The sequence below is a fragment of the Podarcis bocagei genome, assembly GCF_964188305.1.
Source record: "Podarcis bocagei genome assembly, chromosome: 10".
Classification (NCBI taxonomy): Eukaryota; Metazoa; Chordata; class Lepidosauria; order Squamata; family Lacertidae; genus Podarcis; species Podarcis bocagei.
Genome location: NC_138135.1, coordinates 7,734,542 through 7,858,377, shown reverse-complemented (window position 1 = coordinate 7,858,377; position 123,836 = coordinate 7,734,542). Strand labels below are relative to the sequence as shown.

The window sequence follows — 123,836 nt, the reverse complement described above, 5'->3', positions numbered from 1 at the left end:
TAACTTCAGCCTCCTCAAGCACAGCTTGTCCAGACCGTAAAGGCAGCCAGTAGTCCACATGATATGCCCACCAATTGGGTTGTCCCTAGGCAGCTGGCTTTGGCAAGGACCTCTGTGGTTCTTGGTCCCTCCTGGTGGCTGCCCAGTTCCTTTGGGCCAGTAGTTTTACAATACGACAGATGTTCTGAGGGGCTGAAAGCTAAATTTGAATGCTCTTCATATATACCTATCAAGATATTTTAAGGATTGACTTGAGGCTTGGTGTTTTTTTTAAGCATGGGTAATAATTGCAGGATGGAAACCCTACATAAAGTGCAGCCTTTCTCGGTGTAATTTGCCAGCCTCGATCTTGGTAAAAATGAACCCCAGACTGGGCAGATTGACCCTTAAGAGAAAAATGTGCTCCTCTTCTCCGGCTTAAAACAAATATTCCCTCTGCCTTTTCCTGCTTCAATACATTACCTGCTGCTATTTTTAAAGGCCGCAAACCTTTTGAAAATCATCCAGGCTTCCTCTTTGGGAACTGCAGAGAAAAATGACCATTCAGTCTGGCTGCCAGAGTCTTTTGTCTCACTGTTTTGGTATCCTGGTACAGATTTGTACAGGGTTGTCAGCCCTTGAAAGCTCAGTCCCTGGCAGATACAGCCTTGCCTGCTATACAGAAGAAGGAATTATGTCACTGGTGAGCTCTTGGAATGTATTCTATTTTGATGATTTTTCACATCAACTTAAGATTTAGAACATGTTAGCGAGACCTACATGTAGCAGCAACAACCAAAATGGGAGATAAGTGTATGAGTTTGGACAAATATGGAAATTGGAAAACTACAGAAGCAGAAAACACATTGAGGCCGAAAGTGTCTGTATAGCAGGGTCCACATACTGGTAGATTTATTGTTGGCCTCAGTACATCATGAGTTTGCACAGAGTGGGGAGGTCTGTGGTTCACTGATCGTGTCTGTACAAGATTTTTGGTGACCACTGCTGTGAGCCAGATCCATTTTGATTGCCCAGGTGTGAGATTCCATCTAACAGGAATCTAGCTCAGTAAGAGATTCACACCTGTAAAAGTGTAGTGATACTTCATTTCCCTAAATTAATGTGAGCTCAAAACCTGAACTAGCAGAAGACGTGTGGGTTATGCCAACACAGCAGAGATACCCACAAAGTGACGATATCGACAACGTAAACTTTTATTTGCTCATATGGTTTTGACCAACTTTCAGTGCTTATTACTCTTCCCCTGTGTATGAATGTCCAACACATATCAGGGTTCAGTTTGTGGGTTATGGGAAACACTTGTTTTATACCCCAAAAGGAATAGCTAATGGAACCAGAGGACATGGGTCTCCCCAGTTTGTGAGGAACTTGAAAGCTTGCTTGCTATTTTCTGACACCTCAGTTGGCCCTAATAAAAAAAAAATACTACTCTGCTGTGGTTTTTGAACTCTCATTTTATGACTTCCCAAAAGTCGAAATGTGCCCCAGCCCTATGGAGGTGTGGGGTGACTTGATAACATGGGTTTTGCCCACAGTTCTAGCTTCAGCCAAAGGGGTCGTCATAGTTTCAGTATAAAACAACACACAATAAAAGTAAAGGGACCCCTGACCAGTTGTAGACGACTCTGGGGTTGCGGCGCTCATCTCGCTTTATTGGCCAAGGGAGCCGGCATACAGCTTCCGGGTCATGTGGCCAGCATGGCTAAGCCGCTTCTGGGGAACCAGAGAAGCACACGGAAATGCCGTTTACCTTCCCGCCGGAGCGGTACCTATTTATCTACTTGCACTGACGTGCTTTCGAACTGCTAGGTTGGCAGGAGCAGGGACCGAACAACGGGAGCTTACCCCGTCGCAGGGATTCGAAGCTGCTGACCTGATCAGCAAGTCCTAGGCTCTGTGGTTTAACCCACAGCGCCACCTGCGTCCCTTCTAGCTTCGGCCAAAGGGGTCGTCATAGTTTACAGTATAAAACAACACACAATGCCCTGCTAAAAACCCAGCTGAAACATCACTCCCCATTTTGAAGTTTAGCATTAGCAACGAGAAGCATGTTCACAGCGGAAAATTTTCTTGCAACGCTTGCAGGGGCTCCGGGTGCCTCTGTAGGAGGTATAAAAGAGAGCCTTGTAGAGACTTAACGGATTTAAAAGGAGATAAGCTTTAGTTGATTAGTCCACATTTCATCAGCTGCATGAAATGTTATCCCTGAAGCGCAGATATACATACTTGTTTTTTTAAAACCACATGGTGAACAATAGTATGAAATGGGTGATATGCAGCCTGTGACAGTGCCAGGTCAGTTGTGACCATTGAGAATAACTGGGTGATAACTGCAACCTTAGGTTCCATGATCACTGCAGATGGTGACAGCAGCCACGAAATTAAAAGACGCCTGCTTCTTGGGAGAAAAGCAATGACAAACCTAGACAGCATCTTCAAAAGCAGAGACATCACCTTGGCAACAAAGGTCTGTATAGCTAAAGCTATGGTTTTCCCAGTAGTGATGTATGGAATGAGAGCTGGACCATAAAGAAGGCTGATCGCCAAAGAATGGATGCTTTTGAATTCTGGTGCTGGAGGAGACTCTTGAGAGTCCCATGGACTGCAAGAAGATCAAAGCTATCCATTCTGAAGGAAATCAGCCCTGAGTGCTCACTGGAAGGACAGATCCTGAAGCTGAGGCTCCAAGACTTTGGCCACCTCATGAGAAGAGAAGACTCCCTGGAAAAGACCCTGATGTTGGGAAAGATGGAGGGCAAAAGGAGAAGGGGACGACAGAGGACGAGATGGTTGGACTGTTCTTGAAGCTACCAGCATGAGTTTGACCAAACTCTGGGATTCAGTGGGAGACAGGAGTGCCTGGCATGCTCTGGTCCATGGGGTCATGAAGAGTCGTACATGACTAAACGACTAAACAACAACAAATGCAACCTTCCTAGCTTTGTAGTCCTAACTGCGCCTATAGCAGGAGAGAATGGCAGTCTGGAGAGAGGGAGTCATAAATGGATATAGCATCAGACTTGCTGATACACTTGATTGGATGCTGGAGTCTCCCTTGGTGGAAGAATTTTGACTTTCGTGTTAACAGCAGAACGCTCCGGCTTGCTATCCTGGCATCATTGCTACACAGAAGTATAAAGCCCCACCAACAGTCGAAGGTATAAAGTGAGAACATAAATAGCTGGTTCCCTTATCCAGTACAGCATATCTTGCCAGGCCTAATCAGATTCAATAAATCATTCATCGTCAATTGGATTTGCACTACTGGCTAATCAGTTCAGAATTATCTCTTTGCTACAAACCTAGCCTAGGCCTAGTTCTTGAGAGTTAACTATCGCAGCTTGAATTGGGAGATACCTCTTTGCAGAAGTAAACAATAAAATAACCACTGCACTGACAAGATCATTTCTGGTGAACACAAAACAAAACAAAATTCATCTGTTACGAAATGGAGCCCCTATTATATATCACAGCGGGGGTTGGAGAATAAGAATGAAAATATAAATGTCAGAGCACCCTTGGAATTGAAACAGGCTTGGAAGCAGCACAATTCCAAGCATGTCTGCTCAAAAATAAGTCCCATCAAGTTAAATGGGATTGCTGCCAGAGATCGTATCCACTGCAGAAGGAGCAGTTTGGGATCTGCTTATAGATCTCTGGGATCTGCTTGTAGATCTACCTGGGTCACTTTTTTGCACTTGGCTATAGTTTGGGAATATTGGGGAGCTAGTAAAAGAAATGGCCAAAAGTAGATCCTGTAAGCCTGAAGTCTGCACACACCCTATAGCCTAAAGGAAGGAAAGCTTGCTTGTGCCATTGTTGCTATTTAATGCCATGCAGAATGCTGCCATTCCTTAAAAAGGTAAAGGGACCGCTGACCATTAGGTCCAGTCGTGGCTGACTCTGGGGTTGCGGCGCTCGATTTATTGGCCGAGCGACCCAGTGTACAGCTTCCGGGTCATGTGGCCAGCATGACTAAGCCACTTCTGGCAAACCAGAGCAGTGCACGGAAACGCTGTTTACCTTCCCGCCGGAGTGGTACCTATTTATCTACTTGCACTTGGATGTGCTTTCGAACTGCTAGGTTGGCAGGAGCAGGGACTGAGCAACGGGAGCTCACCCTGTCACAGGGATTCGAACCCCTGACCTTCTGATCGGCAAGCCCTAGGCTCTGTGGTTTAGACCACAGCGCCACCCGCGTCCCTTAGACCAGCCATATTGCCCAGGAAATTCACAAATAATTGCCTGCAACAGAAATGGGCTTAGGATATCAGACCAGGACTAGAGAGAAGGAATGAGGATATGTTATTATTTTTATTATCTATTACATTTATATAGTGCCAATCAACTGAAGATCTCAGGGCAGATTACAAGATAAAAAAACTGGATAAAATCTGCATACACGTATATCTCTGCAGAAAAAGTGGGCAGGGAACAATGCACCTTTGTACCATGAGTTGCATTCTAGCCACACAAAAATCGAACCGAGTTATTATTTTATTGCAGTTCTATCATGAATAGCTCAGTTGGTGAGACCATGGTGCCGATAATGCCAAGGTTGCAGGTTCGATCCTCGTACGGGACAGGTGCATATTCCTTCATTGCAGGGGGTTGGACTAGATGACCCTCAGGGTCCCTTCCAACTCTTAAGATTCTATGATCCCCTATCTTTTCTCCCAGGAGCTCAAGGTGGGGTACATGGTTCTCCCCACTCCTCATCTAGCCCCCACAACGACCCTGCCAGGTCAAGAGACGAGTTCCTGCACCCACACACCTCTCCATCCTTCATTCAGGCAAGCAAGAGAAGCTATTTCACAGTTTGAGGCTTCTTTCTAGAATGGCTAAAGCACTTGAGAAGGGGGCGGAGCACAGCCAGCAAGGGGTGTGGCCTGAGAGAGGGGGTGTGGCCTAGGGGAAGGTCCCAAGGGAGGCTTAGGGGGCTGCCTATGGCCTCTGTGCCTGAAGTTTCTCACTGCTGCCGGAAAGGGTGAGAAACAGTGTTTATTGGCCATGTGCAGAATGCATTCCCCTCCTCACTAAAAGGTAAAGGGACCCCTGATCATTAGGTCCAGTCACGGACGACTCTGGGGTTGCGGCGCTCATCTCGCTTTACTGGAGCCTGCGTGCAGCTTCCGGGTCACATGGCCAGCATGACTAAGCTGCTTCTGGCAAACCAGAGAAGCACGGAAACACCGTTTACCTTCCCGCCGGAGTGGTACCTATTTATCTACTTGCACTTTGACATGCTTTTGAACTGCTAGGTTGGCAGGAGCAGGGACTGAGCAACGGGAGACGGGTATTCGAACCGCTGAACTTCTGATCGGCAAGTCCTAGGCTCTGTGGTTTAACCCACAGCGCCACCCGTGTCCCCCCTCCTCACTAGGACAGAGTTAATTATTGCCTTTAGTTAACCTGATTATAGATTACTTAATTTCTATACCGCTTAATATACCGTATTTAAAATATCTCTTAAGTGGTGCAAAGAGAACTAAAGCGACAACAGACAACTTTAACAAAACATTGCAAAATAATAATAATAATAATAATAATAATAATAATAATAATAATAATAATAATAATAATAATAATAATTTATTTGTACCTCGCCCATCTGGCTGGGTTTCCCCAACCACTCTGGGCGGCTTCCAACAAAGATTAAAAATACATTAAAATGTCACACATTAAAAACTTCCCTGAAAAATAGTGTTACGTGTAAAAATGTTAGTTTTGGGGACCTTTCAGAGTATCCTCCCTCCAAAACAACTGCGCCCTAAAAGCGCTCACATACGCACGCCTGCTGCGCTTGGCCCCATTCACACGTTCCTCGTACACGGGTCCCTTTGCGCGCGCAACCCACCGCGCTCCGCTCCTTTGCAGCGCCTCCCTCCTCCCAGGGAAGCTTCGCAGCCCCTTCGGCCAGGTCTCGGCGGCGGAGCTCGCTCCCGCGCGTAAGAGCCGCCCTGAGGACTGGCGCCTTTAAAAAGCCAAGCGCGCGCCGAGGAGAGCGCACGCTTTGCGCAGCGAGAGAAAGGAGAGGCGGCGCTCGCTGCCCCACCGCGCCGCCTGCCTGCCTGCCTGCCTGCCTGCCTGCCTTGCTGCCCCTCCCGACCCCCGACCCCCGACCCCCAGCCCCACCTCCTCCTTGGGGCTGGACCCAGACCCACCCCCCGCACGTGCCGGACTCGCCCGGGGAAGCGGAGCTTGGAGAGGCGCCCGCGGTCAGTTGCGCGCCGGAGCGCAGCGCTGGAGGCGGTGGCGAACCCGGAGCCGGTTTGCGCGGCGATGTCGGCGGACGCGGATCACGCGCGCAGGCGGAGGCACACGCACGACAACTGCGGTGAGGGGTCGCTTATCTTCCGTGGGGAAGGGGGCGAAGTAGGGGCCGGGCAGGAGCATCTCCCCTAGAGGAGGAGGAACAGCTCTCCAGATTTTTTAAATAGTTGTCCTTTATTAGGCATAGCTCTCCAGATTTTCATGGGCTTTTTTTGAGAGGTCTTTTTTCCAGCCCCACCCGGGGATCGAACCGGCGACCTTCGGCATGCAGAGCCAGGGGTTGCACACTGCTGGAGTGATGGCCCTCGAGTGGATAATATAGAATTGGAAGGGACCCCGAGGGTCATCTAGTCCAACCCCCTGCGACGCAGGAATCTTTTGCCCAAAGTCGGGCTTGAACCCACAACTCTGAGATTAATATTGTGCACATGTGTACGTCTATATTGCTGGTTTAGGTTTTGCAAAGCACCTTGATAAGATGTTTAGCTTTAAAGGTGGCATAAAAATATTTTTAAAGTCGTCTTCTTTGGTGATCCCTCGTAGCCGAGTAAGATTGTCTTTCATAAACACGGTTTTAACAATGAGTCCGTAAGTGATTGTGGAGGCCAATTCTGGATCCACACGTCCTTCCATAGTGGGGACACTGGTTTCTGGGTGGGACTTGATCACGGTGTGGATTTGCCAAGCGTGCCTTCCTCTTAGCACGTTTCTCTCTTGTGTCCTGAGTTTGAGTGTCTTCAAAGCCCATGACACCTTTGGCAAAGGCTGTTCTCCAACTGGAGCGCTCGCAGGACAGTGTTTTCCAATTGTTGGTGTTCATACATTTTTATACATTTTTTATATATTTTTATACATTTTTTTATTTGCTTGTATATGCATATACATGTATATGTACATGTTTATACATTTTTTTTAGATTTGCCTTGAGACAGTCTTTAAACCTCTTTTGTTGACCACCAGCATTACGCTTTCCATTTCTAAGTTTGGAAGAGAGTAGTGTAATAATTATAAATGCAGCTTTTAAAATAAATTTGCACCATGAAGCTAGAACGGACTCCCTCTGGAGATTGTGGACTCTCCTTCCTTGGTGGTTTGGATGGCAACGTGTCATGGATGCTTTAGCCAAGATTCCTGCATTGCCCTTGTAAGGTTAGCAGATTTTTTTCTATGAATCTGGGGACACGTCAAATAAATAAATAGATAGGTTTGTGACGTTGATGCTGCAGCTAAGGCGGTGGCAGAGGGGTGGCCATCGCCTTGACCTCAACCGCCACATTTCCCCTTCCTCAGAGGCTTCTATCTCCTTTCTCCATGAGCCTGGGCAGCCCCTGCGTTGTGGGTTTTTCGTGGTGGTGGTGGGGAAGCGGTGCGCTGTGGGTCAGGCATGGAAGGCGGAGAAGGAAGGCCGAGAGCGGCAGCTGTGGTGAGGTTCGGACAGCGCGATGCCTCCCTTCCCATCAGAGCAGCCCCAATCCCATTCCTACTTGTGTGCAAACAGGAAAGGGCAGTGAACCCTCAGCTGGGAAGGGAGGCTTCACACTGCATTTTGGAGCAGCCCCATCCCAACTCCTCCTTGTGTGCAAGCAGGAGGGGGCAGGGATCTCTCAGGCAGCGCAATGCCTCCCTTTTCAATGGAGCAGCCCCAATCCCATTCCTACTTTCGTGCAAGCAGGAGGGGGCAGGGATCCCTCAGCTGGGAAGCAAGACTTCACACTGCCTTTTGGAGCTGAGGGCCTCATCAAACCGAAATCCGGCCCTGCCTCTATCCCATCTTAAAATGGGGCATGCTTTATCCCATCTTAAAATGGGTCAGGCTGGAGAGCGAGGGTCCTCTTAAGGCAGGCTTCCTCAACCTCGGCCCTCCAGATGTTTTGGACTACAATTCCCATCATCCCTGACCACTGGTCCTGCTAGCTAGGGAGCATGGGACTTGTAGGCCCAAAACATCTGGAAGGCGGAGGTTGAGGAAGCCTGTCTTAAGGGATGGGTAAGCAAACGAAGGCCGGATCCGGCCCAGTTGCCTTCTAAATCCGGCCCGCGGACCGTCTGGGAATCAGCATGTTTTTACATGAGTAGAATGTGTCCTTTTATTGAAAATGCATCTCTGGGTTATTTGTGGGGCATAGGAATTCATTCATTCTCCCCCACAAAATATAGTCCGGCACCCCACAAGGTCTGAGGGATAGTGGACTGTGCCCCTGCTGAAAAAGTTTACTGACCCCTGTCTTAAGGCATTTTGTACAAAGTCCCCCACCTGTCCATAGTGGTCCGGAGGATTGAAGGGTAATTAAGATTTCAGATTTGAAATGCTGGAAAGATGAGATCACCCTGCTGCCCATTGATCCAGCCAATCGCCCTGAATTCTTGGGGATTAGCGGACCTTGGCATTTCAAAGAGGGCGAGATAAATGGATGGAGGATAACGCTATCGCTGTGGCTATTGGCCACACGCAGTACAGCTCTGAAAAATACTATTTGCTGGGAATTCCTAGTGAGGAAAGTGAGTTTTGCGGTCAGATCCTGCCCTTTGAGGCATCTGGTTGGCTGCAGTGAGAGCAGGATGCTGGCCTAGACAGGCCTGATCCAGCTTGTAGGATTCTTCTTCTGTTCTTATTTAAAACAGAGCATCCATGAGGTTTAGCTCTGTCGACAGAGCACGAGACTCTTAACTTGCGGGTCGTGGGTTCGAATCCCACATTGGGCGAAAGATTCCTGTGTCGCTGGGGGTTGGGCTAGATGACCCTCGTGGCCCTGTCTACCATTCTGTGATTCTGTATCCTGCTTCTAGAAGCCAGACACCACAGGGAATTAAGGGAGAAGTTGCATTCGTTGCTTCATAACAGCGCCCAAGCTCTTGGAGCCGAAAGCACTCGTTTTTTCCCCATCTTCCAGAGTTCCCTGATAAAATCAGGTTTTATCTTGATAGCCTTTGACCCTAAATTCTTCCATTGTCTTGTCTCCTCCTGCACCTCTTTAAAAAGAAAATTCTGGGTCACCAACAGGGCCTCTTTCACGGCCTTGGTGGATAAGATCGTGTTTGCGTTGCGATTGCGTGGGGCTCTGCACGTCTCTGCTTCAAACCCTCACCTTGCAGGGGAAGCAAGTTCCCACCCATGTTCAGCTGAAACTACAACTCATTGGGCAGAAAACTTGGAGGCTGACAGTAGGGGGCGCTAAAGCCAATAGCACCATCTACGTCAGGCATAGGCAAACCCGGCCCTCCAGAGGTTTTGGGACTACAACTCCCATCATCCCTGACCACTGGTCCTGTTAGCTAGGGACGATGGGAGTTGTAGTCCCAAAACATCTGGAGGGCCGAGTTTGCCTATGCCTGATCTATGTTGAGCATTGAAAGCAGCATCTTACCACTTTAAACAGCCATGGCTCTCCCCGTAAGCATTCTGGGAACGGTAGTTTTCTAAGAGTGGTTAGGAGAACCCATTTTCTCCCTCTTAGCAGAGCTGAGATTTCCAGAGTGCTTTAGCAACCAATCCCTCTTCCCAGGGTGCTCTGGGAATTGTAGTTCTGCGAAGGGAGTATGGGTCTTGTGTTAAAGCTCGGCAGCTTTTTAACAAACTACAGCTCCCAGGATTCCTTGGGGGAAGCCATGGCAGTGATGGGATGATACTTTCAATGTATGGTTCAGATGGGAGCCTTAGTTGTGTTCATTCATTTCAGCTCACCTACTCCTAGTGAAAAAGGGATGCGGGTGGCGCTGTGGGTTAAACCACAGAGCCTAGGACTTGCCGATCAGAAGGTCGGCGGTTTGAATCCCTCCAACGGGGTGAGCTCCTGTTTCTCGGTCCCTGCTCCTGCCAACCTAGCAGTTCGAAAGCATGTCAAAGTGCAAGTAGATAAGTAGGTACCGCTCTGGCAGAAAGGTAAACGGCGTTTCCATGCGCTGCTCTGGTTTGCCAGAAGCGGCTTAGTCCTGCTGGCCACATGACCCGGAAGCTGTACGCTGGCTCCCTTGGCCAGTAAAGCAAGATGAGTGCCGCAACCCCAGAGTCGGTCACGACTGGACCTAATGATCAGGGGTCCCTTTACTTTTACCTTACTCCTAGTGAAACTTAGTTGAATATGACCTGATGTTTTCATTTCTGTTCCTGGGATGTGTTTTTCTATTCTCTGCAATGGCTGGCAGCAGCTGTCCTGGGTTCCAAACGAGGGTCTCTCTCCCAGACCTACCCTTTGATCGAAGCTGGGGCCTTCTGCATGTGGGGCACACGCTCTGGGTCAGGAGCGAGCCCCACCCCTGCTGGGAGACCAGGGAGAAGACATTCCAGGTTGCTGTGACTCCCAGCAGCCTCGTTTCACATGGCTGGTGGCCAGGGATGCTGTGAGCTGTAGTGTAAACACTTCTGGAGGGCATCAGGTTGGGAAAGGTTGCTCTAGGCTTCGGGGCAGGGAGCTAATGCATGGAAAGGCAAACTTGTTGTTGTTTAGTTGTTTAGTCGTGTCCGACTCTTCGTGACCCCCTGGATCAGAGCACACCAGGCACTCCTGTCTTCCACTGCCTCCCGCAGTTTGGTCAAACTCATGCTGGTAGCTTCAAGAACACTGTCCCACCATCTCGTCCTCTGTCGTCCCTTCTCCTTGTGCCCTCCATCTTCCCCAACATCAGGGTCTTTTCCAGGGAGTCTTCTCTTCTCATGAGGTGGCCAAAGTCTTGGAGCCTCAGCTTCAGGATCTGTCCTTCCAGTGAGCACTCACGGTTGATTTCCTTCAGAATGGAGAGGTTGGATCTTCTTGCAGTCCATGGGACTCTCAAGAGTCTCCTCCAGCACCAGAATTCAAAAGCATCCATTCTTTGGCGATCAGCCTTCTTGATGGTCCAGCTCTCACTTCCATACATCACTACTGGGAAAACCATAGCTTGAACTATATGGACCTTTGTCAGCAAGGTGATGTCTCTGCTTTTTAAGATGCTGTTTAGGTAGGCAAACTAAGGCCTTCTAAATCTGGCCTGCGGATAGTCTGGGAATCAGCGTGTTTTTACATGAGTAGAATATTTCCTTTTATTTCAAATGCATCTCTGGGTTATTTGTGGTGCATAGGAATTGGTTCATTTCCACCCCAGAATTAGAGTCCGGCCCCCCACAAGGTCTGAGGGACAGTGGACCTTGCTTAAAAAGTTTGCTGACCCCTGAGCTAACGCATCGCGTCCCTTGGTTTCCCTGTGGGGGTGGGGGGTGGGGGTGATTCCCTCTCTTCTCCCTCCTTCCTTTGTTGATGTTCATCCCAAGACGTCTTAAGGCTCCAAGACGGTTAAGCTGCCCTTAATCTCTCAGTGGTGTCTAATTGATTGCCTTGGTGCGCATCATGTGAGCCCCACACCCCACGGGCTGCGCATAATTCTCCTCGCCATCATCTGATGATTGCGCCAGTCCCTTGGTGTCAGGTGGCAAGTCCATTGGCTTTCTGTGGGGCTGTGATTTCATGGCGCAGCAAATATTTTGCTCGCTACAATCCTTACAACTCCCTGGTCCTGAATGGGGTAACTGTGCCCCTGAAGGACCAGGTGTGCAGCCTGGGAGTCATTTTGGACTCACAGCTGTCCATGGAGACGCAGGTCAATTCTGTGTCCAGGGCAGCTGTCTACCAGGTCCATCTGGAATGCAGGATGAGACCCTCCCTGCCTGCAAACTGTCTCACCAGAGTGGTGCATGCTCTGGTTATCTCCTGCTTGCACTACCGCAATGCGCTCTATGTGGGGCTACCTTTGAAGGTGACCCGGAAACTACAACTAATCTAGAATGTGGCAGCTAGACTGGTGACTGGGAGCGGCCGCTGGGACCACATACACCAGTCCTGAAAGACCTACACTGGCTCCCAGTACATTTCCGAGCAAAGTGTTGATGCTGACCTTGAAAGCCCTAAAAGGCGTTTTTGTTTTCGAGGCTTTTTCGGTTAATTTGTTTTTGTGACTGTGTGGAACCCAGTTCAGCTACTGATTGATTGTGTGACTGCAGTACATTGTTTATTGCTTTCATTTTATGGATCAGTGGTCTCGTTAGATAGTAAAATTCATGTTAAATTGCTGTTTTAGGGGTTGCTTTTAAAAGTCTGGAACGGATAAATCCATTTTGCATTGCTTTCTATGGGAAAGCGCGCCTTGGTTTTGGAATGCTTTGGTTTTGGAACCGACTTCTGGAACGGATTAAGTTTGAGAACCAAGGTACCACTGTATATCTAACGTCCGAAAGGTATCTTTTTAAAGGACAGGGCCAGTCCTTCGTTGCAACCTGGGAAACTGGGATTTCCCAAAGCTCCCTGTTCTTGTGTACACACAGCAGTGCAGAGAAACATCTGTGGAGCTATTCTGATCCCTTTGGAGGAATGTTCTGTACATAGCAGAGTGGTGTCAAATTCCTAGGGGCTCACCATATTAGCAGATTTTTAATCCCCCCCCAAGAGTTGTGGGCCACTTTCAAGGCTGAGTTACCAGTACAGGGTTATAAAGACAAGGATTAACCGCCTGAGAAACAGTTTCTATCCAAATGTGATTTTGGTTTTAAATGCAATGTAAGGAGTCTCTATGGGAGTATATTGTATTTTAAAAATATCAGAGTTTTTAGGGGGCTAACCAGGTTGGGATAGCTGGGATAGCAGGCTTGTTGGTTTTGAAGGCCTTATGTAGATTTTTTTTCCAGTTTCGTTCTTCTGTATGGGACAATGATAATAAAGATTATCTTTTTCAACCAATTTTTTTTATTAATTTCCAAATTTTTAACAACTACAACATAACACATAAAACAAAACATATGAAAAACAAACAAATTTCTTCCAATCAAAATCCAAGCTAATTTCCATTGTTAAGTGACTTCCTCAAATCCTTCCTAACTGATTTTCATTAAATCTCATTTTAGCAATTTTCCAATATTCATTTTCTAATATAATTAACTAGTTCAAATTACTAACTTCCTTTCTTTGAATCATAGTCTTAGAGACAATAAAGATTATCGAATCGTATCGTATTTTTCCGTGTATAAGACTAGGTTTTTGCCCCTTAAAAATAATGTCAAAAATGTGGGGGCGGCTTATACACGGAGGTCATACCCCCCCCCCATTTTCTTAAACCGGAGTCGCCCCAAAATAGGGGGCGTCTTATAGATGGGAAAATACGGTAACTTCCAGCATTTATCTGACAGCCATTCTGTCTCCCCTTCCAGACTTCCCCAAAGAACTGGAGCCGAAGGCCGACCCACATCGGAGGGGGTCTCTCTGCGACCGGCACTGCGCTGCCGTCAACAACACCCATGGGGACGTGGGGGACCTCCATTCGGGGTCCCACCAACTCATGCATGGCATCCTGACCCCCAGGATACTGCCAGGTAAGGTGTGGGGGTGGAAACGGGGAGCTTCTATTGTAAAAGGTAAAGGGACCCCTGACCATTAGGTCCAGTTGTGGCCGACTCTGGGGTTGCAGCACTCATCTCGCTTTACTGGCCGAGGGAGCCGGCGTACAGCTTCCGGGTCATGTGGCCAGCAGGACTAAGCTGTGTCCGGCGAACCAGAGCAGCACATGGAAACGCCGTTTACCTTCCTGCTGGAGTGGTACCTATTTATCTACTTGCACTTTGAGGTGCTTTCAAACTGCTAGGTTGGCAGGAGCAGGGACCGCGCAACGGGAGCTCACCCCGTCGCGGGAATTCGAACCACCGACCTTCTGATCAGCAAGCCCTAGGCTCTGTTGTGGATTTCATGCTCTTTATTCAGCTCATTGTAGTGAGGAATGGAAGTTTCCCCGAAATGTCTGCTTTATATACTTTATTTACACAATTGCCCCCATGTGATTGGCTAATTCCGGGTTTCTCCCGTAGTCCAGTCAGGTTGCAGATTCACTTCCACCTGGAGTTGGATTGGGTGGCTCCTGTGGACCAATCAGACTGCTGCATTCTGGAATCTATTGTTCCAGGACCAATCAGACTGCTGCATTTTGGATCCTATTGCTCTAGGACCAATCAGACTGCTGCATTCTGGATCCTTTTGTTTTAGGACCAATCAGGCTGCTGTATTCTGGATCCTATTGCTCTAGGACCAATCGGACTGCTGCATTCTGGAATCTATTATTCTAGTACCAACCAGACTGCTGCATTCTGGATCCTATTGTTCCAGGACCAATCAGACTGCTGCATTCTGGAATCTATTGTTCCAGGACCAATCAGACTGATGCATTTTGGATCCTATTGCTCTAGGACCAATCAGACTGCTGCATTCTGGATCCTATTGTTCCAGGACCAATCAGACTGCTGCATTCTGGATCCTATTGCTCTAGGACCAATCAGACTGCTGCATTCTGGATCCTTTGTTCCAGGACCAATCAGACTGCTGCATTCTGGATCCTATTCAACTCAGTACATAACAATACCCCTGACGTGTCCGGATGCCTCTGCCCGCTTCCTCCCTAGTGTTTTCGAACCCTTCCTGCTGCCCCCACCACTCCGAGGAAGTGCCGACATGCGATGGCTGCCTGGTCAAGACCACCCTCACCGCAGAGAACGAGGTCGAGGCTCACAAGCTCTCCAACAATTACAAGGTGAGTTCCTGGCAGGGAGAGGAGGGCGGGCGATGGCAAAGGGCAGAGAGGAACGGAGCCCGGTGTGCCCATTTCAATTCCTGGGAATGGAGTTGGGAGACGCCCTAACCTGGGGAGAAAACAGCAAAGACCCAATGAAGAGAGCACAGCACAGGTTATATTTTTTTGAGAATCCTCCAGGAAAACAATCTCTCAAAGGACCTGTTGATGGCATTTTACCATTGTACTGTGGAGAGTGTATTAACTTACGTTCTCTGTGTGTGGTTTGGGAGCTGCACGGTCAGGAGAAAAACAGTGCTTTCCAGGGTTGTAAAGACTGCGGAGAGAATAATTGGGTGCACTCTTCGCACCTTGGATCAAATCTACGCTTCCAGGGGCCATAAGAAAGCTGCAGAGATAGCGCAGGATAGTGCGCACCCCGGAAATGATCTCTTTCAGCTCCTGCCTTCTGGAAGAAGGTACAGGGTTATAAAGACTAGGACTAGCCGCCTGAGAAACAGTTTCTACCCAACTGCGATTTTGGTTTTAAACACAGTGTAAGGGAGTCTCTGTGGGAGTATATTGTATTTAATTATGGGGTATCAGAGTTTTTAGGGGGCTAACCAGGCTGGGATAGTTGGGATAGGAGGCTTGTTGGTTTTTGAATGTCTAATGTAGATTTTTCAATTTCGTTCTGTATGGGACAATGACAATAAAGATGATCGTATTGCATCGATTATCGTATTGTAGAGCCGGCACAACCGCGAGGTGAGGCGAAGCGGTTGCCTCAGGCAGCAGATCCAGTGTGGCATTTTTTGTTTCGCCTCCAGCTGCAAAACGTTCTTGCTGCCATTGTTGCTGTCTGATTCCGCAGGCTCTTCTTATTCATTTATTTCTCAAAATATATACACCGCTTGGTTGCAAACAGCAACAGCAGCAGCAAAAAGGTTTTGCAAAAAGATAAAGCAGGAAGGTTGAGGGGAAATGGCAACAGCATACTAATAAAATAATAATAATAATAATAATAATAATAATAATAATAATAATAATAATAATAATAATTTTATTATTTATACCCCCGCATATCGGGCTGGGTTTCCCCAGCCACTCTGGGCAGCTTAAAAGGTAAAGAGACCCCTGACCATTAGATCCAGTCGTGGCCGACTCTGGGGTTGCAGCACTCATCTCGCTTTATTGGCTGAGGGAGCCAGCATACAGCTTCCGGTTCATGTGGCCAGCATGACTAAGCCGCTTCTGGCGAACCAGAGCAGCGCATGGAAACGCCGTTTACCTTCCTGCCGGAGCAGTACCTATTTATCTACTTGACTTTGACGTGCTTTCAAACTGCTAGGTTGGCAGGAGCTGGAACAGAGCAACGGGAGCTCACCCCGTTGCGGGGATTTGAACCGCCAACCTTCTGATCAGCAAATCCTAGGCTCTGTGGTTTAACCCACAACGCCACCCGCGTCCCCAGGGCAGCTTACAGCACATATAAAAAATGGTAACACATCAGACATTAAAAACCTCCTGATACAGGGCTGCCTTCAGGTATCTTCTAAATGTCAGATAGTTGTTTATTTCCTTGACATCTGGTGGGAGGGCGTTCCACAGGGCGGGCGCCACCACCGAAAAGGCCCTCTGCCTGGTTCCCTGCAGCCTCACTTTTCGCAGGGAGGGAACCACCAGAAGGCCCTTGGAGCTGGACCTCCGTGTCCGGGCAGAACGATGGAGGTGGAGACGCTCCTTCAGGTATACTGGACCGAGGCCGTTTAGGGCTTTAAAGGTCAGCACCAACACTTTGAATTGTGCTCGGAAACGTACTGGTACTTTCAAGACCGGTGTTATATGGTCTCGGCGGCTGCTCCCAGTCCCCAGTCTAGCTGCCGCATTCTGGATTAGTTGTAGTTTCCTGGTCACCTTCAAAGGTAGCCCCACGTAGAGTGCATTGCAGTGGTCCAAGCGGGCGATATCCAGAGCATGCACCACTCTGGTGAGACAGGTGGGGTCTCAGCCTGCTTAGCACATGGAGCTGCTAGACAAACATGGACTAAAATGACCTCTACTTTTCTGCGCAGCAGGGTAGGTTTTTGGTTTTCTGCTCTTTCCTGGAGGCCCCAGCCAAGTCTGCTGAGTGGTCCAGGGTCCAGTTTGAATACATTGAGAACAATGGGGTGCAGTTTAAGTAAGGTGAAAACTGAGGGGGACCAGAGACCCAGATAATTGAGTTTTTGGATTCTGTAGGTTAGCAGTGGGGAACTCTCAGCTCATGCACCTGGTGACTTTGAGGCTGGATTACTGCAATGCACTCTATGTGGGGCTGCCCTTGGGTGTGGTTCAGACGTTCCAGCTGGTGCAGAATGCTGCGTCCAAATTGCTGACGGGAGCTTCTGGTTGAGAAGAGCTGACACGATTGTTAAAACAGCTGCATTGACCATCTGCTACCCAGCTGGATTCAAGGTTCATGTATTAATTCAGGAACCGCCAGAACCCTGATATCCTAGCCTGATTATCTGCAGGAATGTCTCGGGTTATTCCCCTACGTTGGTGAGGCTCGTTTGACAACAACAACGACAAGAAACCGAGCCTTTAGCGTCGCTGGCCCGGTCCTGTGGAACTCTCTGCCACTGGAGATTCAGCAGACGCCGTCTGTGCCAACTTTTAAATGCCCGCTGAAACCTTTTCTGTTTCTCAAGGCCTACGTAGGCAATTAAGAGTGCACACCCCACAGTGGCCTTACTGCTGTTTGTTTTTGCTTTGTTTACGCTGTTGTAAACAACGGTGATATATTTCTGTGATACAGTGGTGCATAAATATTTTTTATAAAAAAATGAGTTTGCGGGGGTGGGGGGAGCAGGTTAGTTTCCCTCGCTTGCCTCATATCTTGGGTTCTACAAATGCTAGAAACATTATTATTATTATTATTATTATTATTATTATTATTATTATTATTATTATTCAGCTGCTCCAGAGGGGCAGTATCTCCCTTTGCCTTCCTGCAGACGTTCATGGGAACATCACTTTCAAACAGCCATGGCTTCCCCTCTCAAGAGTCCCAGAAATTGTAGTTTGAGAACCTAGAACCTCTCTCCTCGAACTATAGATCCCAGAAAGGGCTTGATTATGCAACACAGCTTTAAATAGCTTTAATAGGTGCCCCTGTAACAGACGACCTCTTTCTCCCTCTTGTAGTTTGGCTTTAAGAAATGGAAGAGCCACGTGACAGCCAGGCCCTGGGAAGACCGCTCGGAAATCGTGAAGGAGCTGTACTCTGACCTGAACATAATTAAAAGCCCTGCAGGTAAAAAACAGAAATAAATACCCGGTTAGTTTCCTACTGCTGTTCTTGTCTAACAATCACCTGGACATAAACATCAGGACGTGCTTGTATTTTTTAAGAGGCCAAACCTCCCGTATCTTGTTGAAGGACAGACTTGTTTTATGAAACTTTTACCCCACTTTATCCATTAAACGCCCCCATTTAAAAAAAAAGTGGAAAAAGTGCATATAAAACTCTATTGAAAAAGATCTCAAATACTAGTAGAATTGTGAAGGTACAACAACAACAATATTTATACATCGCTCATCGGGCTGGGTTTCCCCAGCCACTCTGGGTGGCTTCCAGCAAAATATTAAGATACAATAATTCATCAAATATTAAAAGTTACCTTAAACAGGGCTGCCTTAAAATGTCTACTAAAAGTCTGGTAGTTGTTTTTCCCTTTGAAATCTGGTGGGAGGGTGTTCCACAGGGCGGGCGCCACCACCGAGAAGGCCCTCTGCCTGGTTCCCTGTAACTTGGCTTCTTGCAGGGAAGGAACCACCAGAAGGCCCTCAGAGCTGGACCTCAGTGTCCGGCCAGAACGATGGGGGTGGAGACGCTCATTCAGGGATACTGAGCCGAGGCCATTTAGGGCTTTAAAGATCAGCACCAACACTTTGAATTGTCCTCGGAAACGTACTGGGAGCTAATGTAGGTCTTTCAGGAATGGTGTTATGTGGTCTCAGCGGCCGCTCCCAGTCACCAGTCTAGCTGCCGCATTCTGGATTAATTGTAGTTTCTGCGTCACCTTCAAAGGTAGCCCCACATAGAGCGCATTGCAGTAGTCCAAGCGGGAGATAACCAGAGCATGCACCACTCTGGTGAGACGGTCTGTGGGCAGGGAGGGTCTCATCCTGCATACCAGATGGAGCTGGTAGACAGCTGCCCTGGACACAGAATGGACCTGTGCCTCCATGGACAGCTGTGAGTCCAAAGATCATCCACTCTTCCCCTCTGCCAATGCAGAGAATCCACGGCTACAGCTACCCTCATAGGTTGGCCGTCCAGCCTTCTTCAAAACCTTGACTGATGAAGAGTCCACCTCGTTCCAAGGCAACCTCTTCCACCAAACTGCTAGGAAGCTCTTCCTAGTTTTTAGTTGAAATCCTCATACATGAGTTAGGCACCGGGCAAATGTCATCTGGAGAGTTTTAATTATTTGAGGCCCAGCACTGGAAAATTCCACTGTCCTGTAGCAACCCAGAAAGGTCTCTACCTGCATCATATAGTTAAAAGTAGTATCCTGCAACTTTAAACAGTCATGGTTTCCCCCAAAGAACCCTGGGAACTGTTCATGCTTAGAGTTTCCTTGAAGACCCTATTCTGCCCACAGAATTACAATTGCTGTGATAACAGAAAAGACAAATATGAAAAAGTATTTCACCCATATTAGTCTAAGTTGTATAAAGGTCAAGTAATCTTTTTTTCCCAAAAAACAAAACAAAGCACACACACAGATGAATACTTACAGAGATAGCATTTACCAAAGATTCATTTTTTTTAATATAAATGTTTATTGGATTTTCACAAATTATAAAAACACACACAATACACAATACAAACATACACACACAAAAACAAACATGTATAATTTCGAATCCTTTTTTTCTTAAAACTTACTTCACCGACTTCCCCGTACCTCCCCTTTCTGCATCCCAATTCCCAAATTTATTTCAGCAAATCCTCCCCCTTAATTTTAACATTTACCAAAGATTCAGACTCTCAAAGACAAATGATGAATGACCCTGTAACTGTTCAAGAATTATGGGATGCCATAAAAAAATTTCAGAAAGGAAAGGTACTGGGCCAGAAGGACGGTCGGCTTTTTGCCATAAGTCTTTTGAAGATGTACTTTTACAATCCTTTCAATGGACAATGAACAATATTTTACAGAGCGGTAAGATTCCAGATAGTCAGAGAGAGGCTAACATTACACTTATACCTAAAGAAGCTCAGGACTTGATTCTGATGAAAAACCATCGACCAAATTCCTTACTGAACAATGATTATAAGTTACATCAATTTTGTCAGAAAGGTTAAAAAAGATTTTGCAGGATTCAATTTATCATGATCACTGTGAATTCCTGCCTAAAAGACAGTTAAGAGATAACGTGAGAAATATATGGGATGCTTTGGAATATCTGAATTGCCACAAGAAACGAGCTGCTTTGATTTTTTTGGATGCAGAAAAAGCCTTTGACAAGGTGAATTGGGTATTTTTGTTTAAAGCACTGCAAGAAATGAACTTTGGAGGTAACTTTATTAAATGGGTAAAAATGATCTACAAATTACAGACAGCCCAGATAATTGTTAATGGGGAAATTGACAAAACCCTGTGAGATAACAGAAGGGGACAAAGCATTGACCCCATTACCTTTCATTCTGGTCTTGGAAGTCTTGCTTAGAGACATTAGACAAAATGTGAGAATTATCGGAATAAAGATTGAAAAAGAAAGTTATGGGCCTTTGCTGATGACCTGATATTAGTTCTGGGAAATTTGATGCAGGGAGTGGAGATTCTTATGAACAAAGTAAGTGATTTTGGTATGTTAGCAGGCTTTAAGGTTAATGACCAGAAAACAAAAATATGAACAAGGAATATGACAACAGAAGATCAGAAGGTTTTGATGAAGAAAACGGAGTTTCCAAATCAAAAAGAATTAAAATACTTGGGTATTACTATGACAAGTACGAATTGTATGTTGTTTCAAAATAGCTACCGTATTTTTCGCCCCATAAGACGCACTTTTTCCCCTCCAAAAATGAAGGGGAAATCGGGGTGCGTCTTATGGGGCGAATGCCTGCAAGCCTCGCGCGCCCGGCAGGAGGTCCCACCGGGTGCGCGAGGCTTGGGGCGGCAGCGGACTGCTTGCCGGCACGCAGAAGCTTGGGGCGCGCTGACCTCAGCTTGCCCCAAGCTTCTGGATTAGCGCAGGGGTCCGCTAGCCCTGGGAGAGGCGCCCGGCTCTCCCACGCTAGCGGAGACCTTGCCGGCACGCAGAAGCTTGGGGCGCGCTGAGCTCCGCACGCCCCAAGCTCCTGGTGTAACGCAGCGCATCTGGGGGGGAAATAATTTTTTTCCCCTTTATTTCCCCCCCAAAAATCTAGGTGCGTCTTATGGGGCGAAAAATACGGTATGTTAAGACACGGGCCGAAATCAAAAAGAGATACGTCAAGATGGGAGATGCTAAAATTATCATTGTTGTGTAGAATCTCAGTGATAAAGATGAATGTTCTGCCTAGAACGACGTTTTTATTTCGAATAATACCTATTTCGACTAATGATTCACTGTTTCAACAATGGCAAAAAGATTTATCTAAAATTCTATGGGGGGGGGATGACCGAGAGTCAAAATTAAAGCATTGCAGGATTCAAAAAAAAGGGGAGGGTTGGGTTTACCTGACCTGAAATTGTATTTTGTGGCTTCTGGTTTGGTGTGGATGAAGGAGGGGGTGACACTGAGAAATAAGAGACTCCAGAACTCAGAAGCACATGATTTAAGGTTTGAATGGTGTGGATATTTGTGGGGCGGTAAAGTCAAAGCTGATGTGGATTTCAAAAATCTGATTAAGAATTTGGAATAAATATGAATCTAGAATATGTCCAAAGACACCCGAATGGATTTCGCCACAAGAAGCTTTTCATAGAAAAGAGGAGGTTGGTAAAGAGAAGCCGCTAACTTATCAAGAGTTATTAGAGTGGAGTCAAGAAGATCATAAAATTAAAACAAGGGGAAAGTTAACAGTGGAAGGTTATTGTTTCCAGTGGTTTTCTCATTTACGACTAGCGAGAGAGATTTAAGTTGGATAAAAAGACTTTTTGGTGAAGGTCCCCTCCTCTCTCCTGTGCGTCCTTGAGGCCTTACCCTCCAAAGTCCTCTGCGTCTGAAGGAAGGGGGTGTGGGAAATGCGAGTCTGGGATAGACTTTGTGTGTTTTAAAAAACGAATCTTCTACCTAGGCTCTATGCTGACATGTGGAAATATTTTCTACCTCCTCTGTTTCGGATGGTGGCTCTCCTTGCTCTACGTCCTGGTCTCCATCCTGATGTTCCTCACCATCCTGGGGGTACCCTACGGTGAGTACAGAGGCCTTAGCACAGAATTGTAAAATTGTAGAATTGGGACCCCAGGGTCATCTAGTCCAACCCCAGGAATCTCAGAGCATACGAAAAGCAGTTGAGGCTGCGCTCATGTTCAAGATCCAGTTTCGGGGAGGAGGGAGGGACTTGCAAAAGCAATGGATGAGTGGAAAATTCAGGACAGGTATGTTTGTAAGAACTCATTTGTCTAGTGGGGAAGCGTTTGGACTTTGGAACTACCTTTGGATCTTGCCCCAGCCTACAGAAAGGGGTAGCTTCGGCTGGGGAGGGCGGGATATAAATAAAATTTATTATTTATTGTTATTATTATTATTATTTCTTTGCTCCGGGACCTCACCTGTCTTTCTCCCCCCTCCGCAGGTAAGCTGTGTTGGAAACTTGCGGGATATTTCCTCTGGCCGTTTGGAAAAGTCATTCAAAAGGTAGGAGACCCAAACGGAAGCTGGCAGCCGTCTGTCCAGGACACAGCCTGCAGCCGTTGATTTTTACAGAACAGCGACTTTGGGCGTTTTTGAGAGGTGCCGGCCAATAATGGCAGCTGAGGAAGCTGCGTGTCTTTAGGGCAGAGGGTGAGGGAAGAGGGGGGCGGTGGCTTGTGAGATGAAACCTGCCTGCTCCTCTGGGGTGGGGGGTGATTTCGGTCCTCGCCTTACGGTCACTTCTGGAAAGAATATGCAGGCCGAAATGCAGCCGGCCTTTGAATAATAATAATAATTTATTATTTATACCCTGCCCATCTGGCTGAGTTTCCCCAGCCACTCTGGGCAGCTTCCAATGAAGTGTTAAAAACAATACAGCATTAAATATTAAAAACTTCCCTAAACAGGGCTGCCTTCAGATCTCTTTTAAAGACAAGATAGCTGCTTATTTCCTTCACATCTGAAGGGAGGGCATTCCACAGGGAGGGCGCCACCACCAAGAAGGCCCTCTGCCTGGTTCCCTGTAACTTGGCTTCTCGCAGTGAGGGAACTGCCAGAAGGCCCTCAGAGCTGGACCTCAGTGTCCGGGCTGAACAATGGGGGTGGAGACGCTCCTTCAGGTATACAGGACCGAGGCCATTTGAAATGATGTTCACTTCTCCGAATTCTGTACTGCTGTTTAAAAAATTGCTTAGCCATGTGAAGATAGCAGTAGAAAAATACATGAGAGTGGAGTGGGGAGAGAATTGCTTACAAAAATACCGTATGTTCCGGCGTACAAGACGACTTTTCAGCCCTGGAAAATCACCCCAAAATTCGGGGGTTGTCTTATACACCGGGAATACACATTGGGAAGGAGGAGAAGGAGGCGGTGAGCAGAGGTGCCCCTTCTGCTGTCGCTCCTCCTCCCTCCCCACAGAAGGGGACACAGCTCGCCCGCCCACCAAACGCCTTGCCTTGGGCTGCTGCGATAGCAGAGGCAGCGGAGGGGTGCGCGCTCTGCCCCTGGCAGCGCTCAAACTCTAAAACTCTAAAATTGAACGGCAAAAGTTAGGGGTGGTCTTAAACGCCCTGTCGCCTAATACGCCGGAATCTACGGTATGTTTATTAGAAGAAATGTGCAATGATAACACATCTTTGTGAGGACTCTACCACCTCCAGTACAGACCACCTCGGATGCGGTTTTAAAACCTATACAGCCGTACCTTGGGAGTCGAACAGAATCCGTCCCGGAAGTCCGTTCGACTTCCAAAGGGTTCAGAAACCAAAGCATGGCTTCCGATTGGCCGCAGGAAGCTCCTGCAGCCAATCGGAAGCCCCGTTGGACATTTGGCTTCCAAAATTACATTCAGAAACTGGAACACTCACTTCTGGGTTTGCGGCATTTGGGAGCCAAAAAGTTCGACAACTAAGCTGTTGGAAAACAGAGATACGGCTGTGTTTAGTTTTGTTGTGCGTTGGCAAAACGCCTTAAGTCTACAGTGAACGCTCGGGTTGCGAACGTGATCCGTGCTGGGTGCACGTTCACAACCCGCAGCGGTGCGTCTGCGCACGTGCAGGTTGGGATTCGGCACTTCTGCGCATGCGCGACCGCCAAAACCCGGAAGTAACCCGTTCCAGTACTTCCGGGTTTCGGCAGTCTGTAACCCGAAAAAACGCAACCTGAAGCATCTGTAACCCGAGGTATGACTGTACAGTGGTACCTCGGGTTACATACACTTCAGGTTACATATGCTTCAGGTTACAGACTCCGCTAACCCAGAAATAGTGCTTCAGGTTAAGAACTTTGCTTCAGGATGAGAACAGAAATTGTGCTCCGGCGGCACGGCAGCAGCGGGAGGCCCCATTAGCTAAAGTGGTGCTTCAGGTTAAGAACAGTTTCAAGTTAAGTACGGACCTCTGGAACGAATTAAGTACTTAACCCGAGGTACCACTGTAATGTGAAAGGTGATTCATAATCTATTGTTGTTGTTATTTTATTATTATAATATTTTTCCTAATGTACACATTTTTTGCAAACCGTTTCCCGCAGTAAAAATAATGTCTTGGGCTTTGATTTGGGAAGCGCCCTTTCCCTTCCATGACTTCTTTCTCAACTCCTGCATCTCGCAGACAAAAACGTACCACCGGAACTGCAACATGAAGTTCAGCAAATACGACGCCATCGCAGAAGTGAACGAGGTGAAGGAGACCACGCCCCTCGTCTCCCGCCAGGAGTCGGCTTGCGAGGACAGTGCAGCACACTGGGTAAGGTGGGGTGCTGCTTTCCTAGAATTGTAGAGTTCGAAGGGACCCCCAAAGGCCATCTACTCCAGCCCCCTGGAATGCAGGAATCACAGCTCAAGAATCCTTAAAGGAGAGGGGGCAGACTCCCCCCCCCCACTGGAGGTTTTAAAACAGAGGTTGGAGAAAATGAGCGAGGTCCCAATTAAAGAAGAATGGCAACTGAAGCTGATGAAATATGCGCAGCTTGCAGACATAATGTATAGAATCAGAGAACAAGAAGAACATACGTTTAAAGAAGATTGGAAAATGTTTGTTGAATACCGTATTTTTCGCTCTATAGGACGCACTTTTTCCCCTCCAAAAATTACAGGGAAATGTGTGTGCATCCTACGGAGCGAATGCAGGCTCCTTGGCTTCAGCGATAGCAACGCGAAGCCTCCGAAGCGCAGAGGGAGCGCTCCCCCCACACTCCGGAGGCTTCACGTTGCTTTTGCTGAAGCCTGGAGAGCGAGAGGGGTCGTGCACACCAACCCCTCTCGCTCTCCAGGCTTCAGCGAAAGCCACCTGAAGCCTTTGGAGCGCATCGGGAACTCGCGCTGCGCTCCGAAGACTTTGGGTTCCTTTTGCTGCAGCTGGGAGAGCAAGACTCTCCTGGCTTCAGCCAAAGGAACCCGAAGCCTTTGGAGTGCAGCGCGAGTTCCCGCTGCGCTCCAAAGGCTTCAGCCACCCACCTGCCTGGAAGCCGGAGGAGGAACAGAAGGGTCTCCTTCTGTTCCTTCTCCAGCTTCACTTGAAGGGGCGCTGCGCAGTTCTCCCTCTCTGCGCAGCGCCTCTCCTTCGCAGGAGAGGGAGAACTGCGCAGCACCCCTTCAGCGACGCGCCTGCCGTGGCTTCTGCGCAGACTCTTCGCGTAGGGGGAGCCTTCATCCTGCTGCCCCGAAGAGGTTTGGCGCGGTTATCCCAGAAGCCAGATCCCTCTTGCTGTTCTGGCTTCTGGGATTCATAATATTTTTTTCTCTTGTTTTCCTCCCCCCCAAACTAGGTGCGTCTTATCATCTGGTGCATCCTATAGAGTGAAAAATACGGTATATGGGGGAAAATTGTTTAAAGTGGAGCCTCTGGATATGAATTTAATTCGTTCTGGGGGTCCGTGCGTGCCCTGAAAAACCCTTATCCAGAGGCGCCGCTTTTGCGCACGTGCGCGGCGCAATAGAGCGTTTCTTCGCAAGTGGTGAAACCCAGAAAAATACTTCTGGGTTTGCCGCTTTCGCAACCCAAAGTTTACATGACTCGAGAGTAACGTAACCCGAGGGTCTACTGTACATTTGAAAACGTTGGCAGCATTAAGATAAATTCAGCAGTGTAAACAAGCTTGGATGGATGTAGTAATGGAATACCTTGGCTTAAGAACTTAATTCATTCTGGAGGTCTGTTCTTAACCTGAAACTGTTCTTAACCTGAAGCACCACTTTAGCTAATGGGGCCTCCCACTGCTGCCGCACCGCTGCTGCACAATTTCTGTTCTCATCCTGAAGCAAAGTTCTTAACCCGAGGTACTATTTCTGGGTTAGCAGAGTCTGTAACCTGAAGCGTCTGTAACCCGAGGTACCACTGTACTGAATGGTTTAATTTACCTAAGATATGCAGGGATTTATGATTTGTAAAATGAACCGTGGAAAGAGAAGACGGGAAGTCATTGATACTTTAAGGATGTTTAGGTGAGCATTCTAAATTGTAAAACAGAAAATTTAAGAGAATTATATTTTAAAAAATAAAACAGAGGTTGGGTGCCCCTCTGCCAAGGAGTCTTTAGCTGTGATTCCCGTCATGTGTGAGGGCTGGACTAGATGGCTCTTGGTGTCCCTTCCACCCCTGTGTGTTTCTGACCTGCTGTGGGGAAGCTCTCCCCCCTCACTGATCCCTCCCATTCCCCATCTCTCCCCCAGCGGCGTCCCAGCACCTACGTCTGGCTCCTTTTGGGCTACCCGCTCCTCTCTCTCGCCCACGGCCTGATCTGCTTCGTCTGCTGGCTCCTCGTCTTCATCATCCCCGTGGCCAAGATGAACGGCCGCACCGTCACCAAGCTCCTCCTCCTGCCCCCGGAGCAGGTCCACGTCCAGCGGCTGCGGAAGGTAAAGGTGTTGGCGGGACGGGGGCCGCGGACGTAGCAGAGGGCAGGGCCCCCATGGAGAAAGGCTTGTGGCTTTTTAGCCAAGCAAGCAAGAGACGGCACAGGTAGAACTCCGGAGAATTATCCGAACAGATAAACAAAGATATTTCGTCCCACGGTTCGTGGTTAACCTGTGGAACTCCCTGCCACAGGAGACAGGGATGACCACCAGCTGGGATGGATTTAAAAGAGGATCACAGATGAGGAGAGGGCAAAGCTTCTCGATCCCACTTGCAGGAAACCCCAGAAGGAGAGGGTTGTTCTCGTTTTTGGATCCTGTTGCAGATTTCCCTTTGGTTCGGCCCCTGCGAGAACAGGATCCTGGACTGTATGGGCTATTGCCCTGATCCAGCTGGCTTTTGTGTGTGTGTGTGTGCTTATGTTGTAACGCGGGTGGCACTATGGGTTAAACCACTGAGCCTAGGACTTGCTGATCAGAAGGTCGGCGGTTCGAATCCCCCCAACGGGGTGAGCTCCCGTTGCTCGGTCCCAGCTCCTGCCAGCCTAGCAGTTCGAAAGCACGTCAAAGTGCAAGTAGATAAATAGGTACCTCTCTGGCGGGAAGGTAAACGGTGTTTCCGTGCACTGCTCTGGTTCACCAGAAGCGGCTTAGTCCTGCTGGCCACATGACCTGGAAGCTGCATGCCTGCTCCCTCAGCCAATAAAGCGAGATGAGCGCCGCAACCCCAGAGTCGGCCACAACTGGACCAAATGGTCACGGGTCCTTTTAACTTTTTATGTTATAACATCCCAGGGCAAACACGCAATTCACACAGTCCCTACCCCAGAAGTGAAGCTTTAGCACAGGCGTCGGCAATGTTTTTGTGGCTTGGGCCGGTTCACGTTCCTGCAGACGCTGCTGTGGACCGGCGTGTGTGCACGCGCATGCGCAAACACTATTTCCGGTGCGGAGGAGGTGTGCGCAGCTTCTCATAGGCTGCAGGAGCTTCCCGCAGCCCATGGGAAGCCTGCCAGCGTCGCAGAAGGCAGTCCCTGCTCTGCTCCGCCCTGGTTTAGCGCGGCGCACGGGCCGACTGAGCAGGCAGTGGGGGTGCATGCGCCGGTTAAACGACCACCATGGGCCGCCTGTGGCCCATAGGCCTTAGGATTCTGACCCATTTTAGCAGCATTGTGCATTGACTGGCATCAACTCTGTATCCAGGGCAGCTGTCTACCAGCTCCATCTGGTATGCAGGATGAGACCCTACCTGCCCACAGACTGTCTCTCCAAAGTGGTGCATGCTCTAGTTATCTCCCGCTTGGACTACTGCAATGCACTCTAAGGCGACCCGAAACTACAACTAATCCAGAATGCGGCAGCTAGACTGGTGACTGGGAGCGGCCGCCAAGACCACATAACACTGGTCCTGAAAGACCTACACTGGCTCCCAGTATGTTTCCGAGCACAATTCAAAGTGTTGGTGCTGACCTTTAAAGCCCTAAAAGGCCTTGGTCCAGTATACTTGAAGGAACGTCTCCACCCCATCGTTCTGCCCGGACACTGAGGTCCAGCACTGGGGGCCTTCTGGCGGTTCCCTCATTGCGAGAAGCAAAGCTACAGGGAACCAGGCAGAGGGCCTTCTTGGTAGTGGCGCCCACCCTGTGGAACGCCCTCCCACCAGATGTCAAAGAGATAAACAACTACCTGACATTCAGAAGACATCTTAAGGCAGCCCTGTTCAGGGAAGTTTTTAATGTATGACATTTTAGTGTATTTTTGGTCTCTGTGGAAGCCGCCCAGAGTGGCTGGGGAAACCCAGCCAGATGGGCGGGGTACAAATAAATTATTATTATTATTATTATTATTATTATTATTATTATTATTATTATTATTACTACTACTACTACTACTAATGGTCTCTTGGCTCTGCCGTCTGCAGACAGAAGTTCCCCTCGATGCTGAAGTGCTCCTTTGCTGCTACCGGGCTGTGAACGCTTATTACTACAAATACGCCGTGGATGGGATCAATGTATTTGCCGTCAGTATCCTTTCGGTGTTGTTGCCTTGGGCTTTGCCTCCTTGGGAGTGAGGTTTGCGCGAGAGCTGTGGATCTGGGTCTCTCTTAGCAGAGTAGGATCTCTTGAATGCAGTGATGCCCCTCCTTGGTTTATAAACCTCAATTGCGTTGCATTTAAAATAAAAAATTGAGCAGACTGAATCGGTTAAGCAAAACAGATGGGTTTTCTGCGCGGAGTGGCTTCTGCAGATGTAGCGAGAGCTGAGGAGCAAAACCTGGACAGAGCTGAACACAGCTACTTGTCCAGGGTTGTAAAGACTGCGGAGAGAAAAATTGGGTGCACTCTTCCCACCCTGGATCAAATCTATGCTTCCAGGCAGTGCCATAAGAAAGCTGCAGAGATAGTGCAGGATAGTGCGCACCCCAGAAATGATCTCTTTCAGCTTCTGCCTTCTAGAAGAAGGTACAGGGTTATAAAGGCCAGGACTAGCCGCCTGAGAAACAGTTTCTACCCAAATGCGATTTTGGTTTTAAACGCAGTGTAAGGTAGTCTCTTTGGGAGTATATTGTATTTAATTATGCGGTATCGGACTTTTTAGGGGCTAACCAGGCTGGGATAGCAGGCTTGTTGGTTTTTGAATGCCTGATGTAAATGTTTTCAATTTCGTTGTTCTGTATGGGACAATGACAATAAAGATTATCGTATCGTATCGACCATTCTGAAAAACTTCCTTGCCCATCTTTAAACAAAGAGGTTGCGCACTCTGCACATGCTTAAGAGAACTCTTGACTTTGCACGGGCCTCCAGAGGAGCCTTGGCTCAGATCAGGCCCCAGGTGCAGCCCTAACGTTTTGAAGGTTTAATGTCTTGCATAAGGACTAGAAACCTGTTTTGGTTAAAGCAGGAGCGTTGTTAGGGAGAATGTCAAAAAACTGGCTCTGCTGTCTAATTCAACGCTTGCACACTGCAGCTCGGCCTCAGCCGATCCTTGTATTCCTAGCACCTCCTTGGCTTCATCTTCCCAGAAGGAATAGTAGTAGTAGTAGTAGTAGTAGTAGTAGTAGTAGTAATAATAATAATAATAATAATAATAATAATAATAATAATAATTTATTATTTGTACCCCAGCCATCTCTGGGCAGCTGTTTCTCAGCGAAACCTCCTGCGCAGTTGATGCCACTCAAAAGAAAATACGCACGTGTGTTTTTCCTTTCAATACCTCCCGTCAGATCTGCTCCCTTTGGTTATTGTGACTCTAGTTCTGGGCTATGCGGATAAGCACAACCATTACACCAGCTCTGTGGTTAAGTTCACCTTGGCGCTGCTCTCCATCATGCCCCTCTCGTACTACATAGGCATGGCAATTGCCAGGTAAGAGGCTTTAAGAATTAACCATGAGATTTAGAATCATGGAATCATACAAGGCGTGACCGGAAAGTTCGGTGAACAGCCACAGAAATCGGACAGCGAGAAATAGTCAAATGTACAACCTTACAGGCCTTCAAAGTAGGCCCCCTCTGATACAACGCACTGTTGACAACATTTGTAGAACTGTTGGAAACTTCTGGAGAAGTCCTCTTTTCGTACTGCTTTCAGTTCCCTCGTCACAGTAGCTTGGACATGTGAAATGTTGGGAAATCTGTGCCCTTTCAGTGCAGATTTCAGTTTTGGAAAAAGAAAGATACGTATCCGGTGGGGCCAGATTGGGAGAATATGGAGGGTGGGACAACTCAGTAGCCTCAGTAACGATTTCACACGGAATATGCAATTCTTCCGCCATCATTCGGACAAACGCCGATCCCTCATCAATAACTCACAATCTCGTATCAACATTTGCTGCCGTTCTGCTCGCTGACGGTTTGCCAAACGGAGGGTAATCTTCGATGGTTTTCCGCCTTTCACAAAACTGCTTCAACCACTCACACACTTTCAGCTTCATCTCTGTACACAATTGTGAGCATTTTGGGTGGCGCTGTGGGTTAAACCACAGAGCCTAGGGCTTGCTGATCAGAAGGTCGGCGGTTTGAATCTCCGCCACAGGGTGAGCTCTCATTGCTCAGTCCCTGCTCCGGCCCCCAGCAGTTTGAAAGCACGTCAAAGTGCAAGTAGATGAATAGGTACCACTCTGGTGGGAAGGTAAACGGCGTTTCCATGCGCTGCTCTGGTTCGCCAGAGGCGGCTTAGTCATGCTGGCCACATGACCCGGAAGCTGTACAGCTGGCTCCTTCGGCCAGTAGAGTGAGAAGAGCGCTGCAACCCCAGAGTCGGCCACAACTGGACCTAATGGTCAGGGGTCCCTTTACCTTTAATGCCAATTGTGTGTTGAAATATTTCTCACTGTCCGTTTTCTGTGACCATTCACTGAACTTTCCAGTCACACCTTGTAGAATGGCTGAGTTGTGAGGGACCCCAAGGCTTTTCTGATGATGTTAAGCGCCGGCTACTTCACCTCATGGACCTTCTCCGTTTCTCCTGCAGCATCTCAGCCCAGAGCAACTTTGCGGTGGGGGCCGTGGTCAACGCCACGTTCGGCTCCATCACGGAGCTCACGTTCTACATCACGGCCCTCATCAAAGGCGCCCGAGAGAAGAACAAGTGCTACGAGGAAATCGTCAAGTCCGCCTTGACGGGGACCCTGCTGGGCTGCGTCCTTTTCATCCCGGTGAGTCCAGCCCTCGAGTGGCCATCAAGACACTTGAAATAAACAACTACCTGACTTTCAGAAAACATCTGAAGGCAGCCCTGTTTAGGGAAGTTTTTAATGTTTGATGTATTTATCGTGTTTTGAATATTCTATTGGGAGCCACTCAGAGTAGCTGGGGAAACCCAGCCAGATGGGCGGGATATAAATAAATAAATCAACAACAATTATTTGTTTATTTATTATCTTCCCTCTAGGAATTTGTGGCTTCTCTGTCCCGTCCCCCACTTCCCAAATCCCCTCGTATCTGTCGGGACTGTTCATTCTGGCCTGAAATTCTGCGACTGAATTCTGCAAACGAAACAGGGGAGCTTTGGGCCGCGGGAAGGGAATTTTTTTTACTTTATTGGTTTCGTAACATTTGCATGCCCCTTTGATTTACAGTGGCACCTCTGGATGAGAACGGGATCCGTTCCGGAGCCCCGTTCGCATCCTGAAAGGAACGTAAGACATGACTTCGTGTGCGCGGGTCGCGTTTCACTACTTCTGTGCATGCGTGTGACATCATTTTGAGCGTCTGCGCAAGCAGCAAAACCCGGAAGTAACGCGTTCGATTACTTCCGGGTCGCTGCAGAGCGCAACCCGAAAACACTCAACCTGAAGCGTATTCATCCCAAGGTATGACTGTAATTAATTAATTGGTGAATTTACTAGACTCCTCCTCTCACCGCATTAGCTTGGCCGAATGGAGTTCCCATCCTGGTTCCACAGTGGTCCCGTCCCTGACCTCGCGACACATTATTCCCCGACCATAATGGATCTGCAAAACAACAACAGACTTGGGCAAAGTTGCACAATGAAAAGTCAGAGGGGAGGTGCTCTGCCGTTGCGCCGAGTTCTGCTGCGTTTCTGCAATGTGCTCTACACGGGGCTTCCCTTGCGATTGATCCACAGGCTGCATTGAGTGTAGAATGCTGCAACACGATTGCTGACAGTAATGAGGCCTTCTCAACATGTGACGCCTCTCCTGAGAGATCTGCACGGCTACGGGGCCAAGTTCATTGGCAACGCAGACCGGGGATGGTGGCATTTGGGACTCCCAGCAACATTTTTTTTGCTGGGGGTCGGCAGTTTGTTTGTTTTACTTTAAAAAAATTTTTATGAGCCAGCTCAGCCCAGCGGTTCCATCGACCAAAGCAATTGCTTAGATCCCCTAATCGCTTCCAGCGGTTTGAGACCTGCAGACACTGCCTGGCTTTTATCATCATCATCATCATCATCATCTAATATATAAAATAATAATAATTATAATTATAATCTGATCAATTATAACAATAACAAACAATTTTATACCATATCTCCACATTGCATCTTACCCTTTGTTATTTTCCCATTATTACATCTTAATTATTTACACGTTTTCTTAATTGTAAGTGTTTAAAGAAGTGCTAGTAAGTCCACTTATTTACAATAATTCTTTAGATATAACATAAACGGTTCCCAGTCCTTCTTAAAATCTCTCTTGGCCTTGTCTCTTAGTTTTCCAGTTAGTTTCGCCACTCCAGCATATTCCATCAGCTTTTCTTGCCATTCTTCTTTCGTTGGTATCTTGTCGTCCTTCCATCTAACATCCTAGCCGCCGTTGTGGCATACATAAATAGTTTTTTACATCCTTTTGGCAAGTCTTGCCCTGTAATACCTAACAGAAATAATAATAATAATAATTTTATTATTTCGGTTACAGACCAGTTCCAGCTCACATACAATATCAGGGAAGTCATAAAACACGATAGTGATACATTTGAATTTACAGTTGGGTATAACAGGGACAATACAGATATAGCAGCAGTTAGAAATATATAATTTAAATCACTAAAATACAACCTGAAATTGACATTCAAAGGCCTTAGGGAACAAGCTGTGCTACCATATAGCTGTCAACGTTTCCCTTTTTGAAAGGGAAATTCCCTTATTCCGAATAGGATTCCTCACAAGAAAAGGGAAAAGTTGACAGCTATGATAATGACTAAGTTTTATGGCAGTTGCACAGAATTTGGCCAACCTAACATAAAAGCTTCTGGTCTTTTAACAAAAGATGCCTTAAACATTCTGTTCATTTCATTGTAAATCATTCCCCGATAACTTTTAGTTATTTTGCAATCCTGCCACTAATAATAATAATAATAATAATAATAATAATAATAATAACAACAATAAATACCCCGCCCATCTGGCTGGGCTTGCCCAGTCACTCTGGGCGGCTTCCAACAAAATATTAAAATACAGTAATGCCATCAAACATTAAAAGCTTCCCTCCTTCTCTTTGCATTTCCAACACTTATTGGAGCTTGTCCTGTACATTTTTGCCATTTTTTCAGGGGTAATGTACCATCTCTCAGGGGTGGGCAGTTGGGAGAATTCTGAGCTAGGTCTTCCTGCTCGCTCGCTGCCTCTTCCAAAGCCAGGCTGGCGGACGCAGGGATGGAGCCACTATCCTTCACTCTCTTTCTCCTTCTAGGGGCTGTGCATGGTGATTGGCGGCATTCGACACCAAGAGCAGAGATTCAACAGCAGGTCAGCCGGGGTCAGCTCTGCCCTCCTCTTCCTCTCTGTCGGAGGTAAGTTGCAGAGGTAGGTAGGTAGGAGGGCATAGCTGCCAACTTACAGATTTGAAAATAAGGGGCCAGCAGCCTCGGAAATAAGGGATCAGCAGCCAAAATAAGGGATTTTCAGAGCACAGGTATGTTCGCCTTCTGAGCCCCTCCGAGCCAGAAAGGCAGAAAGCCCAGCCAGCAGCCAAACGAAGCCTCAAGCGGTGGTTCCCACAGCGCAGCAACCCGGCAAAGGGGATGCAGCAAGGGAAACCACCGTCACCTCTCCGCTGGGAAGCGCTGAGCAAAGGCGAGTCCCCAGGCAACGCGGCCGATTTGATCGGCACAAGGCATGCAAGCTCCACCCCCCCAAGTCGTTCTTGGACTCCTTATTGGGTGAGCAACGCAGCCAAGCAACACAGTTGGAGCCTCCCTCCTCCCTGGCCGGCAGGGAGAGAGGGAGAGGAGCTGCTTCCTTTGAAACCCGGGAAATTTAAGGGACATCATCAATAAGGGACAGCAGTGGGACATGGCGCTGGGATAAGGGACTTTCCCGTCAAATAAGGGACGGTTGACAGCTATGTAGGAGGGAGCCATTGATAGCCTTACCCAACATTGTCTTTCATATAGCTTTTATATATTTAGCAACTTTAGCGAATGGGGCCGTTTTATATGTGACAAGCAGGTCGCAGTCAGATAACAGCCAACATATTTTCACTTCAGGGTTCTGCCAGCATCTGTTCCAAAAAAATCTCTTTCTGGGGTTTTGACAGAGCTGACAATAGAGCATATAACAGGGGAGATCTTCTACCTCACCTACAGTGGTACCTCTGGTAACGTACTTAATTCGTTCCGGAGGTCCATTCTTAACCTGAAACTATTCTTAACCTGAAACACCTCTTTAGCTAATGGGGCCTCCTGCTGCCGCCGCTGCACGATTTCTGTTCTCATCCTGAAGCAAAGTTTTTGACCTGAAGCAATATTTCTGGGTTAGCGGAGTCTGTAACTTGAAGCCTATGTAACCTGAAGCGTATGTAACCCGAGGTACCACTGTAGTACCAATGGGAGAATTTTGAGATATAGATAAATCATCCTCGTTATCCTGTTTATAAGTCCAACCCCTGAGCAGTCTTGTAACACCAGGGAATACAAAAATATCTGTTGTCAGGTTTTTTGAGGCTAGCAAGTCTAACTTGGCCAACCCAAGCTTCTTCCTTTGTTCCTCCAGGAGGGAAAAGCAGCCAGAGTTGACTAAACCCTCCACAATAAGCCTGAACATCCATATTAAAATGTGCTAGAAAATGATCCCATTAAAACAAGACAGTACAGTGGTACCTTGGTTCTCAAACGCCTTGGAACCCAAACACTGCAAACCGGGAAGTAAGTGTTCCAGTTTGCGAACTTTTTTCAGAAGCCGAACGTCCTCCGTTTTGAGTGTTACGCTTCCGATTTGAGTGCCACACTTCCGTTTTGAGTGTTACGCTGAGGTCTGTTTTTGCTATTTATTTTGTGCTTTTGTTTTTGCAGCCCTTTTTGTTTTGTTTTTGTGACTGTGTGGAACCCAGTTCAGCTCCTGACTGATTGATTGATTGTGTGGCTTCTGTACATTGTTTATTGCTTTCCTTTTACGGATCAGTGGTCTCGTTAGATAGTAAAATTCATGTTAAACTGCTGTTTTAGGGGTTGTAAAAGTCTGGAACGGATTAATCCGTTTTGCATGACTTTCTGTGGGAAAGCGCGCCTCGGTTTTGCAACGCTTTGGTTACGGAACGGACTTCCGGAACGGATTAAGTTTGAGAAGCAAGGTACCACCGTAATGAAAATGGGAAACTCGGGTCAGGGGGAAAGATGTGGGCTGGACGGATCCTGCGAGGTGATGGGGCTGATCTCCTCTCGCTCTCCTTTCCCCGCAGGTGTGTTCGCTCCAACCCTCTTCTCCAAAGTCTATGGGAGGCTGGTCTGCGGGGAATGCCAGAACGTCACCCAGGAGCCACCAGGGCACTACGTCTGCCAGAGCTGCTACTTCGACTTGGTGAGCAGCAGCATCTGGACCCCACATGGGGCTGGGATTTCACCAACCAGTCCCAGTTGCGTTGGCTATGTTGTTGTTGTTGTTTAGTCATGTCCGACTCTTTGTGACCCCCTAGACCAGAGCACGCCAGGCACTCCTGTCTTCCACTGCCCCCCCGCAGTTTGGTCAAACTCATGCTGGTAGCTTCGAGAACACCGTCCCACCATCTCGTCCTCTGTCATCCCCTTCTCCTTGTGCCCTCCATCTTTCCCAACATCAGGGTCTTTTCCAGGGAGTCTTCTCTTCTCAGGAGGTGGCCAAAGTCTTGGAGCCTCAGCTTCAGGATCTGTCCTTCCAGTGAGCACTCAGGGCTGATTTCCTTCAGAATGGAGAGGTTTGATCTTCTTGCAGTCCATGGGGCTCTCAAGAGTCTCCCCCAGCACCATAATTCAAAAGTATCCATTCTTTGTCGATCAGCCTTCTTTATGGTCCAGCTCTCACTTCCATACATCACTACTGGGAAAACCAGAGCTTGAACTATACGGACCTTTGTTGGCAAGGTGATGTCTCTGCTTTTTAAGATGCTGTCTAGGTTTGTCATTGCTTTTCTCCCAAGAAGCAGGCGTCTTTTAATTTTGTGGCTGCTGTCACCATCTGCAGTGATCATGGAACCCAAGAAAGTAATCTCTCACTGCCTCCATTTCTTCCCCTTCTATTTGCCAGGAGGTGATGGGACCAGTGGCCATGATCATAAATCAGGCATAATCTCTTTGCTGCTCTGCAGTGGATCTCAGCGGCAAAAAACAGCCCAGATGAATTCTGAGTTGCTGGTTTCTTCAGACACCACAGGGGATTTTGGCTTCTTAAGGTTCCAAGTTGTTGATTATTAAACTTCTATACCGCTTAAAGCCAAAATACAGTCATACCTTAGGTTACAGTCGCTTCAGGTTGCATTTTTTTGGGTTACGGACATGCTGAAACCTGGAAGTACCAGAACGGGTTACTTCCAGGTTTTGGCGGTCACCCATGTGCAGAAGCGCTAAATCGCATTTTGCACATGCGCAGAAGCGCCAAATCGCAACCTGCGAACGTGCATCCCACACGGATCACATCCCCAACCCGAGCATCCGCTGTAACTCGCTGAGCTGTTTACCAAGTACAGTGGTGCCTCGCAAGACGAAATTAATTCGTTCCGCAAATCTCTTCGTCTTGCGGTTTTTTCGTCTTGCGATGCACGGTTTCCCATAGGAATGCATTGAAAATCAATTAATGCGTTCCTAGGGAAACCGCCTTCAGACCAGGTCCGGGGACAGTCTGTCCCCAGACCTCTTCTGAAGGCTGGGGGGGGGGGACAAGGGCTTTTCTTCCCACCCCCAGCATTTTAAAAAACCCCGGGACAGCGGAGGACTTCTCCGCTGTCCGGGCAATCTTAAAATGCTGGCGGGCGGCATTTTAAAATAGCCCCGGACAGCGGAGGACTTCTCCGCTGTCCGGGGCGATTTAAAAGCCCCTGGGAAGGCAGGCAGGGGGGACAAAGACTTTTGCCCCCCGCCAGCCTTCAGAAGAGGTCCTGGACCTCTTCTGAAGGCGGGCGGGGGGTGAAAGTCTTTGCTCCCCCCCCGCCTGCCTTCAAAAGGTGTCCCCACGGCGGCGGGAGGTGTCCCCTGCCCCCCGCCCGGCTTCGGAGCACCAGGAGAAGCGATCTCCCCGCAGCCCCTTGCTGCAAAAGACGTCCGGGGGAAGCGGGGAAGAAGCGCTTCGCTTCCCGCTGCCCCCGGACGTCTTTTGCAGCAAGGGGCTGCAGGGAGATCGCTATCTCCCTGCAGCCCCTTGCTTCAGAAGAGGTTCGGGGGCAGCGGGAAGCGAAGCGCTTCGCTTCCCGCTTCCCCCGGACGTCTTTTGCAGCAAGGGGCTGCAGGGAGATCGCTATCTCCCCCCAGCCCCTTGCTTCAGAAGAGGTTCGGGGGCAGCGGGAAGCGAAGCGCTTCGCTTCCCGCTTCCCCCGGACGTCTTTTGCAGCAAGGGGCTGCAGGGAGATCGCTATCTCCCCCCAGCCCCTTGCTTCAGAAGAGGTTCGGGGGCAGCGGGAAGCGAAGCGCTTCGCTTCCCCGCTTCCCCCGGACGTCTTTTGCAGCAAGGGGCTGCAGGGAGATCGCTATCTCCCCCCAGCCCCTTGCTTCAGAAGAGGTTCGGGGGCAGCGGGAAGCGAAGCGCTTCGCTTCCCGCTTCCCCCGGACGTCTTTTGCAGCAAGGGGCTGCAGGGAGATCGCTATCTCCCCCCAGCCCCTTGCTTCAGAAGAGGTTTGGGGGCAGCGGGAAGCGAAGCGCTTCGCTTCCCCGCTTCCCCCGGACGTCTTTTGCAGCAAGGGGCTGCAGGGAGATCGCTATCTCCCTGCAGCCCCTTGCTTCAGAAGAGGTTCGGGGGCAGCGGGAAGCGAAACGCTTCGCTTCCCGCTTCCCCCGGACGTCTTTTGCAGCAAGGGGCTGCAGGGAGATCGCTATCTCCCCCCAGCCCCTTGCTTCAGAAGAGGTTCGGGGGCAGCGGGAAGCGAAGCGCTTCGCTTCCCGCTTCCCCCGGACGTCTTTTGCAGCAAGGGGCTGCAGGGAGATCGCTATCTCCCCCCAGCCCCTTGCTTCAGAAGAGGTTCGGGGGCAGCGGGAAGCGAAGCGCTTCGCTTCCCCGCTTCCCCCAGACGTCTTTTGCAGCAAGGGGCTGCAGGGAGATCGCTATCTCCCCCCAGCCCCTTGCTTCAGAAGAGGTCCGGGGGCAGCGGGAAGCGAAGCGCTTCGCTTCCCCGCTTCCCCCGGACGTCTTTTGCAGCAAGGGGCTGCAGGGAGATCGCTATCTCCCCCCAGCCCCTTGCTTCAAAAGAGAAGACCCGCTGTCCCCGGGGCAAGCTTCGTTTTGCGAAGCAAGCCCATAGGGAAATTCGTCTTGCGAGGCAACTCGAAAACGAAAAAACCTTTCGTTTTGCGAGTTTTTCGTCTCGCGAGGCGTTCGTCTTGCGGGGTACCACTGTATAAAAACAGTTGCTTTTATTATCCATTAACGTTTCTATATCGCCCTTCATGAAGAGACCTCGGGGCAGATAACAGCTTAAATCACAAAACAGATAACATAAGAGCAAAAAGGGGGCAGGGAATAAATTGTGCAGGGGTCATAATGTAAATACCCCTAATTAAATTATTATTATTATTTATTAAAATTATTAGTTGCTCTCTCTTTTTTTTGCAATGGCAACTCAAAGCAGCTTCGCGACTTACAATAAAAGAACAACATATATTGAAACAACCCATCTGCTCTAAAAGGTTGTAGATGGTTCAATCAGCCTTGTTAAAGAGGAAGTTTAAATGAAGGCGTCGGACAAGCATCCCACAAACGGAGCCGATGCAGAAAAGGCCCCATCCTCGTTTTGCCACCATCTGGATGTTCCACGAAGATGATCTCAGGGTCTGGTGCTTTACCAACTGCACTGGCTCCCGGTGGAGTACAGGGTCAGGATTAAGGTGCTGGTTTTGACCTTTAAAGCCCTATACGGCCTAGGACCCTCGTACCTACGGGACCGCCTCTCCTGGTATGTCCCACAGAGGACCTTAAGGTCCACAAATGACAACATTTTGGAGGTCCCAAGTCGCAAGGGGGTTAGATTGGCCTCAACCAGGGTCAGGGCCTTTTCAGTAGTGGCCCCAACTTGGAACGCTCTGTCACAAGAGACTAGGGCCCTGTGGGGCTTGACATCTTTCCACAGGACCTGCAAGACAGAGCTGTTCCGCCTGGCCTTTGGTTTGGACTCACTCTGACCCTTATGTTTCCCTCCCCTTATGGTCTATGGGCTACTTTAAAAATGCGGCTGCATTTTAAAATTTCATTTTAACCTGTATTTTAAATTGGTTCCCACCCCCCCCCTTATGTTTTTACTGTAATTTTACTGGTGTTAGCCGCCCTGAGCCCGGCTCTGGCCAGGGAGTGTGGGGGTATAAATAAAAATTATTATTATTATTATTAATTATTATTATTTTTTCAGTTCATATGGGGAGAGGCTTTCCTTGAGGGCTGCGGTCTTAAAACTTTATAGGTCAAACCCAGCTCTTTGAATTGGGTCCAGAAACTACCGTATTTTTCGCTCCATAAGGCGCACCGGACCATAGAGCGTACCTAGTTTTTTGGGGGGGGGAATAAAGAAAAATAAAGAAAAAAAAGACAGCCCACTGGCTTCCTCTTTAGCCACGCACAACCTCTCCAGCCGGGAGAGGCTGCACGCGGCTTTGTTTTTAGCCGCGGGGTTGGCGCGGGGGAAGCCCGGGCTTCCCCCGACCCCAGCCCCCAGAACAGGTCCGGGAGCGGAGGCAAGCTTGCGCAGCCTTGCCGCTGCTCCCGGAGCTTGCGGGCTGGGGGAGCGCTCCGAAGGTTTGCGGATAGCTGCCTGAAGCCCGGGGAGCACAGCGGGAGATGGCACTGCGCTCCCCGGGCTTCAGGCTGCAAGCTGCAATCCGCAAGCCTTCGGAGCCCGGCGGGAACTCCCGCTGCACTCCGAAGGTGTGCGGATAGCTTTCTGAAGCCTGGAGAGTGAGAGGGGTCAGTGCGCACCGACCCCTCTCACTCTCCAGGCTTCAGCGAAAGCCTGTATTCGCTCCATAGGACGCACACACATTTCCCCTTCATTTTTGGAGGGGGAAAAGTGCATCCTATAGAGCGAAAAATATGGTAATCGGCAGCCTGTTGAGCAGTTGAGCCAGGATTGGTCTTATGTGCTAAAGACAGTCTTGCCTCGGTGAGCAAACTGGCTGCCGAATTCTGCACCGGCCGAAGTTTCCGAACCGTCTTCAAAGGCAGCCCCAAGAATATTTGCAAATGGATAACTTCTGGCACTGCAAGGTCTGATAATTCTATTATCTCTTGGTAGATGGAGAACAATGGGACCCTTTACTACAGCCATGTTGAGTAAGTACCTTATCATTCATCCTTTTAATTTGCCTGTCAAACAGAACTGCTTCTGGTCATGGGAAGCCTCACTGGCTGGCGCTGCTGTGAGCCACAAAATTCCATTCTGTCATGTGCCAGAGGCGCATAACATGCTCTCTGTCTTCCTTGTCCTTGACTGTGGCAGATCGATTTTTCTAACGCAGCCCCATGCATGAGTCGTTCATCATCTGATCGGATCACCAGTTCCCTGGTAGCTTCTGAAAATAATAATAATAATAAAAAACTCTGCACGAGGCTTGAGGAAGTGACTCCTGCGACTCAGTGGAGCTTCTCAAAGAAACCTGTTTATTGAGCGTTTATCCAGATTTGCATGCACAAAGCTTACGGGGAGGTTAGATGGTATCTGGTCTTTAATGAGCTTTTGCTCTGATTTGTTTGTGGGGAGGTCGAGTGATGATGAGCATTCATTCGAATTTGATTTTTCTCATTAATCAGTGGTTCGTTCCACTTTTCGTTGCACTTCCTCATAATATTCCTAACAAGTCCGCTTCTTTTCTTTCGTTTTTTTCACTAGCACAGCAGAGCCCTCTGTTCCGTGTTAATTGTTATTTACATGAAGAATTTCAAAACCATTTGGCAGGGAATGTCACGGCCATTTGCTATAGGACAGGCATAGGCAAACTGGGCCCTCCAGATGTTTTGGGACTACAACTCCCATCATCCCTGACCACTGGTCCTGTTAGCTAGGGATGTTGGGAGTTGTAGTCCCAAAACATCTGGAGGGCCCAGTTTGCCTATGCCTGCTATAGAAGCATTAAAGCCAAATGTATAAAATCACGAAATCCAGAAGACTCAACAATGAACCAGATGAATTCCCTGTAGACACCTGAAAGGCTTTGAAATGGCGCAAACTTAAATTTCGCAGTTTGCAGCTGAATTCCTCCCATAAAATACTGACCGCCTAGAACCATAGAATTGTAAGGGGCACCCAAAGGTCCTCTAGTCCAACCCCTTGCTGTGCAGGAATCTCAACATGCGGTCCCCCATCCCATTTGAAACCAAAGCGGACCCTGCTTAGCTCTGCAAATGTCCTAGCAGTTTTATTGCTGCACTACCAGGAAGATAGGAGACGCGGGTGGCGCTGTGGGTTAAACCACTGAGCCTAGGACTTGCCGATCAGAAGGTCGGCGGTTCGAATCCCTGCGATGACGGGGTGAGCTCCCGTTGCTCGGTCCCAGCTCCTGCCAACCTAGCAGTTCCAAAGCATGCCAGTGCAAGTAGATAAATAGGTACCACTCCGGCGGGAAGGTAAACGGCGTTTCCGTGCGCTGCTATGGTTCACCAGAAGCGGCTTAGTCATGCTGGCCACATGACCCGGAAGCTGTATGCCGGCTCCCTCAGCCAAGAAAGCAAGATGAGCGCCGCAACCCCAGAGTCGGCCACGACTGGACCTAACGGTCAGGGGTCCCTTTACCTTTACTTTACCGGGAAGATAGAAGCACCTGGCCTATCTTAACTTGGTATATATCAGCTTCCCTTTTTTAAAAAAATATTTTTTATTAATTTTCCATTTAAACGTATATAATCACATCATTATTATCCACTTTAACTCTTTTGGCTCTTTAGATTCTGTCGACTGCCTTCCCTCCCACCTCCTGGTTTCAACAGTGACCTTTTTATCACAGCATTTTATATATTTCCCCATTCTAATATAACTCGTTACAAAATACCTCAAAGTTTAAATAAATGTAGAAAGGTAAAAAAAATTCTCATTACAAGTCTTCGGATAACCCTACCGGTGATGTTAATTGCTTACAACGGTCTTTCAAATATTGTATAAATTCACTCCAGTTTTTTGGAATACTTGATCGTGCTGGTTTTGGATTTTTCCCGTCAGTTTTGCCAGTTCCGCAAAGTCCATCATCTTCATCTGCCACTCTTCTTTCGTTGAAACAAAATAAAATTAAAAATTCCTTCCAGTAGCACCTGTTCTTTCGTTGGTACTTCTTGTTGCTTCCATTTTTGGGCTAAGAGGATTCTTGCTGCTGTTGTTGCGTACATGAACAGTCTTTTATCTTCCCTTCACCTACTATACCCAGTAAAAAGTCTTCTGGTTTTTTTAACAAAAGTGTTTTTAAACGTTGTCTTTAACGCATTATATATCATTTCCCAGAAAGCCGTTACCATTTTACAGGTCCACCACATAAAATATACCTTCCTTTTCTTTATATTTCCAACAATCGTTAGATCTTGTGTTACACATTTCAGCAAGTTTTGATGGTGTAAAATACCATCTCTACATCATTTTCATCCCATTTTCTTTAAGTGCACTGCATGCATAGATCAGCTTCTCTGTGCTCATCTCTGCCTCTTAAGGTTTAGTCCTGGGGCTGCCCTGGCATGTGGGCCAAGCATAAAGGCTAAAAACACCCCCCTGCATATTTTAACCCTTTGTGTGTGGCAGGCCCCTGGTGTATACGGTGTCCCTGTTGCTCCCTGCGGCGTACATCATCGGCCTGCTCTTCACCCTGAAGACTCACTCGCACATCTACGACATCCATGTCAGCGACTGCCACAGTAAGTACCTTCCTGAGCTTTGCTTTTGTCAGGTGGGGAATAATTTATTATTTATACCCCACCAATCTGGCTGGGTTTCCCCAGCCACTCTGGGCGGCTTCCAGCAAAATGTTAAAATACAATAATTCATCAGATATTAAAAGCTTCCCTAAAAAGGGCAGCCTTCAGATGTCTTCTAAAAGTCAGATAGTTGTTTATTTCCTTGACATCTGGTGGGAGGGCGTTCCACAGGGCAGGTGCCACCACCGAGAAGGCCCTCTGCCTGGTTCCCTTTAACTTCGCTTCTCGCAGGGAGGGAACTGCCAGAAGGCCCTCAGAACTGGACCTCAGTGTCGGGGCTGAGCAATGGGGGTAGAGACTCTCCTTCTGGGCCGAGGCCATTTAGGGCTTGAAAGGTCAACACCAACACTTTGAATTGTGCTCAGAAATGTAAAGGTAAAGGGACCCCTGACCATTAGGTCCAGTCATGGCTGACTCTGGGGTTGCAGCACTCATCTTGCTTTATTGGCCGAGGGAGGCGGCGTACAGCTTCTGGGTCATGTGGCCAGCATGACTAAGCCGCTTCTGGTGAACCATAGCAGCGCACGGAAACGCCGTTTACCTTCCCGCCGGAGTGGTACCTATTTATCTACTTGCACTGTGATGTGCTTTCAAACTGCTAGGTTGGCAGGAGCAGGGACCGAGCAACGGGAGCTCACCCTGTCGCGGGGATTCGAACCACCGACCTTCTGATCAGCAAGTCCTAGTCTCTGTTGTTTAACCCACAGCGCCACCCACGTCCCTGCTCCGAAACATACTGGGAGCTAATGTAGGTCTTTTAGGAACACGGTTATATGGTCTGGCTAGTCACCAGTCTAGCGGCCGCATTCCGGATTAATTGCAGTTTCCGAGTCACCTTCAAAGGTAGCCCCACGGAGAGCGCATTGCAGTAGGAAGTTGGCCTCTCTTAATGCCTTGAGGCGGGTTGTGCGCCACCATGTTGAAGTCCCAGAGTTCTGTATACAATGTCTCACAGAGCAGAGTTAATCTGCGAAACTCGCTGCAGCAGGAAGCAGGGATGGCCCGTCTTGAAAAAGATTAGACAAAACCGTGGCAAAAGCTTTCCTTAGGTGGTCTTTTAGAAGTGGGTCGGATGGCAGGCAAGTCCTACTTCTCCCAGGCCTTTGGCCAATTAAACAATCTACAGTGGTACCTCAGGTTAAGAACTTAATTCGTTCCAGAGGTCCGTTCTTAACCAGAAACGGTTCTTAACCTGAAGTGTGCTTTCGCTAATGGGGCCTCCTGCCGCCGCCGTGCGATTTCTGTACTTATCCTGGGACAAAGTTCTTAACCTGGAGCAACCACTTCCTGGTTAGCGGAGTTTGTAACCCGAAGCATCTGTAACCTGAGGTACCACTGTATAGGCTATTAAACTGAATTGGGTGGTGGTGTATTTTTTTTGTTTGTTACTATGCTCTGTGTGTGTGTGTGGTAAAGGTTAAGGTTAATAGCGACACATGTGGCGCTGTGGTCTAAACCACTGAGCCTCTTGGGCTTGCTGATCAGAAGGTCGGCGGTTCGAATCCCTGCGACAGGGTGAGTTCCCGTTGCTCGGTCCCTGCTCCCGCCAACCTAGCAGTTCGAAAGCACACCAGTGCAAGTAGATAAATAGGTACCGCTCCGGCGGGAAGGTAAACGGTGTTTCTGTGTGCTCTGGCACTCGTCACGGTCCTCCATGTGCCAGTAGCGGTTTAGTCATGCTGGCCACATGACCCGGAAAACTGTGGACAAACCCCAGCTCCCTTGGCCTGAAAGTGAGATGAGTGCCACAACCCCATAGTCACCTTAGACTGGACTTAACCATCCAGGGGTCCTTTACCTAATATATATATACATATATATACAGTGAACGTTCAGGTTTCGAATGTGATCCGTGTGGGATGCATGTTTGCAACCTGCAGCGTTCGCAACCCGCAGTGGCGCGTCTGCTCACGTGCAGGTTGTCATTCAGCGCTTCTGCGCATGTGCAAATCGTGATTTAGTGCTTCTGCGCATGCGCATCCCCGAAACCCGAAAGTAACCCATTCCAGTACTTCTGGGTTTCGGTGCGTCCGTAATCCAAAAGCGCACAACCTGAAGCGTCTGTAACCCGAGGTGTAACTGTATATATAAAACCGCAATGTAATCTTTGGATGAAGGCTGCATAGAAATTTAATAAATAACAAATAAACACCCCTTGTAGTTTAAGGATGAATTCTGGATGCAATGGAGATGTGAAAGATCTGGCTCGTCACCAGGAGGAAATGATTACCGTATTTTTCGCTTTATAAGACGCACCAGACCATAAGATGCACCTAGTTTTTGGAGGAGGAAGACAAGAAAAAAAATATTCTGAATCCCAGAAGCCAGAACAGCAAGAGGGTTTGCTGTGCAGCGAAAGCAGCGATCCCTCTTGCTGTTCTGGCTTCTGGGATAGCTGCGCAGCCTGCATTCGCCCCATAAGACGCACACACATTTCCCCTTACTTTTTAGGAGGGAGAAAGTGAGTCTTCTAGAGCAAAAAATACGGTAATAATAGGACCCACAAAGGGGAGGATGGAAGCCCAGGAGATTCGTTGGAGATTCGTTCTTATGATTTATGTTGAAAAACCAAATAAATAAATAAAAAATAAAAAAATTATAGTACCTGCAAAAAAAAAGAAAAAGAAATTTAATAAATAACAACTATGGTAACGTTGCTGGACGTTTTGCTGCATTCTTTTATATTCTGTTGGAACCCACCCAGAGTGGCTGGGGCAACGTAGGTGGGTGGGCAGAGGAGTGCAAGCAATATTTTTTTCCTATTTTTTTTTAAAAAAATTAGCATAAATGTTACAAAATATAAGCAAAATATTGCAAATACATACATATATATTTCAAATAAGCACATCTACAGTGGTACCTCGGGTTAAGTACTTAATTCGTTCCGGAGGTCTGTTCTTAACCTGAAACTGTTCTTAACCTGAAGCACCACTTTATCTAATGGGGCCTCCTGCTGCCACCGTGCTGCTGGAGCCTGATTTCTGTTCTTATCCTGAAGCAAAGTTCTTAACCTGAAGCACTATTTCTGGGTTAGCGGAGTGTGTAACCTGAAGCGTCTGTAACCTGAAGCGTATGTAACCCGAGGTACCACTGTATATGAAAAAAGGAACAAAAGGAACGAGAAAAGAAGAAGAAAAGTTGGAAGAATTTGTTCCAAGTTTATTCTACAAATTCCTCAATATGAAAGTAATAATAATAACTCATTGATTGACTTCCATAACTTACACTGCACTTCCCCATACAATCTCGCACAAATATTCAAATCAATAAGTTTTCAAAATCTTTCACAAATCTATTCTAAACAAGTAATCAATTATGATCGTCCTTATCGACTCCTGACTCCCACCCTCCCCGGCTGCTGCTTCCACGCCACCCGCTTACAGATGTACGTGTCTCTCCTGTTCTCTAGTGCCCGGCCACCATCACAGCGCAGTGGTCCACTGGTCTCGCTGGAGAGCTTTGCTCATCTTGCTGGTTGCCACTCTGGGCATGTCCGCCTGCGCAGACCTGGCCACGGAGCACATCAGCCCCATCTTGAACAACTCGGCAGTGTCTCAGGTGAGGAGGAGGCAGGGCCAGGGCTGGCGCAGGTGGGGGCCGCAGTGGGGCGATGCCACCCTTGGCGTGAAGACCAGGGCTCCTTCTCCATGTCCCCCAAGGAGGTGGTTCGCTACCGGGGCCTTTTCAGTGGTGGCCCCCCAACCGTGGCTTGCTGTGTCCAGAGAGGCTCTCTTGGCCATCACAGGAGCATCTCTTAAGCCTCTCTCTTCTCCCAAGCCTTTCAATATGATTTTTAGTTTCTAGGATTATTTTGGTTCAATTTCTTTTTAAGGTTATGTGAGATGCCATTGGGGGAGTGTCTTCTCATGATAAATAACACTGCACAGTCCTATATACAGGCGAATAAATTCTGTTGGTTAAGTGGATGGCAGGGTTTTGAGGTTGGCTGTGGGCAGAAAAGGAGGAATACGTTGGGAGCATAGATTTGTTCTGCAGTGTTGCTGTTAAGCCTCTGAAGTTCTGATAACCGACCCACCTGTAACATACAATGCCTAGTAACTAGGTATTGCAACTTTAAAAAGTGGAATATTTAAACATCCTATTCAAAGTTCTGGGGTGTTGATGTTTAGTCTTTTTATATACGGTAAAAAGGATTCTAAATTCCACACTTAAAATAGATTAGAATCTACCGTAAGTCTATTGTACTAATGCAGTTTTGCATGTACTCTGGAACTATCTGGAAATAAAAGTGTTCAAAATGTTTAAAATGGCGGGGGGGGGGGGGGAGAAACGTGTTGTCGTTGGGCCATTAGCATGGTTTTATGGGTCTTTAAGAATTTGATCAAGTCTTTGGATGATATATCAGTTTTTATTTCTTTAAGTACCGTATCTTTCGCTCTATAAGACGCACCAGACCACAAGACGCACCTAGTTTTTGGAGGAGGAAAACAAGAAAAAAAATATTCTGAATCTCAGAAGCCAGAACAGCAAGAGGGATCATTGTGCAGCGAAAGCAGCAATCCCTCTTGCTGTTCGGGTTCTGGGATACCTGCGCAGCCTGCATTCGCTCCATAATACGCACACACATTACTTTTGAGGAGGGAAAAAGTGAGTCTTATAGAGCAAAAAAAACCCCGGTATTTCTTCATAGCCTCATGTCATTCTCCCCTAAACTGCCACTTTCCCACACTTTCTGCTCCCTTGGTCTGGATTTTCTCTGAACCGGGTTAACTCAGAAAAGGAGAGGGGTGTGAGGAAATAATAATAATAATAATATTGGTGCGAGGAAATAATAAATAAATTAATAAATAAATAAATAGGAACTTTGGTTGTCAAACATAATCCGTTCTGGAAGACTGTTTGACTTCCGAAACGTTCGACAGCTGAGGCGCAATAGGCAAACGCAATGCGGGAAATTGAGAAACACGCCTCGGAAGCCATTTGAAAACAGAAGCAATTACTTCTGGGTTTTCGGAATTCGGGTTCCGAATCGTTCGGCTTCCGACATGCTAGAAAACCGTGGTTCCACTGTAATACAGTGGTGCCTCGCAAGACGAAAACAATCCGTTCTGTGATTCTCTTCGTCTAGCGGTTTTTTCGTCTTGCAAAGCAAGCCCATTGACGGATTAGCGGATTAGCGCTATTAGCAGCTTTCAGCGGCTTATTGGCTTATCGGATCAGCTGATAAGCGGCTTAGCGGCTTAGAAAAAGGGGGGGAGGGAAAAAAAACAGCAGGAACTCGCAAGACATTGTCGTCTTGCGAAGCAAGCCCATAGGAAATTCGTTTTGCGAAGCACCTCCAAAACGGAAAACCCTTTCGTCTAGCAAGTTTTCCGTCTTGCGAGGCATTCGTCTTGCGGGGCACCACTGTAATAATTTATACGCCACCGATCTGACTGGGTTTCCCCAGCCACTCTGGGTGACTCCGAACAAATCCAAGCTGATCCTAGGAGGGGAAAGTCAGTGATTTGGAGGAGAACGTCATGAAGTGTTGACTATCCTACAACATGGATAGGCAAACTAAGGCCCGGGGGCCGGATCCGGCCCAATCGCCTTCTCAATCCAGCCTGCAGACGGTCCAGGAATCAGCGTGTTTTTACACGAGTAGAATGTGTGCTTTTGTTTAAAATGCATCTCTGGGTTAGTTGTGGGGCATAGGAATTCGTTCATTATTATTTTTTTTTCAAAATATAGTGCGGCCCCCCACAAGGTCTGAGGGACAGTAGACCGGCCCCCTGCTGAAAAAGTTAGCTGACCCCTGATCTACACTAAACGACGGCGTGGGTTTGACTTCCGAGGCACGTTTGAAAACGGAAGCAATTACTTCCGGGTTTTTGGTGTTCGGCTTCCGAATCGTTCAGCTTCCGAGATGCTGGAAAACTGCGGTTCCACTGGGAGCCCGGCTCTGGTCAGGGAGGGTTGGGTATAAATAAAAATTAATAATAATAATAATAATAATAATAATAATAATAATAATAATAATAATAATAAATGGGTTTCCGCAGCCACTCTGTGTGACTCCCAGCAAATCATGAAGTGTTGACTATCTACCCTAAACAACGGCGTGGGTGAACCCTATCTTAGTCCCGTTGTGTATATATATATACGGTGGTACCTCAGGTTAAGTACTTAATTCGTTCCGGAGGTCTGTACTTAACCTGAAACTGTTCTTAACCTAAGGTACCACTTTAGCTAATGGGGCCGCCTGCTGCCGCCGCGCGATTTCTGTTCTCATCCTGAAGCAAAGTTCTTAACCTGAAGCACTATTTCTGGGTTAGCGGAGTCTGTAACCTGAAGCGTCTGTAACCTGAGGTACCACTGTATTGAAGCTCTGCACTGCTCGGAGTGAGGAGCTTATAAATCGGCTAAAGAACCAAATAACCAGGCCGCCTCTCCTTCCCTCAGCACTTCATTGGCGTGACCATCCTTGCCATGGTGCCAGAGCTCCCAGAGATCGTCAACGGGATCCAGTTTGCCCTGCAGAACAACCTCAGCCTCAGGTGGGTCCGCGGAAGCCTAGCCTGGAGGGTCTCCCAAGAAATATTCCTTAAATATGCCCTCCTCCTGTGCCAAACCTCTTTAGACCGGGGTGCAGGTCTCAGCGGATGTGAAGAAAGAAAACCCTATTTTTTCAAAATAAAAAAATTCCTTCCAGTAGCACCTTAAAGACCAATTAAGTTAGTTCTTGGTATGAGCTTTCGTGTGCATGCACACTTCTTCAGATACACTGAAACAGAAGTTGCCAGACCCTTCTATATAGTGAGAAGGTGGGGAGGGGTATTACTCAGAAGGGTGGTGGGAATGGGAGATTGGCAGATAGCTGAGATGAGCCTGTTGACAACTCTTAACAACTGTAATAGGTCTTACAGGAAAAGGCAAGGGGTGAGAAGGTGAAAAATGACTTAGTCATGTATAATGAGATAAGAATCCAATGTCTCTGTTCAGACCAGGTCTCTCCATGGTTTTAAGTTTGGTAATGAGAGCATGCACACGAAAGCTCATACCAAGAACTAACTTAGTTGGTCTTTAAGGTGCTACTGGAAGGAATTTTTTTATTTTGACTATGGCAGACCATCTATGTCAGGCATAGGCAAACTCGACCCTCCAGATGTTTTGGGACTACAATTCCCACCATCCCTGACCACTGGTCCTGTTAACTAGGGATGATGGGAGTTGTAGTCCCAAAACGTCTGGAGGGCCGAGTTTGCCTATGCCTGAATTTACCATTTTGGAAGGATGTAGTTGTCTTGAGTCGGCTCCCAGTGGAGCGGGAAAGCTTTCAGGAGGCATTTAAAAGCTGAATCTCCAGTGGCATAGAGTTCCACAGGACTGTTCCGACGACATCAGTTTTTTTGTTGTTGAATTAGCTTTTGCCAACTTGGTGTGTGTGTGTGTGTGTGTGTGTGTGTGTGTGACCAGCAACACTCCTGCAGATGATTTTGGCGACCAAGCTAGGATAGGATAAGGGTTCAGGTGATCCCCAAGGTACCCAGGAAACGTGTGGGGATTGTGTGATGTAAACATGACCGCCTCCTGCGTTGTGGCAGATGCCCTTGCCATCCTGTCAGAGAGGGGCCTTTGGAACTCTGTGCTACAGGAGGCGATTTCTAACTGGGTAGTGGGAAACAGCAAGGTGGTGGGGGTCCTTATGTATTCGGGGAGGGGAATTTTGACGGCTGCATTCACCTCCCCTCCCTGCTGTCTCTTTCTCTCTTCTAGCATTGAGATTGGGAACTGCATCGCGGTCCAGGTCTGCATGCTCCAAATCCCCATCCTGGTGCTTTTCACAGTCTTCTATGTAAGTCATGGGATCCCCAACCACCTTGTATCATCATGTCATAGCGTTGAAAGGGCCAGATTTAGGTTATTATTATTATTATTATTATTATTATTATTATTATTATTATTATTATTATTATTATTTTATACCCCGCCCATTAAAAATACATTAAATGATGAGGCCCTAAGCTATGGTAATGAGGTAATGGGGCCCTTTCTATGTCCAGCTGTCCTTTATCAACAACAATTGGTTGCTGTTTTTTGTGTGGAATATATGCTATATGGTAATTTATGGACCTAATAGGTATCTCAAGCCATTTGCACATGTTCCACATGCAACCAGTCCATGCAGAATGTAGTCACCCTGTATACAGAAATGAGCGAACCAGGGCCTTTTCAACACTGGCCCCGACTTGGTGGAACGCTCTGTCTCATGAGACCAGGGCCCTGTGGGATCCGATTTCTTTCCGCAGGGCCTGTAGGACAGAGTTGTTCCGTCTGGCCTTTGGCTTGGAATCAACTTGATCCCCTCCCCCTCTTTCCTTTTTCCTTCTGTGATGGAACTCTTATTTGGGGACTTCCCTGGCTTTTTTCTGGCCCACGTAGGACCAGTCTGGATAGTTGGCCTTGGTGAAGACTTGACGTTTTCATCCCCCAAAAAGTTTTTGATTGAGTTTCCGCTGAAATGAGGCTGCATTTTAATGTTTTAATGTTCTATTTTAATCTTGTTTTAAAGCTGTATTTCAATCAATTGTTTTTATATTTGGTGTTAGCCACCCTGAGCCTGGTCTTGGCTGGAGAGGGTGGGGTATAAATAAAACATTATTATTATTATTATTATTATTATTATTATTATTATTATTATTATTATTATTATTATTTCCAGCCCACGGACTTCATCCTGGTCTTCAGTGACCTTCATGTCTATGCAAGCATGTTCAGCGTAGTCCTGATGAATTACATCTTTATGGACGGCAAGTGCGACTACTTCCAAGGTAAAGGTGGCTTTTGAGTTGCGAGTTCCAGTCCTGCCTGCTGGGGGGGGGGGCTACTCAAAGCCAGAAGACCACCGCCTCTGAGTTAAGTTGGGCTGTGTACTTGCTGTAACCTTTAAAGGGCATTCAAAACGTAATCTCCACCCCACCTGTCTCCGGGTGCTGGGAATCGTAGATTTAAGCAATCTACGGGTGTGTTCACATCAGCAGCTTAAAAAGCAGCGAAGTCATTTCAAGCCAGTTTCGCACTGAGTTTTTCACCATCCAAGGGCAACGTTTTTCGCCTCCCAAGGGATGCCTTCGCCAATGCGCAGTACCTTTTGGGTTTCCCCTGCCCGTGAACCTGTCATCTGTGTAGGTGTGTTCATCTGCGCATGCGCAGCGGCCGTCTCAAATGTTCACACTGTGCAAAGTGAATATGGCTTAAGTTTTATAGTTGGATTGAAGCTGGGGTTTTTTTTGGGGGGGGTGGAATCATCCAACAGCAGGATTTGTTCAGAAACGGCGCGATCAGTATAGATCGTGGGTTGTGCATCGTGTGTGCGGCTTTAAAAAAAATCTAGCAGTGGGAGCACACTGGATGTTGTTGAATTTATTGCCTGCCCTTCAGCAGATCCTAAGTTACAAGAAAGTGCAATCTAGAATTAAAAACAGTTAAAATCATCTTGGGCTACATACTGGCTTATAGAAAATACAGTCATACCTTGGTTTTCGAACAGCTTAGTTCTCGAACATTTTGGCTCCCGAATGCCACAAACCCGGAAGCGAACTGTTTTAGGAAGCCGAATGTCCAACGGGGCTTCCGCTTGGCTGCAGGAGCTCCCTTCAGCCAATCAGAAGCTGCGCTTTGGTTTCCGAATGTTTTGGAAGCCGCATGGATTCCGTTCGACTTCCGAGGGACGGCTGTAGAATAGCTGGATGAGTGAATACTTTGAACAAGTTACGACGTTTAGCTGGCAGAGAATCGGAAGTTGTTTTTATCTTTTTCTAATTTCCTCTCTTTTTGGATTGGATTTTTAAAATATTTACTTTTTTCTGGTGTGTGATAAAAAGATACATACTTTGCATTGGGTATGGACTTTTGATAAGTATCAGCAAGAAGAAAAAAGTAAAAAAAACCCAAGGTGAGCAAAGTTTATCTCCCGGTGAACTGGGACAGCCTTCAGATTGCCAAAAAAAGATGTCTCATGCAAATGATGACTTGGTCTCACTGGTTGATGATCTCCGGCGGGCTAGGGACAAAGGTGAGAGCTGTTTCCTAGTTCTGCTGGATCTCTCAGTGGCATTTGATACCATCGACCATAACATCCTTCTGGACCGTTTTGAGGGGCTGGGAGGTGGGGGCACTGTCATACAGTGGTTTCGCTCCTTCCTCCTGGGCCGTGTTCAGAAAGTGGTGGTGGGGGATGAGTGTTCAGACCCCTGGGCTCTCACTTTTGGTGTGCCTCAGGGTTCCGTCCTCTCCCCCATGCTTTTTAATATCTATATGAAGCCGCTGGAGGTTTGGGCTGGGTGTTCACCCTGTGGAACTCTGAGATAATTTATTGCTCAGAGAGATAAGGTCTGGCACGCTTCTGTTGCGGCAGACGTCTGTTGCGCAGCACGCATTCCAAAAGCTCTGAGCAAAAGCAGAGTCTCACAGCGGTCAGAAATAAAGCCTTCTATCTTCTGTGCGTCGGTGTGCATAAATCAAGCCCTCACGCAGAGTTAGTAAAACTAAAAGCACTTTATTTACAGCTCAAACTATCCTCACAGGAACGCCCTCCCTTCAGATGTGGAGGAAATAAGCAGCTATCCTATCTTTAAAAGACATCTGAAGGCCGCCCTGCTTAGGGAAGTTTTTAATATTTAATGCTGTATTGTTTTTAACACTCGATTGGGAGCTGCCCAGAGTGGCTGGGGAAACTCAGCCAGATGGGCGGGGTAAAAATAATAAATTATTATTATTATTATTATTATTATTATTATTATTATTATTATTGGACCCGCCAATCTTTCCATGCTGATTTGCACTCTCCCCCCGCAGGCACTGTGCTGGTAATGGTTTACTTCATCCTCCTCGCAGTATACTTCTTTGCTCCTTCTCCCGCCGGGTGCTGATGCCTCGCACCGCGCTGGACCCCATCCTCCCGCCGCGGAATGTGCCTTTCGCTCAGGGACTTTAAAAACCGCCGCCACTACCAAGGAAGGTTTCCTGCTGCGTCTTGTCAAGGTGGTGGTGGTGGGAAGCCTCTCTCAGATTCCTGCCAGCTTCAAAGCTTGTTCCCCGACACGTTGGGTGTTTTTAAAATTGAAGAGGCTGAGCTGGGAACGGCAGAAGGATGTTGTTGGAAGTTGGACGGACGGGAGCAAGCAAGCAAGCAAGCTCCTTGCTCCTTTCCACGCTCCAAAAAACTGTCCGAGATTCCCGACAGCTCCGACGTCTGCTGTTTTCTCGAAGGCTCTCGCTGTGTTCGTGACTTTCTGGGGTTCTGTTTGCTCAAAACGGCTAGCTACCTCGTGTCCCGGTGGCGGTGGTCGGGGTGGTGATGGCAGGGTGCTTCCAAGCAAAGCTGCCTCTGGCCTCGACTCCAAGCACAATAAAGGAAGCCTCTTCTGAATGCGTCTCCCAGTTGGCCCTTGAACTTCTTTTCAGTAGCCCTGCGTCACCGTCTGTTGTCTCAAGAGGGAGGCTGTGTGGTCATGAAATACTGTATTTTCGCTCCATAAGACGCGCTTTTTTTCCTCCTAAAAAGTAAGGGGAAATGTCTGTGCGTCTTATGGTGTGAATGCATGGTCCCTGGAGCTGAAGTGCCCAGGGGAGAAAAGCAGATTTATTTATTTTTAGAAAGAGGGAAGGGGGTGTTGAAACAAAGCCGCTGAGCAGCTGATCGGCAAGCGATTGGGAGTGGGATAAGGGACTCTAGCGATAAAGGAGGCTGCCTGGGAGGGGGGAGGTAAAAGCCCATGGATCCTCAGAATTTTTGCATTGGGTCACCCCAAATTCACCATCAGATCACATAGCATGTCCATGGCTACAGCCTGCACCAAAAAAAACACGCACCCACTGTTGCATGGGGCCACAATGGCGCAAAAACATGGTTACAAAGCACGGATCCACATGGATCCTCAGGATTTTTGCATTGGGCGACCCCAAACTCACCGTCAAATCACATGTCTGTGGCCACAGCATGAACCACAAAAATCATACATCCACTGTTTCGTTCAGAATATTTTTTTTCTTGTTTTTCTCCTCTAAAAACTAGGTGCATCTTATGGAGCAAAAAATACGGTACATTTTTTCCCCCCTCGGCTGGTCCACCCCGACCTCCAAGAGAGGAAAAAAATTGTGTGGGGTTTTTTGGGGGGGTTGGGTGGGGGTGTTTTGTGAATTATCATTGGAAGTCTAGTGCAGTTTCCCAAACTTAATACCGGAGCATCAGAAGCAACCACTGGGCAGCCGCTTTGTTCATCAATCTCGTCCGCCGTGACTTGACATTGGCTTGCAGGATTTCGGACATTTGCAGCCCTAACTGCATATGAGTTTGTTTCTTACCGTATTGGCCCGAATATAAGCCACACTTTTTTTTCCAAATTCCGACCGTGCGAAGTTAAAAGTGCAGCTTAAATTCACGACCTTAAAAAAACTGGCTTTTACGATATCACTGCTGAAACAGACATAAATGGAATTTTAAAGGTGCGGGTTATGTGTGGGTGCGGGCTTATATTCAGGCCGATATGGTATTTGTTTTATTTATATCCCTCTTTCCTCCCCAAGGAGCCCAATGTAGCAAACGGGTATGCAATATAAAACAGAAAACAAAGCGAAAACATTTTGAAATGGATTGAAGCATTCTAGAGGCTGTTAAAATAGCATTATCCCAGGGTGGCCAGGAAATGTATTTTTCAGCGATCCAATTGCCTGGCTAAACAGGAATGTTTTCAAACTCCTCCTAAATGTTAGTAATGATGGAGACAGACACGCCTCTCTGGACCGGAATAACAACTGGCTTACGTTACAATGGGTGGTCCGTGGACCCCCTGGGGGTCTGCCTAACCCACCCAGGACGTCTGACACATACCCATCAGCTGTCCCAGACTTCATATTTGGGGGGGCTGTGATCCCACAAAGGTCACATGACTCGTGTCAGAGTGCGGCCCTGAAGATGTGCACCCCATTTTTGTCCTGGGACATGTTGGAGGGTACGGTGGCAGCGTTCGGAAGACAAAAACTGCCACAGAGGTATCAATGTTCTCAAAAGTAGGGGATCTACGGCTTGGCTTTTGAAAAATGGGGGGTCCACGGTACTTAAGAGCATATATTCATCAGAATTCCACCTGTGGGTCACGCCAGGAAGGTAAGACAGTAAAATAAAATAAAAAACCTTTTCCCTGCCACTGGGTTAGACTTCCTCTAGCTAGGGTTTTTCTCTCTGCACCTGAGGAAGTACAGATTGAAAGCCATTCTGCTTCTCAGCTGAGCTTGCATCCTGCATGTCTAAATGATGCCGGAACACAGCCATTTGATAGAGGCAGTAGAGTCATGGGATAACTTCCTGCCCCTTCAGGCAGGAAGAACTGAGTTCTACAGTTGAATACTCCAGCATAAAGAACACAAACAGCAAAGCAAAGGTATGTGCTATTTGCCTTGATCACAGAGGACTATTCACACATGGCAGGCGGGGTTTGGAAAACCAGTGGCTATCCAGACATCGTTGGAATCCATCGTGCATAAATCCTAGGCAGCATGATCAAGAATGATGGGAACCGTTATCCAGCGGTCACACTGTTTTGTTTTCATTATTTACTTGCTTTTGCCCTGTATTTTATTCTCTGAGCCACCCTGAGATGGGAGGACAGTATATAAATTTAATAGATAGATAACAGAGCCCCACACCACTCAGTAACGCATGGTACAGGCATGATTCTGCTGCTTCCATGAACCAGGCCTCAGGTGTGCTTCAAGAGCCAGCAATGCAAGCCACAGGAGGGGTGAATGACTTCAGATACAGAAGACTGGAAGGCAGAGGGAAATGAGATTATGGACTAAGCTCACCTGCTTAACAAACCATGGCTTAGTGCCACATGCTGGAGGAAAGGAGAGCTTCGACACCAGCTCATAGACCCCTCGCATTCCACAATCCAAGACTTGACAAGCAGGTCTGTCCCAAAAGCCAAGAATGGCTTAAATTTGCTAACCTAGAACTGAAAACCATGGTTTGGTGGGAACGGCAAACCATGGTCCTGCCTACTCAAATGCTGAGACACAATGAAAGCTTGCTGCTAAATCAGAATTGGAAATCCTGGATCAGGAGGAGGGGGGACGGAATGAGATCCATGGTTTGATGCTACATGGGAATACTGTACAGCAGGGATCGCCAACCTGCAGCCCACGGAGGCCGTTTAACCGGCCCAAGAGCCACCCCAGAACCAAGACGCCCGCTTGGTGAGTCCCGGTGTGCTGCACTAAACTGGCGCAGCATGGCACGGGACTCGCTTCTGCGGCGCCGGAAATCGTAGCTGCACATGCTCATGCGCGCACGCGATCCAGCTCATAGAGGAATCTCCACGGGACTCATCCAGCCCAGGCAAGGTAAATCTTGCTGACCCCAGCTGTACAACATGGAGCTCCTATCCATTTCCAAAGAAAGCTGTGATACTCCCACCAGAATTTTAAAGAAGACAACTTGACAAGGACTACCAATAATAGTTCATGTACAGTTTTTTTTTTAAAAAACCAAAAATTAAAATTAAAAAGCCAGTTTCTCAGGCTAGGTATGACGCTTGGTTTGACGGCTGTTTTGGTATACATTCTACAGGACATTTCCGCAGCCATTTGGAACACAACAGTTAAGACACAGACATGGTTTCCTTTTCCAGCATTATTTTTTAAAAGGCAAATACTGTCCACAGCAAAATGTCAGGCATTTTGCCTATGCTAAAGAAGAACAGAAACGCAGCGGTGACAACATGGCATTTCCTGCAAATGAAGGACCAGTTAATACGAAGATTTTTTGTTTCGGAGGAAAAAGACAGGCCATAGAATGGGGTTTTAAAACAAACCAACTTGCAAGGGGTGGAAGCAGGAAGTGGGGAGGCCAGCAGAGGAAAGCCCCCTATCTACGGAAGAAAAACTAGCAGATAATAACAGCTATTGCACAGAGCATGAATTTCCAAACCCTCCTTCACTTACACTCTCTCTCATGCACACAAACACACATACACACACTTGCGACAGGAGAAAGAAAAAATAGCATCAGCTTATTCACAGTTCTCTTTCTCCGTTAACTCCTTCATTGTCAGGAATAACAGAAATGGTACTTGGGCAGCTCTCTATATCCCTTTCCTGCCACCATTCAGGATAAACTCCTGTGCTGAAGCCAGCCAGCCACATGGAAGTAAACCAGTCTTGGACTGGGCAGTTCAATATGAAAAGGCAATAAATGACACGCGTTTCAGAAAGTCACAACACAAGGCGCCAGTCTTTCCAAACTGTAGCATCTGTAAGAAGACAGATCAGAGAAAGCCAGCTCGCATTTAGGCCTTTTTTTAGAGAGAGAGGCAAGGGATGTGGCAAGAGCTACTATGATGGGTTCCCGTGTGAGCAGCCAGCCTTCCCCTTTCGAAACTGCTGCAAGTTACGGCCATCTTACAGAACAGTAACTAGGAGAGACTGCGTCACGCCGTCCGCCTTGCCTTCCTGCGACTACAAAGCATGCAGCAAAAGCAGTACAAATCAGCTGAGCGACAGCGTCTTTCGTTCATGATGTATTTATAGGTATCCATAAATTAAAAACAAAAAAAGCTTGACTTCCATAAACTTTAAAATAAAAATTCACAGAAGAAAAAAAAAAGGCATCTGATGTATATTTGCCGAGTAAGGCTTTGGAGTGGGGCGTCGTCCCATCTCCTAGCAGCAATCCTCCGCAGTGCTCATAAATAGAGAGAGAAAAGGAGAGGGAGAAAGAGAGAGAGGAGAGGGAGAGAAAAGAGAGGGGCGAGAGGAGTCGCTTTTTTAAAAGTAGTGTTTGAAGAGCAGGTGCTTTCTCATTTCAAGCGCTCGATGAGTCCCTGTGTGAGTCCAAGGTGCAAAAGCTGCGATCTGGTGAGGTTTGCTAAGTGGGGGAAAAACCCCAGAAGCTTCTCCCAAGACAGTTCCAAGAGGCTGGGCACTACCAGCCACATCTTAAAGAGAGAGCCAGTCCGTTTGTTCCTTTGGATGTCCACCACGCCTCCGTGGACGTACATGCAGCCGGCCTGCGTGGAAACAAGGGGGGAAAGGAAGGTCACTGCTGGGTGTTCTTTTAAGTGGAACAGCAAGCACTTGGATTGCCTGCGAAGGAGAGATGCCATCCGGCCCCAAATATCTGTGATCAGCTTGACATCGAGGTGGCATTCTGTTTGCAACCACAGGAAGCAGAGGGCAGTGGGTGCTACAAGCCTGCCAGCCAGGTTGCCCGGTGCTTAATGACCTCAAGATCCTCATGGAAAACTCATTTTGTAACTCACTCTATGTGGGGCTGCCCTTGAGACGGACCCAGAAACTCCAGCGGGTGCAGAATGCCGCGGTGAGACTCCTTACGGAGTCCTTGCTGCGAGATCACATTCACCCGCTGCTATACCAGCTGCACTGGCTCCCGGTGGAGTACAGGATCAGGTTCAAGGTGCTGGTTTTAACCTTTAAAGCCCTATACGGCCTAGAACCCTCGTACCTACGGGACCGCCTCCTGGTATGTCCCACGGAGGACCTTACTGTCTTCAAACAAAAACATCTTGGAGGTCCCAGGCCACAGGGAGGTTAGGCTGGCCTCAACCAGAGCCAGGGCTTTTTCGGCTATGGCCCCGATCTGGTGGAACACTCTGTCCCTGCGGGACTTGGACATCTTTCCACAGGGTCTGCAAGACGGAGCTGTTCCACCAGGCCTTTGGCCAAGGCACAGTCTGACCCCCTTCTTTGGTAATCCTCATAGCACTATAGCCCAGTGGTTGCCATTAATTTGATTCTGAATAGATTTTAGAATGAATTGATTTTAGAATGCTGTGTTACTTTTATTGTTGTTAGCCGCTCTGAGCCCGGCTAACAGAGAGCCAAACTGCAGAGAAAGGCCCTTTGCTCCCTCCCACCCGCCGCTCCTCTTCCTCCCTGAGTAGCACTGAGGACATGAGGCAGAACAGGGGTGGAGAACCTCCAACCCGCAGGGCATCCAATTTGGCCATTTCCTATCAAGCAAACGCCCACCTTCCTGCCCATCAGCTGACATTGCTGGTCTAATCCTGCAGTGCCTGAGCATTTGTGTTCCCAGCAGCAGGATTTCATCTCCAGCATCTGAAGGTTGCTGTTCCAGGGCCATTTCCCACCCCCCAATGACGGTCTGGGTTGACAGAACTCCAGTACAGTGGTGCCCCGCAAGACGAATGCCTCGCAAGACGGAAAACCCGCTAGACGAAAGAGTTTTCTGTTTTGGAGGTGCTTCGCAAAACGAATTTCCTATGGGCTTGCTTCGCAAGACGAAAATGTCTTGCGAGTGCCTGCTGGTTTTTTTCCCCTTTCCCCCCCTTTTTCTAAGCCGCTAAGCCGCTTATCAGCTGATCCGATCAGCAGATAAGCCTCTAAAAGCCTCTAATAGCGCTAATAGCGCTAATCCGCTAATCCGTCAATGGCCTTGCTTCGCAAGACGAAAAAAACCGCTAGACAAAGAGAATCACAGAACGGATTCTTTTCGTCTTGCGAGGCACCACTGTATTTTGAAATACCTCCCTCAGCTGGTTAATTCACTCCCCCCTCCCCCCCTTCTTGCTGGCCATTTCTGTGCCACGTAGGACCATGCAGAGAGGCTGGGTGCTGGCAGCCGCTTACCGGAGTCACAGCAGCACAGTGGAAATAAACTGGCTCTGGCATCACGGCCGGGAGTTTCACCCACTGGAAGGTCTGCAAGCTCAGCTTCCAGATGTCTCCCAGGATCACTTCTCCGTTGTATCCTCCGCAGACGAAGACATCTGAATCGACAAACGGCACAGGGGCTTAGGCGTTGTTTTCCCACCATAAAGGGGCACACGAGGAGGGTTTGCTCAGTTCTTCAGCTGGTGCAGAGAAACTGCCGTTTCCACAGCGGTTTCTCTCACCAGACTTCCACTGAGATTAATACCCTGTTTCCCCGAAAATAAAACAGTGTCTTATATTAATTTTTGCTCCCAAAGATGCGCTAAGTCTTATTTTGGGGGGATGTCTTACTTTTGGGAAAACAGGGTATTCCGGGGAGGCCTTATTATCGGGGAGGTCTTATTTTCGGGGGGGATGCCTTATATTACAGCGAGAGGCAAAACTGGAAGTAGGTCTTATTTTCGGGGGATGTCTTACTTTTGGGGAAACAGGGTATGCTCCCCCACCTCCATCTTTTCAAGGAAATACCGTACTTTTATATATAGACACCCCCGTGTATAAGACTACCGCCGTGTATAAGACACTACCGCCGTGTCTTATATATAAGACACCCCCGTGTATAAGACTACCCCTATTTTGGGGGACTCAAAGAAAATGGGGGAAGATGGCACAGAGTTGCTGAGCTTTTTTTTTTTGCAGAGGATTGCCAAAAATCGCTCGCCCGCAGGTGTTGCAGAATCCGCTTCCCGTCTGTCCCATTGCCTGCAGAAGCTGCCAATCGCCTGCCCAACTGCTGGAGCGTCAGCCAATCAACACCACCCATTGACGCGGCATCTAATAACACGCACAACAGCCACGGCAGCAACCAATCAAATGCCCACCCTATGCACTACCCAGGTATAAGACGACCCCCACTTTTTAGCATGATTTTTAAAGAAAAAAACATCTTCTACATGGAAAAGTACAGTAACTTTTAATCTTGCCTGGGAACCTAGGAACAGTACCCCCCCCCCCATCAAGGAATGCCTCTCCCCATATGAACTGACCCAGACCCTGCCACCATCATCTGAGGCCCTTCTTGATGTGCCCTCTCCAGGAGAAGCAACGCAAGAATGGACCTTTTCTGCGGTGGCTCCCCATTTGAGGAATGATCTCCCCAGGTAGCCTCACCTGGCACCTTTATAACCGTATTTTTCACTCTATGAGATGCACCAGACCACAAGACGCACCTAGTTTTTGGAGGAGGAAAACAAGGAAAAAAATATTCTGAATCTCAGAAGCCAGAGGGATCGCTGTGCAGTGAAAGCAGCAATCCCTCTTGCTGTTCTGGCTTCTGGGATAGCTGCGCAGCCTGCATTCGTGCCATAAAACGCACACACATTTCCCCTTACTTTTTAGGAGGGAAAAAGTGAGTCTTATAGAGCAAAAAATACGGTACATATATTTAGGTGCCAGGCGAAAAAGTTTCTCTTCAACCAGGTGTTTGGCTGAGAAACACCCTGTGGCTTTTAAAATGTGTTTGTGGGAGGCGTTAGTTTTTGTCTGTGATTTATTATGTATCTTGCGTTCTTATTTTGTATTTTTCTGTTGAGAAACGCCCTGGGATCTTCAGATGAAGGGCAGGATACAAACCTTAATAATAACCCAGTGTATGCAGCGAGGACGGCTCGGGTTCAAGTCTCCACTCAACCATTATAGCCCACCTTAGAGGGCTGCTGAGAGGATGAATTGGGCGGGAGGGTTGTAACATGTATGCTTCCCTGAGCTCTTTGGACTCAAGTAATAGTTAAATAACTAAGTAATAAGCAAAATTCTGAATTTTCCCACATCCACCCACTTCCTTCCTTCCTGCCCACTCACCCTATTTATGGAACACTCTTCCCAGGAATGCCCCCTTGGCACTGCCAGACAAAGAAGTTTTTGTCCTTCCATGCATTTGGGCACAACCAACAATAAATTGGAACATTAAATCCATTTTTAACCAAGTTTATGTGATTTTATTATTCTTTTTCACTTTGGTTGTAAATGGCACTGGGATACGGTGGATGCTCGGGTTGCGAACATGATCCGTGTGGGATGCACGTTCGCAACCCGCAGCATTCGCAACCTGTGTCTGCGCACGCACGGGTTGCGATTCAGCGCTTCTGTGCATGTGCAAAGTGTGATTTAGAGCTTCTGCGCATGCGTGACAGCTAAAACACGGAAGTAACCCGTTCCAGTACTTCCATGTTTCGGCAGTCCACAACTCGAAAAAACGCAACCTCAAGCATCTGTAACACGAGGTATGACTGTACTCTTTCTTTCTTTTTTTTAAGTGGGAAGTGACATGGACATTTGACAAACCAGAGTCCATTTGGAGGAAGTGGCCCTGGGGTTACGATGTTTCTCCCCTCGAGTCAAACCAGCCTCCCATTTCTCTTGTGACAAGCTTTCCAACAATATGGCTGACCCTTCCACCCTCTGCTGTTAGAATGTTTCTGAACATGCTGAGGCACCGCAGCACCTCAAAGATGGACTGTTGTGTGCATACAGAAGTAGGCTGAAAAGCTTCACCCCAGTTGGGATTTCACATGCCAGTGAGCCAGTGATTCTTACCATTTTTTATCTGTACACAACTGTGACATCTCCTGGCCGCCGGGAAATCTGTGGAACAAAAACCTGAGGGTGAGCGAGTGTAACGGAAGAGAAGACTGTTCAGTAAATGCGGATTTCTCATTATTGGAAAGGGGCCGGCCAGCCTGAAAAGGGGCTTAACATGAATTGCAAAGAATTCTTGTGCCTGGCTGTGAAACACTCATACGATCGTCCAATACCAACTGACCTGTAGCCATCCTTCAGTTTAATCCATGTGAAGAGGTGAAGTCGAAACAGGGAGGGAGGAAACTGCCTACTCCTAAAGCATATTTTAGATTGTGTGTGGATAAAGATGAAAAGCCTAAGAACAAAAAAATAGTCCAGTAGCACCTTAGAGACCAACTAAGTTTGTTCTAGGTATAAGCTTTCGTGTGCATGCACACTTCTTCAGATAACACACTTCAGTCTGTATCTTCAGTGTGTTATCTGAAGAAGTGTGCATGCACACGAAAGATACCTAGAACAAACTTAGTTGGTCTCTAAGGTGCTACTGGACTATTTTTTTAATTTTTGATTTTGACTGAGTCAGACCAACATGGCTATCTGAAGCCTAAGAACAGTTTGTGCTCACTTTACAAGCGCTCTGGAATGCCCATTGAAGAGAGGGTTGTGAGAGCAAACCAATAAAAATGACCAGGGGAAAATAATCTGAACTGAAATATGTTGAAAGGCCACCCGGAGGAGGGAGACTTCATATCAAGAAAGGTTACAAGATCCTAACTATGAGCGTTGATTAGAGCCCAAGTCAAGTGGAATCACTAAATCTGAGCTCTACATGAATACAGTAAGCCCACAACATATGTGCATATAATTTGTGTGCATTTAAGTGCTTGGCTAAATAAATAATTAGGGACAGGCATCTGGGGGGAAAGTCAATGGCAATCCCACCCACCAAAGAACCCACGGTGTTTTTACTATATGCGATTTTGGTTTAGCACGATCTCTGGAACATAACCCCTCTTGAAAGTTTACTGTACATTTTAAAAAGTGTTTCTGAGATGTCAGATTTCCTAAAGGCACCAGAATCCAGAGAAATACAGTGGTACCTCGGGTTAAGAACTTAATTCGTTCTGGAGGTCCGTTCTTAACCTGAAACACCTCTTTAGCTAATGGGGCCTCCCGCTGCTGCCGTGCTGCCAGAGCACGATTTCTGTTCTCATCCTGAAACAAAGTTCTTAACCCGAGGTACTATTTCTGGGTTAGTGGAGTCTGTAACCTGAAGCACCTGTAACCTGAAGCATCTGTAACCCAAGGTACCACTGTATCTAGTTATTAAAAAAATTAATCTGGAACCAGGTACTATACATGAGACCTGGAATTATGCAACATTTTTGGTGTATATTTCAGATCAATCTATGGGCTTAGTTTGGCTTTTTAACAAAGAGGAAAGTACAAAGGTTTTGAGAAGACTGACTTGTTTGCAAACTTCTTTTGAATCTCTCCCAGGGGCCCCCACCAACATTTTATTTCTGGCTACAAATATTTTTGTCTTTTCATCCCCTGCCAATATATGCTATTTTTCAAAAGCCTACCTTTTTTCTTATGAGGCTTTGTTGCAATTTCTTCCCAGGTGTTTGTTTCAAGGTTGTAGGCGTGGATCTTAAGCGACAGAAATAATACAATTATATATATATTTTTAATGACATAAATGGAACATGGCAATGGCTGAACTCAAGGCCTCTGCCAGCAAGTTCACCCGACAAGCCCACTCCATCACCCCACAAGAGGTTTCCAGGTTAAATAGCTAAAGCGTTGGAAATTAAGCAAGAGGCTGACACTTGAAAATGCCATGTCATCTGCCTGCTGCCGAAGGGAAACTTGAGCTGTTATAATTCTGTGCGCCTTGGCAACCTGTCAAATGGTTCTTACTGTCAGAATGTTCTTCCTGATGTTTTAAGTGAAAATCTGCTTTCTTGTAACTTCAGCAATAATTAATAATAATAATAATAATAATAATAATAATAATAATAATAATAATAATAATTATTTATACCCCGCCCTTCCCGGTTCAAAAACCAGGCTCAGGGCGGCTAACAACAAATTTAAAACACTTAATTATAAAAGCAGCATAAAATACAGTATAAAAACATGAATAACAATAAAATTCAAAAATCAATTTAGGGGAAATAAGCATTAGATAATCCCCAGGACTGGCTGGCTGAATTGGTCCTACTTGGGCCAGCGAGGAGACCAGGGGAGAATTAGCTGTGGGATCCCAGAGCGGGTGATCTTCATAAAAGGGGAGGGGGAAGAAAGAGAAGGGAAGGGAAATAAAAGAACAGGCTGAATTCAAATTAAAGGCCAGGCGGAATAGCTCTGTCTTACACGGAAGGAGGTTAAATCCTGAAGGGCCCTAGTCTCATGGGACAGAGCATTCCACCAGGTCGGAGCCATCACTGAGAAGGCCCTGGCCCTGGTGGAGGATAGTCTGACTTCCTTAGGGCCCGGGACCTCTAAACTATGGGTATTCATGGACCTTAAGGTCCTCTGCGGGGCAGGACCAGGAGAGGCGGTCCCGTAGATATGAGGGCCCTAAGCCACAAAGGGCTTTAAAGGTCAAGACCAGCACCTTGAACCTGACCCTGTACTCCACCGGGAGCCAGTGCAACTGGTAAAGCACTGGGTGAATATGCTCCCATGGCAGGGACCCTGTGAGGAGCCTCGCTGCAGCATTCTGCACCCGCTGGAGTTTCAAGTCATTGGCCTTCCACTATACTTGGTTCAGGGGGCACTGCCTTATCTTTAGTTCCTGCATCTATCAGTCTGCTTGCCACCTACAGGAGTGTTTCAGCCCTTGTTTCAGCTGCTCCTCCCACCAGATCCCACCAGATCTCCTTCAGGCTGTCCAGGCTCCCTTTCATGGAGGAGGTGTCTCTCGAAGGCTCTGCTCTGCTCTCCGCAGCTGGGAGGAAGCAGTGCTTCTGAATGCTGGTTGCTGGAAAATACAGGAGAAGCGAGTGCTCTTGTGATCGGATCCTGCTCTGTGGTCTTCCCATTGGGGCTTTTGCTTGGCTGTAGGATGCAGGATTAGATGGGCCACCGGCCTGATCTACGGGGCCGCCTCTCCTGGTATGTCCCACGGAGGACCTTACGGTCTTCAAACAAAAATATCTTGGAGGTCCCGGGCCACAGGGAGGTTAGGCTGGCCTCAACCAGAGCCAGGGCCTTTTCAGCCGTGGCCCCGATCTGGTGGAACGCTCTGTCCCAAGAGACTAGGGCCCTGCGGAACTGGACATCTTTCCGCAGGGCCTGCAAGACGGAGCTGTTCCAGCGGAAATGACTTGCAGAATCCGAGACCAGGGAGAAGAGTCGGTGGAAGAAGATTGGAAGAAATTTAAAGACTCTTTACAGAAGTATTGCAAAATTAATGAGGGTTAGAAGGATGTTTGAATGAAGCTAAGCGGTTTCTAGCTGTAATGATATAAAAGAATATGGAAAATTGGATTTTTAAATAGGTAAAAATTTAATGTTATAATATATTAAGATCAAAGATCAGGATAATAAGGAGGGAAAGAAATTGCTGAATTAATTAACTGAATTGGAATACAAAAAAGGGAGGTATGAGGAGGTCAGGGAAACAAGGATATGAATGTAAGATATGGAAAGGTTGATTTTTTATTTTTTTATCTGTGTACTTATTCTGTATTTTTCTTGTATTTTTATTTTTGTCTTTTATTCTTGTATTTTTTGCTTTAATGCAATTCCTTTTTCTGAAACTTTAATATTTATATATATATATATATAAAAAGACAGAGCTGTTCCACCAGGCCTTTGGCCAAGGCACAGTCTGACCCCCTCCTTCTGTAAACCTCATAGAACTCTAGCCCAACGGTTGCCATTAATTTGATTCTGAATTGATTTTAGAATGAATTGATTTTAGAATGTATTTCAATTAATTGATTGTGATTTTATGTAAACTGTGTTACTTTTATTGTTGTTAGCTGCTCTGAGCCCGGCTTCGGCTGGGGAGGGCAGGGTATAAATAAAATTTTATTATTATATCAATTAAATCAACAGGAACTGTGCAAAAGTGTGGCTATGTATGTCAAAGGGGGCTTGCACAGGATAAATTCATCCCAGGTTGTGCCCTACTAGAGATCCAGGTGAAACATATTAGGATTCCTAGTCTGCAAATCTTTGCAATTTAGTCTTCATGGCACCCTGGTGGACGTTTCCCCCTTGCAAGAACAATGTTCTGAGATGGAAAAAAGGGCGACCTGCCACACAATCGATCAGAGCAGTGACTGGACCCCAGTTCTCCCAAACCAATCCCAATCCCATTCACTCGATCACTCACCAATCTGCATTATGTGCCAAAAACTCAAGACCCCAACATTCTGCTATTAAAATTCACCAGTTCTGGTCACAGGCTTACTTTCTGATCTCACTAGCGAGAAATCAAACTAATAAAAAGTATTTTGGCGGTTGATCCTATTACCTTTTCCAAGGAATAGGCTGTCCAAGAAGTTCCCCCTCCTAAGATGTAAATCCTCTGTCCGTCATGTGCAATTTCATGTCTGTATCTGGAAAGACAAAGTCAAAATTATTTGTAGCTTCATCTGCCTGCTCATTTGTGTGTGTGTGTGTGTGTGTGCATGCACAAGTTTCTAGCCCCTGTGGTGCATTGAGTTTTCTCAGTCTGTCAGCCAAGAATGCCATGCTACATATGAATAAGAATAAAAATAAAAATAAAATATTATTTATACCCTGCCCTTCTGGCCGGGCCTCCCCAGCCACTCTGGGCGGCTTCCAACCAAATATTAAAATACAATAAAACATCAAACATTAAAAGCTTCCCTAAACAGGGCTGCCTTCAGATGTCTGCTAAAACTCTGGAAGTTGTTGTTCTCTTTGACATCTGGTGGAGGGCGTTCTACAGAGCGGGTGCCACCACCGAGAAGGCCTTCTGCCTGGTTCCCTGTATAACCTGGCTTCTCGCAGTGAGGGAACCACCAGAAGGCCCTCGAAGCTGGACCTCAGTGTCCAGGTAGAACGATGGGGGTGGAGACGCTCCTTCAGATATACTGGACCGAGGCCGTTTAGGGCTTTCAAGGTCAGCACCAACACTTTGAATTGTGCTTGGAAACGTACTGGGAGCCAATGTAGGTCTTTCAAGACCGGTGTTATGTGGTCTCGGCGGCCACTCCCAGTCACCAGTCTAGCTGCCACATTCTGGATTAGTTGTAGTTTCCGGGTCACCTTCAAAGGTAGCCCCACATAGAGCGCATTGCAGTAGTCCATGCGAGAGATAACCAGAGCATGCACCACTCTGGCGAGACACTCCACCAGACATGCTAGAATTTTCATAGCAAATGTTTCCAAATTTAGGCATCCCAACTAAACCACAAAGCCCTAACAATATCTGGAGGCCAGGGGGATGTGGCTGAAGAGATGGCCAATTTTTTTGAATTGGAAATGACATTTTAATAAGAACTTGTCTATCGAGAGACTGTCATTTTGAATGAGGAAGACTTGAGGCTGGTCGCCCCTGCAGCCAGTTTTACGCAGCAAGCGCCACTGAGCAAGGGGCCAAGCTCACCTTTCCTCCGGCATGTCGCAGTGCATGTTGTTTGGCTTCAGCTGGGTCCACTCCCTGGTGTTCAGGTCCAGCTTGTGCAGGTCTGTGCTGTAAATGTATCCTGTCGTGCCTCCGAATACGTACAAGGAGCCATTTATGATCGCCATCGCCTGGTAGGGGAGAAGAGGGAAGAGCTGCAGGGGAACTGAACGAGGACCATAGGAAGGCAGCCGAAAGGCAGGTATCCTCTGAAGAGCATCCATCTCCCCCTTCCCTGGATCCCCTTTGTCACACCACTTTCAAGGGAGCAGAGCCAGGAGTGACAGTATGCCACGGACAGCACTTGGTATTGCCAGGGCAACGAAATCTGCCTGTAAGTCCGATCTCATTTTCGTGAACTGATTTGAGCTTATGGTTGAAGTGTGGTACTGAAACACTGCAATGTGTACAGACACAGGGTGGGGTAAGGGAACGGCCTCTAGCCTTGGATATATGGAAAATGGTTGTGGTACCTAAAATCAAAAAACACTCTGTACAGTGGACGCTCGGGTTGCAAACGTGATCCGTGCGGGAAGCACGTTTGCAACCCGCAGCATCTGCAACCCGCAGAGGCACGTCTGCGCATGTTGCAATTTGGCGCTTCTGCGCATGTGAAAAGCGCGATTTAGCGCTTCTGCGCATGCCTGACCATTGAAACTCGAAAGTAACCTATTCCGGTACTTCTGGGTTTTGGCGGTCCATAACCCGAAAAAACGCAACCTGAAGCGTCTGTAACCTGAGGTATGACTGTACACGCTCCAGCATATTCTATTTTTCTCTTTTATAGGGCTAAGCCATCAAGACCTTGGGCTCAAATTAAATGCTTATCTCTCTGACTTCATACTATGCAATCCCCCAAAGGTGCTCCAGTATACTTCATGATCAGGAACTTGAGAACTGCTCCCCATTTTTAGACCCGAGGAGATAAGTGAGACCTGAATTAAGGGCACAAACCTCTCAGGAATATGGAACCACTCTCTGTCCTTCAAGAGTCTGATAATAATGATAATAATATTTACATCCTGACCATCTGAACAGGGTTGCCCCAGCCACTCTGGGTGCCTCCCAACAAAATAAAACATCAATCATTAAAAACTTCCCTGTAGAGTAGAATAGGGGCTGCAGTGGATGACACCCCCCTGTACCTGTCCATAGATGCGGTTGGGCTTCTTCCCTCGACAGTTGAAGAGGGCCCAGCGCTTGTACTTGACGTTGCAGACATGGACGTCATTGCCATTGCTCTCGCCAAAGGGGATTCCGGTGCCACCAAAGACCAAGAGGTTATTCCCATGCAACACAACTGGCAGAAAACAAGAATGCAGAACAAAACCTTTGACATGCAGATTTGGTAGCCCTCAACTGCACTTTGGAACAATCGTCTTCTCTGCTGAGCTGTTCACCAGTAACCAAAAGTCTAGCGAAGGGATGGAGAGAGCCCTCTTGCCAGTGACATAGAACTAACAAGTTAAAGGTAAAGGGTAAAGGACCCCTGACCATTAGGTCCAGTCGTGACCGACTCTGGGGTTGCGGCACTCATTTTGTTTATTGGCCGAGGGAGTTGGCATACAGCTTCTGGGTCATGTGGCCAGCATGACTAAGCCACTTCTGGCAAACCAGAACAGAGCACGGAAACGCCATTTACCTTCCTGTTGGATGGTACCAATTTATCTGCTTGCCCTTTGACGTGCTTTTGAACTGCTAGGTTGGCAGGAGCAGGGACCGAGCGACGGGAGCTCAGCCCATCGCAGGGATTCGAACCGCCGACCTTCTGATCGGCAAGTCCTAGGCTCAGTGGTTTAACCCACAGCATCACCCGCGTTAGCGCTGGGTAAATGGGGCCTGTGCAGGTGGAGCGTGAGCAGCAGACGGGTTCATGCGCAAGCAGTATGAATGGGCATGCAAATGAACAGACAAAGCATACTAAAGGAACCCGAGCAACTCATATTGCTTTTCAGAGCTGTGGATGAATCATGCAAAGTACATCCACCACGAAGACTTTCTGGGGTGGGTGGGGGGGAGAAGTAAAGAGAAAGGACAGAGCTCCAGCATTCAGCGCCCCCAGCGTCCCAAGCTGTAGCAGTTCCAAAAGAAAAGGGATGCGAGAAAGCCCTGCAAAAAAACAACCCCATGGCCACTGCTGGGGTGATGGTGGTGGTAGTGGTAGTGCCACACCTCTTAAGACTCTTGGTAGCCACAACTGTGTAACATGAATTTATCCACAGCGCAGATCTGGACAGCAACAATACGAAGCCAAGTCCTTCTTGGCATCTAAGCCTGGACTTTTATAAGACCCTATTTTAAGTACAGGAGTTACAAAACGGATCTCAAAATAGCTCACTCTAATCTTACTCAATTACTGCACTTATACAGATGGGACAGATGATGATTATTAAATTTGTATACCACCCTTCGTGCATAGATGTCAGGGCAGTTCACAACATGAATGCCATTAAGGTGAAGAGTTACATTTATGCTTTACTACCGCAATAATTCATTCTCCTCCACTCACGTGACATAGATGCTAACTCTCGAGGCATGTAACCCTCTGTGCCCATTTGATGCCAGGTGCCGGTAGCAAAGTTGTATCGCCAAAGCTCCCTGAAGAGTGGGTAGTCTTCATTCTCTGGCCCTCCAGACTCATCATAGTCAGGATTGTATCCGCCGAACACGTACAAGTTGGCATTGTCTGCCACACAACGGTGGCCGCTTCTAGCTGGTGGGACTCTGTGGCCTAAAGCAGAGAGACAAAAGATTTTCATGAACTAAGGCGGGACAGAATATATTTTGCAAGGCTGGGTGAAGCAGCATAGAAAGACGACAAAGGAGGGAGCATCACAGTGGATAAAGTCTCAACACAAGAAAGGAAGCTGCTCCAGTTCCATCTTGGATAAATTCCCGAGAACCCGTTTTCATTGGCGGGCATGGGAGCAGGTAAGTCATGACAGGTGTGTGTAAACAGTTTGTGTAAAAGCTACACAAGGAGATGTGGTGTTGTGGATGGTTACAGCTGATCCTCCAAACATTTCTGGCTTTCAATCATACAGTGGTACCTCAGGTTACATACGCTTCAGGTTACAGACTTCGCTAACCCAGAAATCGTACCTTGGGTTAAGAACTTTGCTTCAGGATGAGAACAGAAATCGTGCAGTGGCGGTGCGGCAGCAGCAGGAGGCCCCATTAGCTAAAGTGTTGCTTCAGGTTAAGAACAGTTTCAGGTTAAGAACGGACCTCCAGAACGTATTAAGTACTTAACCCGAGGTACCACTGTATTGGCTTGTGGGCTTCTCATATGTATCTGGGCTGGCCACTATGAGAACAGGAGTGGACGGATTACTAGCTTGATCCAGGAGGCTCTTATGAACTCTCAACATTATCTGGGAGGGGTTTTTCCACTGTGGTTTCAGTCCTTCCTAGAAGTTGGTTTACCAACAGTTGGTGGTAGAGGTCACCTGCTCAACATTTTTTTCCATCTGGGGTTCTATTTCAGCCCTTATGCTGAAATATGAAAATGCTGGGAGAGGTCATCTGCACATACAAGGTACAGAGCCATCGGTACAGAAATAACACCGCCTCTCCTCGCTTTTCATCCCAATTCCAGAAAGGCTGCAGAAGCGCTGAATTAATGCCTGAGCTTGATAAGCGACTGCATCATACGAGTTAACAAACTAAAACTAAAGCTTAACCTTGATGGAACTGAAGCCCTTTTCAGACTGCCACCTCTCCCAGTCCGATGAACCCTGTGGCAGAGGGCCAAGATCACACTAGCTGGCCTGATTCATGGTCTCCGTGCACTCCCTAGACATGCACCCAGCAGTAACATGAAATGGGGTTGAAGTACCTCGCTCGGATGTGGTTTAGCTACATGCACATAAACCAGTATGCATTCAGGCGCCCTGTCACAATAACAAAAAAAAGTGTGGCCTCGCTAACAAAGAACATTAACGAAGAGTTAGATGTGCTGCTGGTCAAGAGGACCATGATGCAGGGATGTAGGCACAGACCGGTCTTAATAAATAATAATAATAATAATTTATTTATACCCTGCCCATCTGACTGGGCTTCCCCAGCCACTCTAGCCAGCTTCCAACAAAATATTAAAATACAGTAAAGCATCAAACATTAAAAGCTTCCCTAAACAGGGCTGCCTTCAGATGTCTGAAGGTAGTTGTTGTTCTCTTTGACACCTGGTGGGAGGGCGTTCCACAGGGCGGGTGCCACCACCAAGAAAGCCCTCTGCCTGGATCCCTGTAACTTGGCTTCTCGCAGCAAGAGAACTGCCAGAAGGGCCCTCGGCGCTGGACCTCAGTGTCCAGGTAGAACGATGGGGGTGGAGACGCTCCTTCAGGGATACTGGACCAAGGCCATTTAGGGCTTTAAAGGTCAGCACCAACACTTTGAATTGTGCTCGGAAATGTACTGGGAGCCAATAAGGTTGTTTATGGTGTGACTGTGCTCCTAGATAGCCAGTACCAGTGATAACTGTGACCAGGAAGGAGAGCTTTTGCACATCTTAAACTAACACGCCAACTGCAACCAAACCTAGAGAGAGCAGATCCAGCTGCGGTTATGTACTTGTTACACCTAGACTTGCATTACAGTAACAAGTCTTGCATCAGACTCTCTTTGAAAGATATTTGGAATAGCAGGACTCTAAGCGTGTTCAGTTGATGCAGGAAGCTGGAGTCAAGAGTTCTGACTAGCAACAAGTTCCTGAAGTGTGTTGCTCCACTGCCATACCACCTGTACCGATTTTCTGATTTCTTTCCAGACCCAACCCAAAGTACTGAGAACGATTTTTAAAGCACTGTGCGGCTTGGAACTCTGATACTTAAAAGACTGTCTCCTCCAAGGTGAGTTCACCGGTCCACTCAGGTGATACTGACAGACTGCTCTGGCCATTCCACCATCAGAAGACTGGTTGGTGGTGGCACATGAGGGAAAAGCATTCTCTGTGGCACACACATTACGGGACTTCCTATCCTGGCTGTGTTTCAACAGCACCTGAAAAACTGGCGGCATCAGCAAGCTGGTCAATGTCCAACTTTCTTTACATTTCCCCCCTTATATATTGCACCTGATTCTTTTAAAAGTTTTAGTTGCGCTTTTGACAGTTAATGTAAGCAGGAAACAGGAAGTATATAAACATTTTAGTAACCGAAAGTGCAACACTATGCACTCTTGGGGTAAATACCAGTGAGCACCATGGGATTTAGATCCAATAACCATGCAAGGGATCAAGCAGCACGTTTCCAATGCAATGAACTTGGCACTGTTTTATGGGGTGGAATTAGTCACGAACGACGGGAAAGGTGCCAAAAGCTTGTGTGGCATAGTGGCTAAAGCTATGAGTCAGGAAGTCCTGGTCTCACCTCTGTCAGGAACTCATTAGGGGGCCTTAAGCAAGCTGCTTGAGCTCTCCCTTCACCCCACAACAGCAAACCGGAGAAGCAACAACGCCAAGCTACCTTTCAGGGCTGCTGTTCAGGATCGGCCAAGGCGCTGTACGCAAGTTGCAACATACAGTGGTACCTGGGTTCTCAAACTTAATCCGTTCTGGAAGTCCGTTCCAAAACCAAAGCGTTCCAAAACCAAGGCACGCTTTCCCATAGAAAGTAATGCAAAATGGATTAATCCACTCCCGACTTTAAAAAACAACCCCTAAAACAACAATTTAAGATGAATTTTACTCTTTAACAAGACCACTGATCCGTAAAATAAAAGCAGTAATGTACTGTACTAGAAAACAAATAATACAGTATTGAAGATAACATGGACTTTACTATCTAACAAGACAATTCATCCATAAAATGAAAGCAATAAACAATGTACTGTAGTCACACAATCAATCCATCAGGGGCTGAACTGGGCTCCAGTCAGAAAAACAAAACAAAAAGGGCTGCAAAAACAAAAACACGAAATAAAAAGCAAAAATAGACCTCAGCGTAACACTCAAAACGGAAGTGTGGCACTCACATCAGAAGCGTAACACTCAAAACGCAACACGTTTGACTTTCGAAAAACGTTCGCAAACTGGAACACTTACTTCCGGGTTTGCAGTGTTTGGGTTCAAAGTTGTTTGAGTACCAAGGCTTTTGAAAACCAAGGTGCCACTGTATACACACACACACACATGAAGCTCACCCCAAGGCAGTGACTGCAGCATCAGGCGACCTCGCAGGGCTGCTGTTCGGGATTTACACATGGGGCTCCCTGCATTGTGCACGCGCAGGGCGAATGTCACCTGAGATGGCTCCCCAAACGCCCCTCCATAAACCCTTATAAGCGGATCAGACCAACGTGGCCCCAGCCCAGCAAGCTGCTTCCAACGGCGGTCAGCCGGAAGCCCCCAATCAAGCACAAGACATTCAAATTCAGCAGCACCTTCTCCATATATATATTCGGGCAGAGCACAAAATATGGTCTGAAGCTCAACATCAAAGAAACTAAGCTCATGGCCACTGGGCCCATCACCTCCTGGCAAATAGAAGGGGAAGAAATGGAGGCAGTGAGAAATTTTCCTTTCTTGGGCTCTGTGATCACTGCAGATGGTGACAGCAGCCACAAAATTAAAAGACGCCTGCTTCTTGGTAGAAAAGCAATGACAAACCTAGACAGCGTCTTAAAAAGCAGAGACATCACCTTGCCAACAAAGTTCCGTATAGTTAAAGTTATGGTTTTCCGAGTAGTGATGTATGGAAGTGAGAGCTGGACCATAAAGAAGGCTGATCACCGAAGAATGGATGCTTTTGAATTCTGGTGCTGGAGGAGACTCTTGAGAGTCCCATGGACTGCAAGATGATCAAACCTATCCATTCGGAAGGAAATCAGCCCTGAGTGATCATTGGAAGGACAGATCGTGAAGCTGAGGCTCCAAGACTTTGGCCACCTCATGAGAAGAGAAGACTCCCTGGAAAAGACCCTGATGCTGGGAAAGATGGAGGGCACAAGGAGAAGGGGACGACAGAGGACGAGATGGTGGGACAGTGTTCTCGAAGCGACCAGCATGAGTTTGACCAAACTGCGGGAGGCAGTGGAAGACAGGAGTGCCTGGCGTGCTCTGGTCCAGGGGGTCACAAAGAGTCGGACATGACTAAACAACAACAACAACTTAAATGAAGAAAGTGGTTTTGCAGAAATGACATTAGAATGATGGAAATAAATGACTGAGAAATGATGTGTGCATAGATGAACGATCTCTTCCTGGCTCCTTGGGCCTAAATCATGACTTCTAGGATGGCTAGAACACTGTTAGCTATAACCACTTTTTAGGTGTATACAAATATCTTCAAATATCTGAAGGGCTGTCACATGGAAGATGGAGCAAGCTTGTTTTCTGCCACTCCAGAGGGCAGGACCCGAAGCAGATTACAAAGAAAGGTGATTCTAAATAAAAGTTAGGAAGACCTTTCTGAGGGCAAGAGTTGTTTGACAGTGGAATGAATGCCCTCAGAAGGTACAGTGGTACCTCGGGTTAAGTACTTAATTCGTTCCGGAGGTCCGTACTTAACCTGAAACTGTTCTTAACCTGAAGCACCACTTTAGCTAACAGGGCCTCCTCCTGCTGCTGCGCCGCCAGAGCACAGTTTCTGTTCTCATCCTGAAGCAAAGTTCTTAACCTGAAGCACTATTTCTGGGTTAGCAGAGTCTGTAACCTGAAGCGTATGTAACCTGAAGCGTATGTAACCCGAGGTACCACTGTAGTGGGCTCTCCTTTGTTGGAGGTATTTAAGCAGAGGTTGGGTGGCCATCTCTCAGCTGTGAATTCTGCGCTGAAGGGGGTTGGACTAGATGGCCCTTGGTGTCCTTTACAATTCTGTGGTTCTAAGACCGGCAACATTAAATGCCCGACGTCTGGTTTCAACAGACAGGAGGGCCTAGCGTGCTCTGGTCCAGGGGGTCACGACTCAACGACACCAATTCGGGGTGGGCAGCGGGGCTCTGGCTGTGGCGGCGGCGCAGACGCAGACGCTCCCTCCTTACCCCCCCCCCACTCACCGCCTCGGCCCGGGCCCGGCGGGAGCCTGACGAAGCGGTTGAGGAGCCCCCCGCGCGGGGCTTGAGCCGCGGGCCCGTTCCCGCCGCCGGCGCCGCGCTGCCGGTTGCCGTCCCAGCCCTCTCCGTTCCCCGCCGACATCTTGGCCCTCCTTCCTCTTCTCGGCTCCCTCACAGTCGCCCAAACGGAGCGCGACGTGAGGGGCTGGAGGAGGGGGGGCAAACAAGAGTTTCCCGCTGCCACAGCCAATAGGCGCCGGCCTTGCACAGCGCCGGCCAATCGGAGGCGCGGTTGTTGGAGGAGCGGCTTGTGCGTGCCTGCGCGAGGAGCGGGGGGGGTGGAACGAAAGTTTCCCGCTGCCGTAGCCAATAGGCGCCGGCCTTGCACAGCGCCGGCCAATCGGAGCGCGACGTGAGGGGCTGGAGGAGGGGCTTGTGCGTGCCTGCGCGAGGAGCGGAGGGGAAACAAGAATTTTCCCGCTACCACAGCCAATAGGCGCCGGCCTTGCACAGCGCCGGCCAATCGGAGGCGCGGTTGTTGGGTCGGCTTGGAGGAAGAGGAGGAGAGGCGAAAGGGGTGGGCGACGTCATCATGGAAAGGAAGGGGGAGGGGGAGGCAGCCAGGCCAGAGCAATCGCTCGCAAGGTTAAGGCCTTTCTGCACAGAAGGGGGATTGGGGGGAAGGCAGGAGCAATCGATATAGGAAATAGCGGATCGACAGGCGGAAGAGACGGTTCTTCTTCGCCAGGAATCTTGGGAGTTGTAGTTCTGCGAGGGAGGTGTCCTGGGCGCTAGCGCGAAAACTATAGTTCCCAGGAGTTCTAAGGAGGTCGCGACAGTTTTAAGGGCTGCAGAAGAGAAACAAAATGAATGTTATTAGTACTACTACTACTACTAATAATAATAATAATAAATTCATATTCAGCCCACCTGGCTGGGTTTCCCTAGCCACTCTTTTTATAAAAGGGTGGAACTGGTTTATTGAGTAATTGTAAACAGATAAAAACATTACCAGGATTACTGTAATAACCTGCAGTTTTTTTTTATAAGAGTATAGATTTAAAGTAGATGAATAAATGAACAAGCTAAGTTCATTTGGATATGCAGAAGATATTAACAATAAATTTAAGGAACAGGAGAAAAGAGGCGGAAGGAAGTTCGAATTTTTGAAATGTTAAAATGATTGTAAAACCAGTGAAATGTATAAACCTGAAAAGCATAAATAAAAAGAGAGAGAGAGAGACCAGCCTTGCGGGTAGCGATGGGCGCGAACCGAATCTCCCCGGAACCAATGTTGGTCTGCCACCTTGGTGAGGAGGCGCGGCGGAAGGTTTATAGCGAGGGACCAAGATGGCGGCGCCCAGCGCTACGGCAGCTGCTGCTGCTGCCCCGGAGAAGGAGGATGGCGATTCGGGGGCCAAGACGAAGTCGCCGGCCATCACGCCGCAGAAGATACGGGAGCTGATCGATGAGGGGATCGCTCCGGAGGAAAGCAGCCCGGAAGGGTGAGCGGCGAGGCGGGGAGGGGAGAGGAGCAGCCGATGCCGAAGCCCGACCATCCCATCCGCACGTAGAAGCGGCCTGGGCGGCATCCGAGGCGGTTTTCGTGCCGGAGGACCTCGCCTTCCCCTCGGTCTGCTGCAGGCCAGACGGCGACGGGCAAGCGGGATCCTAGGGCTGAGGAGAAGGAAGGGGTCCGGGATCTCACAGGATATAGAAACCTGGATTTGTTCAGTGCATTTATTCATCCTGCTCCCTTTCCTCCATGGTTCTCTCCTTCCTCCCCATTTTTATCCTTGCAACAATTCTGTGAGGCGGGGTTAAAGATGACCCGTCCTGTGGGAATATTTTGTTGTTGTTGTTGTTATTTATACCCCGCCCATCTGGCTGGGTTTCCCCAGCCACTCTGGGCGGCTTCCAACAGAATATTAAACTACAATAACCTATTAAACATTAAAAGCTTCCCTAAACAAGGCTGCCTTCAGATCATAGCTGTCGACCTTCCCTTTTTTTGCGGGAAATTCCCTTATTCCAGCGCCGTTTCCCGCTGCTATCCTGGACTGTTATATATCCCGTAGACTGTTCCCGGGACAGGTGAGGCTGCTGATCCCTTATTTTCAAATCTGAAAGTTGACAGCTATGCTTCAGATGTCTTCTAAAAGTCTGGTAGTTGTTGTCCTCTTTGACATCTGGTGGGAGGGTGTTCCACAGGGCGAGTGCCACCACCGAGAAGGCCCTCTGCCTGGTTCCCTGTAACTTGGCTTCTCGCAGGGAGGGAACCGCCAGAAGGCCCTTGGCGCTGGACTTCACTGGGAAGAACTGCCCTGCTTTAGCAAAGGGAAAACAGGAACATCCTGGGTATTATTCTGTTTCCAGCTGCTAGCTTAGGGGATGCCCGCAGAGCAGGGCAGGTGTCCCCCGTTTTCTGCTCCCAGGACAGCTGTGGACTTAACATGTGGATGATAATGCTTTAGTTTGTATCAGGAGTGGGGAACCTTTTTCAGCCTGAGGGCAGCATTCCCTTCTAGGCCAGGTGTGCTGGCGTGGATGCTTGTTCCAGCAGTTGTCACCAAAGCAGCAGCTGCCTGTAAAAAGCAGTGTTACAAGCTGCTACAATGCTACTCTACCTCAGTTCCCAACTGCTTCCGACTTCTGCTCATGCTAATATACACTATTGTCATAAGTGTGAGGAAATAAATGGGAATAATTTTTTATTTTTTAAAAAAACCCTGTGCATGACTATGTTAATCGTGTGCCGTATGTTATGTTTGTATGGAAATTGAAAGATATTCTAAGTACCGACTGTGAAGATTGAATGGTTTTAACACATTTGATCCTGTGCTTTGCACTGTCATTGAGGTACAGTGGTTTCCTTGGTTTGCATACGTCTTGGTTTGCATACGCTTTGGATTACAAACACGTCAAACCCGGAAGTGTGTGTCCTGGTTTGCAAACTTCTTTTGGATTACAACCCTTTATTTTTATTATTATTATTATTATTACAAACAAATTTTTGGGGAGGCCCCATTGGCGAAAGCACGCCTTGAGTTACAATCAGTTTTGGTTTACAAATGGACCTCTGTGTCAGGATGATATGTGGGTGCTAGCCGAGATAACAACCCGGGACTCCAGCCAGCTTTACAAGATTTATTAAGTCCAAAAACTATGTACAATCTGGAGCTCTTAAAAACATGTCTTCCTCAGTCACTATCAGTTGCCGGAAGTGGCTCCTGCCTCTTCCCTTTCCAGTATAGAAACTTCCTGACCCCCCCCCTTTCCTGCTTTCCCTACGCAAAGAGACCGACCGAAGTGTCGGAGGCTGTTCCTTTCGGTCTGTTTCTGTGTTTCCTGACAGCCCCTCCTTCTCTTCTCTCTCTGAGGAAGAGCAGCTGCTCATTAAAGGAGGCAGCTCCCTGTACATTCCGATCTCTCCCCCCCCCCCCCTTCTCAGCCAACAGTTCCCTGACGCTCTGGAACGGATTATGGAACAGGATCTGATTTCTTTCCGCAGGGCCTATAAGACAGAGTTGTTCCGCCTGGCCTTTGGCTTGGAGCCAATTTGATTCCCTCCCTCCCTCTCTTTCTTTTTGCTTTTCCTTCTCCTCCTGCGATGAGGCTACATTTTAATATTTTAATGTTCCATTATTTTAATGTTGTATTTTATTTTTGTTTTTAAGTTGTAATCATTCATCTTGTTTTTATTATTGCTTGTAAGCCGCTCTGAGCCCGGCCTTGGCTGGGGAGGGCGGGGTATAAATAAAAAATTATTATTATTATTATTTATTAAACCAAGGTACCACTGTATATTGGTTCAGTAGGCCAAGATTGCTGGTCTTCAACTGTTCAATTGTCGAAGCTTTATTTTGGTCTGGGTGGAGACATATTTGAGCTGATGAAAGACAGGAGTGAAATCGGTTCTTGCTGCCGCCATGAACAGAAAATTGTCTTACTTTACTATCTCTTCCCTGCATTTCAGAAAGGATTCGTCCGCTTTCACTGAAGTAGCAAATGGATCTCCCCAGATCGACGAGTTGCCTCTTGAGGCCACCAGTAAAGAAGCCTACTTCAGCAGAGTGGAAACATTTACCATATCCTTTTCCCCTTGCTTCTCAGACAACTATATCAAGCAACTCCCCAGTAGTCAAGAGCAATATCAGCCGCTGGGAATTTCCCCATTTTGTAATTTGGAAACTGCCAAATAGTGGGGATTCATAACAAGTCAAAATTGGGCATGTTCTGTAGGTTAGGTGAGTGAAGGGAAGGTCTAAGTGAGAAGACGGTTCAGCAGTAGGGTGAGAATTGGGCACAGAAAGGCAGGAAAACATACTTCTAACGGGGAAGTGCTGGCATTTCATACTCATAGATGGAACTGGGATCAGTCCCACCTGAAAAAAATAGCTTATGTAGATTGGTTCTTCTGGCTTGCAGACAATTTTATTTTATTTATTTATTTTATTTTATTTATCCCCAGCCAAGACCGGGCTCAGGGCAGCTAACATCAGGTATAAAAACAATTGATTAAGATACAACTTAAAAAACAAGATTAAAATACTGTTTAAAATGCAGCCTCATTTCAGTGGAAGCCCAGATCAAAAACTGTTTGCGGGGAGAAAACGTCAAATCTTCACCAAGGCCAACTATCCAGACTGGTCCTTAGTGGGCCAGAAAAGCCAGGGAAGTCCCCAAATAGGGGTTCCATCCCAGAAGGAAAGGGACCTGGAGGTGCTTTAGACAGCTGGGAAAGTTGGACAAAGTTTTAAATTCCATGGTAGGCCCTCGGAAGAGGAAACCTTTATGCTAAGCATAAGAAGTTGAGCTCCTTAACGCAAGCACTCCCTTAAGTGGGCAGGCAAACCCCACGAGTTGTCTCCTCTGATTTGTGCCAAGTATGGATGGACCAATATCGAGTGCGATATGTTGAAGTGTGCCAGCTGCCAGGCCTACCTCTGTGCCAGTCTACAGCTGGCTTTCGACTTCAGCAAGTGTAAGTGCCGCAGAGCCTCAAATCCTGACAGGGCCCAGTCTGTTAAAATCCAAAGGCGACCCTATGTAACAATCTGCACAATTCTGTGATTTTCTTGGGCAACTGTGGAATGTGGACAGGTGTGGGGGAAAAGGCAAATTCAATGCTAGAGATCATTAGGAAATGAATTCCGGGGAGGGGCACACATTGCTTCCATGATGAGGGACTGGAATGCTTCTTAATACCAGTTGCTGGAAACCGGATGAAAAGAGTCCTACTCCTTCCTCCTGGGCCGTGTCCAGAAAGTGCTGTTGGGGGATGAGTGTTCAGACCCCTGGGCTCTCACTTGTGGGGTGCCTCAGGGTTCCGTCCTCTCTCCCAAGCTTTTAAATATCTATAGGAAGCCACTGGGAGAGATCATCAGGGGGTTTGGGCTGGGTGTTCATCAGTATGCAGATGACACCCAGCTCTACCTCTCCTTTAAATCAACCAGTGAAGGCAGTGAAGGTCCTGTGTGAGTGCCTGGAGGCAGTTGGAGGATGGATGGTGGCTACCAGATTGAGGTTGAATCCTGACAAGACAGAAGTACAGTTTTGGGGGGACGGGGCGGGTGGGTGTGGGGGATTCCCTGGTCTTGAATGGGAATGGGGTAACTGTGCCGCTGAAGGACCAGGTGGGCAGCCTGGGAGTCATTTTGGACTCACAGCTGTCCATGGAGGCACAGGTTAATTCTGTGTCCAGGGCAGCTGGCTACCAGGTCCACCTGGTACGAAGGCTAAGACCCTACCTGACTGCGGACTGTCTCGCCAGAGTGGTGCATGCTCTAGTTATCTCCCGCTTGGACTACTGCAAAGCGCTCTACATGGGGCTACCTTTGAAGGTGACCCGGAAACTGCAACTAATCCAGAATGTGGCAGCTAGACTGGTGACTGGGAGTGGCCGCCGGGACCACATAACACCGGTTCTGAGAGATCTGCATTGGCTCCCAGTACGTTTCCGAGCACAATTCAAAGTGTTGGTGCTGACCTTGAAAGCCCTAAACGGCCTCGGTCCAGTATACCTGAAGGAGTGTCTCCACCCCCATCATTCAGCCCGGACACTGAGGTCCAGCTCCGAGGGCCTTCTGGCAGTTCCCTCATTGCGAGAAGCGAGGTTACAGGGAAGCAGGCAGAGGGCCTTCTCGGTAGTGGCGCCCACCCTGTGGAACACCCTCCCTTCAGATGTGAAGGAAATAAGCAGCTATTTTCTCTTTAAAAGACATCTGAAGGCAGCCCTGTTCAGGGAAGTTTTTTATATTTAACGCTGTATTGTTTTTAACACTTGATTGGAAGCCACCCAGAGTGGCTGGGGAAACTCAGCCAGATGGGCGGGGGTATAAATAATAAATTATTATTATTATACCAGCATCTCGTTGGCTGCTCTTAGAACACGATGCTGGATTAGATAGACCATCAACCTGATCCATTGTGTTCTTCTTACGTTTAAGAACTCCCACCAGTCTTAAACAGCATGGTCAATGATCAGAGATGATTAGAGCTATAGTGCAACAACATCTGGAAGTCCAAAGGTTCCCAGTCTGATTTATAGCATTTTTTTACCCCTGCACCTTTCATTCTGTTCTGCCCTGTTTGAATGGCTTCAGCTAGGTGATAGTTGGAGTCCCTAGTGAGTTCATGAAGCGGGCAAGATTTCAACTGGGGGACTTCCCAGTTCAGAGCTCAGTCTCTTAGCCACCACTGTGCACCAGTTCCTGTTTGTCCCTAGTGAATACAGTGGTGCCTCGCAAGACGAAAATAATCCGTTCTGTGATTCTCTTCGTCTAGCGGTTTTTTCGTCTTGCGAAGCAAGCCCATTTGACGGATTAGCGGATTAGCGCTATTAGCGGCTTTTAGCAGCTTATCTGCTGATCGGATCAGCTGATAAGCGGCTTAGCGGCTTAGAAAAAGGGGGGGAGGGGAAAAACCCCCCGCAGGAACTCGCAAGACATTTTCGTCTTGCCAAGCAAGCCCATAGGAGATTCGTTTTGCGAAGCACCTCCAAAACGGAAAACTCTTTCGTCTAGCGAGTTTTCCGTCTTGCGAGGCATTCGTCTTGCGGGGCACCACTGTAATAATAATAAATTATTTATACCCCGCCCTTCCCAGTTCAGAAAACCGGGGTCAGGGCGGCTAACAACAAATTTAAAACACTTAATTGAGGCAACAAAAAACAGCATAAAATACAGTATAAAACGTGAATCACAATAAATTCAGAATTCAAAAATTAATTTAGGGAGGGAAATCCATCCAATAAACATTAGATGATCACCAGAGCCAGTGTGGTGTAGTGGTTAAGAGCGGTAGTCTCCTAATCTGGGGAACCGGGTTCGCGTCTCCGCTCCTCCACATGCAGCTGCTGGGTGACCTTGGGCCAGTCACACTTCTGTGAAGTCTCTCAGCCCCACTCACCTCACAGAGTGTTTGTTGTGGGGGAGGAAGGGAAAGGAGAATGTTAGCCGCTTTGAGACTCCTGAAGGGGAGTGAAAGGCGGGATATCAAATCCAAACTCTTCTTCTTCTTCTTCTTCTTCAGGTCTAGCTGGCTAAATTAGTCCTATTTGGGCCAGCGAGGAGACCAGGGGAGAATTAGCTGTGGGATCCCAGAGCGGGTAATCTTCATAAAAGGGGAGGGGGAGGGAAGGGATTAGTCTGGAAGCACCTGCTGTTGTGGCAATGATGGCACTAAGTGAGTATGGACTTGGTCAACCCCTCAGAGAGAGTCCCATGTAAGAGCAGGTTATCAGCATAAAAAGCTTTTGAACAAACACTTGAGTTTGCCTGATGTGAGCTGCCGTCTGAAACAGTTGGGGAGGTGTCAGGTTCGGGACAGCTATTGAATGGGCATGGTTACTTTAATAATAATAATAATAGTAAAATTTTATCTATATCCTGCCCTCCCCATCGAAGCTGGGCTCAGAGCGGCTAACAACAGTAAAATGATAAAACATTCTAAAATCATTTCATTATAAAATTAATTCAAAACAGATTAATGGCAACCATTGGGCTAGAGTTCTGTGAGGATTGCCAAGGAGGGAGTCAGACTGTGCCTTGGCCAAAGGCCTGGTGGAACAGCTCTGTCTTGCAGGCCCTGCGGAAAGATGTCAAGTCCCACAGGGCCCTAGTCTCTTGGGACAGAGCGTTCCACCAGATCGGAGCCACAGCCGAAAAAGCCCTGGCTCTAGTTGAGGCCAGCCTAACCTCCCTGTGGCCCGGGACCTTCAGGATGTTTTTATTTGCAGACCGTAGGTTCCTCTGTGGGGCATACCAGGAGAGGCGGTCCCGTAGGTACAAGGGTCCTAGGCCGTATAGGGCTTTAAAGGTTAAAACCAGCACCTTAAACCTGATCCTGTACTCCACCGGGAGCCAGTGCAGTTGGTATAGCACCGGGTGAATGTGATCTCGTGGCTAGGACCCAGTAAGGAGTCTCACCGCGGCATTCTGCACCCGCTGGAGTTTCTGGGTCAGTCTCAAGGGCAGCCCCACGTAGAGCGAGTTACAATAATCCAGTCTGGAGGTGACCGTTGCATGGATCACAGTGGCAAGGTCAGGGCGAGAGAGATAAGGAGCCAACTGCTTAGCTTGGCAGAGATGAAAAAATGCCGCCTTTGTTATAGCTGCAATCTGCGCCTCCATGGAAAGGGAGGTGTCGAAGATTACACCCAAACTCTTAACGGACGGTGCTGGCACTAATTGTGCCCCAGCAAGAGATGGGAGTTGCCCCCCCCAATCCCATATCGTCCCGTCCCAGCCAGAGGACCTCTGTCTTCGAAGGATTTAACTTCAACCGGCTCCCACGTAACCATCCAGCCACAGCTTCCAAACATCTGGTCAGTGTGTGTGGGGCCGAGTCAGGATGGCCATCCATCAACAGATAGAGTTGGGTGTCATCAGCATACTGATGGCAGCCCAGCCCAAAACTCCGGACAAGCTGGGCGAGGGGGCGCATAAAGATGTTGAAAAGCATCGGGGAGAGAATCGCACCCTGAGGCACTCCACACACCAAGGAGTGGCGCGATGACAGTCCCCCCCCCCAGTGCCACCCTCTGTCCCCGACCTTTGTCACTTAACCGGTTTGAAAGGATTTTTCAAAGTGGCTCCTTTCCTCGGGAGACCTGGCATTCAGGAGGTATGTTTGCTTTCCAGACAAAGAGAGGTGCGTGGAGCTGAGGAAGGCTTTGTCAGCGGCTCACGAGAAGTTCTGCTTCTGGCCTGACAGCCCCTGCCCAGGTAAGCAGTGAGACCCTTTGCTGATGGTGGGAAAAAGGAGCTAGATCATGCTAACAGGCAAAAACGTGTTTATTCTCCCAGGCATTTGGACCATCAATAATGGTCATCATTTGGGGGGATGCTTTTTGGTGTTCTGTCTTAAGCTGGTAAAGGTAAAGGGACCCCTGACCATTAGGTCCAGTAATGACCGACTCTGGGGTTGCGACGCTCATCTTGCTTTACTGGCCGAGGGAGCCGGCGTACAGCTTCCGCTGGAGCAGTGCCTATTTATCTATTTGCACTGGTGTGTTTTCGAACTGCTAGGTTGGCAGGAGCTGGGACCGAGCAACGGGAGCTCACCCCGTCGCGGGGATTCGAACCGCCGACCTTCTAATCGGCAAGTCCTAGGCTCTGTGGTTTAACCCACAGCGCCACCCGAGTCCCCTTAAGCTAGTAGTTTGGTTATTTTATCTTGGGGTGATTTCTGTGGATGAACACTTTAGTGTGTACGCGTGTGTGTGTGTGTGTGTGCGCGCGCGCGCAAGCGTGCAATGTTCTAAAGGATCTTTACCTTTACCTTATGTGTGGCATGACTGAAAGCCTGAAAGGGAGCCAATGGGAAATGGCCAGAGAAGATTTCCCCATGGCTTTTAAGCATGCTGGAAGAAGTCATGAAAGGAGAAGGGTGGCGTCTGACCTGAAACTTGATTAAATGAGTCGCCACTGCCTGCCCCACTGTTTGTTGGCCAGCTGTTCTTCAGACTGCTATTTCTTCTGCCTTTTGATTAGATCGCTTTTCTGTCTTGCTGGTCGATGAGCCCCTTGCACTTTTCAGCGACTTCCTGGAGCGCTTTCAGAGCCTCTGCCAGTTAGAACTTCAGCTGCCCACTCTGAAATCAGAAGATCTCAAAAGCATGGTAAGAGTTCTCAAGCGGCCTGCGACCCTGCCAGGGGTAGTGAGCCAAGCGGAGGGGAGAGTCCATGGGGTAAAGGACTCAAGCATCAATCTGAATTTTTAAATGAGGGACACTTGACCTATAACTCACCAGCTGGAGGTGATCTAACAAAATTCAAGCTTGCAACCCTCAGACGGGGTTTTAAAAAGGAGCCAAGACATAGCCATGCCTTGAATGTCTGAGCTCAGTCCAGGAAGCATGAATTGTTGTTGTTTAGTCATTTAGTCATGTCTGACTCTTCGTGACCCCCTGGACCAGAGCACGCCAGGCACTCCTGTCTTCCACTGCCTCCCGCAGTTTGGTCAAACTCATGCTGGTAGCTTCGAGAACACTGTCCAACCATCTCGTCCTCTGTCGTCCCCTTCTCCTTGTGCCCTCCATCTTTCCCAACATCAGGGTCTTTTCCAGGGAGTCTTGTCTTCTCATGAGGTGGCCAAAGTCTTGGAGCCTCAGCTTCAGGATCTGTCCTTCCAGTGAGCACTCAGGGCTGATTTCCTTCAGAATGGAGAGGTCTGATCTTCTTGCAGTCCATGGGACTCTCAAGAGTCTCCTCCAGCACCAGAATTCAAAAGCATCCATTCTTTGGCGATCAGCCTTCTTGATGGTCCAGCTCTCACTTCCATACATCACTACTGGGAAAACCATGGCTTTTACTATACGGACCTTTGTTGGCAAGGTGATGTCTATAGGGGAGCGTAACTCGTTTGGTGAGGGGGCACCAGATTTTGCCATCTCATAGAGCGCCACTGAAATTTGAGGCACCAAGGATTGGTGATGCTGTACGGGGCTGCTGGGAGTTGGTGGTCCGCAATATCTGGGAGGCACCAGGTTGAGGAATAATAATAATAATAATAATAATAATAATAATAATAATAATAATAATTCATTATTTATACCCCGCCCATCTGGCTAGGTTTCCCCAGCCACTCTGGGCGGCTTCTAACAGAATATTAAAATACAAAAACCTATTAAACGTTAAAAGCTTCCCTGAACAGGGCTGCCTTCAGATGTCATCTAAAAGTATGGTAGTTGTTGTTCTCTTTGACATCTGATGGGAGGGCGTTCCACAGGGCGGGTGCCACCACCGAGAAGGCCATCTGCCTGGTTCCCTGTAGCTTGGCTTCTCGCAGGGAGGGAACCGCCAGAAGGCCCTCGGAGCTGGACCTCAGTGTCCGGGCAGAACAATGGGGGTGGAGACGCTCCTTCAGGTACAGTGGTGCCCCGCAAGACGAATGCCTCGCAAGACTGAAAACTCGCTAGACGAAAGAGTTTTCCGTTTTGGAGGTGCTTTGCAAAACGAATCTCCTATGGGCTTGCTTCGCAAGACGAAAATGTCTTGCGAGTTTCTGCGGGTTTTTTCCCCTTTCCCCCCTTTTTCTAAGCCGCTTATCAGCTGATCCGATAAGCCGCTAAAAGCCGCTAATAGCGCTAATCCGCTAATCTGTCAATGGGCTTGCTTCGCAAGACGGAAAAACCGCTAGACGAAGAGAATCACAGAACGGATTCTTTTCGTCTTGCGAGGCACCACTGTATACTGGACCGAGGCCATTTAGGGCTTTAAAGGTCAGCACCAACACTTTGAATTGTGCTCGGAAACGTACTGGGAGCCAAAGGCAAATGGGGCTTCCTGTGATTCATTGCCAAGTCGGCTGGGGCCAAGCAGGGCTCTGGGAGCGAGTCCTGATGGAGGGAACCCAAGTTCTCGATTCCTCATCCCTCCCAAAGAGGTGGAGGGTGAGCTTAGATTATCAGAGATCCCCACATTGATTTGTTGCTGTTGTTTTCTGGATCCTGTTGTAATTGCTTGCAATGAAACCTTCATGGCTTATATTTCCCTTCACTTACTTGAAAGCAGAGAGGCGGAACTGAAGGGCTGCTACTTCCCCATCCCTAGGCTGAAGGGGTTATATCCATTTGTTTATTCCATTCCATTTGTGCAAGGATTTCCACCTATGCAATGAAACTTGCACACCTACTAAATTTGGGGGGTCATCTAACCTTCTGTAGCAGATTTGGGAAGAGTGCAAGTTGCAGGCGAGTTCCATGTCCGAATGGAAAACCTTGCACTTGGGTGTTTGTCGGGTGCCAGCCAAGGTCTCAAAATCTCATGGAACATTGAAAGCTGCCTTCTACCAGGTCCAACTCTTTGCTCACCCAGCCTTGTATTTTCCACCTGGGGGGAGAGAGGCTGCTACTGGGGACTAAAGGAGAGTGATGTCTCTCTGACCCAACCTCTTTTCCATGAAGGCCTGTTGGCATTTTTCTTCCTTCCTTTCCGGAGCTCCTACATGAAACTGGAGATATCTCTGCTCCCCAGTTCATTTTGGGAAGTGTAGTGATCAGGTGGGATTGCTATGAGGAATTAAAACAAATATAGAGTAAGCCATCTGTGTCAGCAATGAAAGCATTGCGTTGACTGGGTTTAAACTATTTTGATATGATTCTTGATCAATCTACACCTCTGCATCCCTGTTCCATTTCTCTTTCTTCACCAGTCACGTACACTGTCAGTTGCTTAGCCAGGCAGGTATCCTGGGCCATAAAGATAGTGGGCAAGTTTCTTTGAAGTAGCCTTTCTGATATGTTAATCCCAGGAGGTTAATCTTAGGGCCAGGAAACAGATCTCATATGAAGGTGATAGATTGCTGTCCTCCTAGCCATCCTTCTTATCATGTATATTGCTTGTTTATCACCTCCGGGGTTGCCAAATGCTCTCCTTTGTAGTTCTGTTCTTTCTTTACCCCAGAAATATGTGTGCTTAATTAGTTTTGGTAGTTTAACTTTTCCCCACGTGGGGTTTGTGGAAATGCTCAGAAGAAATCTGATTGGTTCTTACGAACACTGTCAAAAGTTCTTTTGTGAATAAAACGACCTGGGCCAGGGGCTGGAGGGACACACAGGCAGAGATTATTATACGCACCCTTCCCAGAGTTTTGCTGGTTCAAGCCTCTGTGTGTATTCTTATTAATCAGAGTTCAATCCTTCCTTTACTTTGGGAACGCCTCAGGGAAGAATGGGAGCTTTTCAGGTACAGAATCCCAAGTTTTCCAGGTAACCAAACGGAGAAGGCAGGCATCTGCCTGTAGGGAGTGTGTTGACATGGTTCCTTTGGCTTCCTAGGGCTTGACAGAAGAGAAGATCAGCCACGTCCTGCAGCTGATCGAGGAGGAAGCCGACTGCAAAACAGAGAGTGAGAAGACGCCAGTCAAACGTGCCTCAGACCTTCAGATCCATGTTCCGGCCTGCATCTTGGCCCTCTGTGGATGGACTAGTAGGTATGTAGGCAACCGGAATCATGGAATTGTAGAATTGTTTTTTTTTTTTAAATGTTTATTAAAGTTTCACAAACAATAAAAAATTTCAAGATTTAAACATAAGAAGAACTTCAAGAGTAAAAGCATACAAGAACAAAACATATAAAAAATACACAGTAACAAACCATTAGCAAAAGAAAGGAAGGAAGAAAAGAAAAGAAAGAAAAGAAAAAACGAAAAACAGAACAAAGAATAAATTAATATTTTCATCTCTTATAGTTCATTCACTAGTTTCTTGACCTCCTCACACCTCCCATTTTGTATTCCAGTTCAAATATTAAATTCAGCAAATCCTTACCCTCTAGCATTTATCCTTTATCAATCCCCATTTACATTTTCTTAAAAATCTTTTTACCAATACCCCTTCTTTTCAATCAAACGTCATTTTAACATTCCTTAATTTTACAGTGCTTCTGCAAGTAGTCTTTAAATTTCTTCCAGTCTTCCTCCACCGACTCTTCTCCCTGGTCACGAATTCTGCCAGTCATTTCTGCCAGTTCCATGTAGTCCATCACTTTCATCTGCCATTCTTCCAGTGTGGGTAGCTCCTGGGTCTTCCAATACTTCACAATGAGTATTCTTGCTGCTGTTGTTGCATACATAAAGAAAGTTCTATCCTTCTTTGGCACCAATTGGCCGACCATGCCCAGGAGAAAAGCCTCTGGTTTCTTCAGGAAGATATATTTGAATACCTTTTTCATTTCATTATATATCATCTCCCAGAACACCTTAACATGGAATTGTCGAATTGGAAGGGGACCGAGAGAGTCAACTAACCCGACCGCCTGCAGTTCAGGAAGCACAGCTAAAGAAATGCCTAAAATCTGTTTAAAAACCTCCGATGAAGTGACATTCCACTGTCAAACAGCTCTTACCACCAGAAGGTCCTCCCTGGTGTTTAGTCGGAATCTACTGTCTTGTAATTTGAATCCAGCAGAAAACAAGCCTGCTCCACCTTTCACGTGACAGCCCTTCACATATATGAAGATGGCTATCAAAGCATCTCGGAGTCTTCTCTTCTGTAGGCTAAACATACCCAATCGAAAGATGTCTTCTTCTTTTTTAATTCATCTTTATTAATTTAAAATATCATCTTACATATATATTACAAATAGTTACATCAAAATTAAACACAAAACTATAATAGAAAGAAGATAAAGATAATAAAAAGCAAAAAAGAGTGAACAATAAGAAATGAATTGGTTATAACATCCTGTCTTTTCTAATACAGTGGTACCTCTGGTTAAGTACTTAATTTGTTCTGGAGGTCTGTTCTTAACCTGAAACTGTTCTTAACCTGAAGCACCACTTTAGCTAATGGGGCCTCCTGCTGCTGCCGTGCCGCCGGAGCACAATTTCTGTTCTCATCCTGAAGCAAAGTTCTTAACCGGAGGTACTATTTCTGGGTTAGTGGAGTCTGTAACCTGAAGTGTATGTAACCCGAGGTACCACTGTAAAGTCTTCTGAAAGAAACTTCCAATCATTCTCGTTGTACTTTTCCTCTTGTCTTAATTTTATCGCGCAGTTTGTTTTATAACTTTTCCTGTATATTTATTCCATTTGTTTATTATATACAAGTACTATTCAGTCCTGCTAGGATAACATCATTATTACAATATAACCTTATATATTCTTTGAATAGTCTCCGTTCTCTGATTATTTTTTTTAAAGATGTCAGGCACATTCAGACATTCCCACGTTCTAGTCCCGTGACCCCTGCTCCTTCTGTACTAGGCAAGTTGTCCCACAGCTGCCCTTGTCAACACCATCTGTCGCAGGGATGGAGAACGTGCGGCACAGATGTTGCTGTGCTTCCAAACATCTGGAGGGCACTAGCTTGGGAAAGGTGAGCCTAGAGGGACTTGGAAGCCCCAAGGCTTTGCAGATAGGGCTAAGCTGATGCATTGGTATGGATCACATTTCCTTTATCCCCTGATTTTAATTTTTGGTATTGATTTTTGTGTCCTCCCTCAGCCCTTCCTCTGGATCCGTCCATCTCCCCTTGATCACCTGCTGTCGCTGCATGAGGAAGGTGGGTCTGTGGGGTTTCCACCAGATCGAGTCGGCCATCCCTGAGATGGAGCCTCCCTCCGGCCTCACCAGCACTCCTCTCCCTTTTCCGGACGGGCGCACGGACAGAGTCCCCACGGTGCCCACGTCCCCACGACGGATGATGACCCGTAGCCGGGACACGAGCTTCCCTCTGAGCTCTGAGCAGGTCAGTCTTGTGGGGGGCCAAGTTACAGGTCTAAGCTGGAAGGGGCTTCCTTTCACATCGGGGCAGGGACTCCTCTTTTGAATCCCTGCCCTGCATTTGTACCACCCGCAAAAATCTTTACTTGCATTCTTGGGCTCTTGTTTAGATTTTCTGGATCTCCTCCTGAGACTTTTAGAGTGTAATAAGGGACGCGGGTGGCGCTGTGGGTTAAACCACAGAGCCTAGGGCTTGCCAGTCAGAAGGTTGGCGGTTCGAATCCCTGCGACGGGGTGAGCTCCCATTGCTCGGTCCCTGCTCCTGCCAACCTAGCAGTTCGAAAGCACAAAGTGCAAGTAGATAAATAGGTACCGCTCCGGCGGGAAGGTAAACGGCGTTTCCGTGTGCTGCTGTAGTTCGCCAGAAGTGGCTTAGTCGTGCTGGCCACATGACGCGGAAGCTGTACGCCGGCTCCCTCGGTCAATAAAGCAAGATGAGTGCCGCAACCGCAGAGTTGGTCACGACTTGACCTAATGGTCAGGGGTCCCTTTACCTTTACCTAAGATGCCATAAGAAAGCTGCAGAGATAGCACAGGATAGTGCGCACCCCGGAAATGATCTCTTTCAGCTTCTGCCGTCTGGAAGAAGGTCCAGGGTTATAAAGACTAGGACTAGCCGCCTGAGAAACAGTTTCTATTCAAATGTGATTTTGGTTTTAAACGCAGTGTAAGGTAGTTTCTATGGGAGTATATTGTATTAATTATGGGGTATTAGAGTTTTTAGGGGGCTAACCAGGCTGGGATAACTGGGACAGCAGGCTTGTTGGGTTTCGAATGTCTGATGTAGATTTTTTCAATTTCGTTGTTCTATATGGGACAATGACAATAAAGATTATCGTATCGTAAGGGTATGTTTCCCCTATCGTAGAGTTGGAAGGCACTACAGTGGTACCTTGCTTTACAACCATAATCCGTTCTGGAGGTCCGTTTGTAAACCAAAACAGATTGTAACCCAAGGCGTGCTTTCGCCAATGGGACCTCCAAAAAAAGTTGTTTGTAATTCCCCCAAAAATGGGTTGTAATAAAAAAAAAAAGGTTGCAAACTGGGACACGCACTTCCGGGTTTGACGTGTTTGTAATCCAAAATGAATGCAAACCAAGACGTACACAAACCAATGTACCGCTGTACAAGGGTTGTCCAGTTGAACCCGCTGCCATGCAAGAAGTACAGCTGAAAAATTCCTAACAGATGGCCATCTGGCCTCTGTTTAAATACCTCCAATGAAGGAGAGTCCGCTACCTTTAACAAAAGAATGCTGCATGCTAAAGTAACCCATAAAGGAAATCTGTGATCCATATAAATTAGGCAAGGTGGGCATATTCTGCCAGTATGGTCTTATTTCTACTGCTCTCATCTTTTCATTTCCCTTACTGCAAATCTACTGACCCTTTGTCTTTTTTAACTTGGTCTTCATCTGTTGTCTCTGTCTTCGTTGTCTCTGTCTTCATCTCTGTCTTCATTGTCTCTGTCTTCATCTCTCTCTTTTATTCACTGCCTCGGTGTAGGAGTGGGATGGAGGGAGAATAGTTCCTGCCCCTCTGGGACCCCTTCTGAGTCCCACTCCTTGCTTTAATGCAGGGGGAGGGCACACCCAGCTAATCCCTCCTTCCCTTTCGCAGCACGAGAAGAGCCCGTCCCCCGTGATCAGCCGCATGCGCAGTTGGGACAGCTCCAGCGAACGAGCCGAGGCAGAAGCAGCGAGCCCCACCACCCGCAGCCGTCCCGTCACCCGCAGCATGGGGCAAAGCGATGGCAGCCTGGGGGCAGAGGTCTCCTGCAGCCCTCACCGGAGGACCAAGCGGGCACGACTGTGCTCTACAAGCAGCTCGGTGAGTGCTTGGCAGGGGGAATGGAGAAGGAGGAAGAATAATAATAATAAGCCAATCCTTCAAAGAGACAGAAGATTTTAGGAAGGAGAAAACATAAACTAGAACAGGGGTCAGCAAACTTTTTCAGCAGGGGGCCGGTCCACTGTCCCTCAGACCTTGTGGGGGGCTGGACTACAGTGTTGACGGAAGTCAAAAATATTGTATAAGATGTGAAGATATGTTGTATGGCTGTTGGAACTGATATGTTAAAAAATTAATAAAAATGTATATATAAAAAATAATAATAATAAATTCCCAACTCCTCTGTCTCTCTCAGGATTCATCTATCCGGAGCTTCTTTGACCCCATTTCCCAGCACCGCGACTGGTGCCCGTGGGTCAACGTGATGAAGGATCCTGCTAGCTCTGGAGGGACCCAACAGGAGGAGAAGGAAGACCTCGGCTGGCAGGTCACCCTAAAGGCCCTCCTGGCTTCTAGGCAGTCTGACCGGCCTGTGGATGTGGAGTCAGAGGTGAGAACCTGCCGCCCAGTGCCCGTGGCGTGCTAGGCGCTGTGCAGAACAAGGAAAGCCCTTTTCCGCACAGCGTGTGGTTGACCTGTGGAACTCCCTAACACAGGAGGCAGGGGTGGGCCTAGATGGTTTTATTTATCCCCCCCCCAATTATTCATTTTATAACACAAATAAAGAACACAAACAGAAAAAAAATACACACAAATTCTTGTCATATCCTTATTTTTCTGAACATTGTTAAGTCCCACCTATCTGATTTTCATTTTACTTCATAGAATCATAGAATCACAGAGTTGGAAGAGACCATCTTTAGCAGTTTACATATATCATAGTTTCTAACCATCATTTTTTTATCACACTTAAAATACCTTCACATTTTATATCTTCTACTTCTAACCCTACAGCCTATATCCACTTCCAAAGCTATTCCAAGATTTAAATATTAACATATTTTTTTCAAATATTCCTTAAACTTCTTCCAATCTTCTTCCACCGTCTCTTCTCTCTGGTCTCGGAGTCTCCCGGTCAGTTCGGCAAGTTCCATATAATCCATCATCTTCATCTGCCATTCTTCTGTAGTTGGTAAATGTGGTTTCTTCCAATTCTTTGCTAGCAATATTCTCGCAGCTGTTGTGGCATACCAAAAAAAGTAACATCCTTTTTGGGGATTTCACCCCCCACTATACCAAGTAAAAAGGCTTCTGGATTTTTAATAAATGTGTTTTTCAACACCATTTTCAGTTCGTTATAAATCCTTTCCCAGAAGTCTTTTATCTTTGGGCACGTCCACCACATGTGGTGAAAGGTTCCTTCTATCTCTTTACATTTCCTGTATTTATTATCATGAGTATGATACATTTTTGCTAACTTCACTGGTGAAGCCTAGATGGCTTTAAAAGAGGTTTCAACAAATTCCTGGAAGGGGAGAGGGCTATCGATGGCTGCAGGCCATTGGTGGCCATTCGGTTCTTCTGAAAAGGAGTTGGTGGAAGCCACAGGAGGGGAGAGGGTTCTGTGGGGTTTCCCACTATAGGCATCTCGTTGGCCCCTGTGAGAACAGGGTGCTGGACTAGATTGGCCGCAGCCCTGTTTGTTGTTGTTTAGTCGTGTCTGACTCTTCGTGACCCCCTGGACCAGAGCACGCCAGGCACTCCTGTCTTCCACTGCCTCACTGAGTTTGGTCAGACTCATGTTGCTAGCTTTGAGAACACTGTCCCACCATCTCGTCCTCTGTCGTCCCCTTCTCCTTGTGCCCTCCATCTTTCCCAACATCAGGGTCTTTTCCAGGGAGTCTTCTCTTCTCATGAGGTGGCCAAAGTCTTGGCGCCTCAGCTTCACGAACTGTCCTTCCAGTGAGCACTCAGGGCTGATTTCCTTCAGAATGGAGAGGTTGGATCTTCTTGCAGTCCATGGGACTCTCAAGAGTCTCCTCCAGCACCATAATTCAAAAGCATCCATTCTTCGGCGATCAGCCTACTGGGAAAACCATAGCTTTTAATATATGGACCTTTGTTGGCAAGGTGATGTCTCTACTTTTTAAGATGCTGTCTATCAAACTGTTTAGGGACGCTTTTAATACTGGATGAATCATTGTATTTTTAAAATAATAATAATAATGATAATATTTTATTTATATCCTGCCCTCCCCAGCCAAAGCTGGGCTCAGAGCGGCTAACAACAGTAAAAATAGCACAGTTTGCATAAAATCACAGTCAATTAATTGAAATACATTCTAAAATCAATTCTGAATCAAGTTAATGGCAACCATTGGGCTAGAGTTCTATGAGGTTTACAGAAGGAGGGGGTCAGGCTGTGCCTTGGCCAAAGGCCTGGTGGAACAGCTGTGTCTTGCAGACCCTGCGGAAAGATGTCCAAGTCCCACAGGGCCCTGGTCTCTTGGGACAGAGCGTTCCACCAGATCGGGGCCACGGCCGAAAAAAGCCCTGGCTCTGGTTGAGGCCAGCCTAACCTCCCTGTGGCCCGGGACCTCCAAGATGTTTTTATTTGTGGAGCTTAAGGTCCTCCGCAGGGAATACCAGGAGAGGCGGTCCCGTAGGTACGTGGGTCCCAGGCCGCATAGGGCTTTAAAGGTCAAGACCAGCACCTTAAACCTGATCCTGTACTCCACCGGGAGCCAGTGCAGCTGGTATAGCACTGGGTGAATGTGATCCTGCGGCAAGGACCCCGTAAGGAGCCTCGCTGCAGCATTCTGCACCCGCTGGAGTTTCTGGGTCAGTCTCAAGGGCAGCCCCACGTAGAGTGAGTTACAATAATCAAGTCTGGAGGTGACCGTCGCGTAGATCACAGTGGCGAGGGAGGTAAGGAGAGGTAATATTCTGCTGGAAGCCACCCAGAGTAGCTGGGGAAACCCAGCCAGATGAGCGGGGTATAAATAATAAATTATTATTATTATTATTATTATTATTATTATTATTATTATTATTATTATTCACCGGATTTAGCAGGCTCTTATGAAGTGCATGTGTGGCTGTTGGAGGTCCCATCCTTCCTCCAACCTGGGGGCCTTTGGAGCTGTTGGACTACAACTCCCAGAAGCCCTTGCTAGCACTAGCTGGTGTGCCCATTCCCAGTGTAAGGCACTTGTGTCTGAATAGCTTACAAAAGGCCCTGGTGGATCTTTTCTAACTCTCAACTTGATGCAAGGAATCCAAAGCAGCCCTAAAAGGCACCCCCTCCCATTTCTCTGCTTGATGTCATCCAACAGGAGACAGGATGTTTCCCTCCCTTTGCTGGGGTTCCCCAAACATTGGGGAAGTTCACTGATCCCGGATGACGTTGTCGTCGCCCCCTAGCTAGAATGCATTGGAATGCAAATGAAATAAAATCAAAAGCTGGTACAGTCATACCTCTTGTTACGTTTGCTTCAGGTTAAATCTTTTCAGGTTGCGTCCTGCGGCGACCCGGAAGTACTGGAAAGGGTTACTTTCGGGTTTCACCACTCGCGCATGCGCAGACGCTCAAAATGACATCGGGCGCATGCGTAGAAGCGGCAAATCACGACGCGCGCAGATGCGGGTTGCGTTCTGCTCATGTTACGAACGGGGCTCCGGAATGGATCCTGTTCGCAACCAGAGGTACCGCTGTATATGATCAGCATTTGTCCATCATTACTAGGAATCATAAAATGTAAAAAAAGAAGAAGAAAAAGGAATACTGTTCTCTGAAAACAGCTTCTTACATACAGAGGTTCCTCATGTGTTTGGGTAGTGCACTCTGTACATTCATTTTATTAGTAAATTAATTGCGGCATTTACATCCCGCCTTTTCCTCCAAGGAGCTCAAAGTGGCGTGAATGGTTCTCCGCCTCTTCATTTAATCCCCACAACAACCCTGTGGGGTAGGTTAGGCCGAGAGGCAGGGACTGGCCCAAGGCCACCCAATGAGCTTCATGCCCACGCCTTTGACTTCTGGTGCCCATCGTTCCAAATTAAATTTATGCACTGCGCCTCATAACCTTTTCCACCCCTGTAGAGCCCCATCAACCTCAGGAGGGGTCAGTATCCACCTCTTTGAGAAACCCAGGGGACTGGTTCCATTGTGGAACTGCTCTGACCATTGAGTTTCTCTCGGTGTTCACCCAGAATCCGTCCTCCTGGAACTTCAGCCCGTGAGATCTGGTCCTTTGCCCTGTGGGGCGGCAGAGAACAAAGTCTTTGCCCTGTTCTTTCTGCAGGGATTTGAGGAAGGTTTCATGTGTCCATCCGTCCCCAACACACCTCAGCCTTCCGGTAAAATGTACAGTGGAACCTCGGGTTAAGTACTTAATTCGTTCCGGAGGTCCGTTCTTAACCTGAAACTGTTCTTAACCTGAAGTACCACTTTAGCTAATGGGGCCTCCTGCTGCTGCTGCTGCAGCGCGATTTCTGTTCTCATCCTGAAGCAAAGTTCTTAACCCGAGGTACTATTTCTGGGTTAGCGGAGTCTGTAACCTGAAGCGTCTGTAACCTGAAGCGTATGTAACCCAAGGTACCACTGTATCTGACTTCTATAAGACACCTGAAGGCAGCCCTGTTTAGGGAAGTTTTTAAAATTTGATGAATTATTGTACAGTGGTACCTCGGGTTAAGTATTTACCGTATTTTTGCTCTATAAGACTCACTTTATCCCTCCTAAAAAGTAAGGGGAAATGTGTGTGCGTCTTATGGAGCGAATGCAGGCTGCGCAGCTATCCCAGAAGCCAGAACAGCAAGAGGGATCGCTGCTTTCACTGCGCAGCGATCCCTCTTGCTGTTCTGGCTTCTGAGATTCAGAATATTTTCTTTCATATTTTCCTCCTCCAAAAACTAGGTGCGTCTTGTGGTCTGGTGCGTCTTATAGAGCAAAAAATACGGTAATTCGTTCCGGAGGTCCGTACTTAACCAGAAACTGTTCTTAACCTGAAGCGCTACTTTAGCTAATGGGGCCTCCTGCTGCTGCTGTGCTGCCGGAGCACGATTTCTGTTCTCATCTTGAAGCAAAGTTCTTAACCTGAAGCACTATTTCTGGGTTAGCGGAGTCTGTAACCTGAAGCGTATGTAACTCGAGGTAACACTGTAGTCCGTTCCTACATCCTTCCCTCCTTTGAGTTGTTCCCCACGCCCCTGACAATCTTTATTATCATCTTCTGAACCCATTCGAAGTTGTCTACAAGAGCATCCACCAACCTGATTTTTGGACTACAACTCCCAGCTGTGCTGGTTGAGACTGCCGGGAGCTATAGTTTCTGCTTGCGAGATGGAACGATTCACCCCAAATGCCCCCTGCTCACCCTTCTGGGGGTTCTCCTGACACACACACACCCCCAAGATCTAATTTGGGGGGTAAGGGAAAGCCTCATTGCTCCAGGGCTTTTGCTGACAGGGTTTGTTCAGGCAAATCCCACCTGTGGAAACTACTAGTAACGCAGCCTGAAATTGCATTGGACATTTCTGCTGCAGCATCACACTGCTGCCTCCAGAGATAACACTACACGTTTTCTGCCTGCGTTCATATGAATGCTTAAGTTTGTCTCTCCTTCCTGCTACAGAACCTCTCTGTGAAATCCCGAAAGGTGTTCCGCATTTTCCGGCAATGGGAAGCTCCCTGTTCCTCCTGAGAACTTCCGGCCTTTGACAGCATTGTGGAAAGGAACCTGCTAAGCATAATGGATGGAATTCTCTCTCTCTGTGTTTGTTATCAATGGAAAAAGACTTATTATTTGCACTGGTGGCAAGGCTGTCCCGGGAAAACTTGCCTTGGCTCCAAACTTGTAACCCGGAGTAATCCTCAAGGGCAGCAACCAGCTAACAATGGGAAGAAGACGCGTCAATTGCAGCCACAGGGAGCCATCTTTTTCTATGCCTTCTTAGGGTTTACATGATGGTTTCCTGAATCCTTTGCACTGGTTCCCAACTGCCTGGGCAATTCTCCATCTTAGGTGGAGCTGAATTTCCCTGCTGTGCCCCTGGCTTGAATTGAACTGAGAGAAGATGGGTGAGATGGCCCACTTTGCATGTGGCAGATTTGGGTATGTCTCAGCTACAGAATTCAATTGGTTTTGCAGTTGAGGCTCACTGCCCTCCTGCTGCAAGGGATCCTGGGAACTGTAGTTCTGCAAGGGGCCTAGGGCTATCCGACCAGCCCCTGCACAAAAACTACAACTTCCTGCCATCTTTTTTTTGGGGGGCATGCTATTTAAATGACTTTAAAACCAATTTAAGTTTGCAACATCGATGTGGCTCTCGTGTTGAGTTTTGTACCCAGGCTGAGGTCTGGAGAACTTGACATTAATAAAACATTTTGCTGTCTTTTTTTTATTACCATAACTTCGCTCAGATTTCCATTTGCGTGTGAGACTGCCAGGAGCCATAGGCATTCTCTACCAAATAGCTTTTTGTTCCTTATCAGCCTAAATTGTACAATCTGGACGGCCAAAGAATTGGAGTGGAATGCATTTATGAAGATCATGCGTTCCTGTCTAGTAAGGGTGAGGAACTCTCCTTGGCTCCATGGGCCAGATTTTTATCTCCCTCAAACAGCTGAGCCAGAAGGCTTTGGTTCTACCGCCAAAGCCTGGTTTCTCTTGTCAACACACTCACCAGGCTCCCGATCGTGCATTGGCCACTGTGTCGCCTACACCTGATATCCCCAAAGCCCTGAGCAACTTGGATCCAGGATAGGTAAAGGGAGCCCTGACCATTAGGTCGAGTCGTGACCGACTCTGGGGCTGCAGCGCTCATCTCGCTTTATTGGCTGAGGGAGCCGGCGTACAGCTTCTGGGTCATGTGGTCAGCATGACTAAGCCGCTTCTGGCGAACCAGAGCAGCGCATGGAAACGCCGTTTACCTTCCCGCCGGAGCGGTACCTATTTATCTACTTGCACTTTGATACGCTTTCGAACTGCTAGGTGGGCAGGAGCAGGGACCGAGCAACGGGAGCTCACCCCATCGCGGGGACTCGAACCACCAACCGTCTGATCGGCAAGCCCTAGGCTCTGTGGTTTAACCCACAGCGCCACCTGCATCCCTTTCTGAATACTGTATTTGGTGCTTTTGTTTTTGCTATTTATTTTGCGTTTTGGTTTTTGAGGTTAATTTGTTTTTGTGGCTTTGTGGAACCCAGTTCAGCTACTGATGGATTGAACAAGAAAAAATATTCTGAATCTCAGAAGCCGGAACAGCAAGAGGGATCGCTGCGCAGCGAAAGCAGCAATCCCTCTTGCTGTTCTGGCTTCTGAGATAGCTGCGCAGCCTGCCTTCGCTCCATAAGACGCACACACATTTCCCCTTTTTAGGAGGGAAAAAGTGAGTCTTCTAGAGCAAAAAATATGGTGCTGTATTTCTCTTTTAAATCCATCCAAGTTGCTGGCCATTGCTGCCACCTTGTGGGAGGGAGTTCCGCAGTTTAACTATGCGCTGTGCTGAGATCTGTCCCAAAGAGTCTGCTTCACTGGCTGTCCACAAGTTCTGATGTTAAGAGAGAGGGAAGGAAACTTTCCTCTATCCTTTTTCTCTGCCTTATTTTTTACATACTTCCATCATGTTGCCTCTTGCTCTCCTTTCCTCTAAACTAATAATCACCCAATGTTGTTCTATCCCCTTGATCATTTTGCTTGCCCTTTAACCCCACGGCTGTGGAGCAATCGATCAGTGCATGTGGCTATGAACCAGAAGGTTGGTGGTTCAAGCCCACTGAAGGATGGCTGTGGGTGGGATTCCTGCATTTCAGGGGGTTGGACTAGATGACCCTTGGGGATCCCTTCCAGTTCTACAATCCTTTTCCAACTCTACAATAGCCCCTTCGAGGTGAGGCGACCAGAAATTTACACAGTATTCCAAACTACAACTAATCCAGAATGCGGTAGTTAGACTGGTGACTGGGAGCGGCTGCTGAGACCATATAACACCAGACTTGAAAGACCTACATTGGCTCCCAGTATGTTTCCGAGCACAATTCAAAGTGTTGGTGCTGAACTTTAAAGCCCTAAACGGCCTCGGTCTGGTATACCTGAAGGAGCGTCTCCACCCCCATCGTTCTGCCCGGACACTGAGGTCCGGCACCGAGGGCCTTCTGGCGGTTCCCTCCCTGCGAGATGCCAAGTTACAGGGAACCAGGCAGAGGGCCTTCTCGGTAGTGGCACCCGCCCTGTGGAAAGCCCTCCCACCAGATGTCAAAGAGAACAACAACTACCAGGCTTTTAGAAGACATCTGAAGGCAGCCCTGTTCAGGGAAGCTTTCAATGTTTAATAGGTAACCGTGTTGGCAGACCAACACGGCTACCTATCTGTAAATGTTTAATAGACTATTGTATTTTAATATTCTGTTGGAAGCCGCCCAGAGTGGCTGGGGAAACCCAGCCAGATGGGCGGGGTATAAATAATGTTGTTGTTGTTGTTGTTGTTGTTATTGCTTAGACTTGGTGTAAGGCAGCTTTCAATGTCCTGTAGGATGCGGGTGGCGCTGTGGGTTAAACCACAGAGCCTAGGGCTTGCCGATCAGAAGGTTGGCGGTTCGAATCCCCGCGACGGGGTGAGCTCCCATTGCTTGGTCCCTGCTCCTGCCAACCTAACAGTTCGAAAGCACGTCAAAGTACAAGTAGATAAATAGGTACCGCTCTGGCAGGAAGGTAAACAGCGTTTCCATGCGCAGCTCTGGTTCGCCAGAAGCGGCTTAGTCCTGCTGGCCACATGACCCGGAAGCTGTACGCCGGCTCCCTCGGCCAATAAAGCAAGATGAGCGCCGAACCCCAGAGACGGCCGCGACTGGACCTAATGGTCAGGGGTCCCTTTACCATTACCTTTAGGAGAGGTATATCAGCTATATAAAAGCAGGACAGAATGGAAATCTATCCTCTTTTTTATTGTACTTTAAATCGGTGTCTAAAACAGTCTGCTGGCCTCCAGATGTTTTGCACTGCAACTCCCATCTGCCTCTAGAGGGCACCAGGTTGGGGAGTGCTGGCCTGATCTGTTGGCCGGGAACGGAGAGCGCGAGCCTTTGCCGGAAAAGCCATCTGGACTTGAGGTGGGTGGGGGACTTTGCTGGTCTGCTATCTGAAGGGGTCCCTGCCATAGCTGGGCTGGCTGCGTGTTGGTAGATAGTTTGTTGGGAGGGGCTTAGTGTGGGGGTTTTGCACAGTTGTCAAGGAAAAACAGCTGTTTGGTTTCCAGACCTCAGCCGGTTTCATAAGACGCCGCTGCTGACGTTGCAAGGTTTTATCAGTCCTCTCCAACATCTGCTGAGGAACGCTCCCCGTCATGTCATTTGTTGATTCCCTGGGAAGTACCAGGCACTCAATGCTGAATGCTGGCAAAAGAAAAATGTAGGCTAGGGAAGGATCCAGTAGCTGAGGGGTGGATATGTTTATTTCTGTGCATTTAGTACCCAGATGGGCAGCCTGTGGCATGTGGACCCCAGACTCATTTTATGTCATGGGTAGGCAAACTAAGGCCCGGGGGCCGGATCCGGCTCAATCGCCTTCTAAATCCGGCCCCCGGACGGTCCGGGAAGCAGCGTGTTTTTACATGAGTAGAATGTGTCCTTTTATTTCAAATGCATCTCTGGGTTATTTGTGGGGCATAGGAATTCATTCATTTTTTTTCCCTTCAAAATATAGTCCGGCCCCCGACAAGGTCTGGGGAACGGTGGACCGGCCCCCTGCTGGAAAAAATTGCTGGCCCCTGTTTTATGTACCGTAGTCCCCGAGGCCTCCTAAATCTCCTGAATTGTTTTATCTCATCGGTGCTTCTTCCCGTTCACCTCCAACTCATTCCACGCTTTTAAGTGGCTGGCCACCCCATTTGGTTCCAGACCAATTTGAAGGAGTAGCTTTTTATTAGATAAAAGATAAATAAGCACCCCCAGTTTTCCCTTAGTTTTATGGCTTGTAGAAAACAAGTTTCTCCCCATCCCCAGCTGAACAAATCTGTAGATTTCTGCCGTGGCTGTGTTTGAACACACTAAAGCCAGAAAGGAATTGTTCCTTAACAATACAGTGGTACCTTGGTTCCCAAACGTAATCCGTTCCAAAGCGTTCCTGTTATGTACTGAGTTGAATAGGATCCAAACTGCAGCAGTCTGATTGGTCCTAGAACAATAGGATCCAAATTGCAGCAGTCTGATTGGTCCTAGAACAATGCAGCAGTATGATTGGTTGGCAGGAACCACCCAATCATGCTCCAGATATAAGTGAATCCACAACCTGATTGGCTTACAGTAGAATTCCAGAATTAACCAATCATGTGCAGCCCATTGTGTAAATAATGTATATAAAGCAGATACTTTGAGGGGACTTTCATTCATTCCTCCTCACCGCTATGAGCTGAATAAAGAGCATGAAATCACTTTGCGACTCTGAGTATATTTCAGTTCCAAAACCAAGAGGCGCTTTCCCATAGAAAGTAATGCAAAACGGATTAATCCGTTCCAGACTTTTAAAAACAACCTCTAAAACGGCAATTTAACATGAATTTTTACTATCTAATGAGACCATTGATCCATAAAACAAAAGCAATAATCAATGTACTGTGCTATAAAATAAATAAGACAGTATTGCAGATGACAAAAATAAAATATATATTTTTCTTACCTGCACTGATGATAGTCATTGTTTGGACAGTGGGCTTTTATCCATTTCCACAGTCACACAATCAATCAATCAGTAGCTGAACTGGGTTCCACACAGTCACAAAAACAAATTAACCGAAAAAGCCTCAGAAACACAAAACAAATAGCAAAAACAAAAGTGCCAAACATAATCCGTTCCAGAAGTCTGACTGGTGCAGGTGCAGGAAACAATAGCCGACAACCGCTTTGGATGTTCGGCTTCTGAAAAATGTTCGAAAACTGGAACACTTACTGCCGGGTTTTCGTTTGAGAACAAAGGCGTTTGAGTACCAAAGCGTTTGAGAACCAAGGTACCACTGTAGTTGAGTTGGACTACGAAAAGGAAAACAAAACTCTGTGTATGCTCATTTAAGAGTAACCCCACTAAACTCGGAGGGCCTTACTTCCAAGAAGACCTGCATAGGCTTGGGAATTCCAATCTGGCATAGCAATAGTGAAAATTGAAGTATAGTAGTCTTCATTCTAGATTAGTGAATCCAGAATGTTTGTGTTTTGGGCTCCACCTTCCCTTGGGGAAGGGCCTTAGCTCAGTGACCGGACACGTGCTTTTCATGCAGAAGGGCTTGGGTTCAACCCATAGCTGTCAACTTTCAGATTTGAAAATAAGGGATCAGCAGCCTCACCTGTCCCGGGGACAGTCTCCAGGATATCTAACAATCCGGGATAGCAGCAGGAAGCAGCGGGAAACGGCGCTGGAATAAGGGGATTTCCCGCAAAAAATGGAAGGTTGACAGCTATGGTTCAACCGTCCGCATCTCCAGGTAGGTATCATGGGCTGGTTGGACGCAGAGGAATGGTGGGAGGAACCAGCTGGCGAAAGCACCAAGGGAAGAAGGCTCAGAGCCTGGGGAGTGGTGGTGGGACGACCATAAGTGGTCAGAGAAGGAGAAGACTGGGAAGAGGTAACAGGGCTTAGTGAGCGAGGGGAGTCTGTGGCAGAAAGAAGTCCGGAATTAGAGACAGAAGCTGAAGCGGGAGAGGGGAAACTGGGAAACGGTGGGGTAGCAGAAAAAGAAAAGGCAGCTGTCAGATAAGGAGGTATCAGAGAGATTAAAAGGGGTGACAGAGCGGGGGTGGCGTGGGCTCCCATTAGGGAAATTGAGGCAGCCACCCTTAGGCAGCTAGTTTGGGGTGGGCAGCAAATTGGGAACTATTTAATAGGTTCTGTTTTTTCTACACAGTAATGTTGACATCAAGGCTGACATTTTTTTTCCTTTTTAAATTCATCACTTTCAGTTCCCTAAGAAGACATGCCTGCCATTAATGCCCTTTTCCTTTAGACGCTGTTACAAAAGTCTTATTTTTATTGTAGTTTTAATATTTTGTTGGAAGCCGCCCAGAGTGGCTGGGGAAATCCAGCCAGATGGGTGGGGTATAAATAATAAATTATTATTATTATTATTACTATTATTACTATTAGCTTATCCTTTAATATATTTCTAATCAGCTGTGATATTTGGGGACATTGTTGGCAGAAACACAAATTGGAGGGAAAGGGGTGCGAAGAGAGAGATTTCGAGTCCTGATGGGGCGAAAGGGGGTTGGATGGGATCTGCGCTCATTATCTGCCACCATTTGGTATTTCCTCACAGTCGTCCCAGCTGGCAGGAGGGAGACTCAACGCTCTTCACAATATGTTAATTGTCACACTTCCCAATTACGCTCATAGAAATGTGCAAATATGAAGCGAGCTCCCTGGCTTGTGTTGCGCTCCTGGTGTGCCTCTTCGCTCTGGGCCCGTTTCCTATCTTTGCCCAAGGGAGACATCATATGGCCTTTCCCCTGTTACGACAAGTACCATCACGGGACCCGGGGCCAAGCGTGCCTCCATGCTCGGCATTTGCAGTGGAAGAGCCACACCACGTTCACACACTGTTTACGGGGCAGCCGCACGACACTGGCCTGGTCCACTCATAATAGATTGCTTCACAAACCACAAGTTGGCCCACAGATGATTACACAAGCCATGGGTTGCTTCTCCAAAGTTTGGTGTGTTTTCCAGTTTGGTGAGCGTTTGGGGTTGGGTGGTCAAGCAAACCATGGTTAAGTAAAGACTGAGCCACTGTTAAGGCAAGCCAAGGTTCTTAAACCAGCAATAAGCCATGGCTTTGGGCCATGAAACAAACCATAATTAAGCTACGGTGCTACTTTCTCATTTTAGTTGCATGTTTTTTTAATCAGTCATTTTCTTCGAAGGTTGATTGCCAAAGAATTGATGCTTTTGAATTCTGGTACTGAAGGAGACTCTTGAGAGTCCCATGGACTGCAAGAAGATCCAACCTCTCCATTCTTAAGGAAATCAGCCCTGAGTGCTCACTGGAAGGACAGATCCTGAAGCTGAGGCTCCAAGACTTTGGCCACCTCACGAGAAGAGAAGACTCCCTGGAAAAGACCCTGATGTTGGGAAAGATGGAGGGCACAAGGAGAAGGGGATGACAGAGGACGAGATGGTTGGACGGTGTTCTCGAAGCTACCAGCATGAGTGTGACCAAACTGCGGGAGGCAGTGGAAGACAGGTGTGCCTGGCGTGCTCTGATCCAGGGGGTCACAAAGAGTCGGTCAAACAACTAAACAACAACAACAACTTAAATGAAGAAAGTGGTTTTGCAGAAATGACATTAGAATGATGGAAATGAATGATTGAGAAATGGTGTGTACATAGATGAACGATCTCTTCCTGGCTCCTTGGGCCTAAATCATGACTTCTAGGATGGCTAGAACTCTGTTAGCTATAACCACTTTTTAGGTGTATACAAATATCTTCAAATATCTGAAGGGCTGTCACATGGAAGATGGAGCAAGCTTGTTTTCTGCCACTCCAGAGGGTAGGACCCGAACCAAATTACAAAGAAAGGAGATTCTAAATAAAAGTTAGGAAGAACTTTCTGAGGGCAAGAGTTGTTTGACAGTGGAATGAATGCCCTCAGAAGTTAGTGGGCTCTCCTTTGTTGGAGGTATTTAAGCGGAGGTAGGATGGCCATCTCTCAGCTGTGAATTCTGCGTTGAAGGGGGTTTGACTAGATGGCCCTTGGTGTCCTTTACAATTCTGTGGTTCTAAGACCGGCAACATTAAATGCCCAACTTCTGGTTTCAACAGCCATCAATAATGTTACCGGGATAACAATAAACTAAAACCAGGTTGAAACTTACATTAAGTATATGGGTCAGCTTGCCCAAACAAAAGGAACACCAAAGATGTCAATAGGCTGGGAGTTCCGAAGTTTAGGTAAAAGGTAAAGGGACCCCTGACCATTAGGTCCAGTTGTGACTGACTCTGGGGTTGTGGTGCTCATCTCGCTTTATTGGCCGAGGGAGCCGGCGTACAGCTTCCAGGTCATGTGGCCAGCATGGCTGAGCCGCTTCTGGCGAACCAGATCTGTGCACGGAAACGCCATTTACCTTTCCGCCAGAGCGGTACCTATTTATCTACTTGCACTTTGAGGTGCTTTCGAACTGCTAGATTGGCAGGAGCAGGGACTGAGCAACGGGAGCTCACCCCGTTGCGGGGATTCGAACCGCCGACCTTCTGATCAGCAAGTCCTAGGCTCTGTGGTTTAACCCACAGCGCCACCCACATCCCAGGAACTTTAGGTACTGCCATGCTAAAATATTGAGATCTCACAAATGCAGAATGTTATTATGAGGCACTTGTGACAGTGCCAATTCCACTGATCAAAGCAGTTGAGCGGGCATATTATGGCATAAGGAGATCTTGTAGACAAACTGATCCAAGCAGTTAAGGGCTTTGTACACTAATAGTTAATCGTTAGTGCTTGTCTGTGGCACAATCAGCTGACGGTCGGCTATTATTATTATTATTAATTGAGTTTATATACCACCCTATGCCCGGAGGTCTCAGGGCAGTTCACAGAAAAAGTGCTCTTGAGGAGCACTTCAAGAAGCGCTTTTCAGACTCCGTCACTTCATCTGAACACTACCTTTAACTGCCCCACACCTGACATAGCAGGTGTAAGGCAAGTGAGCATGACTTGGCTGAAACGGCCTCAGGGGCCAATGGCAGAGGAACAGTGGGCTAGATCCTGGGTAGGCAAACTAAGGTCTGGGGACCGGATCCAGCCCAATCGCCTTCTAAATCCGGCCCACCGAAGGTCCATGAATCAGTGTGCTTTTACATGAGTAGAATGTGTCCTTTTTTTCAAATGCATCTCTGGGTTATTTATGAGGCCTGCCTGGTGTTTTTAAATGAGTAGAATGTGTGCTTTTATTTAAAATGCATCTCTGGGTTATTTGTGGGGCATAGGAATTCGTTCTTCTTTTTTCAAAATATAGTCCGGCCCCCCACAAGGTCTGAGGGACAGTGGTCCGGCCCCCTGCTGAAAAAGTTTGATAACCCCTTGGCTAGATGTTTCCCGCCCTTGCTTCCTCCCCCCCTGCCCTTTACCTTGAAAGGAAGCCTCATTGAACTCAGTGGAGCTTACTTCTGAGTAAAGGTAAAGAGACCCCTGGCCATTAGGTCCAGTCGTGGCTGACTCTGGGGTTGCGGTGCTCATCTTGCTTTATTGGCCGAGGGAGCCGGCGTACACCTTCCGGGTCATGTGGCCAGCATGACTAAGCCGCTTCTGGCGAACCAGAGCAGCGCACGGAAACAGCGTTTACCTTCCCACCGGAGCGGTACCTATTTATCTACTTGCACTTTGACGTGCTTTCGAACTGCTAGGTGGGCAGGAGCAGGGATCGAGCAACGGGAACTCACCCCGTCGTGGAGATTCGAACCGCCAACCTTCTGATCGGCAAGCCCTAGGCTCTGTGGTTTAACCCACAGCGCCACCCACGTCCCTTACTTCTGAGTAGATACGTCTAAAACTGCACTGTAAACCTCACCTCTGCCGCAAAATCACTAGCCAAGCCACTCTATCTCTCGCACATGCGCCTGGCCACAAAGGATTAACAAAGGGGTGTGTGGTCAGCTGCACAAATAAAGAATAGAATATATATTTGATTATGCGGACCTGCAGTTCTGAAATCTAGTACTGTATACTTTGTTTAATGTACTGTCTGTGACACTGGTTTGCTGCCTTGAGTACTTGCTTTGAATAGCAAGCTAAAAATGCTGCAAGGAGACGCACCAACAAACTTCTGTGACTTCAGTGGCGAGGCTGCCTTAAGAAGGCTGCCCACGTTGGCCAGGGAACAGGGAGCTGCACTGGATTTCGTGATGATAAAAGAGCCACACATCCCAAAGCGTCCTGGATTAGGGATGTTGCTCAGAGGCACGGGGGTGAGTCACAAGAGAAAACAAAGCAAGGACACCCATTCCCATGAAGAGGAGAGAGAGAGGCACATGCTCCACCGGAAAGGCCACCAAAACAACCTCTTTGTAGCCGCATCCTGCTGTTGTTCCGCTGGAGGGCATTTTCCATGTCATCACTGGTTGCCACACTTCCTTGCAGCTGACTCAAGCAGATTCCAGGTCACGCAAGACATTTCTCTTCAGTGCCGGTGAAAAACACCTGCTTCCATTCCTTTAGGACTCCTGGAAGCTGTCCAGGCACTGACTGTTGTTGTAAACAAAAATTGCCCCTTTCCCTTATTTGGTATCCAAGAGCCCATATAGAGTCCTTACATAGGTTCCCTATTGGTAGGAGAAAATAACAGAGGCCAACCAGAGAATATCGAGAAGCAAAGCAGCTAGTAAGCTTGATCTTTATTGAACTGTTGCAACAGGGTGCTCCCCTCACCCGCAGGAGAGAGGAGGGACCTAGAAAAATGGCGTGCAAGGCCTTATAAAGACTTTTGAAATTGCCACCCTGTAGCTGAAGACCACCGCCAGAAACATCATACATACATCACAGAAGGGGTGTAACCTAAGACCACCCCTCAGATACATCACACCTACATCACAGAAAAGGCGGTCTACAGCAGAAATCTGAGTGCGTTGTTTATCTCGTCTGACGGGTTACCTGTTTAATGGTCACTTGATTGGATTTCCTGGGGAGCCTGGCCAGTCTTTTGTAGTGAGAAATACTTAGTTCCTGGGCCAGGTCACAGGCTCAAGCCCTATTCAAACACAGACATACCCTTAAGACAGGATTCGTGAAGGGAAAGACAGTGGGGAGGCTTTTCCACTTTGACCTTGCAGAGAAAACATTGCTCAGTTTAGGAATCAAAATGGCTTCAGGTCGGCCTTTCTGTGCTGATCTATGTACGTGCGGTTATAAACATTACCATATATCTAAGACCTCAAAATTCCTATCACACTGTGTACACACCAGGCATTAAACCACATGAATTCCCCCAAAGATTCCCGGAAACCATAGTTTGTGTGGGTGCTGGGAACCATAGCTCTGCCAGGGGTAAACTACAATTACTAGGATCCTTTCGGGGGGGAAGCCGTGTGCTTTGAATGCATTCTGGGCACGCAGCCTAATGTTGCAAAAAACAACACCACCCCCAACAATTAAGGTGCAGTTTATGGCTAGAGACAGGATGCACAGAGCAGTGTGGATTAGGAGTTCAGGTGCAACACAGAGGAAGGAGATCTCTGTCATAATTGACGGGTGCTTAACAAAGCCCCGAGGGAGGGAGTGTACGTACACCTGCTTGGCACACCACTGTGATGAGTTTGCAAAGGAAGAGGCGAGAGTTTGGACCGGAGGAACCGGTGGCCTGAGCCGCCCAAGAAGCAGTGTGGGCGAGGCATATCCTGACCAGTGTTAGAAACCGAGATAGCAAAGCTAGAAGCCTAAAGGGCACCGTAAACCTAGGTTATGGGCGCAACAACGGAATGTCTAGGCATGCTTTTTTAATAAGAATACAAAGCTGAAAATGAATGAACTGCAGCTAAAATATTGTGTTCGTTTTTCACATGGTCCAGTCCTCCCCCCCCCCCCCTCATGGACACAACCTTGATGGCAGAAAGTGAGGAGGAATTAAAGAACCTTTTAATGAGGGTGAAAGAGGAGAGCGCAAAATATGGTCTGAAGCTTAACATCAAAAAAACGAAGATCATGGCCACTGGGCCCATCACCTCCTGGCAAATAGAAGGGGAAGAAATGGAGGCAGTGAGAGATTTTACTTTCTCAGGCTCCATGATCACTGCAGATGGTGACAGCAGCCACGAAATTAAAATACGCCTGCTCCTTGGGAGAAAAGCAATGACAAAACTAGACAGCATCTTAAAAAGCAGAGACATCACCTTGCCAACAAAGGTCCATATAGTGGAAGCTATGGTTTTCCCAGTAGTGATGGTACTTAACCCGAGGTACCACTGTACAGTCATACCTCGGGTTACAGATGCTTCAGGTTGCGTACTGGAACAGGTTACCTCCGGGTTTTGGCGGTCACACACGTGCAGAAGCGCTAAATCGCGCTTTGCGCATGCGCAGAAGTGCCGAATTGCATCCCACGCATGCGCAGGTGCGCCGCTGCAGGTTGCGGACGTGCATCCTGCATGGATCACATTCGCAACCCAAGTGTCTACTGTACATTGATTATTGCTTTTATTTTATGAATCAATGGTCCTGTTAGAGAGTAAAATCCATCTTAAATTGCTGTTTTAGGGGTTGTTTTTAAAAGTCTGGAACGGATTAATCCGTTTTGCATTACTTTCCGTGGGAAAGCGCACCTTGGTTTTGGAACGCTTTGGTTTCGGAACGGACTTCTGGAACGGATTAAGTTTGAGAACCAAGGTACCACTGTACCAGTGGCTGGAAACGGCAGGAAGGGAGAGTTGCTTGAATCCTGCTTCTGGCTTTCCCACAGTCGGCCGCTGTGAGAAGAACAGGATGCTGGCAAGAAGGGCCAGCCACTGGCCTGATCCTGCAGCCGCTTCTTATGGCCATGTGTGTGAGAGAGAAAGACGGAGAGAAAGAAGGAGCTCGTTGAGACGGAAGAGGAAAGGAAGATGGCTGTGAAAAGGAAGTCAGTCTGGAAAAAACACACCACCAGCATTCTCTCTGAGGCGCCTCTGTATAAACAGTGCTTAATGAAGCCCTCCTTCTCATTAAGGCAGCCAGGAGTGGCCTAGAGAGACCCCTGGCTGCTTGTTCCCTCTCATGTTGGGGAAAGCCTGGGCAGCCTCCTCCACCTCCAGCCTCACTCAGCACAAAGGGAAATCTGGGCCATACTCATGGCTCACCTCCCTATATGTTATGTACTGAGTTGAATAGGATCCAAACTGCAGCAGTCTGATTGGTCCTAGAACAATAGGATCCAAATTGCAGCAGTCTGATTAGTTCTAGAACAATAGGATTCAGAATGCAGCAGTCTGATTGGTCCTAGAACAATGCAGCAGTATGATTGGTTGGCAGGAACCACCCAATCCTGCTCCAGATAGAAGCGAATCCACAACCTGATTGGCTTACAGTAGAATTCCGGAATTAGCCAATCATGTGCAGCCCATTGTGTAAATAATGTATATAAAGCAGATACTGTGAGGGGACTTTCATTCATTCCTCCTCACCACTATGAGCTGAATAAAGAGCATGAAATCACTTTGCGACTCTGAGTATATTTCACTATACAACCATGTTAAGATCTTAGGAGATAAATAGGATATGGGGGGGGGGGAGGGCAGAATGCCCTTACTCATCCCCTCCCCTCCATCTGACTGGCAGGGAAATGGAGTCTTTGCCCTACAGCCCATCTCTTCTCTCTCTTTTTTTTAAAGAATAATTTTTTATTAACCGACCAACCACATCAAATCAGACCAAATTACATTAATTCCAAATTACACAGCCAGATTTTAATTTTTTGTTGGGGGTACCCATATTTCAAGTTCCGAAGGGGATCCAATCAACTTCTTGCTTCTTACTGCTGTTTTAATGTCCACAAATCTAACCTTATGATGTTCACAGTACTATCCGGTCCTTTCTTATTGTTTTCCCACATCTCTTGTTGTTATTTTCATATATTTTTCCTTTCTCTTTGTGGCCCTACAGCCCATCTCAGGGCGGACTCCCTTCCGTTCAGATTTGGCTACTGGATTCAGATGGACAAGCAAGCTGATTTACGAAAGGGGCCTAGAGATAGCTGTCTCTCAGCTGGGCGGAAAAGCGAGAGAGGCAAGTCAGTGGGGAGACAGCCAACTGAAATATCACCAGTTAAAGCAGGGAGTTTCCACGTTTTATGAGAAGTGGCCCAGGCTCTGAGGTTTGCATGCCAGAGTTTCCGAGTTTGAATCCTGCCACCCATGGTATTTCATTTTATTTTTAAAAAAACATAGGCATCCGGATTGGGAGGTCCTTGCATATGAGATCCTGGGCACAGCTATCAACATTTCCCTTTTTTAAAGGGAAATTCCCTTATTCCGAATAGAATTCCTCGCAAGAAAAGGGAAAAGTTGACAGCTATGATCCTGGGGGTCACTAGGCAGCCTTCTCCAACCTGGTGCTCGCCGGATTTCAGAAATTTGATAAAATAAATAAATAAATACCAGAAGCATTTGCACTGGTTTTCAACTAATCACAGTTTATCGACAGGTGCTGGGTTCATTTCAACAATGGTTTGCCTGAAGAAGCCCGGGTTGTAAACCATGGTCTGAAGTTAGCTGTATGGACAAATCACACTTTCCTAGTTCAGACATGACAGCAAACCAAGGTTAATTGATAAAACCAGTAAGGAAATGCTTCTGATCTTCGCCTCGTGGCCACGTTGGAGGAGAGGGGATGTAAGAATGAACTAACCAAAGGATCCTTGATGTATCACTAAACTGTAGTTTAGCACAGGGATGGGGAACGTGTGGCCTTTGACGTGTTGTGGAATTCAGACTCCCATCACCTGCAGCCAGCATGGCTAGTGGTCAGGGTTGATGGTCAATGTAGTCCAACTGCAGATTTGGGCAGGTGCCTGAGCCGCCATGTCACTTCCAGGAGAGACGCGTGGCTCGGGCACGCTGCAGGCCCCGCTGCCCAGTAATCCCCCAACCCACCCCTCTGAAGATAAGTAACCCATTGTGGGGTGTGCACTCTTAATTGCCTACATGGGCCTTAAGAAGTAGAAAAGTCTTCAGCAGGTGTTTAAAAGTTGGCACAGAAGGTGTCTGTTGCACCTCCAGTGGCAGAGAGTTCCACAGGACTGAGCTGGTGACACATAGTTGTTGAGGCTTGTTGTCAAATGAGCCTCACCAACTCAGTGGAACAGCCAGAGATGCTTCTGCAGATGAACTCAATGACTGAGCTGGGATATAAAGGTTCAAGCAATCCCTAAGGTTGTTGTTGTTGAGTCGTTTAGTCGTGTCCGACTCTTCGTGACCCCCTGGACCAGAGCACGCCAGGCACTTCTGTCTTCCACTGCCTCCCGCAGTTTGGTCAAATTCATGCTGGTAGCTTCGAGAACACTGTCCAACCATCTTGTCCTCTGTCGTCCCCTTCTCCTTGTGCCCTCAGTCTTTCCCAACATCAGGGTCTTTTCCAGGGAGTCTTCTCTTCTCATGAGGTGGCCAAAGTCTTGGAGCCTCAGCTTCAGGATCTGTCCTTCCAGTGAGCACTCAGGGCTGATTTCCTTCAGAATGGAGAGGTTGGATCTTCTTGCAGTCCATGGGACTCTCAAGAGTCTCCTCCAGCACCAGAATTCAAAAGCATCAATTTTTCGGCGATCAGCCTTCTTTATGGTCCAGCTCTCACTTCCATACATCACTACTGGGAAAACCAGAGCTTGAACTATACAGACCTTTGTTGGCAAGGTGATGTCTCTGCTTTTTAAGATGCTATCTAGGTTTGTCATTGTTTTTCTCCCAAGAAGCAGGCGTCTTTTAATTTCGTGACTGCAGTGATCATGGAGCCTGAGAAAGTAAAATCCCTTACTGCCTCCATTTCTTCCCCTTCTATTTGCCAGGAGGTGATGGATCCCTAAGGTACCCTGGACCTAAGTTGTTCAGAGCCTTGTAAAATAATACAAGAAACTTGAACCTGGCTTGGTAGTAGATGGGCAGCCAATGCAGGGGCTTCAACCCTGGTGTCACATGTTCTCAACTAGAAGCTCCCGTCAGCAATTTGGCTGCAGCATTCTGCACCAGCTGGAGCTTCTGAAACAGCCCCAAGGGCAGCCCCACATAGAGTGCATTACAGTAATCCATCCTTGAGGTTACCAATGCATGGAATACAGTGGTCAGGCTATCTCTGTCCAGGAACGGTTGTAGTTGGCGAATCAGACGAAGCCGGTAAAATGGACATTTGTTCAGCTGGTCCTCAAAACAGGGGACTCAAGGTGAACTATACTACGGCAAGCCTCCAGAGCCTTTGGGAGTTGTTGTTGTTGTTTAGTTGTGTCCGACTCTTCGTGACCCCCTGGACCAGAGCACGCCAGGCACTCCTGTCTTCCACTGTCTCCCGCAGTTTGGTCAAACTCATGCTGGTAGCTTCGAGAACACTATCCAACCATCTCGTCCTCTGTCATCCCCTTCTCCTTGTGCCCTCCATCTTTCCCAACATCAGGGTCTTTTCCAGGGAGTCTTCTCTTCTCATGAGGTGGCCAAAGTCTTGGAGCCTCAGCTTCAGGATCTGTCCTTCCAGTGAGCACTCAGGGCTGATTTCCTTCAGAATGGAGAGGTTTGATCTGCTTGCAGTCCATGGGACTCTCAAGAGTCTCCTCCAGCACCAGAATTCAAAAGCATTCTTCGGCGATCAGCCTTCTTTATGGTCCAGCTCTCACTTCCATACATCACTACTGGGAAAACCATAGCTTGAACTATACGGACCTTTGTCGGCAAGGTGATGTCTCTGCTTTTTAAGATGCTGTCTAGGTTTGTCATTGCTTTTCTCCCAAGAAGCAAGCGTCTTTTACTTTCGTGGCTGCTGTCACCATCTGCAGTTATTAAGTGGGGAATGGCGACCAGGTGGGTTTAAAACCGGGCAGGTAGCAATGTGCTCTGGACATAACAACTTCTTTGAAAGCAAAGCCGAGAAGCGGCAGGAGTGTCGTTTCCCAGAATGCAACTCTCGAAGGTCACCCGAGGCTGTACACCTGTTTCCTCTGCACACAGGGACTCTCAGTGCTTACCTGTTCTACAGGACAACGCTCACCTGCTGTCTGTTTGTGTTGTGCTGCCGAGTAAATATTTTTGAGGTCATAGCACTGCCACGAATGCTTTTTCTAAAAAGGAAAAAAGAGTTGTTTGTTTTGACATGCCAAAAACATATATCTCGAGTTAATTGAAAGCATTCTTCTTGGCCACAGCGGGCTGCACATTCCCAGGATGTAAGTCAGAGAGGCGGGGAGCCCAAGAACACACAAAAAAGTTATTTACAGTTCCTGTCTCGGGAACTCAGACTGAGATTCTTCAGGTCTGAAGGAGGTGAGCTAGCCTGGTGAGCTACTGAAAACTATTTAATAAGGCCGTTTTTCAGAAGCAGAGAAGAATTGGGAAATGCAACATCATTCCTTGCAAGTGGAAGGTGAAATAAAGGCTTACACCTAGTATGATTTATGCAAGCAGATCATCTGTTTTTTGTCTGGTCAAGGGGAACAGTAACTTCCCCCTTGCTGTATTCCAAACTCCAGCAAAAACTGCTGATGTCCTGGACTCTGAGCTGAAGAACAAACTCCTAGTACATCTGGCCAAAACCACACCCCAGTTTTAGTACACCATACATTTAGATCCCTATTATACCGCTTTTAACAGCCACTGAGAACTCTGAGAACTGTAGATTGTTAAGGGTGCAGAGGACTGTAGCTGTGTGAGGTCGGCACCCTTTAAACTACAGTTTCCATTATTATTTGGGCGGGGAGGCATCCTGACTCATAAAGCAGTGTAAAAGTCCTTTAAATGCATGGTGTGGATGTGACACACATTTGACACATCACTGCAGGCCCAGCTGCCAATGGAATTTGAGTAGCCGGTGCCAGCCTGACGCGATGCAAGTGTGTCACAAATGCCCGGCTGTTGATGGATGTGGTAAAGTGCCATCTTTATGTGGCACAGGAGTAGGCAGAGAGGAGGGCAGGAGGGAGACTCATCTACGAGCCACGCGACTTAATACGTTGCAGGAAGTACTTAGAAAGGAATTGGAAGTGGCAAGCTGCGGAGCAGGCTCCACTCACTTGCATCACCTGGGACGGCACTTCAGGAGTGGCAGCCATGATGACTGACAGCTACGCTCATCTCTAGGATGAGGGCCTTCTCGGTAGTGGTGCCCTCCCTGTGGAACGCCCTCCCATCAGATGTCAAGGAAATAAACAACTATCCGACTTTTAGAAGACATCTCTCTCTTTTTTTAAAATGATATTTATTAAGGTTTCAAAGAAAAGAGTTACATGAATTTAAAAAAAGAAGAAAAAGAAAGACAAAAATAAAAATAAAAGAAAAAATACAAAATACAAAAAAAGATAAAAAACACTTTAAAAAATACATCAGTCTTTCCATACCTTACATTCATTTCCTTGTTTCCCTGACCTCCTCACGCCTCCTTTTTTTGTATTCCAATTCAGTTAGTTAATTCAGCAATTTCTTTCCCTCTTTATTTTTATCTTAGTCCTTTAACATAATGTATTATAACGTTGGATTCTCACCTGTTAACAATCCATTTTTACATACACCTTTATAACATTGCTGCTTAAATCGCTTAACTTCATTCTGACATCATTCTAACATTCATTAATTTTGCAATATTTCTGTAAAAAGTCTTTAAATTTCTTCCAATCTTCTTCCACCGACTCTTCTCCCTGGTCTCGGATTCTGCCAGCCAATTCCATGTAGTCCATCACCTTCATCTGCCATTCTTCCAGAGTGGGTAGATCTTGTGTCTTCCAATACTTTGCAATAAGTATTCTTGCTGCTGTTGTGGCGTACATAAAAAAAGTTCTGTCCTTCTTTGGCACCATTTGGCCGACCATGCCCAAGAGAAAGGCCTCTGGTTTCTTCAGAAAGGTATTTAAACACCCTTTTAATTTCATTATAAATCATCTCCCAGAAAGCCTTAATCCTTGGGCACGTCCACCAAAGGTGAAAGAATGTACCTTCAGTTTCTTTACATTTCCAACATTTATTATCGGGCAAATGATAGATTTTTGCAAGCTTGACTGGTGTCATGTACCACCTGTATATCATTTTCATAATATTCTCTCTTAAGGCATTACATTATACATCTTTGACAAAATCTTAGTTTTGGGTTCTAGCAGTTCTGTTTCTAATTTTGATTTTTCCACCTGGAAGCCAATTTTCTTCTCCAAATTGTATGCCTCCATTATCTGATAATAATGAAGCCAGTCTCGCACTTTATTTTTTAATTTCTCAAAACTCTGCAGTTTCAGTCTATCTCCCTCTTGTTCCAAAATTTCCCAATATTTCGGCCATTTGACCTCCATATTGAGCTTTTTCTGAGCTTTCGCTTCCATCGGTGACAGCCACCTTGGGGTTTTGTTTTCCAGTAGGTCCTTATATCTTATCCAAACATTAAACGACTTTTAGAAGACATCTCAAGGCAACCCTGTTTAGGGAAGTTTTAATTGTTTGATGTTTTGTCATGTTTTTAATTTTCTGTTGGGAGCCGCCCAGAGTGGCTGAGGAAACCCAGCCAGATGGGCAGGGTATAAATTAGCATTATTATTATTATTATTGTTGGACTAGGTGGCAGAGGTGGCAAGGCCAGGGACATGTCGTGTTTGGGGCCCCCGAAAACATAGACCACTGGAAGATCTCCTCCATTCATTCAATTGGCCAGACAAACGTTGTTGTTGTTGTTGTTTAGTCGTTTAGTCGTGTCCGACTCTTCGTGACCCCCTGGACCAGAGCACGCCAGGCACTCCTGTCTTCCACTGCCTCCCGCAGTTTAGTCAAACTCATGCTGGTAGCTTCGAGAACACTGTCCAACCATCTTGTCCTCTGTCATCCCCTTCTCCTTGTGCCCTCCATCTTTCCCAACATCAGGGTCTTTTCCAGGGAGTCTTCTCTTCTCATGAGGTGGCCAAAGTACTGGAGTCTCAGCTTCAGGATCTGTCCTTCCAGTGAGCACTCAGGGCTGATTTCCTTCAGAATGGAGAAGTTTGATCTTCTTGCAGTCCATGGGACTCTCAAGAGTCTCCTCCAGCACCAGAATTCAAAAGCATCCATTCTTCGGCGATCAGCCTTCTTTATGGTCCAGCTCTCACTTCCATACATCACTACTGGGAAAACCATAGCTTTAACTATACGGACCTTTGTTGGCAAGGTGATGTCTCTTACAGACCCATAATAATGACTATTATCTACATATTTAGTTATTATTACATTCCTTTAAATTTGCTTTCCTTAAAAGCACTGTGCTAGTAAAAGAAATCAATAGAAGCATAAAGCAAGATGATTAAAGCATATATCTTTCTTTTTAAACAAGTTTCTAAATAGCTAGCAAGCAACCATAAAAGCTTTCAAAAGCCACCCATCTTCCTAATATATATGTTCCTGAGTGATTTTGAGGCAATCAGCTTAACCTACCTCACACGGTTGTGGTGTGAATAAAATGGAAAACAGGAAGAGTAATGGTATCGGCTGCTTTATGTTTCAGAGAGTTAGATCTTGTTTTTACAATGAATGGCGAGGTGGAAAACTTGAAAATAAATTGATACCTCTCTGTCTCGACATCTTCATTTTTATTTTTCCCTCAAAAGCTGTTGTGGTATGTTAGAATGTGAGAGAAAGACTTGGATCGGGACCTCACCCCCCATTTTGCCACCTTAAATAGTCCACTGTAGCTGCAAACCATTCAGGGAAAGAGTGGAGACACACACACACACCTGTATTGTACCTGTCTTTCCCCTATTCTATGCTGCTAATAGCAGCTTGGGGGGGGGGATAAGTTAAAACAGGAAACTGTACAAGGGAAATACCGTATTTTTTGCTCTGTAAGACTCACTTTTTCCCTCCCCAAAAGTAAGGGGAAATGTGTGTGCGTCTTATGGAGCGAAGGCAGGCTGCGCAGCTATCCCAGAAGCCAGAACAGCAAGAGGGATCGCTGCTTTCGCTGCACAGCGATCCCTCTTGTTGTTCTGGCTTCTGAGATTCAGAATTTTTTTTCTCTTGTTTTCCTCCTCCAAAAAGTCTTGTGGTCTGGTGCGTCTTATAGAGCGAAAAATACGGTAAATAGCTCCTCTTCCCCACAGCACCAGGGCCTCGTTCCGAATCAGGGCCTTCCCACCACTGCATTTCCTGTAAGACAAACGCAGCAGGAGATGTGATCACAGGTGCCCCATGGAGGCGTCTCTTAGCTTGGCCCAGAGAGACAGACATGTCAGCCAGATCGGGGTGCATGTATTTAACCTCTGTGGCATGTCTGGAAAACAGGTTTTGTAGGGGGTTTTGGTGCTTAAAAAACCCTGCAAAACCTGCTTATCAGAAGCAAGAGTGGCAAAACAACAATGCGTGTGTACACTGCCTTTGGCTCTGGGTGCCTCCAGTTTCAATAAGCCAGGAATACCTCCCTAAACACACAAAAAAGAGGCCGGCAAATTATCCTTAGTGCCTGAAGCTGGGTTTCAAAAGGAGAGCCTTATTGCCTTCAGAAGGCTAATGAAGAGAAACATCACCAAACTTCTTCCAGTTCCCTGGCTATGGGGCAACCACGGAGAAGGCCCTGTTCTTAACGCCCTTATCGATCCTCACAGTAAAAGAAAATGTGGGGTTCTAGAAGGGGAAGCGGTCTCCTGAGTTACAGCTTGGTCAAATGTTAGGGATAAACATTTTGGAGCTGGCTGACCTGACTGGAAGAATCTGCGATCAGAAAGAGGAGGAAACACAAGAAGATTGGAAGAAATTTAAAGAATATTTAGCTAGGTATTGTAATATAAGATATTAAGAAATCCCTAGAAGTAACAGATTAGGCTGAGGGATAGAAAAAGATTAATAATAGTGAATATTATGGATTACAACAGGAAGTAAAGATAAGAAATTTGGGAACTGCTAAATAAGTGATATGATGAAACTCAGATTGGAGGGTGTCAAGGAAGTCTTTTAGCAATGTAAGTATACCAGGAAACAAGAAGAAATAATTCTTCTTTTGTTTTTATGTTTTTATTGTTGTTATGTTTTTATGTTGTGTTAAGTGTAATGTTTTTCTTTTGTGTTTATGTCTATGTGATATAAGAGAAAACCAATTTTTTTTTGAAAAAACAAACAAACAAATGTTAGGGATAAAGGGGAGGGGTCCCAAACTCAGTTTCCAAGAGTTATTCCCACCAGAAGGGCTGCGACGTTTCCACATGGAATGGCCTTGTTTGTTCCAGAAGGGAGGATTTGAACCAATGGATTCAAATTACAAGGAAATTCAGACTCACCTTCCTGATGGTTAAGAGCTGTTTGACAGCAGGACGGGCTCCCTCAGAAGGTGGTGGACTCTCCTTTGTTGGAGGTTTCTGAGCAGAGGTTGGATGGTCATCAGTCATGGATTCTCCAGCTGCTGATTCCTGTGTCGCAGGGGGTTGGACTAGATGACCTTTGGGGATAAATTCCCACTTTACAATTCTATGATTCCATCCCCGCTGCTGCCCAACAGCCAATCAGTGTTATGACAGCAATAGCTTACTTTTACCAGCATTTGGGTTGGGCAGCTGGCCCGGACCTCAAATGGCCAGGCTGCAACCTCAATTCATCCAAAAGGTCTCTTAAAATCGCGACTTTAAAACAATGCATTTAAGACTTTGCTTTCTGCTCTGAGTCATTTAAGACTTTGCTTTCTGCTCTGCCTGGTTCCCTGTAACCTCACTTCTCGCAGGGAGGGAACCGCCAGAAGGCCCTTGGCACTGGACCTCAGTGTCCAGGCAGAACGATGCGGGTGGAGACACTCCTTCAGATATACTGGACCGTTTAGGGCTTTCAAGGTCAGCACCAACACTTTGAATTGTGCTCGGAAACGTACTGGGAGCTAATGTAGGTCTTTCAAGACTGGTATGTGGTCTCGGCGGCCGCTCCCAGTCACCAGTCTAGCTGCCGCATTTTGAATTAGTTGTAGTTTCTGGTTCACCTTCAAGGTAGCCCCACGTAGAGTGCATTGCAGTAGTCCAAGAGGGAGATAACCAGAGCATGCACCACTCTGGCCAGATGGTCTCCGGGCAGGTAAGGTCTCATCCTGCATACCAGATGGAGCTGGTAGACAGCTGCCCTGGACACAGAATTAACCTGCGCCTCCATGG

General features: G+C 47.4%; 3 protein-coding genes across 3 annotated transcripts; 2 read left to right on the top strand and 1 right to left on the bottom strand.

The window, feature by feature from the left end:
• Positions 1-6,219: 6,219 nt before the first annotated feature.
• Positions 6,220-55,162, top strand: LOC308595583 (uncharacterized protein). The gene is made up of 20 exons (XM_081209992.1): positions 6,220-6,337; positions 13,445-13,606; positions 14,684-14,811; positions 17,980-18,088; positions 22,070-22,186; positions 22,571-22,632; positions 24,742-24,876; positions 26,802-26,987; positions 28,906-29,008; positions 30,214-30,355; positions 31,463-31,646; positions 34,144-34,243; positions 36,130-36,248; positions 41,132-41,169; positions 43,616-43,728; positions 47,198-47,346; positions 50,194-50,288; positions 51,508-51,586; positions 52,454-52,562; positions 54,589-55,162. The coding sequence occupies exons 1-20, from the start codon at positions 6,283-6,285 to the stop codon at positions 54,660-54,662; spliced, it is 2,259 nt and encodes a 752-aa protein (XP_081066118.1). The 5' UTR covers positions 6,220-6,282; the 3' UTR covers positions 54,663-55,162.
• Positions 55,163-58,245: 3,083 nt separating this feature from the next.
• KLHDC10 (kelch domain containing 10) lies at positions 58,246-77,802 on the bottom strand. The gene is made up of 9 exons (XM_081210373.1): positions 77,609-77,802; positions 72,123-72,344; positions 70,759-70,913; positions 69,596-69,744; positions 68,495-68,579; positions 65,589-65,655; positions 64,018-64,065; positions 61,399-61,538; positions 58,246-59,798 (listed from the first exon to the last, which is right to left on the bottom strand). The coding sequence occupies exons 1-9, from the start codon at positions 77,745-77,747 to the stop codon at positions 59,589-59,591; spliced, it is 1,215 nt and encodes a 404-aa protein (XP_081066499.1). The 5' UTR covers positions 77,748-77,802; the 3' UTR covers positions 58,246-59,588.
• A 1,131-nt stretch (positions 77,803-78,933) lies between these two features.
• ZC3HC1 (zinc finger C3HC-type containing 1) lies at positions 78,934-101,479 on the top strand. The gene is made up of 10 exons (XM_081210277.1): positions 78,934-79,110; positions 81,582-81,693; positions 82,439-82,589; positions 86,749-86,832; positions 87,601-87,728; positions 90,888-91,042; positions 93,056-93,299; positions 94,955-95,164; positions 95,481-95,675; positions 100,702-101,479. Exons 1-10 carry the CDS (start codon positions 78,956-78,958, stop codon positions 100,768-100,770), a joined length of 1,503 nt encoding a protein of 500 aa, XP_081066403.1. The 5' UTR covers positions 78,934-78,955; the 3' UTR covers positions 100,771-101,479.
• The last annotated feature ends 22,357 nt before the right edge of the window (positions 101,480-123,836 follow it).

Excerpts from the sequence above, each read along its gene's own strand:
- LOC308595583 (XM_081209992.1), top strand. The coding sequence starts at position 6,283 with ATGTCGGCGGACGCGGATCACGCGCGCAGGCGGAGGCACACGCACGAC. Across the intron at positions 31,647-34,143 it reads GCTGCGTCCTTTTCATCCCG|GGGCTGTGCATGGTGATTGG; the intron begins GTGAGTCCAGCC and ends TTCTCCTTCTAG. Across the intron at positions 43,729-47,197 it reads CCATGTCAGCGACTGCCACA|TGCCCGGCCACCATCACAGC; the intron begins GTAAGTACCTTC and ends CCTGTTCTCTAG.
- ZC3HC1 (XM_081210277.1), top strand. The coding sequence starts at position 78,956 with ATGGCGGCGCCCAGCGCTACGGCAGCTGCTGCTGCTGCCCCGGAGAAG. Across the intron at positions 91,043-93,055 it reads CTCTGTGGATGGACTAGTAG|CCCTTCCTCTGGATCCGTCC; the intron begins GTATGTAGGCAA and ends GTCCTCCCTCAG. Across the intron at positions 95,676-100,701 it reads CTGTGGATGTGGAGTCAGAG|AACCTCTCTGTGAAATCCCG; the intron begins GTGAGAACCTGC and ends TTCCTGCTACAG.
- KLHDC10 (XM_081210373.1), bottom strand. The coding sequence starts at position 77,747 with ATGTCGGCGGGGAACGGAGAGGGCTGGGACGGCAACCGGCAGCGCGGC. Across the intron at positions 70,914-72,122 it reads AGAGTTAGCATCTATGTCAC|TTGTGTTGCATGGGAATAAC; the intron begins GTGAGTGGAGGA and ends GTTTTCTGCCAG. Across the intron at positions 61,539-64,017 it reads TTGTGTACAGATAAAAAATG|ATGTCTTCGTCTGCGGAGGA; the intron begins GTAAGAATCACT and ends TTGTCGATTCAG.